Raw genomic sequence first — 128730 nt, 5'->3', positions numbered from 1 at the left:
CACACACACAAGTATTTACTATTCTGTTGAGTATCTTATTTGTGCATGTACTACAAAGCAATTCACCTATCTTCTGTGTTTATTTTTCTTTTTCATTGCTGTATAATATTCTCCTGTCCCCGTGGAATACAGGACCGTAATTCAGCACCTACTGAGTCACTGTGTGGGGCCATGCACCCAGGCACAGAAGTTCATCTCGTTGCAAAATGCTGAGCATATTTGACATTAGAAAGCCAGGCCCCACTCCCTCCCTCTACTTCCTTAAAAGAGAAAAAAAAAAAAGCATACAATTTGTGTTTGCTAATTGCACCCCGAGGGTCCAGAACTGCAAGCCGGAGCTCCTTCCGGGGCTGTTGAGAGCTGGCTGGCGTTGCTGCTCCGTGCACCCCGGCTGCCGGGTCTGCCCACCGCTCAGGCAGGTGTCTGCCCACCCGGAATGTGCAAACCTCGCTGTGCCCCTGCCCTCCCTGGGCCAACTTCTGCAAAGATCGTGGCGTCAGCCCCAAGCCAGTTCCCTGAATGCTTTTCTTATGTTCCAGCCTGCCAGGAGCCGGGGCTGCATGAGAGGAAGCGCCGCCAGCCACGGCCCCGAAAGTGGGGTGAGAAGAGGATTTGGAACCACAGAGATGCAACGAAAATAATCACCCGTCAACTTCACTCCCCAAGAACAGGGATTTAGACACACACACACACCAGGGCCCCGGCCCAGAGGGGCCTGCAATTGCAGAAAGAAACTCTGAAACCATTTCTAGCAAAGCAGAATGGCCACCACTAAATGCCAGAGGCGGGTGGCCTTACAGAATAGAAAGGTTGTGTGCTCTAATGACTTTAGGCCAGGTAGAGCCAGAATGGCCATGGTGGGGTGGTGGGGTGGTGGCTCACACCTGTCATCCTAGCTACTGAGATCTGAGGATCTTGGTTCAAGGCCAGCCCAGGCAGGAAAGTCCATGGGACTCTTATCTCCATTGAACCACCAGAAAACTGGAAGTGGCGCTGTGAGTCAAGTGGTAGAGCACCAGCCTCGGGCAAAAGAAGTTCAGAGACAGCGCCCAGGCCCTGAGTTTAAGCTTCAGGACTGGAAAATGGAAGGAAGGAAGGAACGAAGGAACGAAGGGAGGGAGGGAGGGAGGAAGGAAGGAAGGAAGGAAGGAACGAAGGGAGGGAGGGAGGAAGGAAGAAAGGAGAGAGGGAGGGAGGGAGGGAAGGGAAGGGAAAAAGCTGCCGATTTCATAGTTGCAAAACTCCTCATGATCTGTCAGGAGACCTGGCTGGTATGGAGAGGCTGACCCTGGGGTTTGGGGGTCCCTGCTGGGAGTCCCCGGCAATCAGTATGGGGGCCAGTGTGAGGATGGGGCAGAAATGGGGACTCCGTGGGGAAAACCTTGGGGTCCTGCGCTTCTGTGACTTTTTTTCACCCCCAATCTGTTCGTCCAGCAAACATCAAAGGAAGAAAAAAATGTATTTGTGCTCAGGGCAGAGAAAAGGAAGCATCACAAAGTGTGGAGGAAAACTATGCTTCGGTGTGTGTGTGCCAGTCCTGGTTCTGAGCTCTTTTTGCTCAGGGCTAATCCTCTACCACTTGAGCCACAGCGCCACTTCTGGTTTTCTGGTGGTTCATTGGTGGTAAGAGTCTCACAGACTTTCCTGCCTGGGCTGGCTTCAAATCACCTCAGATCTCCGCTTCTTGAGTAGCTGGGATTACAGGCATGAGCACCAGCACGTGGTTGAGCTCTTTTGTTGTTGTTTTCCTGAGGATGGAAGGTGGAAGGGACAATCAAACCGTAGCTGTCATGGGCCCACTGTAACTCAGAAAGCAGAAGTTCTCAAATCCTGCTTATGACCTTTTCATCTTTATAACAGGCAAAGAGCAGTGAGAGTCAGAGCCTTAAGATGAAGAAAAACCTCCAAAAGCAGGCTAAAGAATTATAAAGAACCTGCAATGAATCCATGTCGCCCCCTTTTTATGATTGCTTGTAAATATAAAGACCCTGCCCTGGTTTTCAAGTCTTTTCCTGAAAAATTATAGACCAAACATCTGATGCTAAACCCAAATCAAGTACTCACACATTTTGTTTGCTTGTTTCTTCATTCATTCATTTTCTTTCTTTCTTTTTTTTTTTTTTTGTCGTGGGGCTTGAACTCTGGGCTTGGACGCTGTCCTTGTGCTCTTCAGCTCAAGGCGAGTGCTCTAACACTTGAGCCACAGCACCACTTCCGGATTTTTAGCGGTTTACTGGAGATAAGAGTCTCATGAACTTTCCTGCCCGAGCTGGCTTTGAACTGCGATCCTCAGATCTTAGCCTCCTGAGTAGCTAGGATTACAGGTATGAGCCACCAGTGCCCGGCTTCATCCATTCATTTTTTTGGCCATAATAATAATAGGACCAGGAGGTTGAACTCAGGGCCTCAAGCTCTGGCTTAACTTTCTTGCTCACCGATGGTGATCTGCTACCTGAGCCACACCCCTAGCCCTACTTTTTGCTGATTAACTGGAGATAAAACTCTCCCAGACTTTTCTACCCTCGCTGTCCCTTGAATGGCTTATTCTCAGATCTCAGCCTCCTCAGTAGCTGGGATTACACGTGTGAGCCAACAGGCCCAGTCACTTGCATTCTTAAGTCTCAATCAACATCCTCTCTTAAAGCTTGCAAGGAGCCAGATGCCAGTGGCTCAGGCCATCTTAGCTACGCAGGAGGCTGAGCTCTGAGAATCATGGTTCAAAGCCAGCCCTGGCAGGAAAGTCTGTGAGACTCTTATCTCCAATAAACCACCAGAAAACCGGCAGTGGCGCTGTAGCGCAAGTGGTAGAGCGCTCGCCTTGAGCTGAAGAGCTGAGGGACAGCGCCCAGGCCCAGAGTTCAGGCCCCACGACTGACAAAAAAAAAAAAAAAAAAAAACACAGAAAAACCTTCAAGGATGTTCAACGCTGCACACTGTAGACACGGGTCCCCGGCCACATCCACCAGTATCTCATCAGAGAATTCCACGAGTTGCGGGTCAAGTTTAGGGACAGTGGCACTGTCCCTAAAGTTTAGGACAGGTCACTACTGGAATTGTCCACCAGGGGGCAGGCGCGGCCTTCATTTGAGGCTGGTCCACCTGCTGCTGTCTGCTTTGCCTGGTTTATCCATGTCCCCCTGGATCCCAGGAGACAGTCGTTGGTCTGTCTGTCCATCTGAATGTCTGTCCGTCCGTCTGTGTTTCAAGTCTGTATCTGACTTCGCATGATCTCATACAGCAGGCTGTAGAAGGTGAGTCTTTAAGGATGTCTGTCTGAGCCGGGCACCGGTGGCTCATGGCTGTCCTCCTAGCTACTCAGGAGGCTGAGATCTGAGGATCACAGTTCAAAGCCAGCCAGGGCAGGAAAGTCTGTGAGACTCTCATCTCCAATAAACTACTCAGAAAAAGCCTGAAGTGGCATTGTGGTTCAAGTAGTAGAGCACTAGCCTTGAGCACAGAGGCTCAGGGACAGTGCCCAGGCCCTGAGTTCAAGTCCCAGGACCAGCAAAATAAAAAGGAAGGAAGGAAGGAAGGAAGGAAGGCTGGCAGGAGGCACTCTGAGAGTGTGGTGTGTGTGTGTGCACATGTGTGCATATTGTCTCTTGCCAGGTGCCGTGGTACACCTGCCAGCCCTCTTCTGGGCAGGCAGACGCAGGATGACCAGGAGTTCCAGGCCAGCCTGGGCGACATAGCAAAACCCCACCTGATGAAAACAAAGGAAGGCTGGGTGTGCGGTGTGCGGCGGGGTTGGAGGCCGGGGAGGGGGAGGGGCTCTGTGCACCTCTCCTGGGCTGTGTCCCCACACTTGTGCCCAGCCTCTCCCACCGGGCCTCCCTTTACCTGGAACGCAGGCTCTGGGCATCAGGACTGCACCAAGGGTATTCTGGTAACACATGATTTAGCCCACAGTAGCTGGGGTCATTTACTTTATCACAGATGTTAGTAAGAATCAATAAACAAGTGCGCTGGGCACCAGTAATCACGCCTGTAATCCTAGCTACTCAGCGGCTTGAGATCTCAGGATCATGGTCCCAAGCCGGCCTGAGCCAGAAAGTCTGTGAGACTCTGATCTCCAATGAACCACCAAAAAGCCACAAGTGGAGCTGTGGCTCCAGTGGCAGAGCACCAACCTTGAGAGGAAAAGCTAAGGGACAGAGCTCAAGCTCTGAGTTCAGGCCCAGGACAGCAAACAACAAACAAACGTCACCAGCAGCTGGCATTGTCCCAATTATCCATCACCCCTGGCCTCGCTGGTGTCACTTGTGGTCACATGACATCCTTTTGGCCAATGAGGTGCCACGAGGGGCCGGGCAGGCGGCGCTCCAACAAGAAGGCCGAGCTCAGGGGCTGACCCTCCCTCTCTTCTTCTGCCCTCGGCCTGGCATATGTGTCTCCAACAACACTTCTTCTGAGCCTCTCCTTCTGGAAACTTCTTCCCTACAGAGCTGAAGCCTGTGCATGGGATTGTGGGAAAGACACTGAGATGAGGGCTCACTTGTTACAGCAGCAAAACCGAGCCTCAGGTGGCTGCCAACGCCTTCCATGCCTGTCACCCCCATATCCGTCCTCATGCTCCCCAGAACCCAGCTGCTTGGACGTGGCAAGCACCTGGATGGGACTTACATCTAGTCAGGAGCTTGGCCTGGAGCTAGCAAGAGGGCCAGGAAAAGCCAGAGTCCCTGCCAGCCCTACATATTATTATTATTATTATTATTATTATTATTATTATTATTATTATTATTATTATTATTATTATTGTCAGTCATGGGGCTTGAACTCTGGGCTTGGGCACTATCCCTCAGCTCTTCAGCTCAAGGTGAGCACTCTACCACTTGAACTACAGCACCACTTCCGGTTTTCTGGTGGTTCATTGGAGATCAGAGTTTCCTGAACTTTCCTGCCTGGGCTGGCTTTGAACCACGATCCTCAGATCTCAGCCTCCTGAGTAGCTAGGATGACAGGCGTGAGCTACCAATGCCAGGCCAGCCTCTGTATCTTCTTCCTCTTGTCCCAGAAGACACTGTGGCTTCCAAAACCTTTTAGCTCATTCTTTTACAGGGATGAGATCTGACCCGCAGCTCTCCCTGGAGTCTGGGCTGCAAAGCTGGTTTTTAAAAATATCAAATTAAATAATGCACAGTGAAGTGCTCACCATGGTAACCCCAGGGGGCTCCGCGGTCCGCACAGCAGGCCAAGCCTTCAATTATTAGCGGGCATTTCTAATTATTTTTCTCCAAATGAACTGACTGATGTCTGAAGCCTTCACAGCAGCCCCTCCTCCTCCTCCTCCTCCTCCTCCTCCTCCTCCTCCTCCTCCTTTTCCTCCTCCTCCTCCTCCTCCTTTTCCTCCTCCTCCTCCTTTTCCTCCTCCTCCTCCTCCTTCTTTTCCTCCTCCTCCTCCTCCTCCTCCTCCTCCTCCTCCTCCTCCTCCTCCTCCTCCTCCTCCTCCTCCTCCTCCTCCTCCTCCCCTTCCCCTCCCTTCCTTCCTCCTCCTCCTTCATCTTCTTCTTCTTCTTTGCTTGGTAAAAATTATTCCTGCAGCCTGAAAGAGAATTGCTAAAAAAGTAACTTCTTGGCTTTTTGAATTTCAAAAGTTCTATTTAGAGAATCTGACTCTTGACTTTCTGAGCATAAAAAATTTAAACCCTGAAAGAGGCCAAATGAGGATCTGGGCAGAGGATGGCTGCCCGGAGACCCGTGGGGGAGGTGGGGAGTGGAATTGTTTAATGGGTGAATCCCAGTGTTTCTATGAGCAGATGCTTCTAGAAAGTTCACGGTTCCATAGCCTTAGTCTTGATGCTGCCAAACTGTATGGTCAAATATGACTTTTACCATATTTTTTTCCTTTGTGCCACTCCTGGGGCTTGAACTCAGGGCCTCACCCTCCAGCTGGCTTTTTTTGCTCAAGGCTGGTGCTGTACCACTTGAGCCATGCCTCCGCTTTCAGTTGGCTCCCTGGAGCAAAGTGTCTCTTTAGAGTTTTTCTGCCCAGGCTGGTTTTGAACTGGGATCCTCCAGATGTCAGCATCCTAAGGTAGCCAGGAAGATAGGGATGAGTCACTGGCCCCTGGCTTCACCACAAAGGGTAAAATCAAATCTATTAGATTACAGAAGAAGAAGAAGAAGAAGAAGAAGAAGAAGAAGAAGAAGAAGAAGAAGAAGAAGAAGAAGAAGAAGAAGAAGAAGAAGAAGAAGAAGAAGAAGAAGAAGAAGAAGAAGAAGAAGAAGAAGAGGAGGAGGAGGAGGAGGAGGAGGAGGAGGAGGAGGAGGAGGAGGAGGAGGAGGAGGAGGAGGAGGAGGAGGAGGAGGAGGAGGAGGAGGAGGAGGAGGAGGAGGAGGAGGAGGAGAGGGAGGAGGAGGAGGAGGAGGAGGAGGAGGAGGAGGAGGAGGAGGAGAGGGAGGAGAAGAAGAGTCTGGGCATAAATAATATATATATGTATGTATATATATATATATATAATATATATATATGCAGAAAAACTCAGCCCGAGTCAGCTTCTCTGACAGCAAAGCTAAGCTGAGTTCTCCAGTGGGAGGGAGACAGGAGAGAGGGACCCTCTGGGGGAATGGGGACCCCCCCCAGCCCCAGGTCCCTGGTCTACAAACCAACCCACACCCAAATGGGGTCTTCCAGGTCACCCCTGCACCCAGGGCCTAGAAGATCCACACAGCTCTGCTGTGCTTTGCCCCCCATGGCCCCACCAACAGAGGTTCGCAGAGTGTGCCATGAGGTCACCTCTACTTAGTTTTGTGCCCGTATGGACTCGAACTCAGAGCCAGGGCCCTGGCCCTGTCTTTTGGTCAAGGCGAGCGCTCTACCACTTGAGCCACAGCGCCACTTCTGGTTTTCCGGTGGTTTACTGGAGCTAAGAGTCACACGGACTTTCCTGCTCGGGCTGGCTTTGAACCGTGATCCTCAGATCTCAGCCTCCTGAGTAGCTGGGATGCCGGGTGTGAGCCACACTGCCCACCTGGGGGGGGGGAGAGTAATCCATCGTCCCCCTCCCCAGCACAGAGGACCCGTGTGCACAGCCCTGGTCATCTCTGGCCACTGGCTCAGCCCCTCCTGCCTGGTGCGTCCCTTCCAGTCGCTTCCTCGGGCCCCTTCCCAGACGAACGGCACCCTCTGACATCTGTGCCATGAGACCTGAAGGGAACAGCCCAAGACCAGATGTGATTTACCATCCAAATCAGGACGACTGGAGGAGAGAAAGTCCCCACTAACGAATGACCACCCCAGGCAGCAGCCAGGGTGTGCGGTGAGCCCAGGCCAGGGAAAGAAAAGCCAGTGTTTGCCAGGCGCCTGTGGCTCCCGCCTGTCATCCTGGCTACTCAGGAGGCCAAGATCTAGAGGATTGAGGTTTGAGGCCAGCTGGGGGCAGAAAAGTCCTTGAGACTCTATTTCCAATAAACCAGCAAAGAGCCAGGCTGGGGACATGGCTCAAGAGGTGAAGCACCATCGCTGAGCTTTTCCACATCAGTCCATGGAATCGGGAAAGAAGGGGGGATGGGAATATTCACGGCTGTTGTAGAAAGACGCCAGTGGGCAGGACATGGTCGCGGCCTGGGTCTGTGGGTGACATTGGCGCATCGGTATGGGACCTCACTGCACCCCATCACACCCCCTGCACGCTGGGAGCTGAACCCCGGCCTTCCCTTCCCCACACCTCCAGGACACACCTGGTCCCCACAGCCATTGTTTTATTAAAGTGAAAGTCCCCAGACCCCCTCCTTGGAGGCCCCAAGAGACAATGAGTGTGTTATAAATTAACCGCACACGGCATGGTGTCTGGAGCCCCTGCCAGCGGGATGGGACACTGCCCCTCCACAGTCCATGCAGAAAGTCCCCCTGGGGGGGGGGGGGAAACCTGTCTCGGCCCCTGGCCTGCCCCCCGCATCCTGGGCTCCGGCCCCTCAGTCTCTCCTGTCGCCAGAACAGCTGGGCTCAGCAGTATTCAGAATAATCTTCCTCCACATAATTAGAAGGAAACCAACCCACCTGGAAAGAGAAGATGGATTCATCAGGAACGCCTCAGCACACCTCCCTCTTGCCCCAGGACCTTTGCACATGCCATTCTTAATTCTACCCCTAGAAAATACACTGTCTGAACATCCACAAGGATGAGCCCCATGCACACTCTGAGCCTCCTCCTCCTCCTCCTCCTCCTCCTCCTCCATTCTTCATCTTCTTTTCTCCTCCTCCTCCTTTTTTCTTCTTCTGACAGAACATCTTGCGGTGCTGGGAATCGAACCCAGGGTCTCTTGTCTTTCTCACCCCTGGATCCCACAGGCCAGAGCAATGGCTGGCACATGGTGGGTACTTCACAACTGTGTATAGAATGGATAGAGGGAAGCATGCCTAGCTGGTGGGGGGCTGAGCATGCATAGACTAGTGTGTGCATGCGTGGTGGGTGGTGATGATGGGTAGATGGATGGATGCGTTGGTGAACAAGCGGATAAGGAGTGGGTGGATGGATGGGTGAGTAGATGCATGATGGATGGAGAGATGGAGAGGTGGATGGGTCGGTACATGAATGAATGATGGAGGGATGGATGATGGATGGCGGATAGAGGATAGATTGTCAATAGTGGGTGGCAGATGGATGAGTGGATGGATGGATGGAGGGATGGATGGGTAGTTGAGTAGATGAAGGATAGATGTGGATGGTGGATGGATGATGGATGGATGATGGATGATGGATGGATGGATGGATGATGGATAGAAAGGTAGATAGATGGCTATGTGGATGCACTCTGAACAGTCTAGAACCTTCTATAACCTCCACAAGCATTTTCAACCCTCATTATCTCCACTCCTCACTAGATTCACCTCCAACGTGCTTACAAATCTGCCCATTGGAGCAATCGCTCAGGCCGGTTTTGGTTTTCCTGTGCGCCCGCCCCCCCCCCCCCCCCCCGCCGCGGGCCCAACACGAGTCCCACGCAGACATTTCCGAGGCTCCATTCACACATGGGAGGATTCTAGCAGCTGCGAGCTCCTTGGTGGATGGAACTTTCCTTCCTAAAATGGTTCTCCACAAGTGGAGTTGTGGCTCAAATGGAAGAACGCTAGCCTTGGCCGTGAGTTCAAGCCCTGGTACCAGTACATGCATGCGCACACGTGCACACACACACACACACACACACACATACACACACAAACATACACAGTCACATTTTCTTTTTGTTGTTTTTTTCTTTTTTTGCCAGTCCTGGGGTTTGAACTCAGGGCCTAGGCACTGTCCCTGAGCCTCTTTGGCTCCAGGCTAGTGCTCTACCACTTGAGCCACAGTGCCACATTCGGCTTTTTCCGTGTATGTGGTCCTGAGGAATGGAACCCAGGGCTTCATGCACGCTAGGCAAGCACTCTACCGCTGAACCACCTTCCCAACTCACATTTTCTTTAAATAATAAAAAAAAAAAAAAAGGTTCTCAACATAGATGTTACACACATGGGAAGCCAGCAGCAGCAAGCTGATCTGAAGAGCCTGGTCTACTTACAGTCTGACTTGTAGCAAGTCAGTTATTGGTCCCCGGTGGGATCTTCCCTCAAGCTTTAGTGAGCACTCAATAAAAACTTACTGTGCACCAAACACTGCTGCACACACTAGTCATTCTGCAGTGAAGAGTGGACGCTCACCCCTGCCTCTGTGTGCCCCAGACATGCCTGAAATTCTCTTACCCCAGGGCCTTTGCATGTGCTAGGTATGACCTTTTGGCCCAGCTAACTTTATTCTTCACAGAAGTCCACCTGACCTGCTCCTAGGTTGGGTCAGGGTCTCTGTGGGGCCCCGTCTGCCCCATCTCCACCTTGACCTTCAACTCATGAGACCCAGAGTTTCACAAAGACACCGATTGTTCCTCAAGTGTCTTTGTCTCCTCCTTCACCAGCAGATGCCTGGAGCATAAGGAGGTGCTCAAGAAATAACTGTAGGTTGAAAACATCGAGGGTGCCCGTGGCTCATACCTGTCATCCTAGCTAATCAGGAGGCTGAGATCTGAGGAGCAGGGTTCAAAGCCAGCCCTCGGCAGAAACGTCTAAGAGACTCTTATCTCCAATGAACCAACAAAAAGGGAGACGCGGAGTTGTGGCTCCAGTGGTAGAGCACCAGAATGGAGTGGAAAAGCTACCCAGCACCCACCACCGAAAACTAGAAATCGTCATGTCCGTTTCTCTCTTGGAAATCTGAGTTGCTTCCTCCCCTTTCTCAGCCCTTTGGGCGGCCCTGGCCCAGCGCCTCACCCGGCCATAGATCTCCCCTCGCCACCAGCCCTGCTGTCCCTTCTTGCTCAGGATCTTTATGACGTCACCCTCCTTCAGGGACAGCTCTGACCGGTCCCGGGCACAGAAGTCGTAGCGGGCTTTCGCGGTGCCAAAATACTTGGCGCTTCCGGCTGTCCGGGGAGAAGACAGAGAGGGGTGAGAGTCAGAACCAAGCACCATGGCTTACGCCTGTAATCCTGGCCTCTCAGGAGGCTGAGATCTGAGGATCGTGGTTCAAAGCCAGCCTGGGCAGGAAAGTCCAGGAGACTCTGATCTCCAATAAACCAGCCGGAAGTGGCGCTGTGGCTCAAGAGGTAGAGCGCTCGCCTTGAGCTGAAGAGCTGAGGGACAGCGCCAGGCCCAGAGTTCAAGCCCCAGGACCAGCACCAAAAGAAGAAAAGGGCTATAAAGTACAGCTAGAGACCCCCTCAGCCCCGCTCTGCTCCTAATAGCCAAGGGACCTCTGCCCCATCTTCCATTCAAGCAAAGGAGTCTGCAAAGCACCAAAACGGGAAACAGACACCTCCACCACCCCAGAATCTCCCCCCCCCCCACGCCACTGTAGACCCCAGCAGGACCCAGGCCTGACCCTGGCTGCACCCCCTACCCGGCGTCTTGCTGATGGCCCTCCTCTCCGGCTCCTTGTAGGGGAACTGTAGGGTGGTGTCCAGCGACTTGAAGCAGTCCTTGAGGGAATTCTGCTGGTAGAATTCCACCAGCTCCTACAAAGGAAGCGCCGTGACCAGCTGCGACCAGCGGGGGGCAGCACTAAGGCGGGCAGCCCCCTCCCCTTCCCCAGCGTTCCCTCGAACGCTCCTTGCCACCCGGAGCTCATCCCCTAGCTCGGTCAGGATGGAGTGATGGGGAAAGAGAGCCAGGGTGGCTCGCCAAATTGTTCATCACAGAAATGAAGCAGCTCATGGCTGCCCAGAGGGCCGGTGATGCGTCCTTCACCTCCGAAAAAGCCCAGGCCGGCCGGGCGCCGGTGGCTCACGCCTGTAATCCCAGCTACTCAGGAGGCTGATCTGAGGATCGTGGTTCAAAGCCAGCCTGGGCAGGAAAGGCCATGAGACTCTTATCTCCAATAAACTATTCAGAAAACCGGAAATGGCGCTGTGGCTCAAAAATGGTAGAGCGCTCGCCTTGACAAAACCTCGCGGTGAATGTATTCACGATCTGCCCTCCGCCATGGAAACTGAGTCACACAGAGACCATGATCCCTGCCCCTCAGCTGGACAGGGATCATGGAGCAGTGCTGCCCGGGGGCACAAGGGACTGCCATACCTGCAGCATGGCCCCTGGGATCTGAGTTCAAATCCTACCCCAGCCCCCTGTGAATATTTCCTTCCACCAGCGGTCAGGCCGACTCTAATAACAAGAAGACTACCAGACAAGGCAAAATTAGTGGGATGTTGCATAGTACAGAATACCTTGAGTTTTGGAGGAGAAAGAAGAGGAAGAAGAAGAGGAGGAAGAGGAGGAGGAAGAAGAAGAAAAGGAGGAGGAAGAAGAAAAGGAAGAAGAAGAAGAAGAAGAAGAAGAAGAAGAAGAAGAAGAAGAAGAAGAAGAAGAAGAAGAAGAAGAAGAAGAAGGAGAAGAAGAAGAAGGAGAAGAAGGAGAAGAAGAAGAAGAAGAAAGAGAAGAAGAAGGAGAAGAAGAAGAAAAAGAAGAGGAGGAGGAGGAGGAGGAGGGGTAGGAGGAGAAGGAAAGTCATTAGAGAATACAAAGAGGAGGATCAAGGTCCAGGCTGCTCTAGGCAAAATAATAATAATAATAATAATAATAAATAAAGTAAAATAAAAAGTAAGTCCCCATCTCGAAGAAACAACTGAAACAAAATGGGCTGAGGGCGTGGCTCAAGCAATAGGACATCTGCCTAGCAAGTGTGAGGTCCTAAGTTCAAGCCCAGTACTTCTGAAAAGGAGAGAGAGAGAGGAAGTGTACAGCCATCGGCCCTCACTGCCGGGAAGGGCTGCTCTGCTGTGGACAGGGCGGCTGGGGTGGGGGGGAGGGCCTTACCGGAACTCCCCGGAAGGCCTTCTTCTCTGTGATTCGGTAGAGTCCTTCTGACGTCATGATTTTAATATGCTTGACCTCCACATTGTACCTGACCCGCGGAGAGGGTGGGGGTACATGAGTGTACCCTAAGGCTGACTGCGTGAGAGCACCCCGAGCCTGGGATCGGGCTTGCCCCAGGGTCAGTTCCCAACCACGGAGAAGCAATCTGGTACCCTCAGGAAAGGGGTGACCCTGGGACCCCTGATTCTGGGGCTGTGCCAGGGCCTGCCCTCCCCTGGGGCCTCCCGGGCTCCCCTAAACCTTCATCCTCTCAACTAGGCCCCCCTTCCCCGCCCGCCACCCCCCCCCACATTCCCTGCTTGCAGGCTGGGTGAGAGGCTGGTTGAACTTAGTGAGCAGAGCCGGATGGAGACACGGCCAGCGGGGACCCTAAACGATGTAGCTTTAGATGGCTCCCACCTGTCATCCCAGCTACTCAGGAGGCTGAGGTCTGAGGATTGTGGTTCAAAGCCAGCCAGGGGAAGAAAGTCTATGAGACTCTTATCTCCAATGAACCCCCCACACACATACTCAAAGCCAAAAGTGGAGCTGTGGCTCAAGGGGTAGAGCACCAAGCATGAGTGAAATAAAAGCTCAAGAAACTGCACCCAGGCTCCAAGTTCAAACCCCAGGACTGCCACAAAAAGATGAGTTAGCAAGCAGGATCAGAGCGCCCAGCTGCACTGCGGTACGAGCACATCCCTGGGGGGCTGGGCAGCTGCTTCAGGCCCTGGGGCGTGGGGGTGGGGCGGGGGCGTGGCGGGAGGGAGGGAGGGAGGGAGGGAGGCTCACTTGATGCTGATGGCAAACTCGGCCGCGTCCTTCACCCTCTGCCGCACCAGGTAGGTCCCGTCGGAGCGGTTGGTTAGGATGCCCTCGGCCCCCGCGCGCTCCATGGGCCCAGCATACCTGCGAGACAGCCCGTGGTGGTGGCCCGTGTGGGGGGGCACAAGGATCCCCCAGAAGCGGAGCCAGGCAGGGAGAAGGGAGCCCTGGGGCAGATGCACCAGGGAGCTAAAATCCCCAGCCATCAGGGGAAAGAGGCAATAAAGAGCCGGCCACTGGCGCTCACACCTGTCATCCTAGCTACTCCGGGGTCTGGGTTCAAAGCCAGCCAGGGCAGGAGAGTCCATGAGACTCTTAGCTCCACTGAAGTACCAAAATAGCCAGATGTGGAGCTGTGGCTCAAGTAGGAGAGCACCAGCCTTCAGCAGAAAAGCTCAGGGATGGTGCCCAGGCCCCAGGATTGGCACACACACACACACACACACACACACACACACACACACACACACACACACACACACACACACACGGTCCAAGAAAATAAAAGCTCAGCCGTGGAAGGGGTGATACAGTGACCACACTCATGTGGAGGGCCTGGGGGGGCCACCGCTCAGTGCGGGAAGCAGACACAGAAGACCCACGGTGTGGGGCTCTGAGGAGAAGAAACTTCTAGAATAGAGAATGCAAACAAGGAGTAGACCTGGGGGACTGGGGCTGGGGGGTAGATGGGTGATGGGGGGGCAGGTAGGGATGGGGGGCTTTAGGCATGATGGAATGTTCTAGAGCATTCTGCACTCTGTGGTAAACGTATGTAGGTAATACTGACAGAAATGTACACCTGACTGGGTTTGTGGTGGTGAATATTCATTTATGTGAGAGTCTGTGAGGCCATATTTAAAATTTGGCACCGTGGGTGATTATACCTAACACATACTGGATAATGATCATATTATATCAGCTATGTTATAGAATAGATACAGTAGATGGAATAATAGGGTAATGTTCCAATTAGATATGTTAGATATAAAATATGCTTATATGTAACATACAACTGTGTAATTAAATATAGAGAGAAGAGAGGAGGGGGGAGGGGAGAACGGGAGGAAGGGCAGAGGGGGGGAGGGGGAGGGGGAGGAGAGGAAGGTTCTACTCACCAGAGATGCACCGTCAGGTCCTGAGGGGGCCCCTAGGAACGCAAGGGGAGATGGAGGTGGACCCATGGAGTCAGGTGAAGCGGGCATGGCCCAGCTCCTGGCCCCCACTTTTCCCGGGGGGTGGAGAGCCCATGGGAAGGAGCTCAGGGCAGGCCAGACCCCAAGCCCTGAGTGGAGATGCAACCTGGTGAAGCGGGGCATGGGGTGGACGCGGCCCAGCGGGGCTCCTCGGTCTGCCCACCACCGCCCCGTGGCCCCGGGCTCGGCCTGCACACATCCCTGGGGCCCCGGGACCCCCTCCCCCACACTCACATGCACGTAGGGTTTGACTCTGTTACAGGGAAACCAACCCACTTCATTGCTGGCCGTGTTCCTGCCCTGAAGCCCGGGGAAGAAAGACACCAGTGGACATTACAGGACCCTCCCTCCCTCTTCCTCTATCTCCTTCCCTCTCCTCTTTACCTCCCTCTCTCCCTCTTTCCTTCTCCCTCTGTCTCTGTCTCTTTCTCTCTCCATTACAGTGGATGGCCCAGAGTCCTACCAAGCCCCCCCCAATTCCCCCAGACGCCTCCCCTAGAGCCTGGGCCTCCTGCACCCCACCTCGTGCCCATCACCCCAATTCCATGCCCCTGTCCTCCATCGCACCTCCCACCAGTTCTGCTCAGCCTCAGCCTTGGTGAGTTCCACAATATCACCAAGGTTGAGCCGTAAAAACGGTCCAAAGGCTCCAGGGGGCGGAGGAAGGCCATAGTACTCCTGGAACACCTCCATCTTTGGCAGGCCTGTGGGATGGAGAGGGGAAAGCAGGGGAGGGAGGTCGGCCAGAAGTCAAGGACTTGCAAACCCAGCAAAAGAGGTTAAAACTCCACCGACAATATCAAGTGTTGATGAGGACAAGGAGCAACTAGAACTCTTCTTGGCTGTTATTTACTAAAGCTAGTCACACAACCAGCCTGGAGCAAAGAAATCCCACTCCAGTAGATAGATGCACCCACAAGAAAATGCAAGCTGGCCCTTCGAACGTCAGCAGCAAGAATGTCCAGAGCAACTCTTGGCAATAGCCAAAAACCAACATCAACCGTGCTGCAGAGTACTATGCAGCAATGAAAAAGAACGAGCAAGCCCAGTATCAAATTTCATTGCCAGTAGGTTGAGTAAAAGAAACTGGATATGATTTGTATGATTAGATTTATAGGAAGCTTGATTTATAGGACAGGAAAAATCAATTGCCAAAGTTAGACAATGGTCCACTCTGGGAGGCAAAATGGGCATTATTAGCTTCCAGAACTTTCTGATGTTCAGACTTCAAACTCATTCTGTTCAACAGCAGCCACCAGCTACAAGTGACTGGCAAACATGGGAAATGTAGTCTGTGTGATGGAGCAGGAGGATTAAGGTTCTTTCAAATCCCTATTGAAATATCTCCTCGGGGAAGGCTTCCTTGAATGCTTCAATGTATCCATCTCCCCAGTTTTATGCCCCAGACACCCTGTATATCTGCCAACACAAGCAAGATGATTTAAAAGCAGCATCTGTCTTTCCCTAGCAGCCTGGGAACTCCGGGAGAGTGAGGCACAGTTGTGTGGGTCTGATTTCTCCTTGGCAGTGTATATGTATGTGTGTGTGGCAGAGGAAAAGCTGTTCTATAAAATACCTTAACATATGACCGATTGGCCCCCCACGTGGAGTAGGCCTGGCTAAAATCCTGTGTGTGTGTGTGTGTGTGTGTGTGTGTGTGTGTGTGTGTGCGTGCTTCCTTGTATATGCACACGTGCAAGTCCCAGGGCTTGAACCCAGGGCCTGGCCGCTGTCCCTGAAGTTTTGTACACAAGGCTGGTGCTCTACCACTTGAACCACAACACTACTTCAGGGTTGGTTTTTTTGTGATTTGTAGCAGATGAGTCTCACAGACTTTCCTGCCCAGGCTGGCTTCGAACCATGATGCCCCCTAGATCTCAGCTTCCTGAGTCGCTGGGATTACAGGTGTGAGCCCCCAGCACCCGGCTGGAAGTTCATGGTTTTCTAATTCCCTTTGGGATCTGGGACAGTAGCCCAGGAGCCCCGGCCCCTCGCGCCCCTGTGGCCTGTGCACTCACCCAGCTCGTTCCTCTTCTTGTCCTGCGCCCTGCGGTGTGGCTTGTCCTGGAGACACAGACATAGACGCAGATGGAGGCAGTGCGCAGGCGCACTGGACACCCAAGCCCTCCCACCTCTCAGCCCCATGCCGACCCTCCCCGCCCAGCAAAGCACAGTGCCCCTGGATGGCACCTCTGGGCGCCTCCCACAGAGCAAAGGAAGCTCCTGGGCTTACTTTCTTCATGGTTCCCGCCAAATCTGGGGGGGAAGGGAGAGGAGAAGACAGCTTAGGGGGGGTTCTCCAGGGAGCAGCTCCCCCACCCCACCCCGCCACGCCCCCTTGTGCCACACCCTCCACAAAGCCTCGCCCACCGCGCAGCCACGCCCCTACCACGCCCCCTTCAGCCATGCCACACCTCCACGCCCCTGCCACGCCCCCTTCAGCCATGCCACACCTCCACACCCCTGCCACGCCCCCTTCAGCCATGCCACACCTCCACGCCCCTGCCACGCCCCCTTCAGCCATGCCACACCTCCACGCCCCTGCCACGCCCCCTGCCCCATACCTTGCCCATGGCGGCCACATGGAGGGACGCGTCCCAGACACTCCTTGTGTGCAGGAGCCCGGCACCGATGACAGCGGTAGCCCTGATAGAAGGTACCCCTGAAATATCGAGGAGCACAAAGGAGAGTTAGAGACCTGGATCGCCATACCATCCCTGGGGAGGGGAGTCCCCTTAGGAGAGCGATCAGGGCTCCCGTCTCTCAGAACAAAGTATGAATGAGAGGTGTCTCTAAAGTGGGGGCGCTCCCCAGGCCCGGGGGCGTCCAGGATCCCCGCACATGGACCTCAGCAGCATCTGGCAGGCCTTGCAAGATGTCGTCTCCTCAAAGGAAAACATCTGGAAATCGTGCCCATTGGCGGTGGCGTTCTCTGGGTAGATGTTGGAGCTGGGGGAGAAAAAGCAAAGCTATGATTCTCTGCTCTGTCCTCTCCCACCATGGCCACATAGCATGGTGTGGGTGGGGTGCTGTCCCTCAAGTCACACAGTACACACTGGGGTCCCCCACCCCTGGGCCCGGCCCCAACCCTGCTGCTGGAGGTGCTTAGGCAACCTCAAAGAAAGGAAGCTGAGGGGAAGGGGGGAAGGAAGCGGGTGGTCCTTTTGGGGATGACAAGAAGGTTTTGGATCTGAAAGATGACAAGTGTATAGTGTGAGTTTATTAAGTATGATGGAATTGTATATTATGTAATGGTTTGGGGGTTTCTGTTGTATAAATTTTGCCTGGAGTAGGAGAAAGAAGAGATAGAGGAGGAGTTGGAAGAAAAGGAGAAGGGAGAAGAGGAGGAGAAAGAGGAAGGGAAGTGAAAGATGGAGAAGGAGCAAAAGAAGATACAGGCATCCAGGCACCAGTGGCTCATGCCGGTAATCCTAGCTGCTCAGGAGACCCAGATCTGAGAATTGTGGTTCAAAGCCAGGCCAGGGTAGGAAAGTCCACGAGACTCTTATCTCCAATGAACCACCAAAAAAACAGAATTGGCTGTGGTGCTGTGGCTCAAGAGGTAGAGCTCCAGCCTTGAGCAGAAAAAAAGCTAAGGGACAGTGCTCAGGCTCTGAGTTCAAACCCCAGTTCCAGGCTGATAGCTGTCTTGTGCAACCTCTGATGTTGTAGCCTTGAGATGTGAAAACTAAAATTCTGAGTGGCCCCACAGTGGAGCAGAGCAAGGACTAGACCACAGGGATGGGGTCATGGGAGAAGGGGGGTCCGGGGTCACGCACATGGCCATCTCAAACTGCTCCAGCCATTTCTTCTTCAGTTCCCGAGTCTTGAAGAACAGCTCGTAGCCCTGGGCACCTTGGTCCTCGATCAGGAGAAACATGTGGGTCCACTGCAAAAGTGGGGTGGGGGGGAGAGGCAGAGCTCAGACTGAAGCCCCCACCCCTGTGGAGGGCAGACCCAACACTCCTAAAGACTCTTCTTGGACTATGGAGATCGAGGACAGTTACCATATCCTGCCGTTGACAAGATCAAGGCAAGTCACTTCCACAGAGAAGGCCCTGACCAATGGTGCCTTGTTCATAGCCCCTGTGCGCTGTGCCCCCCCCATCAGCCCTTCCTGTGTACGTGATGTCACGGCCACAAAACCAAGTGCCACGTGACAGGGGGCCCTGTCTGCTTGATTTCATTTTAATTCCAGGGCCTAGAGACCCATGGAGCTCATTTCATTCATGAACGCAGGATTGGGTTTTTTTTGGGGGGTGCACACTCACCCAGGGACCCCCCCACCCCGCCCCCGGCAGGCCCCTGGACCTGGGCCCCCACCTTTTTGTTGTCTCGCTCCCCAGAGGAGTCGTCCCGAACCTGGAAGCTGTGCAGGTTCAGGGAGGCCTTGAGATCGTAGGAATCCCCGCGGCGTTTGCAGAGGAGCAGAGCTTTATCCAGCAGGAAGGCGTACCTACAAGGCTAGGGCTCAGGTGTTCCGGCCTGGCGCCTCCCACTCGGCCCCGCCCGCCTCCCGCCCACTGCCCCCTCCTGCCCCCCCGCCCCCCTCCCCCTCCCCCCTCCTCCTCCCCCTCCTCCTCCCCTCACTTTCCTCCTTCCCCTCCTTCTCCCCCTCCTCCTCCCCCTCCTCCTCCCCCTCACTTTCCTCCTCCTCCTCCCCCTCCTCCTCCCCCCTGCTCCTCCTCCCCCTGCTCCTCTCCCTCCTCCTCTCCTCCTCCTCCTCCTCCTCCTTCTCCCCCTCCTCCTCCCCCTCCTCCTCCCCCTCACTTTCCTCCTCCTCCCCCCCTGCTCCTCCTCCCCCTGCTCCTCCTCCCCCTGCTCCTCCTCCTTCTCCTCCTCCCCCTCCTCCCCCTCCTCCTCTCCCTCCTCCTCCTCCCCCTCCTCCTCCTCCTCCTCCTCCCCCTCCTCCTCCCCCTCACTTTCCTCCTCCTCCCCCCTGCTCCTCCTCCCCCTGCTCCTCCTCCCCCTCCTCCTCCTCCTTCTCCTCCTCCCCCTCCTCCCCCTCCTCCTCCCCCTCCTCCTCCTCCCCCTCTTCCCCCTCCTCCTCCCCCTCCTCCTCCTCCTCCTCTTCTCCCAGCTGGGCCTTGTGCACCTGCTCCTCCTGACCTCACCCACCCAATCCACACGGGCCTGGCCACCTGGATGAGCACACCTGGGAGTTCATCGATGTTCCACTTCCTGATCCTGCCACCACCCCACATCCTTTTATCCAGAAATTCCCCCCTTCCCCACCCAGGATCCCCCACAAATCCATGATTGTTCAGCCTTGGCCCCAAAAAGGCCTTCCTCCAACCTATGCTGGCTCCACCCATTTTCCCTTAGGCCCTGGCTCCACCCAGGCTCCTCCTCCAGCCTCTGTTGGCTCCGCCCACTTTCCTAGGCCCCCCCCTGGCTCCTCCCAGGGCCCGCCTTTAATCTACGTTGACCCCGCCCATTTGCCTGGCTCCACGCAGGCTCCAGGCCAGATCCGCGCTGGCCGCGCCCACCTGTCGGTCTTGGAGCGCCTTTCCACCGAGGTGATCTTGAGTTCCCCGTCAATCTTGGGCCGGCCGTAGTTAGCCAGGGACTGGTCCTACGCGGGAGGGCAGGGGTCTGACCAGGGGCTGCCCAGAAGGGGCCCAGCCAAGCTCTGGGCGCGGTGACCCCCCGCCCCGCTGGCCCCAGCCCTCACCAGGTTCTCAATGGACAGCTGGAAGTTGGTGATCTGCCGCAGGGTCTCGTTGTCCCTCTTGACTTCATTCACACACTGTGCCAGGTCCTGGGGGCGGAGGAGGGGGGCAGTGAGCCTGGCACACACACACACACACACACACAGATTACCCAGGACACGCCCCCCACACACACGGAGGCCACCACTGCGTGACCCGCTCACCCTCATGGCATCCAGGGCCAGCCGCAGGTTGTCTTTCTCCGTGAGGTCCTGGGTGTGCTTCACCAGCTCCTTGGAGAATCAGAGGTGCCAGGCATCACCTGGGGCAGAGGGCTTCCAAAGGATGCCAAAGGAGGCCCACCAGGTCCTCCTTTAAGCCCTGCTCTCTGAGGAGGCTGGCACCCCAGAGCCCCACGCCCACCCCACCTCCCCCCATGGGCACAACAGGTCAATGTGTAAAGGGTGTGCCCCAGTGCCCGCACCTGCAGGAGGAGGTGGTATTTGAGCACTCGCTGCATGGGCACCATCAGCAGATCCCGCAGGGTGAAGCGACCGTTGTTGGCCCGCTGAGAGCATTCCTGTGGGTCAGAAGACACCGAGGGTGCTGGGGACCCGGGGCAAGGCAGTGGCCAGGGTGAGCCCAGAGTGGAGGAGGGCAGAGACAGAGCGCAACCCAGCTGTGGGCACCTGTCCCTCCCAGAGCCCAGGGCACTTCTCTAGAGCCCACAGTCACCCCATCTCCCCACAAGGAGACAAAGAAGCAAGGATGCAGTGGGTTAAGGTGGTAGTTTAAAATCCATTGGGGTTGGGCATGGTGGTACATGCTTGTAATCTCAGCACTTGGGAGGTGAAGGTGGGAAGATCTTGGGTTCAAGGCTAACCTGGGCTACGTGTCAAGAACAAATGTAGGAAGGAAGGAAGGAAGGAAAGGAGGGAGGGAGGAAAGGAAGAAGGGAGAAAGGGAGGGGGGAGGGAGGGAGGAAGGAAGGAAGGAAGGAAGGAAGGAAGGAAGGAAGGAAGGAAGGAAGGAAGGAGTGCTGTCATTTCTCCTTGCCTATTTCCACTGGACTCTCAGATCCAAGTTGGGGTTCCATTCAGATGGGAGCCCACCCTGGAATCTGGGTTTCTCCAGGCTCAGGGACTCAAGGTAAACCTGGAACTCAGCCCAGAGGCTGGTATTCCGCTTAGTGTCCAAGTTGGGCTCAGGGTGAGGACTTTGGCCTGAGGTCAGGACTCAACACTCAGTGCTCCGTTCCTGTTGCTCCACTTGGCTGGCAGGTGCTCTCCCCCCAGCCCCCAAAACCTGGGAAGCAGACCCATCTCCTTCCGGCAGCCCCCAGGGCCCTGGAAGCAGAGGGAGGACCCCACCCCCGCGCACAGCCCCGCAGGCTGGCCCTCACCTCCAGCTTCATCTGCACGTCCTCTCTGGCTGCCGTAACCTGCTCCAGGTGCTTGCTGGCCGACTCTACCTGGCTGCAGTAGCGTCCATAGACAAGGAACCTACAGAGAGAGGAAGGTCAGGCAGTTCTAGGCATCGGTCCTGGCCTCGTCCTCTCCAGCTAGATGCCTTCCTGAGCCTCAGTCTCCCCTCTCTGTAAAATGGGCTTCAAGGCAGCAGCATCCACTCATTCAATGAGATCATGCACAAGAGGCTGCAATCGGCAGTTTGCCCCCATTGTTTACATCTTTGTGTCGGGCTAGACACGTCATGCATCCATGTATTCAACCCTTGCTGTGAACATTGGATTCCAGCTCGGGAGGAGAAGCACAGAGAGGTTAAGCGGCTTCCCGGTGCCACACAGCAGAGGGGGGAATTGAACAAGGATCTCCAAGGGTGGGGTCTCCCAAATGCCCTGCCCAAGCAGGCCCCACCCCCATCCCAGGGTTCTGACTGGCGGGCTGAGTCTCACCTCTCCTTGTATTTGATGAACACCTGGTACAAGGTAGGCGCTCCTGAGGTGGCCAGAGTCTCATTCATCTCCTTGAGGAAGTGGGTGTGTACGTGAAGCAGCTCCTACTTACAGGGAGGGAGGGGTGAGCTGGGGCTGATCCCGGGGCTCCTGGGGCTGGGCAGGGGCCCCATTGCTCAGCTCCAATCCTCACACACTGACTCAGTGAGGACCCCCAGAGTTCCAGGGACCAGCTGGCTCACCTCGATGTTGACAAAGATGATCTCCATGTCCTGAGGTTTGATAAACCGCTGGAGGGGCTTCATGAAGTGCTGTGCAGAGGAAGAGAGAGGGAGAGGGCGGGACAGGAAGATGAGGTTTCCGGCCCAGTGGAGTCCCGGAGACAAAGGGACAAGAAGAGACAGAAGGGGACAAGAGGGATACCCACAGAGAAAGAAGACAGAATGATCTTAAAAGAGTGGGGGGATGGGGGGTGCTGATGGCTCACACCTGTCATCCTACCTACTCAGGAAGCTGAGATCTGGGGATTAAGGTTCAAAGCCAGCCTAGGCAGGAAAGTCCGTGAGACTCTCATCTCCAATGAACCACCAGAAAACTGGAAATGGTGCTGTGGCTCAAGGGGTAGAGCTGAAGAGTGCAGGGACAGTGTGCAGGATCAGAGTTCAAGACCCACAACAGACAAGAGAGGTGTGTGTGTGGGGGGGAGAAATCCCACAGAAAACCTTCTACACAAATGTTCACAGCAAGTTTACTTATGCAAGCCCCCAGGTGAAAATAATCATAATGTATAAGCGGATAGACAAAGTATGGCTCACATGGAATAACATGACACCATGAACAAGACAAGATTGGGGGAGCCCTGAGGCCACCATGCTTGCTGAGAGAAGCAGATCCAAAAAAGGCAGGCAGGGTGTGACAGGCAAAGTCTAGAAAAGTCTAGAATAGGAGCCGTCAGAGACAGGAGGTGGGCTCTTGGGTGCAGGGCCTGGGAGATGATGAAAGATTGAGAGGTGTGTGACGTTTCTTTGGAGAAAGACAGAGATGTTCTAAATTTAGACAGTGGTCATGGCTGCACAGCACTGTGGACAAACAAAACCACTGAATTGCTTATTTTAAGGGACTGGATTGTTTGGTGCCATAAAATTCTTTTTGTTTTATTTTTTGGTGGTGGAGCTTGAACTCAGGACCTGGTCCCTCAGCTCTTTTGCTGAAAGCCAGTGCTCTCAAATGATCCCCGGATCTCAGCCTCTTCAGTCACTAGGATGACAGGCATGAGCCACCAGCGCCCAGCCATAAAGTTATTTTTAAAGAGATAAAGGGCCAGGCACTGGTGGCTCACGCCTGTCATCCTAGCTACTCAGGAGGCTGAGATCTGGAGGATGGAGTTTCAAAGCCAGCCCCAGGCAGGAAACTCTGGTGAGAGTCTTATCTCCAATTAACCACCAAAAAGAAAAAAGCCTGAAGTGGAGGCGTGGAGTGAAAATGCTGACAGACAGCACCCTGACTTCAAGTTCAAGCCCTTGTGACTTGAAAAATAATGGATGAATGAATGAATGAATGAATGAACAAAGTTAAAAAAGCAAAAAGAGAGAAGACCCAGAAAGATGGGAAGAGGATTCTGGAAAACCAGAGATAGGGATAAGATGACTTACAAGGTCAGAAAGACAAACGGAGGAAGGCAGATGTCAGCAACACAAAACCAGCAGGGACAGCCCGCCATGTGCCACAGGCAGCCAACACACAGGTGAACACACACCTGCTGAGCCGCTCCACGCATGCGCACACCATCGTTTCACAGATGGCTGTGCAACTTGGTCCGCGCATGCGCACGACGCCGTCTTGCAGGCTGACGCCCTTGCGCCATCCACCCCGCGCATGCGCACAACACCCTGGACGACACCGGCCCCCGCCACCCCCACCCCCACGCGCATGCGCACACCTGCTGGATGGAGCCCAGCGTGTCGGTGTATTTCTCCTCCGTCTGCTGGATCTCGCGCAGGCAGCAGCAGCGCTTGTCGTACTCGGTCATCTTGGGCTGCAGGGGTGCAGGACACACTGTCGTCGCCCCCCAGTCCCCATCCCCTTACCCCCACCCCACGTCCACCCCCCACCCCCAAAGCGCACCGGCATGGGCGCCGGCTCTGAGCGCATCAGGTCCTCGTAGATCTCGTCACCCTCGGCCTCCTCGTTCTCCACGCAGTCGTACAGGTCCTCGTCCTCCTCCGCTGTGTCACTACGGGCCGGGGACCCAGCCGGGTCCAGTCAGGGCCTTCTTGGGAGGGTGTGCCCCCAGGACTCCCAGGTCCAGGGTTGGGCACCCCAGATTCCAGACCGAGTACTGTACCCCCACCCCCAAACCCTGCCCATGTCTCCCGAGACCTCCCACACCCAGGCACTCAGCGAGGACACACACTCACTCAATCTGGTCAGACAGACCACTGTAGATGTCTTCATCCCCCACAGTGTCCTCTTCGGTGGGGAAGGGCCTGGAGGACAAGGATGGTGTGAGCCTCAGACTTGGGGGGCCAGGCAGGAAGGGGTTTCATGTAGGCAAAGATTGGCAGAACCCCCCCCCCAACCTTACTTACATGATCCCCTTGTTCTGAGCAATTGGTGTCCAGGACAGAGCAGACAGGGTGTAGATGACCTGGGACAGCAGTCAGGGGTGTTCAGTGACCCCCCTTCTACACCCACATCCTAAGCACCTGCAGCTAGACCTCAGGGAGGCTGAACCCCAGGCCTCCTGGGAGGGAGCCCAAGTCATGATGCTTTCCACCTTCCCATTCCCCATGTCATTCTCCCCTCCCCCATGAACTGAATCCTCAGAGTCACCCAAGGAAGACCTTGAGGCTTGGACTTTCTATATTCAGTTTACCTTTCCAAAATCCTGCACATCAAAAAGGTCAAAGGCCTCAAAGAGCTCGCTCCTCTTCAGGCCAAATTTCTCACAGCACGTGGACAGGAAAGTCCGAATGTTCTTAAGGCACAGGAACTATAGGGAAAGAAAGAAGTTGGGGGAGGGCAATTAACACAGGGGAGACACTGAACCCCGGGAATCCTGGCTAAGAAACTAACACAAAAGGAAAAGGGAACGTGTGGGTCCTTCCCACAAAGCTGCACACACTTCTGAGAACGACTGAGCTGTATCTGAAGCCAGAGCTACCCCTCCATCTCCACCTCTGGCAAAACATTTTCAAAGCCGAAAATCTACTGAGTACCAGCGGCTGATACTTGTCATCCTACGTACTCAGGAGGCAGAGATCTGAGGATCCTGGTTCAAAGGCTATCTGGGCAGGAAAGTCTGTAAGATTCTTATCTGCAGTTATCCAGCAAAAAGCTGGAAGTGGAGCTGTGGCTCAAGTGGTAGCACCAAAATAGCTCCGAGACAATACCCAGGCCCAGTCAGTACTGGCACAAAAACAAAAAGGAACAGAATATGTTACTATGAAGGAAACATTGGTAGCCAAACCCTCGAGTAAGCAAAAATGCCCAGGGTGATAAAAATCACATCAAGCAGTTGCAGCCACCATAGTAGAATTGCTGCGTCTTGTAAGACAACGGATTGACCAGAACTGATTGCCCAGGAAAGTGAAGCATTTCACATTTCTCTGTAAGGAAAATAGACTTAGATTTTTTTTAATGGTGCTATTGACCATCCTCTCGGAGTGTAAAACAAAACAAAACCAACAAGCTAGAAATAGCCCACCAATCGAATTAGAAAATCTAAATACTTAGGCAGGCAAGAAGCCAGACGCCTGTGGCTCATGCCTGTCATTCTAGCTACTCAGGAGGCTGAAATCGAGAATCGTGGTTTGAAGCCAGCTCAGGCAGGAAAGTCATGAGACTCTTATCTCCAATAAACCACTAGAAAACTAGAAGTGGCGCTGTGGCTCAAGTGATAGAGTGCTTGCCTTGAGCTGAAGAGCTGAGGGACAGTGCCCAGGCCCAGAGTTCAAGCCCCATGACTGACAAAAAAAAAAAGTAGCTGGTACAATGATAATGACCAAGTGCCTCATGAAGGTTAAAATGTGTTTGTGACTTTAACTAAGCATCACTACCCCATAATACTGTGAATTTTGTAAAATTTATGTAATCACTTAATCTCAGGAAAAAAAAAAAAGTAAAAAGGCTAGCATGGTAGTTCATGTCTATAATCCCAGCAGTCAGGAGGCTGAGACAGGTTTAAGTCCAAGCTGCGCTACACATCAGGACCCACTGGTCAAACACACAACAAGAAAAAGACAAAAAAAAAAATCTAGGTAGCACTTGGCAAGCAAGAGTGAGGTACAGGTGGCCCACGCCTGTCATCCTAGCAGCCCCAGATCACAGTTCAAAGCCAGCCTGGGTAGGAAAGTCTGTGAGCTCTTATCTCATATGAACAACCAGGAAATCAGAAGTGGCACTGTGGCTCAAGTGGTAGAGCAGTAGCCTTGCACAAAAAAAGCTCAGAGACAGAGCTCAGACCCTCAGTTCAAGGCCCACGACCAACAACAACAGAAGATCCAGCACTGATCATTCCTGAAAGCCACTGAGTAGCCTATGGGACGTGGGGCAGGCTGGGCAGAGGCTGTGGTCATTGAAGGGCAGCCCCTCAGTTCCTGGACATGGTAGACAGGTCCACGTTGGGTGGGACAAAGGATGGTATGTTTACGAACTGGCTATGAGCATATGAAGTACCTGACAATGCCAAGTCAACCTGCTCTTTCCCTATACAAATCTTTTTTTTTTTTCAATTATTTTTGACATTACTGAGATTAGTGCCTAACATTCCCCCCCCCCCCCCCGCCTTAGGGCTTAAACTCGGGGCCTGGGCACTATCCCTTGGGCGCTGTCCCTCAGCTCTTCAGCTCAAGCCTAGCACTCTACCACTTGAGCCACAGCGCCACTTCTGGCTTTTTCTGCTTATGTGGTGCTGAGGAATCAAATCCAGGGCCTCATGCATGCGAGGCAAGTGCTCCACCACTGACCCACCTTCCCAGCCCGGGTGCCTTTTTGCTGGGCTGGGGCTCTACCACCTAAGCCAAGCCCTCTTGTAAACCACGCCCATTTGGCCCTACATGGTTGGGCACGCCCCCTTTGGCCACACCCAATTGTGGCATCGTTTGGTCACACCCCCGTCTGGCCACGCCCTTTGGTCACTCCCCTAGCTGGAGAATTCTAAATGATTGAAGCTGTCATCCTAACTATTCATGAGGCTGAGATCCAAAGGTCACGGTTCAAATCCAGCCCGGGCAGGGAAGTCCTCGAGACTCCAGTTAACTAGCAAAAAGCTAGTGTGGAACTGTGGTTCAAGTGGTAGAGTGCCAGCCTTGAGGGAAAAAGCCTGGCAAGAGGGGGAACTGATGGAGTAACTGGGACACATCCAGGGAATGCACCTGCCCCAGGCCACACAGATGGGGGGGTGGGAGGCGGGCACATAGCAGATTCAAACCCCAGAGACCAAACGCTCAGAACCACTGCCCCTCCTCTGCCTCTTTGGGCCACACTGAGTCCCTCCTGGTGTCTCATGGGCCGGGGATGGGGAGGGGGGTACAGGACAGGAACCACAAGTGCTACCTGGCATTTCCAGCAGGCCATGGGGCTCCCCCCCCAACACACACACACACACACACACACACACACACACACACACACACACACGGCCAGCAGGTCAGTCTCAGCCACAGAGGGTTGTGTGGCCCAAGAAAGGAAATTCCCTTTGGGCCTCAGGGGATCAGCTGAGCTTTGAGACTGCTGCACACACACACCCCCACTCATGTGACACCCCAAAGGGGGAAAGAGTGTGTGATTCATCAGCCCTCCCAGCCAGAGAAAGGGGCACCCTCAGACAGCAGCAATGACTGCGGTTAGACCACCAGAAGGACTTCCCGGTACCCTGAGGCATGAAAGCAAGCAGGTTCAAAAGACAGGAAGCCTCGTCAATGTAGGAGGGGCAAATGGAGCTGGTCTCTCTCCATGGGGGGGAAGGGAACCTCTCAGTTCCCCCTTCTGCCTCCTCCAGGACCCTGAGGCTGGCCTCTGTGTCCACATGCAAATCAGAAAGCCAGGTCCCCTTCTGCCCCTGGCCTGGAGTTCCACAATGCCACCGCTGAGGGAAGCAGCGTCCAGCGGGCACAGACAGAGGCCGGGGAAAGCCCCACCCCACCCCAGGCTGGGCAGAAGCCAGCCTGCATCCGGTGTCCCCTTCACGCCTGTCATCCTAGCTATCCCAGAAACATGAAACACGAAATGCCTGTCACCAACATTTGGTTGGGAAAGGTAGAAAACAATGGGGGGGGGGGGGGAAGGCTCTGCCCTTTTATCTTGCAGGCCCAGGCTCTGGACAGACCCAGCTGCTGCCCAGAGAGGGTAGGCATGCTGTGGATTTTTTTTAAACTCTCTGACTTCCATGGCTCCTGTGAACCATCTGACTCTCCTCTCCCACTTGCCATCCAGCCCCTAGGCCCCATCTCTGAGTCCAGTCTCTTGTGACTCCCAGAAGACATGTCCACAAGCTCAGGGACCCAGCGTAAGTCGCATCACCACTCAGTGCCTCCGTTTACTGACCTGTACATCAACAATCAAAGTACAGCCGGGGGCCCGAGGTTCACACCTATAATCCTAGCTACGCAGCAGGCTGAGATCTGAGGGTTGAGGTTCAAAGCCAGGCTGAGCAGGAAAGTCTGTGAGACTCTTACCTCCAGTGAACCAGCAAAAAGCCAGAAGTGGAGGAGGTATGGTTCAAATGGTAGAGGACCAGCCTTGACTGAGAAAGACCAGAGACAATGCCAAGGCTCCGAGTCTGAGCCCCAGGATAGACCAGCACATAAGCACATAATCTCTCACACACACACACACACACACACACACACACACACACACACACACACACACACACACACACACACACAAGTGTATGATGGAATCACATGTATTGTCATTCATATCAAGGTTCAAAATCTTTTCAGATTTTCAGATCCGACACCTCTATTTTAAGATGTCTATGTGATGGAATACTATTCAGCAGTGACAAAGGACAGATTGGCCCTGATATGTGTGACAGTATGAATGAGCCTGGCCGGGGTGGGGGTGGGGGGGACTATTTCAGGGAAAAACCAATCACAAAAGAGCATAGCCTGTTGATCTGTTTGTATGAAACTCACAAAATTCTAAGCCAGGTGCCGGTGGCTCACGCCTGTCATCCTAGCTACTCAAGAGGCTGAGATCTGAGGATCGTGGTCCAAAGCCAGCCCGGGCAGGAAAGTCTGTGAGACTCTTCAATAAACTACCAGAAAACCGGAAGTGTTGCTGTGGCTCAAGTGGTAGAGCGCTCGCCTTGAGCTGAAGAACTGAGGGACAGCGCCCAGGCCCAGAGTTCAGGCCCCACAACTGACCAAAAAGAAAAAAAATTCTAACAAATCAATAGCCAGGGCTAATGACTCAATAGTCAATGCTAACTAATCAGTAGTCAATATAAGAAGATGTTGTAGCTGCAGGAGGTAAGGACATGGGTGAGGGGAGTCCTCAGGAAAGTTGAGGAACAGCAGAAACTGGGGTTGATTTTACAGGTGTATACATAGATCCATACTGACCAAATCATTGTTGAGCATGGTAGCACCTGCCTGTAATCCCAGCACTCAGGAGGCCAAGGTAGGAGGATCATCAGTTCCAGGTCAGCCTGCTGCTACATAATGAAACTGCCTCAAAAAAATCATAAAATCGTTGGGCTGGGAGGGTGGCTCAGTGGTAGAGCGCTTGCCTTTCATGCATGAGGCCCTGGGTTCGATTCCTTAGCACCACATAAGCAAAAAAAAAAAAAGCCGGAAGTGGCGCTGTGGCTCAAGTGGTAGAGCGCTGGCCTTGAGCTGAACAGCTGAGGGACAGCGCCCAGGCCCAGAGTTCAGGCCCCACGACCAGACCCCCCCCCCAAAAAAAAAATATCATGAAACTGTGTCTTTTAATATTTGCTGTATATCAAATGTCTTTCTTTCTTTCTTTCTTCCTTTCTTCCTTTCTTCCTTTCTCTTTACTGTTGGTCATGAGACTTGAACTCAGGGCTTGGGCACTGTCCCTGAGCCTCTTTGTGCCCAAGGATAGTGCTTTAACACTTTGAGCCACAGCGCCACTTCTGGTTTTTGTGTGGTTAATTGGAGATAAGATTCTCATGGACTTTCCTGCTGGGGTTGGCTTTAAACCAGGATCCTCAGCTCTCAGCCTCCTGAGTAGCTAGGGTTCCAGGCTTAAGCCAACGGACGGTGCCCCATTTCAAATGTCTTTTAATATTTGTTGAAGATTAATACATCTTCCCTTTGTAACGGCAGGTCCCGAACCAATCAAACTTGGCTTGAATTTAATGCTAGCAAAATGCTGGACGGGAGGCATGGTTTCAAAGGGTAGGGCACCAGCTGTGAGGGAAAAGCTGAGGTTGACATTTTCAGGTGGCTAAAATTGGGGGAGGGGGGAGGAACAAATTGCTAAGGTGCTGGTCACCTACACTTTCCTCCTGCTGCTGTTCCCTGAGCACCACAGTGTCGCGGTGACTCGGCCGGCATCACATAGCATCGGGTACAGAGTCACCAGGGACTGGGGACGCGAGGATGGCACTCCGGGCTGGACACTCCGCCATGGCTCACAGGGCACGGGTCACTTGAGCTCGGTGCTCACTTGAGCACGGGTGGTTTGGGAATCTGTAGCCTGTCCTGAGACCAGTTCCTAAGACATCTAGCAACAACTAAAGCAGCCAGGGCCTGTCCTGCTGTGGTGTCTTACCTAACATGAGAAGTGAAAGCTGCCCCAGGCTTTTAGAGAAGAGGGAGGAGGAGGAGAAAGTGATATCAGCATTGCAAACTAGCCTCTTCCTCTCCCTCACTTTTGTTCCTACTCCTGACACTGCGGGAAAAACCAAATGGTTATCCTAGCTACTCAGGAGGCTGAGATCTGAGGATCAAGTGTTGGAAGCCAGAGCCAAAAGTGGAGCTGTGGCTCAAGGGGTACAGTGACAGCCTTAAGCAAGAAAGCTCAGGAGCAGTGTCCAGGCCCTGAGTTCAAGCCCCCAGTATTCTCTCTCTCTCTCTCTCTCTCTCTCTCTCACACACACACACACACACACACACACACACACACAGAGTTGTAGATAGCTAGAGGGTGGTAGCTCATGCCTGTAATCCCAAAGGTCCAAAGCAGACCCAAAGGGGTGGGAGTGGGGGGGGGGAGGAGACTATGAGATACTATCCAAAAACCAAAGCCAGCTAGGCGCTGGTAGCTCACACCTATAATCAAGAGGCTGACATCTGAGGATCCCAGTTCAAAGCCAGCCCCAGCAGGAAAGTCCATGACACTCTTATCTCCAATTAATCACAGAAGAAGCTGAAAGTGGAGTTTTAGCTCAAGTGGTAGAGCACTAGCCTTGAGCAAAAGGAGCTTAGGAACTTAGGCCCAAGCCCTGAATGGAGCTAGGGGCTTGGCTCAAACAATAGGGGCGTGGCTCCGACCATGGGTGTGGCTCATGTTAGCATGCCTTCCTAGCGAGCACAAAACCCGGAGTTCAAACCCTAGAATCTCCAAAAGCAATTTGCTTCTGTTCTGGAGGTGGGAGGGGGAGAAATAATGGGGAGAAATGGCTGAAGTATGCATGTCTGAAAAAGATGTGATGAAACCCCTCTTTGCAAGAAAGTTTTTTAAAGGAGGGGTGAGAGGCAGGGGGACACATAATCCAAGGGATGAGTTTCCGTGTGGGTACACTGATCCTGGGTCCCTGTGCTTTTGTGTTGAAGGATGGTGCTCTACCACTTTAAGTCACAGCTATGTCTCTGGCCTTTTAGTTCTTAATTGGAGATTAAGTCTCATGGACTTTCCTACCTGATCTGACTTTGAACTATGATCTTCAGGTCTCAAACTCATGAGCTAAAATGACCAGGCGGGAACAACTGGTCCCCAGCTATGTTTTCTGCATGTGTGGAAACACACAGTGAAACCCCCATGGGTAAAATCAATATGAGCTAAGTAAAAACATGTTGGGGAGAGAAAATGTGACAGAATTCAAAGCCAGAGGACTCGACTGCAGGCAGAATCATTATGGCCACAACCACACTCTTATTTAGGTGGTCCCTAAGCCCCTCTGATAGAGCATCTGCACACACGTTTTTTACACAGTGGCTGTATATGAGGAATCTGAGCACTGTGGATTTGGGGTCATGAAACAGCTCCCACGGAGGACATCAGGGTCTTCTCCCACTGGCTAAAGGCTGGTAAGTGCTAAGAGAGAAAAATACGTGGGGGGAGTGAATTGTTCCTGAGAAAATAGCTTCAGACAGAGAGGCAGGGAAGCAGGGCTGGCCGAGTGACCTTTGGAGCAAGTATCACGTTGGAGGAGATTCAGGAAAAGCATCCCAGCCACTGTGAAGGCTCTGAGCAAAAACTCTGTGTGTGTGTGTGTGTGTGTGTGTGTGTGTGTGTGTGTGTGTGTGTGTGTGTGTCTATGGGGTGATTGAATGGAAAGCAAAGAGGCCCGTGTGGCTGGGTAGGCAATGGCGGGATCTGCCAATGCTGGGGGGGGGGGCAACCAAAATAAAGCTAGCAAAGTCTCTCTCTCTCTCTCTCTCTCTCTCTCTCTCTCTCTCTCTCACACACACACACACACACACACCAGTGTCCCACCACCCTGCCATCTCCCAGAATCCCCCAGAGGGATGCACAAATAATTGGTGTGTCCCCCAGTGTCCCACCGCAGAGAGGCTCAGCTGGAAGGTCACAGCCCCTCTCGCTTCCCTCAGGAGCCAGGCTGTAGGTGTGGTTCCCCGTGTCCCTCAAAAGCCTTGTGCTGGGGTGGGGGGGGAAGGAACTCTCCACTGCTGGTGGGAATGTAAATTATACAGCCACTATGGAAATCAGCATGGCGGACTCTCGAAATATGGAAAGTAGACTTTATAATACCACCTGCCTGTGCCAGTCGCCAGCATATAACGGAAGGGAGGTGAGTCAATACACCGTGCAAGACAGCGCACACCATGTGTACAGGCTCTAGACACCTCTCCGGGGCTGTGGATCAGTCCAGATGCCCGTGCCCCACAATCCATGAAAGGACAAATCGTGATCTCTTGATCCAATGGAGTAAATCTCAGCGAAGAACAAAACCAGTGACTTGCAGGAAAATACATGGAACTGAAGAGCATCATGCTACCATCACTGAAACAAGCCAGACTGGGACGAACAAACATTGTATGCTTTCTCTCATCTACAGAATCTAGATTATGTTTTCCTTAAAAAAAAAAAAAGTCGGGGCTAGGCAGGTGGCTCCGTGATAGAGTGCTTGCCTTGCATGCATGAGGCCCTGGGTTCGATTCCTCAGCACCACATAAGCAGAAGAAGCTGGAAGTGGTGCTGTGGCTCAAGTGGTAGAGTGTTTGCCTTGAGCTGAAGAGCTGAGGGACAGTGCCCAGGCCCAGAGTTCAAGCTCCATAGCCGCCAAAATAAATTTTAAAAAATAAAAAAGACATGGAAACAGAAGGGGCAGTGAGCAATGGAGGACAAGAGAGGGAAATGGCAGGTGAGGGATACAAGTATAAAGATGAAAGGAAGCCCATCATTTGATACAACTAATTTTCAAAGTGTAACAAAGTTAATCCTCAATGAAGCAGTCAGTGTTCAGAGGAAAAGCCTTTAAGACGAGATTACTCTCTGCCCCTCCCTGGGCCCCGCCCTCCTGAGAGGCCACGCCCTGAGTGGCCACGCCCACCTGAGTGAGCTCCGCCCCTCCGTGGCCACGCCCTGGGTGGCCACGCCTACCTGAGTGGGCTCCGCCCCCCCTCGGTGGCCATGCTCACCTGAGTGGGCCCCGCAGATGCCTGGATTTCAGATTCTGGCCTATGAGAGCATAAATGGCCATTGCTTGAAGTCACTTAGTTTGTGGAACCTGGTTACAGGAGCCCCAAGAAAGAGCGCATGGCCTTCATCCCCAGAGAGCCTTGAATGAATGAAGGCAATAGGGAGATGGCTTTCTTACTCTCTTATCTTCCTCAGCTCTGGGCATAGCACCTGTCTCTGGAAATAAAACGAACGAGTATATTTACTTAAAGAATCCATCTGTGTGTCCCTGTTTGCTGTCAGTAATCATTCATCTCTTTCTGGATCTCATCAAGCTATGACTCTCCCCACAAAGCAGTAAATTGTCACATGGAGCCATTCTGCTCCGTGGGGGACATCTGACCCCCCGTCCTGAGAGATTCTGTGGGGACAACTGTCCTGGTATCCAGTGGACACAGACTGAGAATTAGTAGACACCCTACAACACCTGGTCAAGCAACCATTTGGTCCCAAGTAGTACAGAGGCTGAGAAATATTGTCCTAACATTGGAACCTCATGCCCATGTAAACGCTAATTGCCTCTTGGCATCTTAGTCTTTCATATGGTAACCTTCCCTCAGCACCAGACCTCCACTTTCCATCCATTTCTCTACACTTAAGACCAAAGAAAAGGCATGGGATTCCAGCCTGCCCAATCAGAACACAGTATTCAACTGGGAACAGCAATTGGTTCAGGAATAGACATGTGACCCTGGTCTGGTCAATCAGAGCCTGGTGGTCTCCTGGGGACAGTGATTGGTTCAGAGTCAATATATGACCCTGTTCTGGCCAATCAGAGCATAGTAAACTCCTGGACACAGCAATTGGGTCAAGAAGGAGCATGCAATTCTGTCTTCGAGAATGGTATTCTCCTGGCCACAGAAATCAGTTGAAGAATAGACATGTAACACCCCCCCCACACACACACCCCAAGAAAAATTCTATCTGGGGATGAGAATGTAGTTCTGTGGTAGAGAGCTTGCCTGCACCTAGGTTTTATTCCTGGAACTACAGAATAACAGGTTCAAAGAAAAAGAACTCTAAGATTTGAAGGTTGAGCCTGAAAATTGACCCTCTTCATTTTCTGGTGAAGTTGTGGAAATAATGTATTTACTTCCTAGAGGAGAAATTATAGTGGAAGAAAACACCTGAAAGAAAATAGTCATAAGATGGAGAGAGCAAAGTCTGAGACCCTGGATCCAGCCATACTTGAGGGCACCTTCTCTGAATTATTTGCTATAGGGCATAATAAATACTATTTTTGACTAAGTCAATTGGGTTTTGCCTTTTCGTTTTCCTGTCACAAGATCCAAGACTCTTTGTTGAAACTTCTGCAAACTAAAGCTCAAGATTTTTTTTCAAACCTTAAATATCTCCACGTGAATACCCTTTATTTCTTCTGCACTCACCCTAGAAAAACAACTCCTAAGTTCCTCCCTGATCTCAAAGGAAGACATCCTGTGTCTACAGCAGGGCAAGATCTCTGGAAGCCAAGCTACACCCAGCCAAAGCACTCTTGTTTCCTGCCCACTTCCTGGTGCCAGTCATGATAACAAATATGTCCCAACTTCTTCCATTCAAATGGCATGTCACTTCCTCCAGGAAACCTACATGGATTGCTCCTGGTGGACTGGGGGAAATCCAACCTCTGCTTGCAAACTGTTCAATAAATGAGCTCCACCCACTCATAGCTGAACACGGTCTACTGTGTTCTAAATGCTCATTTCCTACCCTAGCCCCATCAGCCATGTGAGGTCATTATGACATTGTCATGGCTCAGTACAAAGTAGGTGGGAGGCAGGGGGGTCTACACCTGGTATCACCACCACCACCACCACCACCACCATCATCATCACCATCATCATCAGCCATACCAAGACCTTGAGCTCAAGCTTTAGTACCAACACACACACACACACACACACACACACACACACACACACACACACACACACACACACAAACCAAGGATGATATAGCCTATGTATTTTTCCAAAATCTCACAACCAGGAGCTTCCATAAGCAGGGTAGAGCCAGGAACCTCACACTTAATAACTAGCAGTGAACATCTGTTCACAAACTAGCCAGCTTGGGACTGGGGAGGTGGCTCAGTGGTAGAGTGCTTGCCTTGCATACATGAGGCCCTGGGTCGGTTCCTCAGCACCACATAAGCAGAAAAAGACGGAAGTGGCGCCATGGCTCAAACGGTAGAGCGCTAGGCCTTGAGCTGAAGAGCTGAGGGACAGGACCCAGGCACAGAGTTCAGGCCACATGATTGACAAAAAAAAACAAACAACAACAAAAAAAAAAAACAGGCATCTGGGACAGCTGAATGAATGCAATAGACACACTCATTCATTCCTTTGAAACACATATATGAATATAAGTAATGAAATACATAGACTCACTCATTTATTCCTTTGCTGAAGACTTTAGCAAGCACCTCCTACAGGCATGATGCTATTCTAAGTGGGGATACAGATGTGAACTAAGTAAAAAACAAAACAAAACCATGCCATGATTAATTCACTGGAGGACAAAGATAATAAGCAGTAAAGTAAAACCATGGTAACAGAGGACAGAAGGACTACAGAGAAACAAAACCAGGAATAGGCAGGGGCACCGAGGCTCACACCTGCAACCCCAGCTACTGAGGAGGCCGGGATCTGAGGATCATGGTTCAAAGGCAGCGTTGGCAAGAAAGTCCAAAGGATTCTTATCTCTAATTAACTCCCCAAAAGCCAGAAGTGGACCTGTAGCTCAAGTGGTAGAGTGCTAGCAGCACCCAAGCCTGAGTTCAATCTCCAGGACACACACACACACACACACACACACACACACACACACACACACACACACATACACACAAAGTATGGGAAAGATGGCATGGTAAAAACAGAAATAGTCTTCTCTGCTTATTCAGAATTTTACTTTCCTGGCCTCCTTTCTGTCTAGACTTCTGTGCTCTACAAAGATGAGAGGTAAACTTTTTTTTTGGTCAGTTATGGGGCTTGAACTCAGAGCCTGGATGCTGTCCCTGAGCTTTTATGCCCAAGGCTAGTGCTCTACCACTTGGGTCACAACTCTGGCTTTTTGGTGGTTCTTTGGAGATAAGAGTTTCATGGACTTTACTGCTTCAATTGGCTTCAAACCATGATCCTCAGTTCTCAGCCTCCTGAGTAGCTAGGATGACAGGTGTGAGCCATTAATACTTGATTTAGAGGTAAAGTTTTGTTCTATATGCACATTTGCAAAAATAAATTGTCTCATTTCCCCCCAAAAATCATATGTGCTTGCTGGGCACCAGTGGCTCAAGCCTATAATCCTAGCTACTAAAGAGGCTTCTGAGGATCACAGATCAAAGCCAGCCCAAGTCCATGAGACTCTGATCTCTAATTGACCATCAAAAAGCCAGCAGTGGAGCTGTGGTTGAAGTGGTAGAATGCCAAGCTTAAAGGAAAAACTCAGAGACAGGGCTGGGAAGGTGGCTCAGTGGCAGAGCGCTTGCCTTGCATGCCTGAGGCCCTGGGTTCGATTCCTCAGCACCACATAAGCAAAAAGAAAAAAGCCAGAAGTGGCACTGTGGCTCAAGTGGTAGAGCGCTAGCCTTGAGCTGAAGAGCTGAGGGACAGCGCCCAGGCCCTGAGTTCAAGCCCCAGGACTGGCGCACGCACACACACACACACACACACACACACACACACACACACACACACACACACACACACACACAATTGTACAGGCTACAATTTAATCTGACAGTACAGTGAGTTTGTGTCATAAGCATCATACAAACCTTTATCTGTGTGACACCAGATCTCATGTGGGTACAAGGTCACTAGGCATGGCCCATACTCAGCTTCTCTGTGGTCTTAGAGAACCACAATCTTTACCTAGAATTTCATTTATCAAAACATCATTTTGGCCAGTGGCTTACTCCTATAATCCTAGCTACTCAGGAGGCTGAGATCTGAAGATTGCAATTCAAAGCCAGCCTGGGCAGGAAAGTCCTTGAGATTCTTATTTCCAATTAACCAGAAAAAAAAAAAATCCAGAAATGGAGATGTGGCTCAAGTGGTACAGCACTAGCTTTAAGTGACAAAGCTCAGGTACAACACCCAAGCCCTGAGTCCAAGCCCCAGGACAGGAGAGAGAGAGAGAGAGAGAGAGAGAGAGAGAGAGAGAGAGAGAGAGAGAGAGAGAGAGAGAGAGAGAGAGAGAGAGAGAGAGAGAGAGAGAGAGAGAGAGAGAGAGAGAGAGAGAGAGCACAAGCTCAGGAGGAAGGGAGGGAGAAGAAACATCATTATGTAATACACGCCTGTAAATAAGTCATTTCTATGTGCTATGTTTGCATAAGAAAATTCTCTGGAGAATAGATATGTTGGCACATAAATTGAAAAAAAAAAAAAACAGAACTGAGTACAGTGGCTGAAGCCTGTAGTCCTCGCTACTCTGGGAGGTAACGATTGACAGTTCAAAGCACATGAGACAAAAAAAGTTCATGAGACTCTCCACCTTGAAAAAATGCTGGCCACAGGCAGTACCTGCCTGTCTTCAGGCTGAGATGGGAAGCATACACAGGGGGATCACAGTCCAGGCTCGCTGAGACACTACACAGCAAGACAATCTAAACAATAACCAGAGATACAATGGCAGGATGGTTCAAGTAGTAGACTCCTGTCTAGCAAGTGTGAGTCTCTGAATTCAATCCACAGTACAATAAAGGAGAGACAGACAGACAGAGACAGAGAGAGACAGAGAGAGTGTCCGGCAAAAAGAGAGGGAGAAAGGAAGGCAGAGCGGGAGGGAGGGAAGGGAAGACTGTGAGGACATTTGGTTTCAATCCTTAATCCTCCTGATCTCTGCCTTTCAAAGGATCACAGCTATGAGCTGCTAACACCCAGCCAACACGGTCCTTTGTACCCATGTTTCACATATGGGGAAACTGAGGCTAAGGAGAGACAAAGCCAGGAGGTGGCAGTTCCCCAACTTGAAGCAGGTCCAACTCCTTTAAGTCACTGAATCCCCAACCCACCTCCTCACCTTCCTTGGCAGAACCCAGGACCCTATGCATGCAAAGCAAGTGCTCTGTCACTGAACTACAGTCCAGACAATTCACACACACACACACACACACACACCAAGAAAGAGGGGGCCTGGGGTACATGGAAATGATTGGATGTGTAGGTAGAATGATGGTGGATGAATGATGGAGGGAGGAAGGAAAGAAGGGTGGGTAGGTGAGTGATGATGGATGGATGGATAGATGGATGGATGAATGGATGATGAACAGCTAAGTGAGTGGATGGATGGGTAGATGGATGATGGAGATGGGTGGATGGATGGGTGGGTGGATGATGGATGAATGGATGATGGATGGATGGATGATGGATTGGTGGGTGGATGGATGGGTAGGTGATGGATGAATGGATGGATGATGGATGGGTGGGTGAATGGTGAATAATGGATGGATGAGTGTATGGTGAATGGATGTCTGAATGGATGATGGCTGGATGAACTGATGATGGATGGGTAGTGGATTTTTGTTGGTAGATAGATGGATGTGTGGATGGATGGGTGGGTGGGTGGATGATGGATGGATGGACGGATGGATGGGTGAATGGTGGATGATGGATGGATAAGTGGATGATGAATGGATGTGTGAGTAGATGATGGTAGAGTAGATGATAGATGTTGGTGGATGGGTGGATGGGTGGATAGATGGATGGATGGATGGATCAGTGGATGGATGGGTGGGTGGATGGGTGGATGTGTATGGATAGATGGATGGATAGGTGGGTAGATGGATGGGTAGGTGGATGGATGGATGGATGGGTGGATGGGTGGGTGGATGGTCGGTGGATGGATGGGTGGATGGTGGGTGGATGGATGGGTGGTGGATGGATGGATGGATGGGTGGATGGGTGGGTGGATGGTGGGTGGATGGATGGATGGATGGATGGATGGATGGGTGGTGGATGGGTGGTGGATGGATGAGTGGATGGATGGGTGGATGGATGGATGGGTGGATGGGTAGGTAGGTGGATGGATGGATGGGTGGATGGATGGATGGATGGATGGATGGGTGGTGGATGGGTGGTGGATGGATGGATGGATGGATGGGTGGTGGATGGGTGGTGGATGGATGGGTGGATGGATGGGTGGTGGATGGGTGGATGGATGGATGGATGGGTGGATGGATGGGTGGGTGGATGGGTGGGTGGATGGTGGGTGGATGGATGGATGGGTGGGTGGATGGGTGGGTGGATGGTGGGTGGATGGATGGGTGGTGGATGGATGGGTGGATGGATGGGTGGATGGGTGGGTGGATGGTGGGTGGATGGATGGGTGGTGGATGGGTGGATGGGTGGATGGATGGGTGGATGGATGGATGGTGGATGGGTGGGTGGATGGTGGGTGGATGGATGGGTGGTGGATGGGTGGATGGATGGATGGATGGGTGGATGGATGGATGGGTGGATGGGTGGATGGATGGATGGGTGGTGGATGGGTGGATGGATGGATGGATGGGTGGATGGATGGATGGGTGGATGGGTGGATGGATGGATGGGTGGATGGGTGGTGGATGGTGGGTGGATGGATGGATGGATGGGTGGGTGGATGGATGGGTGGATGGGTGGGTGGTGGATGGGTGGATGGATGGATGGATGGGTGGATGGATGGGTGGGTGGATGGGTGGGTGGATGGTGGGTGGATGGATGGATGGGTGGGTGGATGGGTGGGTGGATGGTGGGTGGATGGATGGGTGGTGGATGGATGGGTGGATGGATGGGTGGATGGGTGGGTGGATGGTGGGTGGATGGATGGGTGGTGGATGGGTGGATGGGTGGATGGATGGGTGGATGGATGGATGGTGGATGGGTGGGTGGATGGTGGGTGGATGGATGGGTGGTGGATGGGTGGATGGATGGATGGATGGGTGGATGGATGGATGGGTGGATGGGTGGATGGATGGATGGGTGGTGGATGGGTGGATGGATGGATGGATGGGTGGATGGATGGATGGGTGGATGGGTGGATGGATGGGTGGATGGGTGGGTGGTGGATGGTAGATGGATGGGTGGTGGATGGATGCTTAGATAATGTTATTTCCAGGTCCTGCTCCTCTAAGCCACTAAACCCCTAGCCCACCTCCCTTGCTGTTTTTTTTTTTCTTGACTGTTATTTCCTGCCTCCTCCTTCTCCTCAGAGGAAGAAGACTCTGGAGAGGAAATGATAGGGGCATGAGAGAGTTCTAATTCCGATGGCCTCCCTGTGGCCCCTCCCCAGGCTCTATACATTGCCTGTAGGTACTGGGCCCAGGACAGGCCTTCCAAGGGACAGGAAACCTACTAACTCTTCAAAACCCAGTGTAACTATGTCCTCTTGAAGGACTCTACACGATGTTCTGCCCTCTGTCCCAGACCACACAGTCTTGAAGTGTGTTATTCTGTCTCCTTGATTTCAGGCATATTTGGAGGGCCAGGCTGGGTCCCCAGTGGGACATGGCACAGGGCGGGACCTGGGGGCTGTCATAGAGAAGAGCTGCCCTGGGAGGGATAAACACCAGGACTGTTTGCCCTTTCAGAAATCAGCTTTGGCTAAGACCCACACGGAGAAGGGCAGGGAAGTTCACCCTTAAGTCTATCTGCGGTCTCACTCACTGCTATAGAAGCCACACAGGGCATAGTGAAGGCAGGGGCCTGGCAAGTCCTGCCAGACTTCCTCATGCCTGGAAGCCACCCCAGGATCAAGCAAATGTAGGCAAATTTCAGATGGCCTGTCACCAGAGGGAGGGGGGGGCATGGAGGATGAGAGGAGGGCTCAGGCCTCATTCTTCCTTTCCAGAAGCCTTCAAGGGCTGGGTGGGCAGGCCCTGGCACGGAGGAAGTAGAGGAGAAAGAAAGAACAGCCATCTTCTCACCATGGGGGCCTCTCACCTCCAGAAGTGCCCCCCTAGTGACTCCAGGGCCCCCTTCCTTCTCCAGCCCAACATGGCCCACTATGCTGGCTCAAGACTGCCACGGGAATCTGAAGGCCAGCTGTCCCTTAGCCGCCCCCCTTCCCCTGGGGAATAGCTGTGTCCCCTCAGACCCCTGGGACATGGGAAGCAACGCCAGCCTGGCTACATCGGCTCAGCGGCACTGGGGAGACTGGAGAAGATCCCACAACCTAGATGTGTCCCTCTGTCCCCCCTCCCCCACCGAGCTCAAATGGGAGATTTGAATTTACTTCCTGAGCTGCTGGGGGGCCCCAGCCAGACCGTCCCCCCCCCCTCTCCCTCTACTCAGGTGTCCTCGCCTACACCCCAGCAGAGAAACTGCCATTCCCCTAGGCCTCAGAGCCCCACAACGACTTCAGAACACAGGACCAGGCTAGGCCTCAAAATACACCCCAAGTGGGTATAGAGGGGAAGGTGGGGGGCATTCGCAGCCCCCCATGGGTGCCACCCAGCCCAGGCCCCAGCAGGAAGCCAAGGGGAAGGAAGGCAGGCGGACAGGGAAGGAAGGGGCCCCCAGGGGCCCCAGAGGAGGCGCCACATGTGGGGGAGACTTACTGGAGGCCCCTCCCCCACTCCAGCATGGGGGGGGGCGGGTGGTGGTCAAAGAAGCCAAACCCCTCAAACTCCCTGTGAGCACCCAGAGCCCTGCCTGCAGCACCCCCCCCCCAGATTTTCCCAGGACAGAGTTAGCCTGGGGACGGAGTGATAGCCCTTCCGCTTGCTTAGACAGAGTGTATGAACCAGTTTTGGGGGGAGCTCTGTTACTTGGAGACAGGGGGGAGACATCAGAGGATGTCACAGGGTGACCTCAACCTCTGGGTCAGCCCCCCCCCGGGCGTTGGCCTCCCTCACCCCTGTGTGGCCGTTTTAAAGTGGTGGCGCCCATGGCTTCCTCTCACTCCATTCCTCCCCTTGGCCCCCGTCCCGTGTCCTCCCCACTGCCCCCACCCCCCCAGCCTCTCCCTCGGGGCTCACCTGGGACATCTGGGGACGCAGGTTGACCTCGCGCAGGTTGATGGCGTGGGGCTTCAGGTTGTTCAGCAGCTGACACAAGAGGACCCCATCGCGCAGGGCCTGGGCCAGCTCGCACACCTGGGCCCCCTCCCAGGTCACCCGATGGCTGGGGGGCAGCACCCGGCACTGGATGAGCCAGTGGGCACACTGACGCCACAACTCCATGCCTGCGTCCTGGTCCAGGCTGCCCAGCGCCCGCCCGGCAGCTTCCTTGCTGCTGCTGCTGCTGCTGCTGCTGCTGCTCTCTGCATCGACAGCCAGGCTAGGCCACCACTTCCTCCTCAGCGCCTGTAGCTGTGGCCCGCAGCGGGTGGAAGGGGAGGAGCTGAAGGGTAAGAGGGAGCACCTGCAGCAGCCCGCCCCACGCACCCCAACTCGGGTCTGAGCACCCAGGAGCACAGGGCTGCAGCCTGGTGGATGGCCAGGGCGGCTCCTGAGCCCTCCACCCACTGGGCGCCGGCTGTTGGGAGCCTGCTCCCAGCCTACTCCATCCTTCTGCAGCTTGCACCAGCGCGTGGACCTCTGCCCGCTTCCCCTGACTCTGAACTTGCTCTCAGACGGTCTATCCTCCCCGCAGCTCCCAGAGGGCGCCCCGGAGCACCCTGCTCTCTTCCCATCCTTCCTTCAGCCTTCCGTGGGAAAAAAATCCTCTCGGAGACTCATGTCCTGCCCCATTCCCTTTCCTAGCTTCCCTTCTCCCTTCCTCCTGCCATTCACTCCGCTTCAGCCACAGGGCCTCACCCATGGACCCAAGTGGGCCCCAGGACCTTTGCACAGATTGTGCCATCCACCGTAAGCAGCTTCATAGCTAGGTAGAACCCTTACCTCTTCTATGTCTTTGCCTTTCCTGGGATCTTCCCAATCCCCTCTTCCATTTTCACTCACATCCTCGTTTTCCCAATTCATAGCACCATGTTCACTTCCTGAAACTTAACTCCGTTTTCTTACAAACCTGATACATTTTGTGTATGGTGTCTGTGCCAGTCCTGGGGCTTGAACTAAGGGCCTGGGCACCCTCCATAAGCTTCTTTTGGCTGAGCCAGAGTTCTACTTCTGGGTTTGTTTTTATTTTGAAGGGAGGAGGGGTAATTTTATTGGAGATAGGAGTCTCACAGATTTCCCTTCCCCAGGCTGGCTTCAAACTGTGATACTCAGATCTCAGCCCCCTGAGTAGCTGGGATTACAGGCGTGAACCACCAGCCCCCAGCAAACCTGATATTTAATATACAGCTGGTCCTCCTAACACAGTCTGCATAGTTGGATTCAATCAACACACAGGAAAAATGCAAAGATATAAATAATTGTACTGAGGAGGTGCAAACTTTTTTTTTTTTTTTTGCTATTCCACAAATACAATGTAACAGCTATTTACACAATACTGATGATGTACTAGTGGGTCATGAGTACTCACCAATGACTTAAAATCTACCAGGAAAAGTCAGGCACTGATGGCTTATGCCTGTAATCCCAGATACAGAGGCTGAGATCTGTGGATCACAGTTCCAGGCCAGCCCAGGCAGGAGAGTCCATGAGACTCTTACCTCCAATAAACCACCAGAAAACTGGAAGTGGTGCTGTGGCTCAAAGTGGTAGTGCTAGCCTTGAGCAAAAGAGCTCAGGGACAGCACCCAGACCCTGAGTTCATGCCCCTCAACTGGAAAAAAAAAATCTACAAGGAGCAGTGTATAGATTCTATACAACTTGAACACTACTTTACACCTGGGACTTGATCATCAGGGATTTGGGGATCCTTGGGGGTCCTGGAACCAACCCCACTTTAGGGGATATGCTTCTTCTTGTCTGCTTAGGAATTTCTGTTTCTTTCATTTTCTGCTGATCATTCCCCACCCAATGTCCAACACATTCACATGTCACATAAATATTTATTGAATGAATAAATAAATGTTGGGAAGCAAATAAATGTTGGAAAGCTCCTTCTTTTGTCTGGCTGTATCCCAAGCCTTTCTTCCATGGCCACTCCCCAAACTCAAGCCTTATCTTCCTTTCCTTCTAGATTCTCCATGCCAGAGTGTCCTTCATTCATTACCAAGCAAACATGCTCTGCTATGCCGGTCAAAGTTGCCTTCTCTGCCCCACCCCCAGACTTTCAGGTCTACTAGGATCCAGCTTGTCAGTTTTCTTAATTTTGTGGCCACCAGAAGGCAACAAAGGCCTTTGCTGGAAAGGCCTGAGCCTGGTTCAAATTGAGGAAGGAGGGAGAGTTTGCACACAAACGTTGATCAAACTTCCATGGCCTTCTATGCATGGTTTTCCTCATTTGTAAAATGGGTAACTCTGTGTGTGTGTGTGTGTGTCTGTGTGTGTGTGTGTGTGTGTGTGTGTGTGTGTGTGTGTTGCTCCTGAGACTTGAACTCAGGGCCTGGGTGCTGTCCCTTTGCTCTCTCACTCAAGACTGGCATTCTGCCGTTTGAGCCACAGCTCCATCGTGTCCCTAGGGGTGTGGGGGGCCGCCATGCTTCCCTTCCCCGCCCTCCCCCTTCTCCCCCCCCAGCCCCCCAGACCTCTCCACAAAGCCTGCGGCCCAACAGAGGTTCCTTTCTGGGAAGCGCAGGGGACGGGGCGGCAGGAAGCACAGCCCTGCACACACATACACACACCCACTACGTCAGGGCTGCCACCATCCAGGGCGCCCAGCCCCCACCCGGAACCCCCAAGGGGGCGGAGAGACGCACCCCACTCCGCACCCGCACCCCAAGGGGCCACAGGAACTTTGGGCCAGCCGTGATTGGAAGGCCCGGCTGCTAGGTTGCAAGTCTATTCTAGTTTCCCGTAAGGGCGAGGGGAGATGCCGAGTGGGCGTGGCCAGCCTGAGGAGGGCGTGGCTGAGATCGGAAGGGCGTGGCCGAGATCGGAAGGGCGTGGCCATGAAGAGGAAAGAACTCACTCTCGGAGTTCCCAAAGGAGGCTGGGTGTTTGGTGCGTCGGAAGGGGGCGTGGCTAGAGGGTCATAAACGTTCTGCGGGGCGTGGCGAGCGGGGAAGAACCCTTCTGTGGGGGCGGGGCAAGAGTGAGTGGCAGGGCGAAGGCCTGGGAGGTTTCTATTGGAGGTGGTGTCTGGTGGGCGTGGCCATGGGGCGTGGCCGGGTGCCCGGGCTTGGGTTCCCCCTAGGTGAGGCTTGGCTTGGCTGGCTGCGGCTGCTGGCAAGCTGGGTCCGCGAGTCTCAGATCCTCAAGTCTGTGCCTGCTTCCCGCCTCGTTCGAGCCCCGCGGGTGCGGCTCAGGTGAGTTGGAGGGTCTTGAGGGGATCTAGGGCTTGGGCTGAAGCCACGGGCTTGCACCAGGCACCTGCGCGTCCACGGAGGTAGAAGAGACGCATCACGCGTGTCGTTGGACCTGGGCACACCTGGGCGCGTTCCTCCAAGGTGTGCTTCCTGGACAACACGGAAACCCTTTTTGCCTGAAAGATCGCGAATCAGATCGCGCCCCTCCCTCGTTTATAACGCTCGCTGGACTCCTGTTTCCTTGCAATGGATTAAAATTCTGGGTGCGCCAGTTTCTGGGCGGCCCCTCCGCTGCCAGCCTCCCTGACCTTCACTCTTGCATCTTACATAAAACGTAAAAAGCAAGCCCCTGTGTGACCACTGGGCCTTGGCCCCACTCCGAGGCCCCCAATCTTTGCAACACCTCCCTCCTTCCACGCACTGAAGTCGAAGCATCGGCTCACCATCTTCTGGAAGGAGCCTTGAGACTTTGTTATTTTAAACAACTGGTAGCCTTTTGTCTATTTTTTTTAAATCGTATCTTCCCATTCTGTCACTTGCATTGATTAGTAAGAAATTCCATTCTTTCTGCACAGCGTGTGAGGTTTTGATAGCACTCGAGGAGAGGGTGGGGCCTGGGTCTCTGCATCTGGTTTATACCGGACAAGCACAAATATAAACCATCCACCGAGCTCCATCAGTGTCCTTGTGGTGTGTGTGTGTGTATGTGTGTGCCAGTGGCTGCCCACCTGCCCCTGTGGAAGGTGGACATGAGTGTAAATAACCCCCTTCTTCTTTTTACCCAAGTTTGGCTGCACCCTTGTCCCTTTCCTCGATTTAGTCTTTTCTCCCCTACCCAGATAAGTCATCCCGAAGCATGCAGAGGTAGATGGATGGCTTAGTGGGCCTTTGACTTGCCCTCTCCCTCCTGCTCCCCAAATTAACCAGAGCCCGGCCATGATTCACCTCCACCGCCACTAACCGGGGACCACAGACACTGGGACACTGGAAGGCTGAGTATGCAGGGCCCTGCCCAGCTGGCAAACAGGAAGTGTGCTGGTATTCCGAACACACCTGCCTTCAGGTATGCAGTGCCTGGAGCCAGCTCCCTGCCCAGCCACCAGAGCTGATCTGGAAACTTCCTGCCCTTTCTGACTCAGGAGGCTAGAATCCAGGTGGCTGTTTACCCACAGACCTCTCCACATCTTTAAAGACCTTGGAAGGGGAAGGGATATAGGGGGGTGGGGGAGGGTGAATGGGGAAGGGCAAGGAGATGACTCTCTTGCCCTCTATCCAGGGTGTGTTCCCTATCATTCATTGGAGACACATTGGCACCAAGGCCTGAGAGCAGTCAGGGATCCACTCAGGAGTCTGCCACCTACATCTGACCATCATAAAAACACAACGGAGCTGGACACCAGTGGGTCACACCTGTAATCCTAGCTACTCAGGAGGCTGAGATCCAAGGATCATGGTTTGAAGCCAGCTTGAACGGCAAAGTCTGAGACTCTTTTATCTCCAATTAACCAGGGGGAAAAGGTGACACTATATGCTAAAGCCACGCACAGTTTGGATTTCCACACACCAGGGGATCCCTGTGTGTACAGAGAGATAGCCAATAAGCTCAGGACTTTTATTTTGTGCCCATCTTGGGGCTTGAATTCATAGCCTGGACACTATCCCTTAGCATTTTCACTCACGGCTGGTTTTCTACCATTTGAGCCACAGCCCCACTTTTGGCTTTTGGGTAGTTAATTGGAGATAAGAGTCTCACAGACTTAACTGCCTGGGCTGGCTTCAAATTTCCATCCTCAAATCTCAGCTTTCTGTGTAGCTGGGATTACAAGCGTGAGCCACCAGTGCCTGGCTTAAACTGAGGATGTTTGCAAGTTCAATTCCCCCTACCAGGAATGTTTCCAGCCTCAGAGACCTCCCTGTCTGCTTGCCCTGCCAAACAAGTCACTCCATCCACCCAGCCTCCATTGCTCACATCCCTAGTTTAGCTACGACACAGGCATCATCAGGTCTACTTAATCCTTTTCCCACTCATAAATGTCCCCACATATTATCCCACAAGGCAGGGGCTCCCCTATGCCCTGCTCCCTGCTTAAGACTCCCCAGCAGTGTGGGGAGGAACCCAGAACTCTGGCACTAACAAGTCATGTTAGTGACTATAGATGTGGCTCAGTGTGCAGCTCACTAGCCTGAGAGGCACAAGGCTCTGGGTTCAAGCCCCATTGGTTTTGTGCATCTGAGTTGCATGCAACAGGGCACCAGGAGGGGGCGTCAGTTTGTTTTGTCAGTGCGGCCTGCTGTGCTGCCTTTGAACGTGATGCGTCCTTCATGCAAGAATCAAAGATGATCACCACTTGCAGGAAGTCACTATGGCTCTAAATTAAATAAATGACTCTCAGGGAAACTTTTTTTTTAATAGTGTATATTATTGTATGCCTAGGTTAGCCTCAGACCTAGATTCTCTTCGCTCTGCCTCCTGATGGCTGGGATTACAGGCATGAATAGCCACATCCCACGCTATTTTATATATATCTTAATATACAGTTTCATTGTTATTGTTAAGAGTACTATACCAGAAATGGTGCCGTGGCTCAAGTGGTAGAGCACTTGCCTTGAGCTGAAGAGCTCAGGGACAGCACCCAGGCCCAGAGTTCAAGCCCCACAACCAACCAAAAAAAAAACAAAAAACAGTGTTATACAGAGGGGGTTACTGTTTCATAAGTCAGGAAATGCATGTCTTTCCTTTTTGGACATTGTCATCCCTTCCTTAGCTTTCCCCCAGTTTCTCTCTCCTGTCCCTGGCCACAAGTTGCACAATTCATTTTCTACATTGTGTCTATTGTATAGCATGATTGCATTTGTTCACCCTTCCTCCTTACCTTTCTCCCAGCTTGCTCCCCCAGAAAAAGAAAAAGCACATGCAAATAATTCTCCCCCCCACACACACACATACACACAAACCAACAACAACATAAATAACCTGTTTCTATTTCCTGGAATTGGTTTTGATAAATAGTATTTTACAACTTCAGAGGAGTTACGCCTTTGTATTCCTTCTCATCTGGTATCCTCCTGTATCTGACTGTGTGTGAATGCATTGAGTTCTGTGTAAGTTATCATGCCCAGTTGTATTTTAGATCTCGCTTCCACTTATAAGGGAAAACAAGCATCATTGGTCTCTCTGAGCTTCGCTTACCTCACTTAACAGGATTTGTTCTAGGTCCATCCATTTCCCTGCAAATGACATCATACTATTCTTTCTAGTGGATTAGTAAAATTCCATTGTGTATAGATACCACATGTTATGGATCCATTCATCTATTGTGGGGCATCTGGGCTGTTCCCACGACTTGGATATTGTTAATAGTACAGCAATGAACATGGATGTGCAGGTGTCTTCACAGTATTCTGACTTGTAATGTCCTGGGTAGATGCCCAGGAGTGGAATGGCTGAATCTAGGGAAGTTCTATGTTTAGTTTTTTTGAGAAATCTCCAAACAGCCTTCCAGAGTGGTTGTACTAGTTTGCATTTCCACCAACAGTGCACTAGGGCTCCATTTTCGCCACATCCCCAACAGCATTTGTTGTTGCTTGTATTCTTGATGGCTTACATGCATTCATTTTTTTAATGCATATGTCTCATATATGACCAAAAACCTCATATATTTTATACATAAAATTGCACATAATAAAGATTTATACTTATTATAAACATGTCATTTACATGTTATAAATATTGTCACATGTCTATATATTGTTATATAATAACATGTAGTATGTAGTATAATATATAGTATAATATGATATCTAAGACATAGATATATTTACTGTAATAAGCATACAATAAAATATTGACTTTAGCCTGGTGCCCCTGGTACCTATAATCCTAGCTGCTCTAAGAGGCTGAGATTTGAGGATCATGATTCAAAACCAGCCCAGACAGAAAAGTCTGTGAATTCTTTTCTTTTCTTTTTTTTATTGTGAACACACTGTACCGAGGGGTAGTCTGTGAATTCTTATCTCCAATTAACCAGCAAAAAGCCAGAAGTGGTGCTGTGGCTCAAAAGTAGAGCACCAGCCTTGAGTAAAAAAGCTCAGGTAAACTCAGGCACCTATGGCTCATGCGTGTGATCCTAGCTACTTAGGAGGCTGAGATCTGAGGATCACAGTTTGAAGCCAGCTGGGGTAGGAAAGTCCTTGAGACTCTTAACTCCAATGAAGTACTCAGAAAAAGTCAGAAATGGTGCTGTGGCTCAAGTGGTAGAGTGCTAGCCTTGAGTAAAAGAAGCTCAAGGACAGTGCCCAAGCCCTGGGTTTAAACCACAGTACAGAGTTTATTTCTATATATCTATATCTATATCTTTATACAGATATATATATATATATCTTTATACAGTTTAACCAGTACAGGTTATATATATATATATATATATATATATATATATATATATATTTATATTTTAATATATTTTATTTTTATTTTATATTTTATTTTTAAATACATTTTAAATTTATTTATTATATATTATTATATTATATTATTATATTATATTTATAACTATATTTATATATAACTATTTTACATAATATAAAATGTTTTATAAACCAATTTATTTACAAATAGAATATATAAAAATTGATTCTCTTTATAAAACACAAATAATTTTATTTTTATAAACATTTATTTATAAACAAATGTATTACTTTTTTGTAGGCAAGAACATGTATTCCAGGATTGAAGGTAGCTCAGTGGTATAGTACATGCTTAGCATGCATGAGGCCTTCAATTTGATCCCCAGCATGAAAAAATATATGTAGTATATAGTTAATATTTAAACGTAGTATGTAGGTGTTATACATAATATACAAAAGCTGTATTTACATGGTTGTGAGACCTGGGAATGAATAACTTGTTCAATTTAGAATGGATATTATATATTACCTTATGTGGTATGGTTTGATTACTGGTACTGGGCCTTGAACTCAGGTCTTAGCTGGTCCTCTACCACCTGACCCAAGCCTTTAACATGGTTTTTTGGTGGTTAATTGCAGATGGAGTCACACCAACTTTTCTGCCTGGACTGGCTTCAAATCTCAGTTCTCTGGATCTCAGCCTCCTGATTAGTAAGGATTACAAGCGTGAGCCACTGAAGAGGGGGAGGTGGGGGGAAGACGGGGGGGGGGGCGGGGAGGGGAGCCCCTATTCCAGCTGCTTGCACACAGAGCTTCATTATTCCCATTTGCAGCTGTGAAAGACTGAGGCTTGCTGGAGGCGCTCAGAGCTCAGCCCTGGCCCCCCGCCCCCCAGACCTTCATGCAGGTGCCTCAGGATGGAGAAGAAGACCTCGCCTGCCAGCCCTGGTACCATGGCCCCCTCTCCCGCCAGGTATCTCCCTCTGCAGGGCTTGAACACTACCTAGTGGAGGGCTGCCAGCCCTGGCTGAGGACTCCTAAGCACTGGGTGAAGGACTTAGGGCCAAAGTCAGCTGGGACAGGTGGCTGGGCAGGGACTGGGGACTGTCTTCAAGTTTGACTGTATGCTGTCATACTGCCAGATTATCACTGCTGAGGGTGTGGATGGATATTAGATGCCCCTCCCCCTTGACCTCCTCGACTCTGCCTGTCCCCTCTCTCCCTTGGCTCTACCCTCTCCTGCTCTCTCTCTCAATCTAATGCCTCTATTCAGACTCCAACTCAGGCACGCATTCTCAGGAGTTATGCCCCTAGCCCTTTTGTGTGTTTTCAATTAGGCTTTTTTTGGGGGGTGGGGGGACAGAGTGCACTGGGACAGCCTCAGACCACAAGCCTCCTGCCTATGCCCCTGCCTAAGCAGGATTACAGGCCTGATCCACTATGTCTGGCTTATTCATTGAGATAAGTTCTCCATAACTTTTTGCCCAGGACTGGCCTTCAACCGTGACCTTTCCAATTTATATACTCTGAAGTAGCTGGGATTACAAGCATAACCTACCCTCCCCCCAAACACACACACAGCCCAGTTGAGGGCTTTTTCTTGAAGCCATATGTGCACAACCAAGCTCTATGCATTACTTAAGAGTACAATTCCCATTGGTCAGCATCAGCCAGCAGCTGCAATCAACAGTCCCGAGACATGGCTGGTAATCAACATATCAACGTATCACTTGTACATATCATGATCCAAAGTGGTTAGAGTTGGGGAAGTAGGAACTCAAAGTCCCCACTTCCCCTGGTGTTTGGGGCATCTCAATGATGTAGAACAAAGCCTGCCAGGATTATGCAACATATCACATGATGAGGCTATATTACACGGGATTCTGGGAAATGTAGTCCAGATACCAGCTGGCAAGCCAAAAAGGTGTGGTTTGGTGTGAAACTAACCAGTATTTGCCTCCACCAGAAATGTTTCACTGAGGGTGGCTATTTCTGGGTGAAGGAGAGGTAAGTCGCCATTAATAGTTGTCTTCTATTCTCAGAAGGCTGAAGCTCTTCTTCTGGAGGATGGAGATTTCCTAGTTCGAGCCTCGAGGTCCCGTGGGGGCCACCCTGTGATTTCATGCCGTTGGCAGGGGTCTGCTCTTCATTTTGAAGTGCTCCGCGTGGCCCTGCGCCCCCGGCCAGGTCGGCCTGCTGCTCTCTTTCAGCTGGAAGATGAGAGATTTTCCTCCATGTCTGCCCTGGTGCACAGCTACGTGGCTAGTGGGCGTCCATTGTCCCAAGCCACAGGAGCCGTGGCCTCCAGGCCTGTGGCCCAGCCCAGCTGTCTGCGTCGCAGCTTTAGCGAGGATGCCCTTGTGGACAGCACAGATGGGATCAAGCATCTCAGGTGTCTGGTCCCTCTGCTTTTCCCATACCACCAACCCCACCAGCCCAAATCACTTTTGGGGTACAGTGAAAGATCCTGATCTCTCCCTTTGAGATACCCACCGGAACCCTGCCTCCTTCCTTTGAGATCTGTGGTCACTATAATTGTCTTCACACATTGATTGCCAAGGGTAGATCCTTTGGTGGGTTGGAGCCACCGGTACAGAGTGACTAGATGTGGGGTGTGCCAGGCATTGGTGGGATCTGCACTGCTCAGACTGGATGACAGTTCTCACCCACCTACATCCCCCAGGACCAGGAAACGGAGCACCAGCCAGCCCACAGACTTGGAGCATTCAGGACGGTCAAAAGACCCTTCAGAGGGACCAGGTGAGGGTCTGCCATGGCTCCAAGATCCACTCTGCTACTCACCACTTTGGTGATCTTGGGGGCAGATGATTTAACCTTCTTAAGCTTCAGCTTCTTGCACTGGAAAATGCAGACAATAATGCTCTCAGTGTTGTCATGGTGACACACAGGTGTTTTCACAATGTGTGTTTCTGATTATTCCCAGAAGCCCAACATGTTCTATTCAGGACTGGGATCTCTAACAACTCCTAAACAACTCCACAGTCCCCCTAATGGTTGCTGGAATCTCCCAGGCTTGTGTCTGCCCCTGGGCTTTTGCGCTTGAAATTCTTATTCATGCTCCAACCCTAGTCTTTCAAATCAATAGACAGACAGTGAGCCGCAATAAATAAGTGAATAAATTATTCCAGACACCAGTGGCTCAAACCTGTCATCCTAGCTACTCAAGAGGCTGAGATCTGAGGATCAAAGTTCAAAACCAGCCTGGGCAGGAAAGTGTGAGGTTCTTTTTTTTTTTTTTTTCTTTTGGGTTCAGTCGTGGGGCCTGAACTCTGGGCCTGGGCGCTGTCCTTCAACTCTTCAGCTCAAGGCTAGTGTTCTACCACTTGAGCCACAGCACCACTTCTGCCTTTTTTCTTTTTGCTTATGTGATGCTGAGGAATCGAACCCAGGGCCTCATGTGTGCAAGGCAAGCGCTCTACCACTGAGCCACCTTCCGAGCTCAAGTGTGAGATTCTTATCTCCAATTAACCACCAAACAGTTGGGAGCTTTTGAGTTGTGGCTCAAGTGGTAGAGTGGTAGAGTGCTACCCTTGAGCAAAAAAAGTTCAAGGACAGCTCTCTGGCATTAAGTTCAAGCACCAGTACCTGCACAATCAATCAATCAATCAATCAATCAATCAATAAGTTATTGGGAATACACAAAACTACAGAAATATGGAAGAAAGTTATTTTGAAACCACTATTAATTCTGTTGCTAAGTGTAACATGTTGTTGGTGAAAGTTTTAAGACTAAAAGCTTTGCTAAGATTTGGCTGGATGTGTAGCTAAAGCAGGGTTCTCACAAGCTCCCCATGAGCCTCAATTGTCTTGGGAATATGCTCCCATCCCTCCCTGCTCTCCTGTTTGACCCTCCCAGGAGCCTCTACAGTGCCCGGATCTGCCCTGCTCCGGATAGGCAGTGACTCAGTGTTGCTGAAGACTCCAGCTCCCCTGGGAAAAACGGCTGACATTCTCAGGGGCTCAGATGGGCAGCTTCATGCCAAGGCACCAACCAAGCCCCTGCGGGCACCCTCCCTGGTGCTTGGTGAGGCCTCTGGACCCCCTCCAACATACTGTGAGCTGGTACCTCGAGTACCCCGTGCCCAAGGAGCAACCCCTGTCCACAGCTGCCCAGAGCCAGAGGCCCGTTGGTGGGAGGCAGAGGAGGAGGAGGAGAAAGAGGAGGACAGATGCTTCGTAAGACCACAGGCTGAGGTCTCTTTCTGCCCCCCTGACCACCCCTCCTGCCTGCTGGGCTGCCAGAATCGGCCCCTGGACCCCCAAATTCTGCACAAGCTCCGTGGTTTGTTCTTGGAGCACCATCCTGGGGGCACCGCCCTGCACCTGCTATTGGTGGATTGTCAGGTGAGCCACCTGCCAGGGACCCCCCTCCCCAGACCCCACCCAAACCTCCAGGTCAAGGGTGTGAAATCAGGGTGAGACCCAACCAATCCTCCATTTACCTGATTGCCTCTGGAAGGCTGCAGGCCTCCTGGGAGTGACCAGGGAACAGCGAAGTGCCATGGGGGTGGCCTCGGGCCTGGAGCTGCTCATACTGCCCCATGGACATCGCCTGAGATTGGAATTGCTAGAGAGGTGAGCAGGTGTCCTGTGAGGGGGGGGCGTCCCTGAATCCACAGGGTCTCCAAACATCTCCCTTTCCTTGCCCCACACCCCCACCCAGGGAGAATGGGGCGGACCATGACCCTTGCAGGCCCCTCTCACCCTCGCATGACAAACGCCCCCACCGTCCCCAGACCCTTGCCCTCCCCTCTGCAGGCTGGAGGCGCTGGCGCTGGCCGGGGCGCTGGCGGTGCTGGGCTGCTCAGGGCCCCTGGAGGAGCGCGCGGCCGCCCTGCGGGGCCTGGTGGAGCTGGCGCTGGCGCTGCGGCCTGGGGCGGCGGGGGACCTGCTGGGGCTGGCGGCGGTCATGGGCGCCCTGCTCATGCCCCAGGTGCGTGGGGGACAATGCGGGAGGAGGAAGCCGGCGTGCGGGTGCCTGGTAGAGGGGAGGAGGCAGGCTGGTGTAACTTTCCCCAGGTGTCCCGGCTGGAGCGCACGTGGCGCCAGCTGCGTCGGAGCCACACGGAGGCTGCGCTGGCCTTCGAGCAGGAACTGAAGCCACTGATGCGTGCTCTGGATGAAGGCTCCGGTGAGGGACCGTCCCCGGCTTCACATTCACTGGAGCCCCGGGAGCCCCACCTGAATCTCTATCCAGGCCTAGGCCACGCCCCGATCCTAAGCCCCTCCCCGCCTCGGGCCACGCCCAGATCCCAAGGCCCTCCCCATCGCAGGTCACACCTATTTCCTATGACCCACCCCCTCCCCACCACAAGCCAGGGCCAGATCCCAGGCTACCTCTTGGCCACAGGCCACGCCCAGTCCTAGGTTCCTCCCCTCACCACAGGCCCCGCCCAGATCCTAACTCCTCCCCTGTCCTAAACCTCCCCACATCCTGTGCCCCTCCCACCCTAAACCCTGCCCTAGTCCTACGCCCTCCTCCTGCCCTAGGACACGCCCCTATTATAGCTCCTCCCCCGTCAAAAGCCCCACCCATCCGTAGCCACTCCCTTTTTATAAGTTCCGCCCAAATCTTAGGTTCCTCCCCTACGCTGGCCTCACCCAGGTCACAGATCAGTTCTGGGCGGTGCCCAGGTCCTAGGCCCCACTCGCACCCAGGCTCCGCCTCTCCGCTGAGCCCCGCCCCCTGCCCCCCCCCCCGGGGTCTTATCTTATTAGGCCTCGCCTCCCGCACACCCGGAAGGCAAAGTTCAGTCTTTGTCCCCCACACCATCCCCGGGACTCGCCCCTAGCAGGCGTCCATTTCCAGATAGCCCCGCCCCCACAGGGGCCTCCACGCGAGGCTACTAGCCCCGCCCACGCCGCCAAACCACGCCCCCCGCCCCGGCCCCGCCCCGCCGGGCCCCGCCCACCGCCCCCTCCTGTTCCGCAGGACCCTGCGACCCCGGCGCGGTGGCGCTGCCCCACGTGGCGCCCGCAATGCGCCTGCTGGAGGGCGAGGACCTGGCGGCGCCGCCGGCCGAGAGCTGCGGGCTGCTGCTGCGCGCGCTGCACCGCGCCCGGCTGGCGGCCCGCGACGCGCCCCAGTACCGCCGGGCCGCGGCCCAGCGCCTGCGAGGTGAGCGCCCCTGCGCCCCGCTGCCGGGTCCGGAGCCCCGGCCTCTCACCAGAGGCCCCCTAGCACTGCCCTCCGCTCCAAAACGGGGGCCTGCCCTGAAAACACTCCCCCCCCCCGCTTCCCAGGGGACCCTGAGCCGAAGTCCGTCCAGATTCCCCCAAATGCCCCCCCCGCCCTGCCTGGGCAGCCCAGCCCCCCACGCCCCCCACCCCCATCCCATCTGCCGCGCTGTGTGCCTGGCCTCCTCCCCCGCTTCTCCTCGAGGCCCCAGTCACCCTGCCCTTGTTCCCCGCACGTCCCCGCCTCGGTCACACACCCCCCCCCCCCCCCCCCCGGGTTAAAGTCCCCAAGGGAAAAGCCAGGTGCGGGGTGGGGCGCGGCCGCCGGGCCCGCCCCCAGCCCACCTGACCTGTCTCCAGGATTCCAGCCTCACCCGGAACTGAGGGAGGCCCTGACCACGGGCTTCCTGCGCCGCTTGCTCTGGGGTAGTCGGGGCGCCCAGGCACCCAGAGCCCAACGCGTGGAGAAGTTCCAACGTGTCCTCAGCGTCTTGTCCCAACGCCTGGAGCCCGACAGCCCCTCTTTACCCTAGGGACAGCCACACTGCCGGGGAACCCCCTCCCCCCCAAAAAAAAGTGGGTAAGAAATTGCCTCTTAAAATATGCAGGCGTCCTGGAGCCATCTCCAAGCCATACCCCTCGGCCGGGACACTTGGCAAACCTGAAGTCTGCAGATGTGGTATCAGAGTTCAAATTCCCTTCTGTGTTTGAAAAGCTATGTGGCCTCCCAGCAGATCACTTGACCTCTCTGTGCCAGCCTGCCTTATACCTTAAAAGCGCTTTCTAGGGATTGTGGCTGGAATGAAAGCTCCGTGCTTATTAAATGCATGCTGGGCATTCAGTAGGTGCTCAATAAACACAAGCTGTTCTCAGCAGGCTGAGTTCTTTCCTGGAGCTTACAAATAAGTCACCCCCAGACAGGCACAAATGGGCCAGGCTCACCTCCCCTGCCTCATTTCCTCTGGCCTGAAACAGGGGTGATGAAGATAAGGCACACGCTCCCAGGTGTCTTATATAACGTTTTATATAAAACAAAAATGGCCCAGGCCAAGTGGTAGGAAGAAAGGACTGGAAACTTGAGTATGTTACATCCAGGCTGGAAGGTACAGCGGGGCCACGGAGGGGTGACAGGTGGACGGGGCGGGGCCAGCAGGTTACACAGATCATAGGCAGAAGCCACGAGGGACAGAAATAAAGTGCATAGGTTCTGGGGGGGCCCCCGTGGCCCGGAAGCAGCAGCCGCCAGCCCCCCTTCTTCCCAGGTCGGGCAGGGTTCAGTTGAGCGTTATTCGGAGGTAGGAGGTGGGCACATAACCTTCGCCTCCTTCTTTCTGCCGGACCCGCGTCCAACCATCTCCTTTATCCTCTTCCATCACTAGGAGTCCTTCACCCTCCATCATGGAGATGGTACCCTCGCTGGACCCTATGGTGGGGTGAATTTGGGCACATTTAGCCAGAACATAGCCACATACCCACACACCAAGGCAATACAAATGGCCACCAGGCCTGGCCAGGCTAACCGCACCTTCAAACTGATAGATGGCCACACACTGGCCAATGGGGGACGTAGGCTCCTCAAATTCTTCATCAAATTCTGTGTAAATAGGGGTGTCCTGGCCCTCTTCCAAGGGTGTCTCCTCAGAACTGGTTGGGGAAAAAGTAAGAATAAGAGCCAGGCACTGATGGCTCACACCCAGAATCCTAGCTACTCAGGAGGCTGAGATCTGAGGATCCCGATTCAAAGCCAGCCCAGGCAGGAAAGTCCATGAGACTCTTATCTCCAATGAACAACTCAAAAAAGCTGCAAGTGGCCTGTGGTAAAAAAGCTCAGGGACAGCGCCCCAGCCCTGTGTCCAAGCCCCATGACTGACCAAATAGAGATATGGTTCAAGTGGTAGAGCGCCAGCCTTGAACAAAAAAAGCTCAAGGACGACGCCTTGGCCCTGAGTTCAAGACCTAGTACAAGCAACAACGACAAAAGAGATAAAACAGGGTAGGGGGGAGCAGGGCCCTCTGGAACTCCAGGACCACACCCTCTTGGGGCTCCCCACGTACCTTTCCTTGTTATCCTGGGAGCTACTGCTGCTGCTGTCTGGGGGTGCACTGGCCGGGGGGTCGGGGGGCCGGGCGTGTCTTCCCAGGCTGTCCCCTCGATTGCTCAGGACCCGGTTTTCGGCTTCTGCCAACCAAGCCTGGGATGTCAGCATCACAATGTCAGGTGTAGGGCGGGAGTCCAAGGTTAGCCAGCTCTGGACCCAGAGATTTCCTGAGTCTCCCCCTTGCACGCCCAAGGACAACAGCTGGATCCCTCCCCCAAGACCTCCTTAACCTCCCCCCCCCCTGCAGTGACTCACTTGGCCAGGCCTGCTCGGCCCCCACCCCTCCCCAGAGTCCTCTCCTCTTACCTCATACTTTTGAACTTCCAACTTGAGCCTTTCAATGTTATTCAGAGTTTCTGTGATTCGGGGCTCCAAGCTGGCGGGGTCCCCCATCTGGGGTGTCTTCTCATAGACATCTTTCATCTTCTTCAGAGCATCCCTGACCCCAGACAGACAGACAACAGACAGAAGTACAGTGTAGGTTCACAAGTGAAAAGCAGGGTCTTGATGTGGTTACAGAGACAAATGTGGTAGTGCATGCCTGTAATCCCAGCTCTAAGAAGGCTATGGCAGGACCATGAAATAGGAAACAGAAACTCAAATGCAGAAGCTGTATGAAGTGGTTCACACCTACAGTCCCAGCTACTCAAGAGGCTAAGGCAACAAACAGCAATGCTGGAACAGAGAGTATCCAGGTCAGCCTGGGCAACACAGTGAGACCCCATCTCAAAACACACAAAAAAACCAAAAAACTCACAGATGGGAGTACTACACTGCTTAGGTTCAAACCTCCATTGGAGCTCTTCTTAGTGGTATGAGCTTAGGACACATTATTAAAATACACAGGCACGGCAGCACATGTCTGTAATCCTAGCTACGCAGGAGGCAGAAGTAGGAGGATTACAGTCCAAGGTGGCAAAAAATATAAGACCCTACCTAAGAAGTAAACGAAAGGATGGAGGTTGGGTGTGCATGGCTCAAGTGACGCTGTCCCTGCCTAACAAGTTCCAGTCCTGTTGTGAATGAAAGTTATTGAAACTTTACTGCTGATGGTTGCCTGGAAACTAGAGAAAACATACCAGTATCTGTCAGCGAGACCATCAGAATAGTACTCGGTGCACAATGAGTCATAAATAGTATTCACATTTTTTTCTTCTTGTCAATACCAGGGCTTGAACTTAGGGCCTTACTCAGCTGGCTTGCTCAGCTGGCTCTCTACCACTTAAGCCACATCTCCCACATGGCCTTTTGCTAGTTATTTTTGGAGATTGGAGTCTCACAGACTTTTCTACCTGGGCTGGCTTGGAACCTTGAACCTCCAGATCTCAGCCTCCTGAGTAGCTAGGATGACAGACAGGCATAAGCCACTGGCAGCCACCCCTTTGTTCTTTTAATAGATGGAGAAACTGGAAACACAAAAAAGCTGCAGCAAAACCAGGCTCTGTGGCTCACACTTATAATCCCGATTACTCAGGAAGCTGAGATCTGAGGATTGTGGTTTGAAAGCCAGCCTGGGAAACAAAAATTTGTGAGACTCTTAGCTCTAATGAACCAGCAAAAATCCAGAAGTGGAGATGTGGATCAAGTTAATGAGTGCCAGCCTTTAATGAAAAAGCGAAATGAGAGCAAGGCCCCAAGTTTTGAGTCCCAATGCCAGCATGTACACACACACACACACACACACACACACACACACACACACAGAAAAAAGCTAGACAAGATCTGAGCAGGCAAGGATCCACGATGCAATGGTCCTGATTCTAGGTGTGATCCCTTTATCCCCAACACAAAATCCCAGGAACCACATAGCATTGCATCCAGAACTGTTTGGCTACAGCAATGTAAGAGTTTGGCTGCCTTCTGAGGAGCAATGGTTACGTAACTGGGCTGGGAGAATTTTGTTGTTTGGAAAGGATGAGTAAAGATTTTCTTCTTTTTTGGAATCTGGCAGATCTTTGGTTATTAATGCTAGGGTTTTGGTTTATGTTTTTCTGGTCATTCACGGGGTCTTGAACTCCTGACCTAGGCATTATCCCCGAGCTCTTTTGTTCAAGGCTAGTGTTCTACCACTTTCAGCCACACAGCTCCACTTCTGTTTTTTCTGGTGATTCATTGGAGATAGGAGTATCATGGACTTTCCTGCCTGGGCTGGCTTTCAACTTCGATCCTGAGATCAAAGCCTTTTGAGTAGCTAGGATGACAGGTGGGGTTTGTTAGTGTTTTAAGGGCTTTGGTTATTCACTAGATAAACCATTGTGCTTTTCTCTCCCTTGATCCAAAGAAGGTACAGACTGGGATTGATGGATTCCTTTGGTATTGAACCATCTTTGCCTAGCTGAGACAAAACCCCTTATTCTGTTTGGGGAGGAGGTGTCTTCCATCCCAAGTACTAGGAATTGAACTCAGGGCCTAATGCATGAGAGCCAAGCATTCTACCACTGACCTCAGCATCTTTTTTTTTTTTTGGTGCCAGTCCTGGGGATTGAAATCAGGGCCTGGACTTGGTCCCTGAGCTTTTTCGCTCAAGGCTAGCACTCTACCACTTGAGCCACAGCTCTACTTCTGGCTTTTTTGGTGGTTAATTAGAGATAAGAATCTCATGGACCTTCCTGCCTCAGGCTGGCTTCAAACCACAATTCTCAGCTCTCAATCTCCTGAGCAGCTAGGATTACAGGTGTGAACCATCAGTCTCTAGCCCCTCAAGCATTTTAAAATTCATTTTTTTCAAAACTCTTCTGTTGTTGCAGTTAAATATACATAACATAAAATTTACCACTGTGGACTTTTTTTTAAATTCCAACGTTTAAACTCAGGACTCATGCTTCTTTGGCTTGCTTGCTCACCTGGCGCTCTACCACTTGAGCCACACTGCCAGCCTGGCTTTTTGATGATTATTTTGAAAATAAGAATCTCATGGACTTTTCTATCCAGGCAATTTTGAATCTCCATCTTCTAGATCTCAGCCTCCTGAGGAGTTAGCATTACAGGCCTGAGCCACTTAGACTCAGAACTTAATTTTTTATTTTTTGGTGCCAGTCCTGGGACTTGAACTCAGGGCCAAGAGCATGTCTTAGCTCTTCTGCTCAAGGCTGGTGTTCTACCACCTGAGCAACCACTCTACTTTTCTGGCTTTTTGCTGGTTAAATAGAGATAAGATTCTCAAAGACTTTTCTTATCTGGGCTGGCTTCAAACTGTGATCCTCAGATCTCAGCCTCCTGAGTAGCTAGAATGACAGGCGTGAGCCACCACTGCCCAGCCTGTACCTGAAGTGGCATTTAAATCTGTTGTTACTGGGGGTTTTTTTGAGCTTGGGATGGGATCCAGGACACTGTGCATGCCAGGCAAGCAGTGTCCCACGAAGCCACGCCTCGCCCTGCGGCGTGAGGACCCGAGGCACTCCCCCCCCCTCCTCCTGTTCCCCCTCCCCCTCCTCACCTCTGATCCACCTCCTTCTGCAGCTCTCGATTCCGCTCTTCCAGCTGTTGCTGCAGCCGTTTTCTCTGCTGCTCTGGGGGCAAATGGCTAAAATCTTCTGTCACCACAGTCTGCAAGGCAGGATGAGCACTGAGTCTGGGACTCGGAGCGTCAGCGTATAGTCCCTGCCCTGCTCACTCCTGAGACACAGGAAGTCCACCAGCCTCCCCTGGCAGGCTTTGGTGGGGGGCGGGGGATGGGGGAGGCGAGGCCATGCACACAGCCAAGCAGGAAAGGGGACCCACAGTGGGCAGCAGGAAGCGACCCCCAGGGGCCCTGCACCAAGCTGGCCGGGGGTCACTGCCTCCGCCCCCAGGCCTCACTTACCCGCCGGCTACCTCGAAGGCTGCGGAAGGACGCTAGCCGGGGTTTGACCGACTTACTGAACTCGCTCAGTATGGCCAAGGGGTCACGGCCGGAGCGGGGGGATGGGGGTCCATTAGGCAAAGCCGGGGAGTGGGGGCCCCCCAAGGGGGAAAGGGGTGGGGGGCGCGGCTACCGGCAGGGGCCGGGGAGTTTTTGGGCAGGGGAAGGGGACAGGCACGGCAGTGGGGAAGATGGAGAACCCCAGGACGGATGGACGGATGGATGGACATTAGAATGGACAGACAGAAAAAAAAAAAAAAGACAACGAAAAGGGGAGGGGAGAAAATGGAGAAAGAAAGAGAAAAATAACGGTAAGAAAATCACAACTTAAGATTTCTCAGAGCAACATATAAAATTGGGGTGGGCATGAGACAGTGAGCCCGAGGCCGGCCCCACCCCCTCCCCTGCACCCCCCAAAGCCTGTGGCCCTTAAGTCTTAGGTCCTAGGACTAAAGAGGACCCTGGCGAGGGAGGGGGAGGAGGCCAGGAGAACCCCCCTCCCCCCCACCTCCCCGGGCTCAGAGTCTAAGAGGTAGAAGAAGACGCATGCAGGAAATCAAAGTGTCAGACACACGGGCCAAAAGTGGGGTGAGGGGAGCAGCTGGCAGATGGCAGATGGGGAACACATCAGCGGGGATCACTGTCCAATGAAGAATAAAGCTGGGGGCCGCAGGTAGAAGTCAGGGTGAGGATGGGGCAAAAAGAAAGAACCAACCAGAAGCTGGGAATCGGGGCTCCCACCAGGCCCTGAGTTTGAATCCCTGTATCACCACCCCCTTCCTTCCCCCCAAAATGACATAAACCAGCCAGAAGCTCAAACATCTGCTACGGGAAACAGTACCCCTGAACCCCAAGAATAAAGGACGTAATAAGAGGGAATGCTCCCCAGTCCCATCCATGAAATGGGGAGATGCAGTCACCACCCCACCCTCAGCCAGCCCTGAGTCCAAAAAAAAAAAATCGAGATCCCAAGAAGACAAAAGCTCCCCCCTCAGCCCCCCACAATCTCAGGGGATTCTTGGGCCATTAAGCCGCCCGCCTTCCCTTCTCTCTAGCCCGGGCCCAGGGCCAAGAGGAAAATTCCTGCCCCAGGACTCGGCGTTCCGGTGGCTGGAGCTGCAATTGCCTCCGCGGGGACCTCATCTCTCCCCACTTGCTGCCCCCACACACACCGCACCCCAAGAGCCCCGGCCCCCACCTTGTTCTTTTTGCTGAAGGGCCAGCGCATGGCACGGCTTCGGCCAGGGCCTCGCAGCTCGGGCCGGCCATCGGATGGGGTGCCCAGGCTGCTGTCTGAGGGGGCCCGGTTCATGGGCTGGCTGAAGTCTTCGAATTCCACGTCGCCTGGGCGGGCGAAGCCGGACTTGTGCTGCTCCACGAGGACCTGAGAGTCCTGGGGGGGGGGGGGGGAGGACAGGCAGTTAGGGACCCACACCCACACACCCAGTGCCCACCCCATCTGGGCACCCACATTCTTGGCATCCACAGCGTCGGCCGCCACCTTCATGCCCTCCAGGCACTTGGCGATGATGGGGACCACCTGTAGCTCCACCTCGGACAGCAGCCCGTACCCCGCGCCCAGGCGCGCAGCCCGGCGCTCGTCCATGTCCTGGAGTTTCTGTAGGGACGGGGCTCGGGGTGAGTCAGCTGCAGATTCCCAGGACCCAACACCCCCCACCCCTCAACACACACACATATCCTAAGCTCAGACTTGGGGTGGGAGGGGAGAGACACCAGGCCTAAGAAAGAGACTGCAGTCCAGTGAGACGGATGGAGAGATCTGGGACTGAAGTGGGGTGTGTGGGAAGGGAGTCTTGACTCTGGGTGGTCTTCTCAAAAAATAAAAAGCAAGCTGGAGCCGGGCGCTGGTGGCTCACGCCTGTCATCCTAGCTACTCAGGAGGCTGAGATCTGAGGATCGCGGTTCAAGGCCAGCCCAGGCAGGAGAGACCGTGAGACTCCTATCCCCAATAAACCACCAGAAAACCGGAAGTGGCGCTGTAGCTCAAGTGGTAGAGCGCTCTCCTTGAGCTGAAGAGCTGATGGACAGCGCCCAGGCCCAGAGTTCAAGCCCAGGCCCAGAGTTCAAGCCCCACGACCAACTAAAAAAAAAAAAAAAGCAAGCTGGGAAGGTGCCAGTGGCTCACACCTATCGTCCTAGCTACTCAGGAGGCTGAGATCTGAGGAGCGAGGTTCGAAGCCATCCCAGGAAGATTTTTATCTCCAATGAACCAGCAAAAAAAAAAAAAAAAGCTGGAAGTGAACAAACACAGTGGTACTAACTAGACACTATGCTGAAAATAAACTATACAACTTGTAGGTGGGGATGGGAGGGGAAAACTGGAAGAGGGAACATTGTCCAAAGAGAAATGTACAATTTTTTTGGGGTCGATTGTAGAGGCTTGAACTCAAGGCCTGGACACTGACCCTGAATTCTTCTGCTTAAGGTTAAGGGCTCTACCTCTTTGAGCCACAGCACTTCTTTCGGGTTTTCTGGTAGTTAATTGGAGATCAGAGCCTCACAGACTTTCCTGCCCTGGACTGGCTTTGAATTATGATCCTCAGATCTCAGCCTCCAGAGTAGGTAGGATTACAGGCATGAGCCACCAGTGCACAGCCTAAGAAATGTACTCTTTACTTGACTTGTGTAACTGAAATCCTCTGCATATCATCTTTATAGTATCAATAAAAATAAGAAGAAAAAAAAAGATTTTAAAAACAGCTGAAAATGGAGGTGTGGCTCAAATGGTAGAGCACCAGCCTTGAATGGAAAAAGCCAAGCAAAAACTAAAGGCCCATGGGGCTGGGAAGGTGGCTCAGTGGTAGAGTGCTTGCCTTGCATGTATGAGGCCCTGGGTTCGATTCCTCAGCACCACATAAGCAGAAAAAGCCAGAAGTGGTGCTGTGGCTCAAGTGGTAGAGCACTAGCCTTTAGCTGAAGAGCTGAGGGATAGCGCCCAATCCCAGAGTTCAGGCCCCATGACTGGCAAAAAAAAAAAAAAAAAAAACCTAGAAGCCCTGAGTTTAAGCCTTAGGACTATGAGAGAGAGAGAGAGAGAGAGAGAGAGAGAGAGAGAGAGAGAGAGAGAGAGAGAGAGAGAGAGAGAGAGAGAGAGAGCGAGAACAACAACAAATATATCCAGGCTGGGAACGTAGCTTAGTGGTAGAGTGCTTGCCTAGCATGCATTAAAGCCTTGGGTTTGATTCCTCAGTATCACATACACAGAAAAAACTGGAAGTGGTGCTGTGGCTCAAGTGGTAGAGTGCTAGCCTTGAGCAAAAAGAAGCTCAGGGATAGTGCTCACGTCCTGAGTTCAAGCCCCAGGACTGGCAAAAATATATGTGTGTGTGTGTATATATATATATTTATATTTATATATATGTGTGTATATATATATATGCATAATACATATAGTTATATATATATACTATGTATATATGTCCAGCACAGATAACCCTGGCCCCAATGTTGGGACAAAGAGGGGAAGAGGAAAAAAGGGGAAATTCAAGACCTGGGGCTCAGATGCATGAACAGGAGTTTAATGAAAACAGAAAAGCATCCTTGACCAGGAAGGTAGAAGAAAAGCAAGACTCCCTGTTACTCTAGATTTCGAATTCTCGGTCAGTCTAGGAATAGGGGCATAACAGTTAGGGTTTAGACCTATGTGTAGGAGTGATGTGTAGGTGTGGGGTGGGGAGGGTTTGAAGCACTCACATCAAATATCTGAGGCATCTGTGAAAAGTAGAAGTGGGCCTGGTCTCGGTTGAAGCGCTGTAGCTGGGCTGCATACTCGTTCTTGCTCTCCTCAGCCATGTGGCTACGTAGGTGAGCTTGCTGCTTGGCCTAGGGAACACCACGGTGGGTAGAGGTTTCACCCAAGTTGTAGCTATGGGTCCCACTGGGGACCCCTTTGCAATCCGTGCCAGTCCCCATGCGACACACACCTTCTCCACGTCTGCCTTCGTGGCATTGATGTCTTGATCCAGCCGCTCTGCCGTCTGGGCCGCTTTCTCCGCCTCCCGGCAATCTCGCTCAAATTTACGCTTACTCTGTGCAGATAGCATTCTTAAGATAAGTGGGGGTCCCCTGAGGAGGGGTTCAGGGTACATGCTGGAAGCCCCGGGAGGAGGGAGATGGGGAGGGGAGCCCGTGGATCAGCAAGGGTGAGGAAACTCACATTCTCCAGCTGTTTGAAGCCGTTTTCCAGCTGCTGCTGGGCCCTCCGTCCCTCCTGGAAGTGCTAGGGAAAAGGAAGAGACAGGAGGCTCACCCAGAGCTCAGGCAGGGGTCCCTGGCCAGAGCCAGGTTAGGGGACTTGGGCGGGCCAGCGGGGTCTCACCATCTTGCGCTCCTGCTTCATCTCCTGAGAGTACTTGGCCAGCTCCAGGCACACACGCACCGTGAGGTTCTCGGCCACCAGCTCGCGCTGGCCCGCGAAGTCGTTCACCTCCTGCAGCAGCTGCACAAACGATTGCTGCTGGCTGAACCTAGGGGGCCAGCAGGGAGGAGGATCAGTGTCCCCCCCTCCCAGCACTGAGACCCAAGCCCACTACCCCCAAAGCAAGGCTAAGCTCTGGCTCTTCCCCCACCCGCCCCAATCCTCCATAGACATGTTAGATTTTTAGATCTCTCTCACATATCATCTCAACAGGGTGGCCAATGTGTGGGTGGTATGGGAGGGAGAGGGGGTGAGGCAAGGTCTCACTATATATATAGCCCAGACTAGCCTCAATCCTCCCTTCCTCAGCCTCCCCAAGGCCGGGATTATAGGCAGGCCCCATAGCACCCAGCAATTATAACTGAATTTTGTACGGAGAAACATGAATATAATTGCCCCTCAGTTCCCAAAGGGAATCATTTGGAGGATCTCCTGATGGTACCAAAATCCAAGGATACTGGAGTCCCTTATATAATAGAAGTATTTGCCTATAATTTGCATAAAACCATAGCTCACACTCCTGTACACGAAGTCATGTCTGTGATTTACATTACTCGACAGAATGTAAACCCAGGAACTAAGTCTTAATACTGTTTATTTAGGTAATAATGACAAAGAGCAAAGATAGGGTTGATAGAGGCACAGCATTTTGGGGGGATGGCGGGGGGAGGTAGTAGGGCTTGAACCTCAGGGTTCATGCTCGCTCTGGGCATTCTTACTGGTAGGAAGTGCTCAACTACTTGAGTCACACTTCCAGCTCAGCTTTTTGCTGGTCACTTGGAGGTAGGGTCTCTCATACTTTTCTGATGGGGCAGACTTTAAACTTTGCTCCACTAGATCTCAACCTCAAGGTGGCTAGAACCCACCAGCTCCCAGCTGAGATACTTTTTAATTAGGGATAATTTCAGTCCCCTCAGGAAAAAAAAAAGGGTGAGGGGGGAATGGCACTCACAGGATGTGGGCTAAAAGTATAACAAGTTACTCCGGAAACCCTCTTAAAACCACTACAGCTTTTGGGATTCTGGAAGGAAAAAAGGGGGCCAAGAATAAAGCTCAGTGTTCCCACAATGACTCTGGGCTGGGTGCTGTGTAGCAACCATTCAGTGCTCCTTCTGGAAAACACTGCAGGTAGGGGACAGTGGCCATCAATCCCATCCCACAGACAAGGAAATGAGAGGCACCACAAAAGTCCCCAGTCCCAAGCCATTCGGGGTGGAATTTACCTGAAACAAACCCCCTTAACCAATGAACAAAGAGAAAAAGGCCCAAACAGAGGAAGCTGGCCACTGGTGGCTCATGCCTGCAATCCTAGCAACTCAAGAGGCTGAGATCTGAGGATCACAGTTTTAGGGTAGCCAGGCCAAAAAAGTCCATGAGACTTAAAAAAATAATAATAATAAAAGTCATGGAGCTTGAACTGTGGGCCTGGGTGCTGTCTGCCCCTGAGCTCTTTTGCTCAAGGCTAGCGCTCTACTACTTGAACTACAACTCCACTTCTGGTTTTCTGGTGGTTGGTTGGAGGTAAGAGTCTCATGGACTTCCTGCCTAGGCTGGCTTTGAACCATGATCCTCAGATCTCAGCCTCCTGAATAACTAGGATTACAAGTGTGAGCCACCAGCACCCAGCTTCTTATTCCCATTATACAAATTGCAAACCATAGCACTGCATTGGAAGATAAACATATAGTGTATACATAGTATATATACTAAAGCCCTGTGTACAGAGAGGCTCAGGGTTCAAGCCTCAGGATTAGCATGCACACACACACACACACACACACACACAGCCAGAGGACTGAGACTCCCCAGCCCAGGTCATGTGGGATCCTTGCATTTGGGCTCTGGATGAGAACTGGGGTGAGGGGTGAAGTGGGGGGGGGGGGTTGCTAAGGCTCCCCCCCCCCCAGCCTAGCCCTCCAAACCCTCCTCCATCCTTACTTGGATTCGGGCTCGTCTTTGGCGGGTCTCTTGGGCAGATATTTTTTCACCAGGCTCCTGGAGGAGACAGACAGGCAGAGGAGCTGAGCCCTCGGGGTGGGGGGTGCTCGGGCAGCACCCCCGGGGTCCCCCCCTCCCCAGCCCCGCCAGCGACGCCCTTGCCGGGTCTCACCGCAACTGCTTGGCGTAGGCCTGCTCCACCTCCGTGCGTTCTTTCACGAACTTCACGTAGCGGTCCAACAGGTCCAGGCCCCACTGCGTGTGGCGCTCCAGCACCTCGAACTGATCCTGATGCGGGGGGGAACCGGGGGTCACGACCGGAGGTCGCACCCCAGGACCCGATCGCCTGCCCCGGAGCCTCGGAGCCCGGCCTGGGCTGGGCTGGGCTGGGCAGAGGAGCGGCTCCCGGCGCCGCCCCGGCAGAGGCGCGGGCAGGAAGCTGGCGGGAGCCCCCTCCCCTTCCCGGGAAGGGCCGGAGAACAGGGCCCGGGGCCCAAGCCGGACAACACGATCCGGGGGGCTCCGGATGGCCGAGAGGGCCGTGGAACGGGGTAAAAGCCACTCCCCATGACCCCCCCCCCACGGACTCCCCTAATCGCCCCCCTAGATTCCGGAAAATCCGGCCGGCCTGGCGTGAGTCAGGGCCAGAGAGGGGCAGGGTTTGGGGCAGCCTGAGGAGGGGTGGGGTGTGCGTGCGTGTGTGTGTGTGTGTGTGTGTGTGTGTGTGTAACGGGGGGGGCCCTCAGAATGGCCAGGAGGCAGTCTCAGACGGGTGACTCAGTTTCCCTCCACGGACTCCACCACACCTCCGAGGGAAATCCCAGAGTTGGAGAGAGGGTGGCGACCTAGCGCTGCGTCTCGCTAGCTGCACCCAAGAGTGGAGGCAAAAAAGAGCGTACCTCTCCCAGAAAGGGGAAGGGTCAGAGGTCCAGCTAGGATCCGGGATGGAAGGGGGAGGGGGGATTTCCTGGGTGAGGGGAGGGAGGGCCTGCCCTGCGCCAGGGGCGGGCTCGGGGTCGGGGAGAGCCCCTGCCCTCTCCACGGGCGTCCCGAGTCCCTCAGTGGCCGGTCGGGGCTCGCCGGTCCCACGTGGGGTGGGCGGGGGGGGGGAGGTGGCCGGAGGGTCCCCTCCCCCCTCTCCGCTCCCCTCCCGGCCGGACAGGCGGGCGGCGGGCAGAGACCCAGGGGCGTAAGATTAGCCGCCCGTCCCGCCAGGGTGCTCAAAATAGGTGACCTCGCCCGGCTGTCCCGGGCCTGGTCTTAGGACTTCAAAAAACAAAAAACATTTTTTTCTAGCCACTTTGATTGCAACCTCGTGCCTCAGTTTCCCCGCTCCAGTCCTGCAAGCTCTACCCTCGACCGGCCCCAGCGTGTCCAGAAAACTCCCGAGAGAAAACTCCCGAAAGAGCTCAGAGGGCAGAGGGCGGGGACGCAGGGGTCAGGGGAAGGAAAAGCCCCAAGGAGCCCCAGGCTAAAAGTACCGCGCGGACAAAGCGGGAGGAGGGGGAACATCTGGGCCCCCCCCACCCCGCACCCGCCTCACTTCAGGGTCTGAGAAGTCAAAGCCGGGCCGATCGCACTCACCCACAACTCAGTGCCCCAATCCATGCTGCTCCCGCCGCTGATCCCGCCGCCGCCGCCGCCGCCGCCGCCGCCGCCGCCGCCCCGGTCCCCGCCACCCGCCACCCTCAGCGGGGAGACTCAGAAGAGGGCGGCGCGCCCGGCCCCTCCCCGCCCGCCAAAGCCCCGCCCACTGCACTACGTCCACGCCCCTTCACGCTTTGCCACGCCCCTCCCGCTCCAAGCCCCTACCCGGCTCCCTAAGGGCGGGGCCTTGTGTGGGTGTGGCCAACAAGACGCCCCGCCCCCTCTTAAAGGAACGTGGCCACTCCACGCCACCGGACAAACCCCTCTTAAAGGACCCGTCACCCATTTTCAAAAATCTCTGGGGCCCCTTCTCATCCTCCTACGCTTCAGACGTTTCTTCCTTCCCTTCAACCATTCCTTAAAGAGCCAACGATAACTAAAACCCCAAACTCAAGAAGTCCTTCTCTACGCCCATTTGCAGGGAGAATCTGAGGTCAACTCGTCAACTGCGGGCCAACCTGGCTCCAGGCGTCTACGTTTGTCCCACTAATGGTCTGGTCTCTGCGGCCACAGGGCGGATGGGAGGACTTCGATCCTGCCCAGGACGAACCTCCGCCAAGGCCGGGTCCATTAGCGCTCGCACCGCATCCTGCCTTCCCTCCCCCTTAGCCCCAGTCCCCGCTGGGAAACTGAGGACAAGTCGTCCTTGGGGCACCAGTCCCAAGCCTTTTGCCCAAGTTCTGTAGCTGCCCATTTTCCGGTCTCATTCATTACGGTCCTGGGATTCCAATGTTGCTTCTCTCCTAGACTCTGGGGCCCTGGGGCTTAGAAGTCTGTCTCTCCCTCTCCCATCCCCCATAAATATCTGTTCACACCTCGTAAATTCCCCTGAGGCTCTAGCATCAAAGGGGAGAGGCACCAGCGGCTCCTACCACGCTTTCTCCCCTGCCTTCAACACTTTCTCTCTAGCTACAACAGCGAGGGACACGCTGCTGGGGCTGCCGGAGGAGTGTTGGTCCCTGGCGGGGGTGGGGGTGGGGGGTGATCGGCTCCCCTAGGCGCCAGAACCCTGGGAATCTGTGCTTATTATGGTCGGACCCCTCTGCTGGGCCCTGGGCCCCACCTGCTGGCGGCTTTCAGTGTTAAAGGATCTTGACTGGAGTTCAGCCCAGCAAAAGTTCTGTGTTCAATCCTGGTTTGGAGTTTCCATTAGATTTAGGAGTCAATCTAGGTCAGCACACAGCTGGGATGGGGGTCTCAAGACCTATTGGGGTCGTCATCTTGCCTGCATCAAAGACAGATGCAGGCAGGAGTCAGTGCTGTCTAGGGTCAGATGGCAGACATGGAGGTTCCGGGTAAGTGTGGGAGAAGGGGAGGAGGGGCGTTCACGGCCGAAAGTGGGGAGAGGGTCTGGGTTTCCTGCATTGGGACTCAGCTTATAGCAAAGGGTTAATAAACCTGAGGTCAGCAAGTGGACCTGAATTGCTTCCCTCGGGTGTAACAGCCTTAGCCTAAGGTTGGGTTCATAGGTCATTCTAGGGTCCATATTGAACCTGGGGCTAGGCTTAGGCCTCTTGGTGAACCAGGAAGATTAAGTGAACAGGACCGGCCTCCACAGATGCGAATGTTTATCAAAAGCCTGAGCTCTGGCTACGAGCCACTCAGCCCGGAAAAAAAAGAAAAGAAAAGGAAGTTCGTCCTTGGGGACACTGGGAAATGTAGTTTACTTATGCCTTGGTAAGACTGTCTCTGCCCACTGAATTTTGGGTAATGTAGTCCTGAACCGTTAACAGTTGGGTGGAGAAATTCCGCTTTAAGAGCCACATGAGCTTCATGGTAATTGGTTAGGTGTACTGTTTATCAAAGTACATTTGGTAAACTCTCTCTGGTGATTGGTGACCATAAAGGCGAGGCTAAACAGAATCAACACTTCTATTTGAAGTCGGCGCTGTCTATCTAGTGTCGTTCAGGGGCGGGTTTACGGAAGACTTGGCCTCTGATTGGCTGTATGGGCTGAAAAACTCCATAGAGCCCGTCCCCGACGTGCAACGATTGGCTCACAAGTAGGCGGGCCTGCGGGCGTCAGAGGCGGTGTCAGGGGAGGTGGCAGCTCCAGAGATGGCAGTGTGCGAGAGGAGGGGGCTCGGCCGCGGGAGCCCCGCGGAGTGGGGGCAGCTGCTCCTTCTGTTGCTGCTGTCCGGCAGCTGCTCGGGGCGCATCCACCGGCTGGCGCTGACGGTGAGGTCCCCCGCGCGGCGGCCTGGGGCGGGAGGGGTGTGGCCTTGTCGCGGAGCAGGCCCTGGCTTGGAGTGGTCTCGTCCGTCCTCCCCTGCGCCGTGCGCGGGTTGGAGCGGTCTGGCGCCCCCCTCCCCTTGCGAGAATGATCTCGTCCCCCCCACTCCCCGCCCCCTGAGCTGTCCTCGCGATGGACTTTCCTGGCCCGGAGTGCTGGCCCGGTGCCGGCGCCCCCGGGAGCACTCCCGACTCTTCGCCCTTTACAACTCTTGGGGAGTCGCTAGAACCCCTTGGCGCCACTCAGAGGGGATCCTGGAAGGGCTCTCGAGCGGGATCTTGGGGAATCCGTGGAAATCTCAACACACTGGGGACCCAGTGGGGAATCTGAAAGTTTTCGGGGAGGTAAAGACCGGCCACACATTCTAGGGGTGCCCCTCAGGTCTTTGGAGCGGGGGGCTGGGGGGAACCCTTCAGTTGACCCAGCAGTCTCTCTTGGAAGATCCGAGGCCACCTTCTTGCTGCCTGGGACTAAAAGGGTGTGGGGAGGGAGGTGATGTCTCAGGCTTCTAGGACATCTCACACCCTTCCATCACCAAAGGCACCCCGAAGCTTTTGGAGGAACCCTCCTGACAGCCTTGGGGCCAGACTGGTGGGACGTCTGAGCTGCCTCTGTCCCCCTTTGCCTCCGGCAGGGGGAGAAACGATCCGACATCCAGCTGAACAACTTCGGCTTCTACACCAATGGCTCCCTGGAAGTGGAGTTGAGCGTCCTGCGGCTGGGCCTCCAGGAGACAGAAGCGAAGTTCCCGCTGGTGAGGGGCTTGGACGGGGGTGGGGGGCAAATTTAATCTCTCTCCCGGCACCGCCGAGGTCCGGATTCCCAAGCTGACCCTCCGTCTGTGTCCTTCCTCACCTGCGGCAGTAGTAACCTGTCATACCATAGGTGCTGGACACTGGTCTTAGTAGTTGGTGGGGCCATCCCAGTGGACAAGCCAGTCCCAGATTCTGAAGTAAGTAATCAGCAAGCTCTGACTGAGCTCGGATCAGGTAACCAGTATCTCTGTGAGCCTCTTCTCAGGATGCTGTGGAAATTCACAGAGCCCACTTTTGATGGAGGTATGCACCGGTGGAGAGGCAAGACTTTTTTAGAGTCTGGAATGGCAGAGTCCCAATGCCAATTCTTTTATTTTTATTTTTTGCCCATCCTGGGGCTTGAACTCAGGACCTGGGTACTGTCCCTGAGCTTTTTTGATCAAGGCTGGCGCGCTACCACTTGAACCACAGCTCCACTTCTTCCTACTCCTTGGTGGTTAATTGGAGATAAGAGTGGAAGATGGCCCTGAGTTGTTGGAAAGTTCAAAGAGAACATGAGATCTGGCTCATAAGAGCTAGTCAGTGAGTGTGAGGTTATGCTTCTGTTGTTATAAGAGATCATTTGTTGGGGGCAGGGGGTTTGTGGTCCCTGCTAGAGTTCCTCACGACCTCTTTCTTTCCACCACTAGGTGGGGTTCAGCCTGAGCCGAGTTCAGTCGGGCAGTGTTGGGTCCTACCCAGTAAGTGCCGGGAGCAGGGGAGGCAGTGGGGAGGAATAAACAGGATCGTTTGGGACAGGCTGCTGTACCCAGAGGCAAGGATAGGAAGAGATCCTGGATGGGTGGGGAGGGGCTACGGTGGGGCTGGGGGAGAGGTAACCTAGATTCCATCTTCCCACTCCCCAGACAAGGGATCCCCATGAATGCCCTCTGCAGAGAAACAGCAGCAACTTCTTGGTTCTGTTCCTCATCGATACCAAGGACCTGCAGTGAGTTGCCCCCTCTCCCCCGGGGGGGCTGTCCACAAAACCCTCTGTCATATTTCCCCCAGTGGAATGCCCACCTATGACCACACTGGTCAGGCAGAATGAGAAGCCAGCTGGAAAGAACCTTGGCATTCCTAGGGAGAAAGCCACCCACTTTTCCCAGTCACCTACCTCCTAGACTGATTTTTGGGAGGAGGGAGAGAGGAGAGGATACTTAGGGAATGGAAATACCTGGATGCTGAAAGGTGTGTCAAGAATTCGCAGCATTCCTTACTCATTTCTACTTGCTGATGTTCCCTGGGGCCTACACAGTCCTGGGACTTCATTGTGTCGGAACTCTGATTCTTTAGATCTTTTTTTTTTTTTTTTTGTCCTGGGGCTTGAACTCAGGGCCTGGGCACTGTCCCTGAGGCTCTTTGTGCTCAAGGCTAAGGGTCTACCGCTTTAACCACAATGCCACTTCCAGTTTTTGAGTGGTTAATTGGAGACAGATAGTCTCACAGGGACTAGCTTCAAACCGTGATTTTCAGATCTCAGCCTCCTGAGTAGCTAGGATGACAGGCATGAGCCACTGGCACCACACTTGTACCTACAATTGTTAATCTTTCTCCTTTTCTCCCCCCTCCCCTTTCTCTCTCTGGAGTTTGAAATCAGGGCTTGAGCCATACACCCCACCTCAGCCCTTTCTTGCTTTTAGTTTACTTTTCAGATAAGGTCTTATACTTTTGCCCAGGGCTAGCCTTGGACTAAGATCCTCCTATCACTACCTTCTGTGTAGATTACAGGCATGCACCACCAAATTCAGCTTGTTTGTTGAGATAAGAAACACATTAACTTATTGCTAGAGATGGAAAAAACAAAAAACAAAAAACTTCCAACTGAGACCCTCCCAGTCTCTGTCTCTCCCGTAGGTGGGATTACAGGCATAAACCATCATACCCAGCCCCAATGTTTTTTTTTTTATTTTTTTGGGGTCCGGTCGTGGGGCCTGAACTCTGGGCCTGGGCGCTGTCCCTCAGCTCTTCAGCTCAAGGCTAGCGCTCTACCACTTGAGCCACAGCGCCACTTCTGGCTTTTTTTTCTTTTTGCTTATGTGGTGCTAAAGAATTGAACCCAGGGCCTCAGGCATGCAAGGCAAGCACTCTACCACTGAGCCACCTTCCCAGCCCCTTGTTTGTTATTTTTAATGGAACTTACATGGAGTAAGTGAGAGGCCCATATCATTGCAAAGTGACCATGGCTAGTTCAGGCAGCCTAGGAATTGTTCACTGGGCCGGCTCCCAGATGCTGGAGTGTGGTGGTCCCCCGCGTAGCCAGATGCCCCCTCCTCAGGAGGAGATGCACAGAGCCAAGGGCCCCTAGAGTCCTTTCATACAGTGTTACCCTCCCTTACTCCAGGGTCCAGGTGCGGAAATATGGGGAGCAGAAGCAGCTGTTTATCTCACCTGGACTCCTTCCTGATGTGCCCTCCAAATCAGAGCTCCCGAAGCCAGAGCCCACAGATCCCAGTAAGGTGGACAGCGGTGAGTCAGGCACACCCAGCTGGTGCATTCCCCTGCGTTCCAGCCCATCCCTCTGATTATCCAGCCTTGACATCACCTCACCTATCTCCTACAGGGACCTCCACAGTCAGCAAGGCCAAGACAGAGCCTGTGTCTCAGGTTCCGGCCGGAAAGACCAATAGTGATGGAGGCTCTGTGTCCCCTCAGGCCCCCAGTGGGAAAGACAAGGAGCTGGTGCTGGGCCTGGGTCACCTCAATGACTCGTACAACTTCAGCGTGAGTGTCTGTCATGCCGGTGACCCCTTCTCCCCACACCACCTACAGCCCCCGCTCCCTGCTCCCCAACCTAGCCCTCCTCTCCTCTGTCCAGTTTCACATGGTGGTCGGCTCCAGAGCTGAGGAAGGGCAGTATATCCTCAACTTCCACAATTGTTACAACTCCATCCCTGGCCGGGAGAGGCCCTTTGACCTCACGGTGAGTGAGCCCCACCCCCAGTGGGTGGGCAGGTAGGTAGGCCCCACCAGGCCTGGCTTCTCAATGGCCCCCAGGGGCCTGGAGGGAGGGTGACTGGAGGACAGTCACCCTTCCGTGTCCCCCAGCCTCAGGTTGAATGATTTCCAGGTGGGTAGGGATGGATTGCATCTGTTCTGAATACATGCATACTGGTTCCTGTCCTTGTCTCCTGGCATTTACAGTGACTGTAGCTATTATATCGAAAGATATTTGAAGGTCGCTGGGCCCCAGTGGGGCACATCTATAATCCTAGCTACTTGGGAGGCTGAGATCTGAGGATCAGGGCTTGAAGCCAGCTCGGGCAGAAAAGTCTGTGAGACTCTTTATTTTCATTTATGTACCAGAAAGCCAGAACTGGAGCTGTGGCTCAAGTGGTAGAGCCCCATCCTTGAGAGCCAAGTGAGAGCTTGAGGCCCTGAGTTCAAGCCCCAGGACTAGCACGCGCGCGCACGCACACACACACACACAAAAGATGGTCAAAGGTCTACAGGAGGGTGTGCACAGATGCTAGGCAAATGCCAAGCCACTTTATAAGAGGCACCTGAGCATCTTGTATTTTGGTAGCTGAGGGAGTCCTGGAACCGAGCATCCAAGGATATCAAGGCATAAGGTATGACTCTATGCCCATTGGAGAGATGGGGCAGACTGAGGCTCTGAGAGGGCAGGTCCCCCAGCTAGGAAGCCGGAGAGCCACAGACTCCCGCTTAGCTCTCCCAAGTTCAGAGCTCGGAGTCTGTGACACCCCCCCACACACACACACTGCCCCTCCCCAGGTGATGATCCGGGAGAAGAACCCGGAAGGCTTCCTGTCGGCAGCAGAAATCCCCCTCTTCAAGCTCTACCTCGTCATGTCTGCCTGCTTCCTGGCTGCAGGCATCTTTTGGGTGTCTGTGCTCTGCAGGAACACGTAATACCCTGCCCCCCTCCTTCCCCTCCCCCCGTCCCTCACAACCTCCCACCTCCACTGACAGTCTCCCCACCTGCTTCTCCCCACACTGCCAGGTACAACGTTTTCAAGATCCATTGGCTGATGGCAGCCCTGGCATTCACCAAGAGCATTTCCCTCCTCTTCCACAGTGTGAGCGCCTTGGGGGGAAGGGAGGGGGGCTGGGGAGCCAGGCGACCCCCACATCGCCACAGATCTGGGCTATGCTGCGGTCATGTCATCCATCTGCCTGTCCTTCCCAGCTTTCCCTGTCCACCCTCCAGTCTGACCACTGGTCCATCCCAGATGCCACGTCATCGTCTTAACCACCCACCTATAAGTTCCATTGTGACTGTCCAGTCACTTTCTAGTCCCCACAATCCCGATTGTACTCAGTCCATTCAGCCCTCTGGCCCCCAGCCCCCCATCCCCCCCACCCATCCATCCTCCTGTCTGACTGTCCATCCATCCGTCCACCTCCAGATCAACTACTACTTCATCAACAGCCAGGGCCACCCCATCGAAGGCCTCGCTGTCATGCACTATATCACGCACCTGTGAGTGGTCCCTGCGGTCAGGGCAGGTGGCGGGGAGGTGGGCAGGGGTGGGCTGGGCCCCCCTCATCATCATCGGGCTCCCACCCCCGCCCCCCAGGCTGAAGGGCGCCCTCCTCTTCATCACGATCGCGCTGATCGGCTCGGGCTGGGCGTTCGTCAAGTACGTGCTGTCAGACAAGGAGAAGAAGATTTTTGGGATTGTGATCCCGCTGCAGGTGCTCGGCCTGGGAGACCGTGGAGGGGGTGGGGGCCGCCCCGAGGGGCGCTTCCAGTGGGCAGGGGTCAGGGATGTGGTCAGGTGGCGTCCGTCCACCCACCCAGGTCCTGGGCAGGTCCTGGCCAACGTGGCCTACATCGTCATTGAGTCCCGGGAAGAGGGCGCCAGCGACTATGGCTTCTGGAAGAAGATCCTGTTCCTGGTGGACCTCATCTGCTGTGGCGCCATCCTCTTCCCTGTCGTCTGGTGAGGACCAGACCCACACCCCGTCCAGGCCACGCCCACGAAAGGGGTGGAGCCCTGAGGACTACATCCTCTGTTGGTTCCTTCACCCGATGGGCGTGGTTTGAGCTGACCACGCCCTCCGCCCCGCCTCCTGCCAGGTCCATCCGGCATCTCCAGGACGCATCGGGCACAGATGGGAAGGGTGAGCCCCCTCAGGACGCTCCACCCACAGCCCCCTCCCCGCTCCAGGCCCTTTGTGCGCCCTGTCCCATGACACCGAGCCCCCAGCCCTTGGCCACTCCACCCCTGTCCCCCGCATGGCCCTTGGCATTCCTCTGATCCTTTGTCCCTCCCCCCCTCCAGTGGCAGTGAACCTGGCCAAGCTGAAGCTGTTCCGCCACTACTATGTCATGGTAAGAGACGCATCCCCCACCCCGCAGGGCAGGCCCGGCTAGGTGGTAAGGGAGCCCCACCCTTCCCAGCCATCTGCCACCCCCCTGCCAGTGTGCTCCCCTGCCATCCTGAAGCCCCCAGCCCGCCCCATCCCTGTGGCCTGTCTGCCCCACGCCCACCCCTGCTCCCGCAGGTCATCTGTTATGTCTACTTCACTCGCATCATTGCCATCCTGCTGCGGGTGGCCGTGCCCTTCCAGTGGCAGTGGCTCTACCAGGTGAGCCAGGAGGCCTGGACCTCGGGTGGGCCACAGTGCAGGGAGGGTGCTGACCGCTCCTACCCTCTGCCCGCAGCTCCTGGTGGAGGGCTCCACTCTCACCTTCTTCGTGCTCACCGGCTACAAGTTCCAGCCCGCAGGAGACAACCCCTATTTGCAGCTGCCGCAGGAGGACGAGGAGGACGTGCAGATGGAGCAAGTGTGCGTACCCGTGCCTAGTGCCCTCTGGGAGCCCACCTATGGGTTCGGGGTGAGGCCTGGACCACCCTGGGGGTGGAGCTGAGCAGGATGGGGTGGGGCCTAGGCAGCTCTGGGGGTAGGACTAAGCAGGAGGGATGAGCCTAGACCATTCTGAGGGTAGAGTGGAGAGGGGTTGTGCCCCCCCACCCTCCCCCAGAGGCCTAGGTGGGCAGGAACTGAGCAGCTGGGGTCTGGCTGGCTCTTCAGTACCTTTGGGGGCAGGGTTAGGGCAACTGAGTAGACATTGAGCAATGAGACCAGCCAGGGCCGCTCCAGAGGCCAGGTGCATGAAGACTGGCCGGCTGTGGAGTGGGAGGGGCCAGCGGCTCAGGGGCGGGGCTGAGGACATTGCTGGTCAGGTCCTGGTGCCCTTCGGCCTCTGAAAGACCTGGTGCTGTCTGTCCTCCTCAGAATGACGGACTCTGGGTTCCGGGAAGGCCTGTCCAAAGTCAACAAAACAGCCAGCGGCCGGGAGCTGCTGTGATTTTTCCGGAGCAGCTCGGCCATCATTGGCCTTTCTCCATTCTTCACCACACATTCCTGGGGCTCCCCCAAAGACATGGCGGGAGGGGGGGGGGGCATGGGGACACACTGGCTCCCAGGCCACAGCAGGAGTCTATTCAGAAGACAGAAAGCCTCCATCTCCCCTCTCCCCCCACGCTGGGCAGCTGTCCTCTCCAGGATCCTCCACCCCCAGCTGTACAATACGACCGGTCTTGTTCTTGTCACCCGGTATCTTTTCTTTCTGGGACTGAGTTCTGATGGGAAGTGGTCCTGACGGGGACGCAGTGCCCATGGTTTCCTGCAGCGAGGACCCTTCCCTGTATGCTGGGCACTCTGCCAGCTACCAGAGGCAGCAGTGACCAGGAGCCCTGTGGTCTCGGCCCTCGTGGGACTCCCGGCCCCTCGGAGGGAGATCAGGCCGAGGACGGTGCTCCCTCACCGCCCATCCGATCTGTGGTGGGAACCAGGGAGGTCAGCAAGGGGGGAGAAGAGACCTGGTGAAGAGCACTGACTGGATACACAAAACATGGAGGTGCAGGAGAAAGTGGGGACTCGAAGACCCGTGAGTGGCTCCCACTGAGGACCAACTTCTGGGGGGGGGTACAGGCACAGAGAGGCTAAGTAACCTCCTTGGAGGCACACAGCAGGAGATGTAGGGCTCAAGGCCAGACGCTGAGCACTGGGAGTGTTGCCTCTCTGCAGGGCTACCCTTAGCCATGCATACTGCACTCCCCAGGACCCAGCAGTGCTGTGTGCCTCCAGGCCGCTGGCATAACCGCTCTGTCTCCCACGTGTGGAACTGCTCCTCCAGCCTTGGACAGAGTCCTGTATGAGAAGGGAATCAGTGGCTCTGTGTGGGCCCCAGCATCATAGCCTCGGGCCGCACTGAGGGACTCGTTCCCAGCACCCCCCTTCTCTGCCCACCTACTGGAAGACCACTTCTAAGTTCTGAAAATACACTTCTTTAAAGGGACCCATAGGCATAAGGGAGAAGCAGGGACCAGGGCTGGAATGAAAACTTCTAGAACAGGGAAACAAGACCAGCTGGGGCCCAGATGAATAAATAGCCCAGCCAGCCAAAGAAGGAAGTGGAGAGGCATTGCAGGCTGAGGAAGTTATGTAAGGTGGAGGAGCCCTGGACTGAGCGCCAGCAGGGCCGGCTGGGGATAGCAGGAGGAGCTGGCAGGAGGCTGAAGACAGGCCCAGGCTCCAAGCTGGGGCCAGTAAGAGTCATGGAAGGATTTAGAGTGAGGAGGGGCCTGCCTAAGTCAAGAAGACAGATGTGCACCCACCTTCCTCCCGGGGGCCAGCCCCAAGGTAGCTGGAGCATTGTGAGATCAAGTGCAAGATCTGATGACAGGACGATTATCCATCCCAGGAGTCCTTCAATTCAAAGTGGGAGGCAAGGAGGAGGGGGTTAGCGTGGGGACGCCATTCACAGAAGGGGCCACAAGCCAAGGAAGGCAAGCTAGCTTCTAGAAATAGGTAATGAGTCAGGCATAGCGGCACACACCTGTAATCCCAGCCCTTAAGAGGCACAAGACAAGAGGACTCCAAGTCCAACACCAGCCTGGCCTAACACATGGAGACCCTGACTCATAAAACTAAATAAGCAAAAAGTAACATTCTCCAGTGACTCTCCTCATAGGCTGATCAAACTACCACCTTTCCCTTACTAAACCCCAGAGCAGTTCAGGAAAACCCAGGATTGGTGGCATAGCAGATCTGCAAGCACCAGCATCTTTAAATCATGCAGAACCCCTGTGCCGGAAGGTCAAGAGTCCTGAGGCTAGAGCACCCCTGCCACTAACCACAGGTGCGCGCACTGGAAATCAGCACTCGCTACCATGCTGGGGTGACTGCATGTATACGGAGGAAGGGGTCACCATCCATCATGGTGGCTGCCTAGGAGACATGGAAGACGTCATCCATCCATCATTGGTATCAACCTAGGAGACATGGAGGACCCCAGCCAACATTGGTGGTTGCCTAGGAGACAGAGGACCACATCCATCCATCACTGGTAGTTGCCTAGGAGACACGGAGGATGCCACAGGCCCTGTGGAGAGAGGAACCAGACCCTTGGGTGAGGAGCCCAGTGCTTGAGCACCATTAAGGGAGCTTACCAACAGACCTTGAGGTTTACTTTTCCAGATGGGGACCCACGTTCAAGGGCTGAGCACTCCGCCACTGAGCCAAGTCTCCAGTTCTGACAGCCCTAATGGTCTACCTACTTCAGACTTTAAAACAAAACTAAAAGCTGCTCCCAACAAGAGAGAAAATATTGGCTGTTTCTCTCTTTGTCTTTTGGGATTCATTTGAGGTATTTCTGTTTTCTTGTACTTGCTTTATTTATTTTGTACTGGTCCCTGGACTTGAACTCAGGGCCTAGGAACTGTCTCTGAGCTCTTTTGCTCAAGGCTAGTTCTCAACCACTGGAGCCACAGCGCCACTTCTGGCTTTTTGGTGGTGAATTGGAGAGTCTCACAGACTTTCTTGCTCTAGCTGGCTTCAAACTGTGATCCTCAGATCTCAGCTTCCCGAGTAGTTGGGATTCCAGGTGTGAGCCACTGGTACCCAGCTCAGTAATGGCTTTTCTACTACCATTTCTACTTCTTTTCTGTCCACAATTAAAGTAGTTTTCAGCCAGGAGCTCATGGCTCACCTATAATCCTAGCTACTTGGGAGGCTGAGATCTGAGGATCGTAGTTGGAAGCCTGCTTAGGCAGGAAGGTCTGTGAGACTCTTATCTCCAATGAACCACTAGAAAACCAGAAGTGGTACTGTGGCTCAAACTGGTAGAGCACCAGCCTTGAGCAAAAGAGCTCAGGGACAGCGCCCAGGCCTTGAGTTCAAGCCCTACAACTGACGAAAATAAAAACTAAAGTAGTTTTCTCCCTTATCTGTCTTTTGTCTTTCTCTCCCATAATCCTTTATTGTCTTTTTGTGGGGGGCAGGTTGTTATATTGTTTGAATTTTATTTTTCTTTCTCACTACACGTTTAGCTGGATTTTTTTAACCTCTTTGTTTTCATCGCACCCCCCCCCACCATTTACTTTAGCCACTCCACCTCTTCCCATCATTTCTTCTTTCCATTTCTATCGCTGTGAGCTAATGTCTTCTTAGTCCTCCAAGTATTGTCTTTATTCTTTTTTGTTTTGTTTTGTGCTGGTCTTGGGTCTTGAACTCAGGGAATGAGCTCAGTCCCTGAGATATTTTGCACTACTTGAACCACAGCTCCATTTCTGGCTTTTCTGATGGTGCATTAGGTAAGAGTTTAACAGACTTTCCTGCCTGGGCTGGCTTTGAATCATGATCCTCAGATCTCAGCCTCCTGAGCAGCTGGGATTACAGGCGTGAGTCACCAGTGCCCAGGTCATTTATCTTTTCCTCTACAAACACCAGAGCAGTGCTTGATGAGAGATGTCTATGTGTGTATTTGACAACTCTATTCTTCACTCACCTAAACATTTAGCTCCCGCTAACCATCAGCATGGGAGGACTTGAATGACAGAGGAAGATGAAATCTCAGGCAGGGAACTGAAATGAAAGAGGGCATGGATAAACATGAGCCTGAGAAGATTCAAGCAAGCAGCTGGATGAAGCAAGGTAGTCAATGCAGATGGGAAAGAGGAGTTGACACAGGTATAGAAATCCTGAAAAGAAGATTTAAGTGGAATTCTGGAAATAAAAGTTCAATAACAAATGTTTTAAACTCACTTGGGAGTCTTCCTTATACAGTAGAATAAGCTAAAGATAGAGGCTTGAGAATAAAGTATAAGAATTAGGACATGCAGATAAAGACAAATAATTTAGAAAGTATGAATGAAAAATGGCAAAACCCCTGGGACATCATTAAGAGCAAATCTGGCCAGGCACCAGTGGCTCACACCTATAATCCTAGCTACTCAAGATGCTCAAATCTGAGGATCATAATTTGAAGCCAGTCTGGGCAGGAAAGTCCGTAAGACTCATATCCAATTAATAACCAAAAAGCAGAAAGTGGAGGTGTGGCTCGAGTGGTAGAGTGCCAGCCTTGAGCACAAAAGCTCAGGGACAATGCCCAGGACTGACACACACAAACTGAGTCATGGGCATAGAAGAAGGTGGAGAAGTACAAGGTAAAAGCATAGAAATTATGTAACAGAAATTGTCCCCAGTCTTGAGAGGGGGTCATCCAAGTATTCAGAACACCAAATAAGTATGAGCAACGAAGAAATACCTCTAGATCTATGAGAGTAAAAACACCAAACAAACAAACAAAAAAAAAAAAAAAAAAGAATGAAACCAGGCACCAGTGGCTCACTCCTGTAATCCTAGCTACTCAGGAGGTTGAGATCTGAGGATTGTGGTCCAAGCCAGCCCAGGAAGTCTGTGAGACTCTTATCGCCAATAAACCACCAGAAAAGCAGAAGTGGTGCTGTGGCTCAAGTGGTAGAGCACTAGCCTTGAGCTGAAGAGCTCAGGGACAGCACCCAGGCCCAGAGTCCAAGCCCCATGACTGACCAAAAAAAAAAAAAAAAGAATGAGAGGTGCAGCAAGTTCCCTATAAAGACAAACACATCGGAATCACAGCAGATTTCCCAACAGAACTCCAAAAGGCAAGAGGAGAGTGAATGGAATCAAGTCCTACAAACCCTGAAAGAAATGTCAACCTAAATTCATCCAGCAGAGCCCTCCTTCAGAACTGAAGGAGAAACAAAAACTTTCCACCACAAACAAAACCGAGAGGAATTCATGACTACTAAGCCAGCACAGCAGCAGGATCCTGGTTCAAAACCGGCCTGGGCAGGAAAGTTTATTGAGACCTATCTCCAATTTACTACCAAAAAGTTGGAGTAAGAAAGCTTAGGAACAGCACCCAGTCTATGAGTTCAAATCACAGGACTCGCACACACACACACACACACACACACACACACACACACACACACACACACACACAATCTACACACACACACACACAATCTAGAAGAAATGGAAACCTTTCTAGATGTTTTTGAGCTACCTAAATTGACCCCAGAGGGTCCTAACTCCTAACAACCTTTAAAGAAAGAACACCAGTGCCTCCCCAACGATTCTATGAAATAGGAAGGGAAGAACTACCGCAAACCCTCTCTGTGAAGGCAGCATTCCACTCATTCCCAAATCACAAAGATCCAGCCCCCCCTAAAAATAATGTGGACCAATTTCCCTGATGAATGTAGATGCAAAACAATTCTCACTGGAAGCTGGGTGCCAATGGCTCACGCCTGCAATCCTGGCTACACTGGGGGCTGAGATCTGAGGATCACGATGCAAAGCCAGCCCAGGAAGAGAGTTTGTGAGACTCTTATTTCCAATTAACCAACAAAAAGCCAGAAGTATGGTTCAAGTGGTGGAGGGCCAGCCTTCAACCAAAAATGGTAAGGGGCAAGCCTCATAGTGTGAGCATGTGCATGCATGCCCACGAACACACACAATCTAGAAGAAATGGGAAACTTTCTAGATGTTTTTGACCTACCACGTTGACCCCCCCCCAAAAGATATAAACTGCACAAACAGGTCTGTAATGAGACATGGAATGAAGCAAGAATAAACAGTCTTCCAACAAGGAAAACCCCACCATCATATGATTTCACTGCCAGCTCCTACAACCTTTAAAGAAAGAACACCAGTGCTTCTCCAACTATTCCATGAAATGGGAAGGGAGGGACCACCACCCAACCCACACACACATGCACCCAAAATTCTCACTGGCATACTTGCAGTCAAAATTCAGCAGCACAATTAAAAAGTGAGGGAGTTAGTTTCATGATGGACATGCAAGGGCAGTTCAACACAGGTAAATGAATGAATGTAATACAGGACATGTACTGAACCCATCTACGTGATCCTCTCAAGATGCAGAAAATGTCTTTAACAAACTTCCACATCCTTTCACAACACAACCTCCAAAGAAATGAGGAATAGAAACAATATACCTTAACATAGTAAGGGCTACCTCTGGCCAACATCACATTAAATGAGGGAGAAAATAGAAATGACTCTTCTAAAGTCAGGAATGAAACCAAGTGTCCACTCTCTCCATCCTTTTTTTTTTTTTTGTCAGTCATGGGACTTGAACTCTGGGCCTGGGCGCTATCCCTGAGATCTTCAGCTCCAGGCAAGTGCTCTACCACTTAAGCCACAGAATCACGTCTGGTTTTCTGGTGGTTTATTGGAGATAAGAGTCTCATGGATTTTCCTACCCAGGCTGGCTTTGAACTGCAATCCTCAGATTTCAGCTTCCTGAGTAGCTAGAATTACAGGCGTGAGTCACCAGTGCCTGGCTTTGTTGTTGTTGCTGCTGCTGCTGCTGCTCCTGCTGCTGCTGCTGGTCCTGGGACTTGAATTCAGGGTTTGGGCACTGTCCCGAAGCTTCTTTGCTTAAGACTGGCTAGCCCTCTACCTCTTGAGCCACACAGCTCTACCTCTGGCTTCTTGGTGGTTAATTGGATATAAGAGTCTCATGGACTTTCCTGCTGGGCTGGCTTTGAACCATGATCCTCAGATCTCAGCCTCCTGAATAGCTAGGATTGCAGGTCTGAACCACCAATGCCTGATTCTCTCCATTTTCATTTGATATGGTACCAAAATCTCTCGCTGGAGTGATAAGGCAGGAGAAAGAAATAAAGGAGATTCAACAGAATGGGGAGGGGGGAATCAAATTCTTCTATTTGCAGTGGAAACAGTCTTTCTTACAGTCACAGACCCTAAAGACTCCAGCTGCAGAGTCCTCTCCTGACGGATACTGGGGCCACACAGCAGGGGGACACTCTGCACACAAAACTCATCATCTGAACCCCAACAATGAACAGGCTGAGAATGAAGTGAGGAAAACATCCCCACTCACAACAAGACGCTCACCATTGAAAACTTACCCATTGTTTCTGGAACTTTCCATTTCAACCTTTCAGATCTGATATGGGTCATTCCTTAATGGAAACTCTAGAAAGTGAAAGGGGGCATGAGGAGGTGCCATGGATGGTTCTGTGGGTTTTAGCAACTGTCCTGGGCTACTACAGAGATGGCAGGCTGGGAGGGAGGAGGCCAGAGTCCCAGGGAAGAGGGAGACGGGAAGAGGAGGGAGAAGGGAAGACTCCGGCTTGGGAGCCTAGTGGCATCTGTGATTAAAAGAGGGAGGAGGGGAGAAAAGGTCATTAAAATGCCTCGGGCCGGGCCGAGTGGTACAGACCTGCCATGTCAGCCCTCAGGAGGCCCCAGGCAGGAGGATCATGAGTTTGAGGCCTACCTGGGCCACATAGGGAGATCCTGCCTCAACAACCCAATAAGCCAACAAGGTAACCATAACAACAACATCTGCGGAAGCCCTGGGGTAGTACTGGACCTGCTCTCCCTCCCCCCCAGCCAGCCGTGAGGTAATCACCACAGCACCCAGGGGCTGGGAACCACAGGAGTTCCCACAGAGCTGGACGGGAAATGTTGGGAGCCTCCTGTTCTCTGGGTGGGATTCCCGGTGCCTGCAGAGCTCTGGCAGGCTGAGGAAACAAACCAGGACACAGGCCCGGCCTGGGGATGGAGCGGGGTCAAGGTTACCAACCTGTTAATGAGTAATTTGGGGTGGGAGAAGGGAGGCCTGGCTGTGGCTTCTGGGAAACGGTGTAGCCGGTGCTTTGACCAAACTTCTCAAACCCTACCCTTTGTGGTAAAAGGGTAGAGGTGGGTGCACCTGGCAGGTAACTGAAGCCAGGCAGGTGAGGAAATAGGGTGCCTGGGACTCTACTCAGAAATCATTTTTCTCATTCTCTCCCTATACCCCCAACTGGGGTGGGGAAGGAGTTGTTGTTGGACATAAAATACACCACACATAAAAAAAATAGGGTCTGTGAGTATTATACAGCCATGAAGAAGGACAAAATTATGTCATTTGTGGGAAGATGGGAACCGTGCTCAGCAAAATAAGCCTGATTCAGAAAGATAGGTGTCATCAACTTTCTCTCATCTGTGGACTCTAGATTTAAAATGTTCAAAATGATATGAAAACAGGAAGATTTTGGGGGGCAGCAGGGTGGCAGGGAAGAGGGTGACATGGGGGATGGGCAGGTAGCTATAATCTAAACACATAGTATACAGTATGAAAAAGTCACAATCAAGTTCATTACTTGGTGCTGTTTTCCTACCAGTTTTGTTGAGTTTTTTTTCCTTTTTATTGTCAAGGTGGTGTTCAGGATTTCAGTTACATAAGTAATGTAATGAGTACATTTCTTTTTTTTGTTGTTTTGTTTTTTTGTGGTCATGAGGCTGAACTCTGGCCCTGGGCGCTGTCCCTCAGCTCTTCAGCACAAGGCTAGTGCTCTACCACTTGAGCCACACCACCACTTACAGCTTTTTTCTACTTTTGGGGTGCTGAGAAATCCAACCCAGGGTCTCATGCATGTGAGGCAAGCACTCTACTGAGCCAACTTCCCAGCCCATGAGTACATTTCTTGTCAATGTGTTGTTACCCCTTCCCTCAATTTTCTCTGACTTCCCTCCCTTTTTTTTTTGTTTTTGTTTTTGTTTTGCTGTTGTTGTTTTGTTTGTTTTAGAGTTTTCTTTTGTGCTAATCCTGGGCTTGAATTCAGGGCCTATCCTTGAGCCATCTTTTCTCAAGGCTAGTGCTCTACCACTTTGAGCCACAGAGCCACTTCTGGTTTTCTGGATTTCTCACAGATTTTTCTGCCTGAGATGACTTCAAACTGGCATCCTCAGATCTTAGCCTCCTATGTAGCTAGGATTACAGGACAGTGCTAGTAACACCTAGAGAGTTTTACTAAGTTTTAAAAACAGCTTTGGTGGAGGGGGTAATAATGCTCAATAGGAAGTGTACTCATTACCTTGCTCATGTAACTGTAACCCTCTGTGTAGTATCTTTACAATAAAAATTAAAAAAAAAAAAAACCAGCTTTGGAAGCTTTGGTGGCTCCTGCTTGTAATCCTAGCTACTCAGAAGGCTGAGATCTGAGGATCATGGTTCAAAGCCAGCCAGGGCAGGAAAAGTCTGTGACAGTCTTACCTCCAACGAACCACAAGAAAACCAGAAATGGCGCTATGGCTCAAAGTGGTAGAGTGTCCCTTGAGCTAAAAAGCTCAGGGACAGTGCCCAGGCCCTGAGTTCAAGCCCCAGGACTGGTGCACATGCATATGCATATGCACGTGCAAACACACACACACACACACACACACACACACACAGAACAACTTTTTTTTTTCATTTTTTAAATTATCTTTAAGTAGTTTTACAAAGAAGTTCCCATTCTACAAAGCAGTATATGAATACACAGTGTCTGACAACATTGTCACCCGTCGCTCCTAACCCATCCCTTCTCTCGCTTCCACAGAGAATAACTTTGATGTGCAAACAAAAACAAACACATCCAGGACTTCAGATACACACCATGTCCTTACATAAAATGTCTTCCTCCCTGTAGACACCTGCCTCTTTGCTTCTTGTAGATGTTAGATCACTTGTGGATCACCACTTAGCATGTGAAACAATAGAAATACTCTGCAAAGAGTTGTTAGACCATGCCATTTAAGTAAAAAAGAAAAAAAACCTGTGTGTAATTTTCCCCAAATATATATATTTATTTACATATAATATACATTAAATCTGAGATTGGTTTCATCCATGGAACCTGGCACTCTCTCTGAACCTGGACTTTTTCTTTTTTTTTTTTTTTTTGTCAGTCATGGGGCTTAAACTCTGGGCCTGGGTGCTGTCCCTCAGCTCTTCAGCTCAAGGCTAGCGCTCTACCACTTGAGCCACAGTGCCACTTCTGGCTTTTTCTGCTTATGTGGTGCCGAGGAATGGAACCCAGGGCAAGCACTCTACCACTGAGCCACCTTCCCAGCCCTAGACTCTTCCTTCCTTCTTTTCTTCCTTCCTTCCTTCTTTCCTTTCTCTTTCTTCTTTCTCTCTCTATCTCTGTTTCTGTCTCTGTCTCTCTGTCTCTTCTGTCTCCATCTCTCTGTCTCTCTCTTTCTCTTACGTACTGCACTCAGGGCCTGGGCACTGTCTGTTAGCAATTTTCACTTAAGGCTAGCACTCTATCATTTGAACCACATCTCCACTTCCGATTTCTTCCGGTTCATTGGAGGTAAGCATCTCACAGACTTTCCTGCCCAGGATGTCTGGGAACTATAATATTCAGATCCTCACCTCCTGAGTCACTGGGATTACAGACGTGAGCCACTCTCTGGTGCTCAACCAAGATTCGCATTTCTTTAGTTTAAGACCTCATCCCCAAATCAAATTGTTAGCCCAGAAGCCTCCTCTCTCATAGCTTAGCAAACCTGCTAAGTGTTCCCCTAGGCAACACTAGGCCCATGTAGTCAGTAAATGATTAGCCCCAACCCCCTTTTCCTGGGAGAGCTCTCCTTTGGGATAGCTATAATAGTATAAGGTGGCAAGATCCCCTAAACTTCATTGGTCATATGGGTCACCTGAGAGGGCACTTCTTTGGGGGCAGCTATGACCATATAAGGCAGCAAGATTCCCCAAATCTTGGAGGTTATACAGGTCACCTGCAGCAATAGCCAGCACTTCCTCTCACTCCTCTCTTGTGGGAAGGGGTCTTGCCAGTCCCTTTACCTGCAATAAAGCTTTTCTTTGTTCTTTGTACCTGGATGTCTGCATGGTTTTCTGACAAAGTCTAAAATACTCTAACACAAATACAGTGACAACAGGGGATAAACCATGGGGTGGGGGGGAGACACAAAAGAAAAAAGAAATCAGTACATTAAAAACAAGAACAACAAAGAAAAACCTCTTGTTTCTATATCTTGGAGTTCATTTCGCTTAGCATCAACTGATGTGGTCATATTTACATATCAATGGAGCTCTTCTGATCATCTGCTAGGCCTATCCTAGACATAGATTAATTATTACAAAAATTATAAATTTATATACATAAATTATTACAAAGTGTTACCATGGGAGCTATGTTTCTTGGGTCTGGCTTACTTCACTTAATAATAGTTTCTCCCCCACACAGGTCTTTCCATTTCCTTACAAACGAGGTGATATCATTCTTATGGGAATGAGGGAAGGGAAGAGGAACAACAAAATGGTGAGACAAAGGATAAAGTGCAAACCAGTACCTCAGTCACACTCACAAGACATTATGTTAGAAATGTACTGTACAATGCCGGGAGGGGGGCTGGGGGGGAGGGAAGGTGGGAGAAAAATGAGGGAGGGGTAATGAGTTTGACAAGAAATGTACTCATTACCTTATGTAACTGTAACCCCTCTGTGCATCACCTTGACAATAAAATCAAATAAAAAAAGACCTCATCCCCGGAGCTGGCACAGGGTTAGGCTGGCCCTTTCCCTGCCCTGGCTGGAACTGAGGGCTGGGTGGTCTTGCAGGCTGGAAATCCCCCCTCCAACCTCTTCGGGCCTCTGGACTGGCTATGCAGTCATGTCTCCTGATTTTCAAACAAACAGCACATCCCTCAGGGAAGCACCAGAGGCTAAGGAATTCCCCTCCTCCTTCCCCCTCCCTCCCTCCTCCCAGTCCTTCCCCCCCTCCCCCTCCCCCCATATCATCCAGCCCCTTCTCTCTCACTTCCTGGACATCAGGACAGGCCCTGGACTCTCCAAGCTGACCTCTCCTAGGTCTCCGTGCCCAAACCCCATCTTGTCCCATCCCTTGGCTCCTAGTCACAAATCTCCCAGTCAACACAGAGGCCAGAGAGAAAGTCTTTCTCAACATTATGCTTCAGGGCTCCAATGCAACCAGGAAATGGGGTGACTTGACTGGGAGGGGGTAGGAGAAATAGAGGAAGTCGGTGGAGTGTCCCAAAGAGATTCAGTTTCAAAAGCTGGCCCCTGGTTTTGGAAACCAACTAGCTTTTTTGTGCATCCTCCCTCCTCCTCCTCCTCCCCCCCCTTCTTGCTCCTCTCCCCAGCTCCTCTGCCAGATAAAGGCTGTTATAATCTGAGCAGAGAGAATGGGGAGCAGAGAGGGGAGAGAAGGAGAGAGACTAGTCTGTTCCTGGGCTCCCAGCCTCCCTCTAGCCCAGGCTCAGCCAGGAAAAGGGTGTGATTTACACGAAATCCCTTCAGAGTCCATTTAACCCCTTACAGTGGGGAGGGTATGGGGGAAGGAGGGATGTTGGGAAATCACCTGTCCAGGAATAGGGAGCCTTTGCCTGTATTCGCACCAGGCCCAGTTAACCATTGTCTGCTGTAGCTGAGGATCACAGAAAAGCAAATATACAGAGTCTAAGTCTCAGTTGTCACCTCTGACCCTGGCAAAAACCCAAGGCAAGCCAGGCCAGTGTGGGCCTGCTTGCCAGACAATCAGTTCCTGCAAGGTAGCCAGTGTGCTGGTTACTAGCCGGCCCAGGGACAGGAATCTAGCACTGGCTAGTTAAGATCGCTGCTGCCTCTGAAGGTGCATGGAGTCAGGTTCTTTTGCTGACATGACATAACAATCAATTTTGGTGGAGGAAACTGAGGCTGGGAGATTATTGGGGGCTTTACCCGTGATCCCAGACTGTCCATAGCTGAGCCAGTCCACCTTCATATGGTAGAATAGGTATCTCTGAGGCAGATTGTTTACGATAAAGTAAACTTTTGCTGGCCTGGATGGTGAACTCCAATGCATACGTCAAAGCCAACACAATATGTCCCCTCTTCCAAGAAGCTTTCCCTGATTATCCAAGCAATCAATGAGCAGAGTGTAATGGTCAGGAAGTACCACAGGCCCCAGGTACTGGAGTGGCTGAGGCAGGAGGATGGTTTGAATTTAGGAGTTTGGGATGAGCCTGGATCTTCTTTCTTGGGGCTGGGAAGGTGGCTCAGTGGTAGAGTGCTTGCCTCGCATGCATGAGGCCCTGGATTCAATTCCTCAGCATCACAAGCAGAAAAAGCCAGAAGTGGCTGTGGTTCAAGTGGTAGAGCGCTAGCCTTGAGCTGAAGAGCTGGACAGCGCCCAGGCCCAGAGTTCAAGCCCCAAGACCGACAAAAACAAACAAACCAACAAAAAACAAAAACACAAAACTTTTCTCTATAAAATAAATAACTAAATACACCACCCAAAGTTACAGGGAAGATTTGGCCCTGCTGCCTGGAGAAGGGGGGATCTCTGGATAGCAGTGTCTGCTACTAAACTTGGGGAAATTTGTTCTAGCTCACCATCTGGCCTTGACTTTGACCGGGAGAAAGAACAGGAGAAAGAACAGGACTGGGCGGGGAAAGAGCCTGGGTCACTCACCCCACTAACAGGTTGGCCCTAGGGCTTCAAATAGTTAGGAAACGGTATTGAGAAATCTCGGGCAGCCCCAGCAGGGGCAGGGCCTCCAGATGGGAGGAGGAAGGCTGAGTAGGGGGAGAGGCCAGGACCAGATAAGAGGCCAGCCTCCCCAGCCTCACTCATTCCTGCCCACCCTCTCCCTCTGTCCTCCATCCCTCTGCCCCTCTGCCACCCCTGCACCCCGCACCATGGGGCCGGCCACAGGCCCCCACCTGCTGCTCTTGCTGTTAACCAGCTTCCCCCTGGCCCTGGGGGACCCCCTGTGAGTTGTCAGCTTTAGGGGTGGCACCTTAGAGACCTGGTCCTTGGGCTGATGAAGGTTGGGGGTGGGTGAGTCTTTGGAAGCTATACTTACAGGACTGGTTTGGGTATGTAGGATTTGGGGTGTAGACATTTCAGTGTTTGTGGGGTTTGCATGTATACTTTGGGGGTGTTTGAGCGTTTGGGGGTTCTGATTGTGGGGGGTGGTCTGGGAGTCAGGAGACGTGGGGTGGAGGGGCTGCTTGCTGGTTTGGGGGGCGCAGTGGGCTCAGCTGCCGGAAGGAGCCGCCCCCCCCCCCACGCAGGGGAGAGCGCGTTGCGGGCATGCGCACCGGCAGCCCCCCCCCCGCAGGGCCCCGCCCACCGCCATCCCGGGGGGGAGCCCCCCTCCCCGCTCCCCGGACAGGGAGCAAAGCTGGGGGGAGGGGGTGCAGAGGGGCCTCCGGCCCGGTGCCAGCTGCGCCTGCGCCTCGCCTGCCACAGGTACTCGCTGATCTGCCCCAACGTCCTGCGGCTGGAGAACGAGGAGATGGTGGTGCTGGAGGCGCACGACGTGCAGGGCGACCTGCCGGTCACCGTCACCGTCCACGACTTCCCCGCCAAGAAGCAAGTGCTGTCCAGTGAGAAGACTGTGCTCACCGCGGCCGCCGGCCACCTGGGCAGCGTCACCATCAAGGTGGGCGCAGCCGGGAGCCTGGGTCGGCCAGGGCCCCAGGCCCAGCAACCCGCCCCTTCCCAGACCCGAGCCCCGCCCCCTGCAAGCCACACCCACCTCAGCCTCCTCTAAGTACCTCCCCTTCCGGAGCCTGCCAGTCTCCAAGCGCCGTCCCTTCCAAGCCACGCCCACCCAGCCCCTCCCCTTCGGCCCTGCCTTTCTCTAAGCTCCACCCCTTGACAAGCTCCACCCACCTCCAGCTCCTCTGTCTCTGCCCCTCTGAGTTCTGCCTTTCTATAAGCTCCTCCCCGTTTAGGCTTCACCCACCTCCTCTAAGTCCCTCCCCTTCCGGGCCCCGCCTTTATCCAAGTTCCTCCCCTTCCAAGTCACGCCCACCTCAACCTCCTCTAAGGCCCTCCCCTCTGTCTCCACCCCTTCTGGGCTCTGCCTTTCTCCAAGCTCCGCCCCTTCCAAACCACACCCACCCCATCCCTCAATGTCCCGCCCCTTCTGGCCCCGCCTTTCTCCAAGTCCCGCCCCTTCTAAACCACTCCCACGTCAGTCTCTTCCAAATCCCTCCCCTCTGTCTCCACCCCTTCTGGGCTCCTCCTTTCTCTAATCCCCGCCCCCTTCATAAGCTCCACCCACCTCCTCTAAGTCCCTCCCTCTGCTTCCCTATGGGCTCTTCCTCTCTAAGCTCCGCCTCTTTGAAGTCCCCTCTTTCCCTTCCTCCCCCCTCCCCTGCACCCCATTCTTCCCTCTAAGCCCCTCACCCTGAGGGCGGGCCCTGGAGCGTAGCCCTCACAATCGCTTCTCCATGGTTAGATCCCGGCCAGCAAGGAGCTCAGGTCCAACAAGGGACACCAGTTCGTGACTGTGCAGGCCAACTTCGGGGCCACGCAGGTGGAGAAGGAGGTGCTGGTCAGCCTTCAGAGCGGGTACCTCTTCATCCAGACCGACAAGACCATCTACACCCCGGGCTCCACAGGTGAGGGCTGTGGGTGACCAGAGAGGCCGGGCCGGGTGCCAGGCTGGGGCTCCCCAGGGGCTCACCAGGCTCTTCTGTCCCCACCTCTTCCAGTCCTCTACCGAATCTTCACCGTGGACCACAAGCTGCTGCCGGTTGGCCAGACCGTTGTCATCACCATTGAGGTACATCCAACTGGGACCCCGAGGCACAGAGGGAGGCCCTGGAAATTGGGTTCCCAGGGGCGCACACAAAAGAGGAAGCCTGGGCCCAGTAGAGACCTAGGTAGCACCCGGGGGCAGGTCATGCACCGCTGGATCTTGATTTTTGGATACATCTCTGGACACTTCACCTCCTTGGGCCTCAGTTTCTTCTTCTGGAGATAGGGATGATGGCAGTGGTATGATCAGTCTACAGCAGCCAGAGAGCTCTCATGATCTCCTGTCCAGTCCCTCCCCCCCTCCCCCCACCCACAGCCCTCTGTGGCTCCCACCTTCCTCGGGGGCAGAGCCTAAGCTCTCCAAAACTGCACAACCTTCCCATCCTCTCCCTGTGTCTCTTCTCCATCTCTCTCCCTCTTCACTGCTCTTCCAACATACCAGGCTCTATCCTGCCCCAGGGCCTTTGCATGGGTTGTGCCCTCTATTCAGAAAACCCTTTTCCTCCAAAATATCCACACAGCATGGTCCCTCCCCTCCTGCAAGTCCCTGCTCAAATGTCATCAAAATCTCAGTTATATGGTGTGGCTTCCCTGAAAGTTACAAATCCTCCTCAACACACACACACACACACACACACACAATGTAAGAAGGACAAAGGGAGACTTGGTCGCTGTAGAACTGTCTAGTGGGCTTATTAAAGCCAGGCAAAGGCAGGCAGGTGACATGTCTGAAGGACCCTGCTTAGCTTTAAGGTGACTGGAAGGAAAAGAGACCACAACACCTCCTCATAAGAGGCTCAGTGCTGTCAGATCCACACGGAGCGTATTTATTCACCAAATTCATTCAGGCTTTTAGGTGATCAAGAATTCCAGTGTGAGTCTCAGTCTAATGAAATATTCAACCCAGGGTCTGGTGGTGATTAACTCTATCCAGAGAGACAGCGATACAAATGAGCTTCGGCCCAGGCCAGTGAGGCAGGAGCCATTATCTTGTGTGTCTACACATAGGATGGGCTGCCCAGAAAGGTTAAGTAACTTGTCCAAAGGTCACACAGCATCTCAGTGACACCACAGAGATTTGAACCCAGGGATCTGTCTCTGGACCCTGTTCTTAGTTGTTGTCTCTGCAGACAGGGAGGAGAGAGACAGATGAAGGAGACAAGTGCAGGGGGCTGGAGCTTCCCAAGATCTACATGATCCCACATCTCTTTCTGTCTGCTTTCAGACTCCTGAAGGCGTCCAGATCAAGAGAGACGCACGGTCTTCTCTAAACCAGCATGGCATCTTGTCCCTGTCCTGGAAAATCCCAGAGCTAGTCAAGTATGTCAGGCTCTCCCTGCAGAAGGGGGCTCGGGGCCCACCCCACCCCCAGGAGAGGGAGATGGGGGTCCTCCATACAGAGTGAGGGTACATTCACTCTCCTGCCTTCCTTTCCCCCTCAGTATGGGACAATGGAAGATCAAGGCTTACTATGAGCACACCCCACAGCAGGTCTTCTCGGCCACATTCGAGGTGAAGGAGTATGGTAAGAGGGGTCCCTGGGTGGTGGCGCCCTAGGGTTGCTGCTGCCAACCCTAGCCAACATGATTTCTCCCTTCCCACACACACCCAGTGCTGCCCAGTTTTGAGGTCCTGGTGGAGCCTGCAGAGAAATTCTACTACATTGATGACCCCAACGGCCTGGAAGTCACCATTACCGCCAGGTGAGGGGCACAGGCTGGGGCCAGGGACTCTGGGTTATCAGCCATGGCCGGAAGGAGGATCTGAAGTCTCTCCGCTTTCTAGGTTCTTATATGGGAAGAATGTGGAAGGAGCGGCCTTTGTCATCTTTGGGGTCCAGGATGGAGACCAGAAGATTTCTTTGGCCCATTCCCTCACTCGTGTTCTGGTACCTGATAGGGGACCCTCACCTCGAGCCCCTCCATCCCCCCCAACAGAGACCCCAGATCCATATCTATCCACAAGCCTGTTTCCTTTAAGCCCTGCCCCTTCTGAACCACACCCACTACAAGCCCCTCCCTTGTAAATAGATCCACGCCCATCATCAAACCCTTCTCCAAGTGCTTACTTTCTCCTCGAAGCCACGCCCACCCACGAAGCCCCTCCCTTTCAAGTCCCTCCTCTCTGGAGCCACGCCCAAATACAAGCCCCTCCCTTTCAGAGTCCCTATCTTTATGTTTAAACTTTAATTATTGCTGGTGTGTGTGCCTGTGTGTCTGTGTCTGTGTGTGCATGCCACTCCTGGGACTTAAACGAGGGCCTGGACGCTGTTCCTTAGCTTTTCTGCTAAAGGCTGGGGCTCTACCACTTGGGTCACAGCTCCACTTCCAGTTGATTAACTGGACAGCTACTGGAGCTAAGAATCTCACAGACTTTCCTGCACAGGGTGACTTCAAACCACAATCCTCAGATTTCAGTCTCCTGTGTAGCTAGGATTATAGGTTTGAGCCTCTGGTGCCCTGCTTATTCCTTCCTTCCCCCTCCCCCCCTTATCTTTAGTTGTACAAATGGGATGCCATTCAACGCGTCCGTTTCTATGGACGTCACCCCTGCCATCATTCTCCCCCTCCCTTCCCACCCCTCCCCTCAATTTGTCTAGTTTCATAGCACATACACTGGATTCATTCTTCCCTTCCTCTCTTCATTCCTCTGCCCCCCCCTCTCTGGGCCCTCCCCCATCTCCTACCCCTCTCCTTCAAACTCCCTCTGGATTCCCTCTTCTGAGCCACACCCCTTGTCTCCCCCAGATCGAGGATGGTGTTGGGGAAGCTGTGCTGAGCCGGAAGGTGCTGCTGGATGGGGTGGAGCCCTCCAGTGCAGAAGCCCTGGTGGGAAAGTCCTTGTATGTGTCTGTCACGGTCATCCTGCACTCAGGTGAGGCCTGGCCAGAGGGCAGGGGCACTGCAATCTGAGGGAGGAGGCCCTCTGAAGTGGGGCGTGTGTGTGGACCCCAATCTGAGAGGAGAGCTGGTCCTTACGGCGGGTACCTCCCAGGCAGCGACATGGTGGAGGCCGAGTACGACGGAATCCCCATCGTGACCTCCCCGTACCAAATCCACTTCACCAAGACGCCTAAGTACTTCAAGCCAGCCATGCCTTTCGACCTCATGGTGAGACTCAGAGTGGCTCTACTTACCCCCCCTCCTCCCCCCAGCACTGGCCACGCCTCCAAGCCCACCTGACCTTCATCCACCGGCCCCTGCCTCCACAGGTGTTTGTGACAAACCCCGACGGCTCCCCAGCCCGCCGGGTGCCCGTGGTGACCCAGGGCAACCAAGTGCAGTCGCTCACCCAAGATGACGGCGTGGCCAAGCTGAGCATCAACACGCCCAACAGCCGGCAGCCCCTCACCATCACGGTGAGTCTGGAAGCCTGGGAGAACCGGCACAAAAGGATCCATTGGCTATTTACAGTGTCAGGGAGCTGAAGTCCTGGAGTCCAGGCCTGGCAGCAGCCTGTCCCACGGAGGCTGCCGAAAGAAGCTTTATTGTGCCGCTTCCCGCTCCAGACGCCCAGCATCTCTTGGCTTGTGGCCTCTTCCTTCCTCTTCAGAGCCATCTTCCTCCTCCTCCTCTATTTCTCTTTCTCCCCTTCCTGTTTCTCCTCTTCTTCTTTTTCTCTTTCTCCTCCTTCAATTTTCTACTTCCCTTGCCTGCCCTTTCTCCCCTTCCATTTCTCTTCCTTCTTTTTCTCCTTCTTACTCCTTCCTCTTCTTCCACCTCCTTTTCTTCCTCTTTCTCTTTTTACTCCTCTTCCTCCTCCCTTTCCTCCTCCTCGTCCTCGTCCTCATCCTCTTCCTCCTCCTCTTCCTTTTGCTGCTCCTCTTCTAAAAGACCAAAGCATTTGAGGTCCCAAGTCTCAGAGATTCTGACGTGGCATCTTTGTGGGGGACACCAGGCACTTTCTCCTCTTTGCCCACCCAGGTTCGCACAAAGAAGGAGGGGATCCCAGAGGCCCGGCAGGCCAGCAGGACCATGCAGGCCCAGCCCTACAGCACTCTGCACAACTCCAACAACTACTTGCACCTGTCTGTGTCCCGGACCGAGCTCAAGCCTGGCCAGACACTCAATGTCAATTTCCACCTGCGGACAGACGCTGGCCAGGATGCCAAGATCCGATACTACACCTACCTGGTGAGGGGCCCCGCCCCTCCCTTCCAGACCACGCCCAGGACCTCTCCAAGCCCCACCCATGGTCATCCCAGCCACGCCCACTCCCCCACCCCAGGGGCGCCTCGCCAGCCCTCCTCCCTCTCCCTCTCCTGATTCTCCTGTCCACCCAGATCATGAACAAAGGCAAGCTGTTGAAGGCCGGCCGCCAGGCCAGAGAAGCCGGCCAGGACCTCGTGGTGCTGCCTTTGAGCATCACCTCAGATTTCATTCCTTCCTTCCGAGTGGTGGCCTATTACACGCTGGTGGGCACCAGCGGCCAGAGGGAGGTCGTGGCCGACTCAGTGTGGGTGGATGTCAAAGACTCGTGTGTGGGCACGGTGAGTACTCCTAAGGATCCCTGAGCCCCCTCACCCCCTCCTCACCCCCTCTTTTCCCTTCCTCCCTCCCTTCCTCCTCTCTCTCCTTTCTTCCTCCCCAGCCTGGACCTCCTAGTCTCACGCCTCCTTCCTCTTCTCCAACCTCCCACAGCTGGTGGTGAAAGGTGGTGGGAAGGATGACCGGCAGCCCCTACCCGGGCAGCAGATGACCCTGAAGATCGAGGGGAACCGTGGGGCCCACGTGGGGCTGGTGGCTGTGGACAAGGGCGTGTACGTGTTGAATAAGAAGAACAAACTGTCCCAGAGCAAGGTGCGTGCATCCTTTGCTGGCTGGTGGAAGACAAGATGGCCGAGGTGAAGAATGGGAGCCCGCGGGGTTGGGATGGGGGGGGGTGCGGCTCCAGGAGGAGCATTTGTGAGGTCCCGGGGTCCTTCCTCAGCACCACCAAAGAACCCTAGATATAAATGTGGGGATGGAAGCCAGGCACTGGAGGCTCACGCCTGTCATCCTAGCTACTCAGGAGGCTGAGATTTGAGGATCGGGGTTCAAAGCCAGCCTGAGGAGCAAAGTCCTTGAGACTCTCATCTCCAATGAACCATCAGAAAACCGGAAGTGGAGCTGTGGCTCAAAGCGGTAGAGCACCAGAGGGTAAAAGCTCAGAGACAAACAGCACCCGGGCCCTGAGTTCAAACCCCGCAACTGACCAAAAAACAAACAAAAAAGAATGCGGATGGTTGGACAAGGTAGATGAGGCACATTGGCTTCTTGTCTCTCTGGCCCTCTGACAACCTCATCTCTACATGCAGATCTGGGACGTGGTGGAGCGGGCAGACATCGGCTGCACCCCAGGCAGTGGGGCAGACTATGCTGGGGTCTTCAAGGATGCAGGGCTGGCGTTCAAGACCAGCAAAGGGCTGCAGACTGCCCAGAGGACAGGTAAGGAGGCCACCGCACTGCTGCAGGGAGGCGTAGGGAGGGAGGTACCTCCAGCCCAGACCCTAGGAGCCCTGGGTTCGAGTCCGGCCTCCACCAGTATGTCTAGCGTGTCTTTGCTAACCACATGGGTTCAGTCACATCTGACCTCAGGGTTGTGGTGGTGAGGACTGCCCCACAGGTGTTGTGTCCATCTTCTCCCTCAGAACCAGAGTGCCCAAAGCCAGCCACTCGCCGCCGCCGCTCTGTGCAGCTCATGGAGAAACGGATGGACAAAGGTGGGGATTTCCCTCCCCCCCCCCCGCCCCCGTCCCCCAGCCTGCCCCCCACCCTACCCCAGCCTGGACTTGGAGAATCCAGATGGAAGAGGAGAGAGCTGACCCAGGGAAGTTCTGCCTGGAGTCTGACCTGCCACTTTCTCGTTGTTGTTTGGTTTTTGATGGGGGAGGGGACACCCTGGCTGAGACTCTTTCTCTGTGCTTCCACAGCCGGTCAGTACAAGAGCAAGGAGCTTCGGAAGTGTTGCGAGGACGGCATGAGAGACAACCCCATGAGGTTCTCCTGTCAGCGCCGGGCAACCTTCATCTCCCAGGGAGAGGCCTGCGTGAAGGCCTTCCTGGACTGTTGCACCTACCTCGCCAAGATGCGGGAGCAGCTCAAGCGAAACAACCTGCTGGGCCTGGCCAGGAGTGAGTCACACTTGGGGAGAGGGAGTACGGGGCCGGGGGGGTGGGGGGAAGGTCCTGTCCAGGTCCAGGGAGGACATACCTGGTACAGGCTTCTGCCTGAGGCTGAAGAGTACGACTGTCTGCTGGGTAAGTACCCCTACCAGTGCAAGAACAGACTCTGTATGGGGAAGGGAGGGTGCAGAAGGACCCGGATCTAGTGCTGGGATCTGAGTGGGGTGCATACCTGAGGGAAGGAGGAAGGAAGGAGAGAAGAAAGGAAGGGAAGGAGAGACCAGAGATAAAAGTGATTTCTCAAGTCAATTTTTTTTTTTTCTGCCAGAGCTGGCCTTAAACCTTCATCCTCTCATCCCCAGCCTCCCAAGTAACTAGATCGACAGGCCTGAGCCACAGGCTTGGGCGCCCTCTCCAGGGGCAAATTTGAGCTGGGCATCGGTGGCTCATGCCTGTCATCCTAGCTACTCAGGCTGAGATCTGAGGATCGAGGTTCAAAGCCAGCCCAGGCAGGAAAGACTTTTATTTCCAATTAATCACTCAGGAAACCGGAAATGGCGCTGTGGCTCGAGTAGTAGAGTGCTCACCTTGAGCTGAAGAGCTGAGGGACAGCGCCCAGGCCCAGAGTTCAGGCCCAACCAACAAAAAATAAGGGGTGGGGGACAAATTTGGAAAGATGTCTTTCATAAAGAGGAAAATGAGACTAAATTTTGATTTCCTGGGATACAGTTTTATAGCCACGTGGGTGTTTGTGTGTCCCCCCAAAAAGTGCATAATTTTCCTTTGTGTCAATTGGAGGTCAAAGAATAGTTTCAGCGTTGCTACTCAAAGGTACTCGACTGGATTTTATTCCACAACATGAATAGATTTAGGCACCTATGGAATTCCACTTCTTTGGTTGTTATGGAGACCAAGTCAAATTAAATTCTGGTCAGTACATTACAGGAGACCCAGCCAGCACTGATCCTTAGTCCCTGTGTTTGCTGATGATCAAACTGGTTTCTATTTTACTTTGATTGATTTTTTTTTCCAATACTGGGGTTTGAACTCCCGGCCTCACGCTTGTTAGGCCGACACTCTGTTATGGAAGCCACACCCCCACAATGTGAGACACGCCATTGATTTTTTTTTTTGGTGGGGGGGTCCGGTCGTGGGGCCTGAACTCTGGGCCTGGGCACTGTCCCTCAGCTCTTCAGCTCAAGGCTAGCGCTTTACCACTTGAGCCACAGTGCTTTTTTCTTTTGGCTTATGTGGTGCTGAGGAATGGAACCCAGGGCCTCATACATGCAAGGCAAGCGCTGCCCTTGATTCTTACGTGGAGCCCTCACCTAGTGAGCTCAAGCCAGGCCTCTGCGGTGTAGCCACGCCCCTTAGCCTTAGAGCCACGCCCCCAACCCAAACACACACACACACACACACACACACACACACACACACACACACACACGGCCTGGGTGTGTCCCCCTTCCCTGAGGGAAATAATTCTCTCTCCACCTCAGGTATCCTGGATGAGGACATAATCCCAGAAGAAGACATCATTTCCAGAACCCATTTTCCAGAGAGCTGGCTATGGATCATAGAGGAGTTAAAGGAGCCAGAGAAAAATGGGTATGGCTGGGGTACCCCTGATCCACTTAATTTGCTCACACGTGCAAATTCCTCACACACACACACACACACACAGAGCTCTGGCCATTCAACCAGTCTCAGGTTCCCCCTCCACCCTGCTAGATGCTCTCCATAATAGCCTGACCTCTCTTCCCCACCCTAGAATCTCCACGAATGTCATGAACATCTATCTGAAAGACACCATCACCACTTGGGAGATACTGGCTGTGAGTTTGTCTGACAAGAAAGGTAAGACAACAACACAGGCACTGCCAGTATTTTCTCGTCTAATCCAAAGGAATCATGTGGCTAATTTGCAACAACTTACACTCGATTCCCTGGATACTATCCCAAAAGAAAACTAAATCGTAGGGATGAACGGTGCAACAACTTACACTCGATTCCCTGGATACTATCCCAAAAGAAAACTAAATCGTAGGGATGAACGGTGCTTAAAAAAAAAAAGGTGACAGCTGGGCACTGGTGGCTCACACCTGTAATAGTATTCAGGAGGCTGAGATCTGAGAATTGTGGTTCAAAGCCAGCAGAAGGAGATTCTTATCTCCAATGAAGTACTCAAGAAAAAGCCAGCAATGGCACAGTGGCTCAGTGGTAGAGGGTTAGCCTTGAGCCAAAGAAGATCAGGGACAGAGCTAAAGCCCAGAGTTCAAGCCCCAGGACTGGCAACAAACCAACCAACGAACAAAACAACAACAACCAAAAACCCTTTCAAGGCTGGATGATGTCCACAGGAGAGAGATGACAAAGCAATTAGGAAATCATGAAAGAGGAACTGGAGAAAATGTGGGATTGTAACACGGATGGTCATGTGGTGAAAGTCACAAAGAGGACAAATCGTGTTGCCTTCCTGTGCACCTGTGGCCTAGGGCCAACAGACCTGTGGCAGGCCAGTGAGCCCCCCCCCCCGCCCCCCCCAACCCTCATCAGCCAGGCCCCGCCCTCATCCCTCATCAGCCAGGCCCCTTCCATCCTGGTCAACTAAGGATGTTTGTGCCTGGCCTGGAGCCAGGGGGAAGAAGAGGGAGGAACTATACTCATACATAAAATTTAAAAGTGTGCTGATTCATTAATTGATCAAAAGTTTTACTGCAATATTTCAAATTGTAAAAAAAAAATATTTAAAAATCCACGATGAAGACAATACTCAAAATGTAAATAGAAGCCAGGCACTTGTGACTCACCCCTGTAATGCTAGCTAATCCAGGAGGCTGAGAGCTGAGGACTGTGGTTCGGAGCCAGCCCAGGCAGGAAAGTCTGTGAGATTCTTTTTTTGTTTGTTTGTTTTGTTTTGTTTTTGGGTCCGGTCGTGGGGCCTGAACTCTGGGCCTGGGCACTGTCCCTCAGCTCTTCAGCTCAAGGATAGTGAGTGCTCTACCACTTGAGCCACAGCGCTACTTCCAGCTTTTTTCTTTTTGCTTATGTGGTGCTGAGGAATCAAACTCAGGGCCTCAGGCATGCAAGGCAAGCGCTCTACCACTAAGCCACCTTCCCAGCCCGAGGCTGTGAAATTCTTATCTCCAATGAATCTCCAAAAAGCCCCAAGTGGAACTGTGGCTCAAGTGGTAGTGCTGGCTTTGAGCACAAAAGCTCATGGACAGTGCCCAGGCCCTGAGTTCAAGATCCATTACCGGCAAACACTCAGGCAAAACTGAGTTAGATTAGATTAATGTCAATAAAATAAAGAAAGAGGCCAGTTAGCACTGCCACTGGTGATGGGGTGGGTGGGGGAGGATGAGGGCCATCTGCATGGGAGGCACCCGAGTATTTTGGAGGCCCTCTATTTCCACCAAGGGGAGAGAAATGTCCTCTCCCCCCCATCACCCCCCTCCATGTAGAATGGATGCTATTTGGTCTGTGTTTAGTCTGGGAGTTTTGCACAGATGGCTAGGGACAGTCGCAGTGGTGCTGAAAGGACAAGAACTTGACAACCATGGGGCCTGGCTTGGCCACCCCGCCCTTCTCCCTTACCTGACGCCTGGGGTTCCTGTTTCTGTGTGGCCAGGCATCTGCGTGGCTGACCCCTACGAGGTGACCGTGATGCAGGACTTCTTCATTGACCTCCGGCTGCCCTACTCGGTGGTGAGGAACGAGCAGGTGGAGATCCGAGCGGTCCTCTTCAACTACCGGGATCAACCCCTCAAGGTGGGTGCTGGAAAGGTCCGGGTGGGAGGGGAATGGAGGGCTGGTCCTCCCCATGCGCAGCTGGTCTCACCTCTCACTCCTCCTGGCAGGCGAGGGTGGAATTACTCCACAACCCGGCCTTCTGCAGCCTGGCCACCGCCAAGAAGCGCTACTACCAGACTGTGGAGATCCCGGCCAAGTCCTCGGTGCCCATCCCCTACATCCTGGTACCCTTGAAGATCGGCCTGCAGGAGGTAGAGGTCAAGGCGGCTGTCTACAACTACTTTATCAGTGACGGTGTCAAGAAGACCCTGAAGGTCGTGGTGAGTCCATGTCTGGTCTCCAGCATGGAGACCCCAAGTTCTGAGACATCGCCATATAATCATAATATCCAGCTCAGAAACAATGTCCCCGAGTTCCAGAAACCCAGAAGCAGAGCCAGGATTATTTGGATAAGGGAGGTCCCAGGGATACATTAAAAATTTGGGGGGGGGAGGGAGTATTAAATAAAGGTTAGCTATGGAGATCACAGTTAAAGCCAGGTGTGGTGGTGCATGCCTGTAATTCCAGTTACTGAGAAGGCAGGCAGAGATAGGAAGGATTGACATTTGAGGCAAAAAATAAATAAATAAATAAAAATAGTGAGGGCTCATCATCTCAATCAAAACAAATCTGGGGTATAAATAGGAAGATCATAATTCAGACTGGCTAAGATATAAAAGCACAAAGAAAAGCATAAAGGTCCGGGGTGGGAACCTCAGTGGTCAAGTGTTTGCTAATCGTGTGCAAACATACACGCACATACCCTATACGGAGTGCCACACGTATTTCCTTTAGCCTCAGGCGCTGACACAACGCAGTAACATGTTAAGAGATTTTTTTTTCTTTTTTGCTTATGTGGTGCTGAGGAATCGAACCCAGGGCCTCAGGCATGCAAGGCAAGCACTCTACCACTGAGCCATCTTCCCAGCCCAGAGATTTTTATTATTTCATCATGCATTTGTAATTTCGTGATGCATAGCCACAAGAGAAGCCTACGGCACTCTTGGTACTGCTTCCTCCTGAGCACTGTCCCTGAGCTTTTTTCTTTTACTTAAGGCTGGTGCTTTACCACTTGAGCTACAGCTCCACTTACAGGTGAATAATGGGAGATTACAGTCTCTTGGACATTCCTGCCTGGGCTGGCCTTGAGCTCTGATCCTCAGATCTCAGCCTTCTGAGTAGCTAGGATGACAGGTGTGAGCTACCAGCATCCAGCTGCCTTCTCAACTGAAGCCCAGATAGGTTAAGTAATGGGCCCTCTGTCACACAGCTAGATGTAGGGAGACACATTGTTTTGCTAGAGTCAGCCTCAGAACAAGCTCTCTGCTGACGGTTTCTTCATGTGTCTGTTTGTCTTTTGATTCACTCAACTCCTCTCCACCTGAAAAGCCGGAAGGAATCAGAGTCAACAAAACAGTGGCTGTGAAAACACTAGACCCAGAACACCTTGGCCAAGGTAAGGCAAATGGCCATGGGTGGGGGAAGGGAGATGCAGAGGAGGGAGAGGGACGGGCTGGTGTCACCGCTCCACTCTCCCCCCCTGCAGGTGGAATCCAGAGAGAGGAGGTGCCACCTGCAGACCTCAGTGACCAAGTTCCAGGGACCGATTCTGAGACCAGCATTCTCCTACAAGGTGACGTACCCCTTGACCCACCCATCATGCTGGAGTGGTAGAACCACAGTGCTGCCCTCCTCCAATCCACCCCCGGTAATGAGACCTTCATGGGTATCTCTTATAAATGTCTCCTTGGTTCCGTTCAGCAAAGAACTTTTGCTGATAAGTAAGTGTAATGAGGCCCGTTACACCTGTAATCCTAGCTACTCAGGGACTGAGGGTGGTTCAAAGCCAGCCAAGCAGGAAAGGCCATTGAGTCTCCAATTTACCAACAAAAACACCAGAAGTGAAGCTGTGGCTCAAGTGGTAGAACGTATAACCTGGAGCAATAAAGCCAAGTGCACAAGGCCTTGAGTTCAAACCCCAGTTACACACACACACACACACACACACACACACACACACACACACACACACAGAGCCGGCCAGAAAATCAGCAAATCATTGGCCTAGATGGAAGAAGATGGGGGTGTGGGGGGGACAAGAAGAGTCCTTCTACCTGAGAGCTATGAGGCTCTAGGACAAGAGCCTGGTGACTGTGGCGGTTAAATGAGATACTATCTTCTGTTCTCCTAGCACCAAAAGTTAAACACAATATAAGTAATCATGACTCGTAGTCACTTTGCTTCTGGTGAGAATGGACATCGTTGGGGAGGGTGCCCCTGTATGTGACGTACCAGCCTCCTTGGCCTACATGCTCACCCCCATCCCCACCCCAGTCATCTCCCAGCTGCTACCTGTCCCTGGGCTGCTGGCCCAGCCTCGGCCTGAAGCTTCATCCTCATCACCGCCAGCCCCCGGTCATCTGAGCAGTGTCCTCCGTCCTTGGCTGTAGGAACCCCAGTGGCGCAGATGACAGAGGATGCCGTGGATGGGGAGCGGCTGAAGCACCTGATCATCACCCCCTCGGGCTGCGGCGAACAGAACATGATCGGCATGACACCCACCGTCATCGCCGTGCACTACCTGGACCAGACCAATCAATGGGACAAGTTCGGCCTGGAGAAGCGGCAGGAGGCGCTGGAGCTCATTAAGAAGGGTGGGTGCCCCTCACCCCTGGAGTGGGGCCTCAGGCTCCTCTGAGGCTGAGGCCATTTCTGAGGCTGAGGCCACGCCCCTGCTTGAGACACCACCTCCCTTCTTAATGCCACGCCCATCTTTCCAAGACTTTACCCAGCCACTGGAGGCTACGCCCTCAATCTACGGCCACACCCCCTGTCCAAAGCCCCACCCCTCCTGTGAAAGGTTCTGGCCCAAGATTCTGCTCCTGCACCCAAGGATAAAGCCCCCTCCACCCCAGGACACGCCCTTCTACCAAGACCCCCTCCTGTCCAGACTCCACCCCTGCACCTGAGGCCACGCCTTTCCACTCAAATCCCCGCCCCCTGCCAATAGCTCCACCCTTCCTTTGTCTGATTCCGCCCCCTGCACACAGGGCCACGCCCCTGCGCCCAAGGCTCCACCCCTGCTGTCCAGGTTCTCTGCCCTACTTCACCCCTCCCTACAATGCTACACCCTTCCTTCCTACACCTCTTCACTTCTAGAAACTTCTGCCCTCCTCTGATTCTGCCACTGATTCTCCCCGAATTCTCCTCCCTGAGCCAGTCCCTCCCAACCCCAGCCCCCACGTTGAATAGTATCCTGTTCTCTCCAAGCCCCTGCCCTCTTCATGGTGGGGCCTCTCCCCTATTATGCCGCCCCACATCTCTCTGGGCACTCCCCTCTGATTCGTATTCGGTTTCTCTCCCTCACGGAAGCCTTTTTCCTCTGAGATCTCCTCTGTCCCAGACAGGCCCCAACCCTCTCCTCCCTGGCAGCCCTGCCCTGCTCCTTTGTTGACCTTCTTTTTTTTTTTTTTTTTTTTTTGGGTCCGGTCGTGGGGCCTGAACTCTGGGCCTGGGCGCTGTCCCTCAGCTCTTCAGCTCAAGGCTAGCACTCTACCACTTGAGCCACAGCGCCACTTCTGGCTTTTTTCTTTTTGCTTATGTGGTGCTGAGGAATCGAACCCAGGGCCTCAGGCATGCAAGGCAAGCGCTCTACCACTGAGCCACCTTCCCAGCCCTTTGTTGACCTTTTTGTTTCCCGGCAGGGTACACCCAACAGCTGGCCTTCAAACAACCCAGCATGGCCTACGCCGCCTTCCTGAACCGGCCACCCAGCACCTGGTGAGTGGACAGTCAACTTGCAGGGCCTCTCCTCGCAACTCGCCTCAACAACAGCTGAATCCTGGCCAACCTGACCCAAACAGCCCGGTGCAACCCAGTCCTGGACCCCTCTGCCCACCTCAAAGGCTAGCAGGGTGACCGGTGGGCTGACAAAGCATCATTAAACACCTGCTTAACCCAACTCAGAAAGGCCAACTGAGCTGGCCTGGTCAGGACCCGCCCCCTCTCCGCTCAATGGCTAGCTGGGCTGCCAGTCTCTGGATCTCAGCGCTGATTGGTTCACATTCTCCTCCACAGGCTGACAGCCTACGTGGTGAAGGTCTTCTCCTTGGCGGCCAACCTCATCGCCATCGACTCCCAGGTGCTCTGTGGGGCGGTGAAATGGCTGATCCTGGAGAAGCAGAAGCCCGACGGCATCTTCCAAGAAGATGGGCCCGTGATCCACCAAGAAATGATTGTGAGGGGCCTGCATTGGAGCGGGATGCGGGAGGCAGGGCAGAGAACAAGAGAAGGAGGGGCTGCCCTAGTCACCTGGTGGAGGGAGAGAGGGGCAGGGACGTAAATGCCACTCAAAAGCCATTCGCCTGCAGAGCCACTGTGAGACGGAAGCTTGAGAGAATCTTATTTAAAAAAACAAACAAACTTCATCTCCGCAAGTTCAGGAATGAGTCAACAGTTGGTCTTAAGATAGACTTCGTGTAAAAGGCTTCTTCTGCACAGCCCGAAGCTGGTGGTACCCTGGACACATTCAAAGTAGATGTAGTGGTTGGTAGGCTAGCGGGTGTTGAGTATATTTTATTTTATTTTGCATGGCCACTTGATCCGTATCTCCAGTCCTTTGGCTTTTAGTTTGTTTCTCAGAGAAGGTCTCCTGGTTTATTTTGCCCATCCCAGCCTCAGTCTTTCATTCTCCTACCTTGGTCTCCCACTGAGCTGGAATTATAGGCAGGTACTACTACCGAGCCTGGCTTGTTTTCTTCTAGATAAAGTCTTGCTAACTTGATCCTCCTATCTCTATCTCTTAAGTAAGCAGGGATTATAGGGATACGTCACCATGCCCCACCCTGAAATGCATTTTTACTTAATTTCCATTTGTGGTGGGCTCATCAGGATCCATCAGGTCAGTTCTGCTCCATCAGGAGCCAAGAGAGAGCATCTGGTTGGCTTGAGAGGCCCCTTGAGGGGTCAGTGTCAGCGTTGTGTTCACCACTGTGTCCAAGCCTGGGTGAAGTGGGGGCTTCCTTCCACCGACCTCCCAGGGTGAAAACAGAATTTAATGAATCCACACGGAAGAGGATAACCTTGCTGAGGGAGGAGAGTCCCAGGGGGAGTGGAGGCTGGGCCACACCCAGGTCCCCTGATTGGGCAGGCAGTTTGATGGCCACCTATCCTCACACCCTGACCCCTCACTGCTCTCTGCCCTCCCTCCCAACCCAGGGCGGCTACCGGAATGCCAAGGAGGCTGAAGTGGCCCTCACAGCCTTCGTTCTCATCGCACTGCAAGAGGCAAAAGATATTTGTGAAGGGCAGGTCAACGTAAGTGCCCTCTCCCCACCCCCACGGCGGGGTGTGTGTGTGTGGGGGGGTAATCTTCCTTGGAAGTAGGGGAAGTGTTGCCATACATTCCTGTGCTCCAAGGCTCTGAGTTCTCTTCTAAGTTGAGCTGCTGGGTTCAGTGAGTGGATGCATGACAGGCTCAAAGTGTGTGCAAGCCTGGGAGAGGGGGAAAAGGAGGAAGAGGAGAAGGAGAGAAAGGAAAAGGAAAAAAGGAGGAGAAGAAAGAGGAAGAAGATGAGAAGGGAAAGAAAAGGGAAGGAGGAAGGAGAAAAGAGGAAGGGGAAGAGAAGGAGGAAGAGGAAGAGCAGGGCCACCACGTGTCCAGATTGAAGAGCTTTGTTGTTGGTGGTGGTGGTGGTGATGGTGGTGGTGTCATCATGGGGCTTGAACTCAGGGCCCAGGCGCTGTCCCTGAGCTTTTTTGCTCAAGACTAGTACCCTTAACACTTTGAGACACAGCACAACTTCCAGCTTTTTGCTGGTAATTAGTGATTAGAGTCTCACAGGCTTTCCTGCCTGGGCTGGCTTTGACTCCTGATCCTCAGATCTCAGCCTCCTGAGTAGTTGGGATTACAGGCGTGAGCCACCAGTGCCCAGCTTTTCCCACCGTCTTGTTACACACTTGTGGGCATGCCGCTGGATGTAGTACAGGTGCAGGGTTGGTGCAAGCAGTGATGTCTGCCTGACGGTCATTTCTCTCACAGAGCCTCGGGGGCAGCATCACGAAAGCAGGGGACTTCCTCCAGAACAGCTACCTGAACCTCCAGAGGCCCTACACGGTGGCCATCGCCGGCTATGCCCTGGCACTGCTGGGCAAGCTGGAGGGTGCCACCCTCAACAAGTTTCTGGGCACTGCCAAAGGTGAGAGGCAGGGGTTGGTCAAAAGCGGGTTGGTGGGGGGCATGGCTGGGGTTTCAGGGCGATCTCCCTGAGCCAGCCTGCAGGCTCCTAGCTGAGCAGTTGGATGGATGGCCCCAGGCTGAGCTGGGATGGTGGCCATAGTTATTGATCATTCCTTCCATACCCCTTGATTGTTCGTCCTGTGTGTGTGTGTCTGATGGAGGAGGAAAGGTTGCCCAGGGTTTGCAAGTCAGTACCGATCGATTGCTCAATCCTGGGGATACCAGGAGGCCTGGCTGAGCCATCCTCAGGTTCATAGGCACTGAGCTGGAGAGGGGCTGGGGTGTCGCCCCCTCTCTCTAGAACGCAATCGCTGGGAAGAACCTGGACATCAGCTGTACAACGTGGAGGCCACGTCCTACGCCCTCCTGGCCCTGCTGGCCCTGGAAGATTTTGACTATGTGCCCCCAGTCGCACGCTGGCTCAATGAGCAGAGATATTATGGCGGTGGCTACGGCTCCACCCAGGCATGTGAAACAAGGGGACCCACCCAGACTGGGGGGGAGGGGGCTCTTCTACCCATCTAGGGGGAGGGGGAGGGGGGGGCTGAGCAAGCCACAGGGGGGAGGGGGAGCTCTGTACCCTGTCCTGGGCACCTCTTCCTGGTACTCCCATACCATCTTTTCAGGACCCAGATCCACAGCCCTGAGAAGGTTCTGGAAGGAAGGTCTCCTCTCTCCCCCGTGGGGACTTCTAGGCCAATGTCTTCATCCCACCAGGCTCTCACTCTTCCCCTGCCTCACTGGAGGGTTTTAGGTTACATTCTTGGTCCCACCAGCTCCCCTCTCTCCCTGTGCCTTGAAGACTATGGTGTCAGCAGCTTCTTCCCAGTGGACACTCAGTCCTGTCTCTGCTATGGGAAGGGGGTACATGGGGCTTGAACTCAAGGCCTCATGTTCCTACCTTTATTTTGGCGCCAGTTTGGGGGCTTGAATTCAGGGCCTGGGCACTGTCCCTGAGCTCTTTTACTCAAGGCTAGCGCTCTACCACTTGAGCCACTGCTCCACTTCTGGTTTTCTGGTAGTTCATTGGAGATAAGAGTCTCTTGGGGACTTTCCCACCCTGGTTGGCCTTGAACAGCCATCCTCAGATCTCAGCCTCCTGAGTAGCTGGGATTCTACAGGTGTGAGCCACTATACTTGGCTATGACCTCCAAACTTACTTTTCCCCTGTGATGGTTCAAGGCAAATGGTCAGCAAGCTTTAGTTGGGGTCTCTCTCAGTCAGAGTTCTGGGACATGTAGTCGGTGTCCAACACCTCCATCTTACCTCCCTCCTTCTGCTAGGTTGCTTGGTCCAGGTTAAAGCCAGGTCTTTTCTCTTGGTACCTCCCAAGTTCCCAGACCCTCATCCACCTTCTTCATGGATTTTTAGGCCACTTTCATGGTGTTCCAAGCCTTGGCCCAATATCAAACAGTCGTCCCTGACCACAAGGATTTGAATATGGAGGTGGCAATCAACCTGCCCAGCCGGAGTAACCCTGTAGTTCACCGCCTTCTGTGGGAATATGGTGGCCTCCTGCGGTCAGATCAGGTACAGCCACCCGGGTCACACCCTCTCCATCCTCTCCCTCCCACCAGCCAGGGGGGATGGGCAGATGCCCACCAAGGTCATCAGAGTCAGCCAAGGCCCCGGCTGCCCCTTAACCCAGCTTCTCTCTCCACAGACTAAGCAAAACGAGGGCTTCTCCTTAACAGCCAAAGGAAAAGGCCAAGGCACCCTGTCGGTAAGGACAGGAAGGGGGTGGGGGTGGGCGGGGGGGGGATGGGGGGCATACCTGCCTGTCCCATCATCTCTTTGCCTCTTTACCCTGTGCTCAGTCACCCCAAGTCCAACAGGATTTTGTCTCCCCTGCTGTCTTGCCAGGTGGTGACCATGTACCATGCCAAAGCCAAAGCCAAAGCCACTTGCAAGAAATTTGACCTGAGGGCAACCATCAGGCCAGCCCCCGACACAGGTAATAGGAATAAGAGCCCTTCCAGCTAGCCACCTGCCTGTGTCCCGATGCTCATGGGGACACATGCTGAATCAGGGCCCAAGAAAACCTTCTGTCCTTCTTGTCTTCTGTCTTTCTAGCCAAGAAGCCCCAGGAAGCCAAGAGATCCATGATCCTTGACATCTGTACCAGGTAAGATGCTGGGCCAGTGGACTTCCAACAAGATTTCCTCTTTACTTTCTTTCCTTTCTTGGGGGGGTCGGGGGAGGGAAAGGTAGCACAGTGGTGGGAATTGAACCCTAGCCCATGTTGGCAAGTGCTCTGCCTCTGAGCCATAGCTCCTAAACCATCTTATTCTGTCACAGTGTTAGACCAGTTGTAAAGATTTAGGAACAATTGGAGGTGTGGCTGAGGAGAAGCGCATGTGCTTAGCATGCACAAAGAAGTTTCTGGAAAATGGAGGGGGTGATTTGATCATGTGGTCATTTAGAATAAAAGTGGATTTGCTTTGGATTTTTTTGTTCAGTGTCCAACGCAGTGGAGAAGGTTCTGTGAATAGAACTGACAATAGGGAGGGAGATATTTCCTATGCACGGAGATCGGCGAGCTTCATGAAAGCTTGAATCAGGGCCAGGCAGTGGTGGCTCACACCTGTAATCCTGGCTACTCAGGAGGCTGAGATCTGAGGATTGCAGTTCAAAGCCAGCTCAGGCAGGAAAATCCATGAACTCTTATCTCCAATGAAGTACCAGAAAGCCAAGTGGTAGCTCAAGTGGTAGAGCAAGCCTTGAGCAAAAAAGAGCTTGAAAAAAAAAAAAGAAAAAGGTTGAATCAGCTTGGAGTTTCCCAGGTCATGAAATTCTCCAAGAGATCCTTGCACTAGACGCTGATTCCCCTGGCATTGCCCCTACAGGATGTCTTTCTCTTTATCTGTTACCTTCACTGACTTCATGCACTTCATGTGTGACATCTACTTTGTGTAACCCCACATGTCAACTTGAAGTTCACTGCTTCACCTCTTTGCAGCCTGTTCTCTCTGTTGGTCAGATATCTTTCAGTGATCCACCTCTGTGTAGGCTGATCACAGGAAGAGAAGGCAACACAGCTATACACTTTGCTGTCTGTGTGTGGCTTCCATAATGGATCCCAGTGGTCAATCAAGGAGGAGTGCTGTGATTGGCCATTGACTGTGATGCTCATCTGCTATTTGCATAGCAATATAATTGGTCAATGGCTATGAAGCTCATCTGTTATTTGCATAGCGATGTGATTGGTCACTGATGGTGATCTTATCTTCCATTTACATAGTGATCTGTGTTCCCTATAGCTAAGCAATACAACTTGTATGGTGTATGATTCCAATGACTATACTGGGGTACCAAAATTTAAACCATGTCATTGGGGTCCCGTGGCATTTCACTGACTCATGTCCTGGACTCCTACGGAGTAAGGACTTCCTGTATTTCTGTCTTCATTTCTGAAAGAACACAGGCACAGAAGAGTCAGATAGCACATCCAGCATTACACTGTTGTTTTGGGGGGCAGTGTGCTGGGGATGGAACCCAGGCTCTTGTACTTGCCAGGCAAGCATTCTCCCACTAGGCCCACCACCAGCCCTGTAGCAGGGATTTGAACCTCTGAAGTTGAATGCAGTGTGAAATCTCCTGAACTCTGACCATTATACAGCAGATGCTATTTTCCCATCTTGAGGAATGGAGGATTCCTCTCTGATCATTGGCTGGGAATCAGCCCCTCACCAGATGACCCCCCCCCCCCCGGTGCAGAGCCTGGGGCTGGCCCGACCCTAGGACCCCAATCCCTTCTCTTTGACCTTCCCAGGTACCTGGGGGAGGAGGATGCCACTATGTCCATTCTGGATATATCCATGCTGACTGGCTTCGCCCCTGACATAGATGACCTTGAACTGGTATGAGGGCTTGGAAGGCTGGGGAAAAGGTCTGGAATCTTAAGAATGGAGGGTCAAGGAGAAATGTCTGACAAGCCTCACCCTTTCCCAGCTGAGCACTGGCGTGGACAGATACATCTCCAAGTATGAACTGAGCAAAGCCTTCTCAAACAAGAACACGCTCATTATCTACCTGGACAAGGTAAAGCCGCATTCTTCCTCCTCTGCACCTCCCCCAACCCCCGGGGGCTCCCATGGGCACCCTGACCCTTACCTGGCTGGACTTTTCTTCTCCTTTAGTCTCTATCTCTAAGGTCAGGCTAACCTAGATCAAGAAGACAGGACCCGTGTTGTTGGGTGTAAAACAAGATGATCAACCCAGGATTGCTTTTTTGATGGTACTGGAGTTTGAACTTAGGGCCTTACACTTCCTAAACCTAAGCCATACCTATAATTTTTTTTTCATTATTTTTCAGATAAGTTCTTAATTTGTTTTGTTTTGGCCCAGGCCTGGACTTTGATCCTCCTATCTACAACCTCTCCTAGAGTTGGTATTATATATGTGTACCACCATATCAGGCTTCTTGGTTGAGATTAGAGGTTTTGCTAACTTCTTCCTTTTTTTTGCCCAGGCTGGCCTCAAACTGCAATCCTTCCAGTCTCTGTCTCCTAGGTATCTGGGGTTACAGGTGTGAGCCACGGCACCTGGTCTCTGGGATTGCTTCCTACAAGTATGGCATCCTCTCATGACTGATTGAATTCCCCATCTCAAGTTCCACTTTCACCCTCTACTGCTTGCCAGGGTTTTGTACAACCTTTGAGAAAAAGCCACTTCGTTTACCAAAAGTGTTTAGTTGAGCCAGGTGTGGTAATGGCTCATGTCTATGATCCTAGCTATTCAGGAGACTGAGAGCTGAGGATTAGGTTAGAAGCCAGCCTGACACGGTGGCTCACGCCTGTAATCCTAGATATTCAAGAGGCTGAGATCTGAGGATCAAGGTTCAAAGCCAGCTGCGGCAAGAAAGTCCATGAGACTCTTATCTCCAATAAACCACTAGAAAACTGGACGTGGTGCTGTGGCTCAAGTGGTACAGCACTTGCCTTGAGCTGAAGAGCTGAGGGATAGCACCCAGGCCCAGAGTTCAAGCCTCATGACCCCCCCCCCCAAAAAAAAGTCCATGAGACTCCTTTCTCTAATTAACCACAAAAATTTGGCAGTGGAGCTGTGGCTCACGTAGTACAACACTAGCCTTAAGCAAAAAGAAAAAAAGCTCTGAGATAGCTACCAGGCACTGAGTTCAAGCCACAGGAATGTCTGACACACCAGAATAAACTGTTATCAAGTAAGGGGTTTCATGATGACATTTCCATACCTATGTATTGTGTGCTTTGAGCTGTTTCTCTAAAGAGTTCTTATCCCGCCTCTTCCACATCTCTAATAGCTCCCCTCCTACTTTGATGAGTTGCCTTTATCTCACCCAAGATCCTTCCTTCCTTCCTTCCTTCCTTCCTTCCTTCCTTCCTGGTACTACTGGGGTTTAAACTCAAAACTTTGCATTTGGCTGGGTGCTGGAGGTTCACGCCTATAATCCTAGCTCCTCAGGAGGCTGAGATCTGAGGATCACAGTTCAAAGCCAGTCCAGGCAGGAAAATCCATGAGACTCTTATCTCCAATAAAAACCACTAGAAAACCAGAAGTGGCGCTGTGGCTCAAGTGGTAGAGTGCTAGCCTTGAGCTGAAGAACTGAAGGACAGTGCCCAGGCCCAGAGTTCAAGCCCCACGACCAGAAAAAACAACCAAAAAAAAAAAAAACAAACAAACACCTAAAAACCAGAACTTTGCCTTTGCTGGGCAGTGCTCCAGGGCTTGAGCCAGGCCTCCAGCCCCGCCGTTTTTGACTCTGGTTCTTGAGAGATGGGTCTCACTTTTTTTGCACAGGACAGCTGGACTATAGTCCTATTTTTCGTAACCCACCATAGCTGGGAAGACAGGTGGGCATGACCTATGACCTCCCCACCCCTCAGTTTTCTCCAGCACTGCTCCAGGGGTCAGCACCCAGAGCGGAGCCCCCTCCCCCCAAGCTCCCCATGACCATCTCTCCTCCCCTCAGATCTCACACACTGAGGAACAATGTCTGTCCTTCAAAGTCCACCAGCATTTCAATGTGGGGCTCATCCAGCCTGGCTCCATCAAGGTCTACTCCTACTACAACCTGGGTGAGCGGCTGTGCAAGGCCCCGGAGTCTCTGGGTCCTGGGGTTCTGAGGAATCCAAGGATCCAAGGTGGTGTGGGGGGATAAAAGTTTGGGGAACCTGAAGTTGGGAGTTCTGGGGGGATTCTGAGGGTCCTAGAATCTTGAGGTGGGGGCATTAGGGTCCTTGAGTTCTGAAAGTTGGGGTTCCCAGCATCCTCAGAATCTGTTAGCAGACTAGGGGCCACAGGGGTTGAACAAAGTGGAGGAGAAGGTCCCAAAGTCTGAGGGATGATGAGGAAGTTGGGGATCAATGGGCCTCAAGGATCTGAGGCCTGGGGGACCTAGCGTGTCCAGGTGTAAGGCGCGCGCCCTGGTGTGGGAGCCTGCCAGCCTGGGGCCTGGGCCGGGAAACCCTCTCACTCCTCCTCACCGTGCTCCCCAGAGGAGTCCTGCACACGCTTCTACCACCCGGAAAAGGAGGACGGAATGCTGAGCAAGCTCTGCCACCGGGATATATGCCGCTGTGCCGAGGGTGGGTGCCCTGGGGACCCCCGTGGAGTGGGGGGGGGCGCACAAGGAGGAAGAGCCCCAGGAACCAATCACACCACAGGCAGTGAGTCCCAGCTGAGCTCATCTCTGCCCCGCCCACAGAGAACTGCTTCATGCACCAGGCGGATGGGAAGGTCACCCTCGATGAGCGGCTGGACAAGGCCTGTGAGCCCGGGGTGGACTACGGTGAGTGGGGCTGGCGGGTGTGAGCTGTGGGGTGGCAGAGGGCATGTGTCACGTTAGCGTAATGGTGAAGGATTGTTTCTGGGGGCAGTTGGTGATTGTGGCTGGCTTCAGGCTGTACAGCAGTGGTTGTGACCGTGTGGGTGACTACATGGGCTACTGAGTGGTGAGTGTGTGAGACAGTGGTCCCGGGGAACTGGGGACAGGAGGAGCTAGAACTGTGTCCAGCTGTAGTGCGTGGCTCTGGTGGTGCGTGTAGGTGTGTGTGCATCAGGGCTGCCAGTGACAGGGAACTTGGGTGTGTGGGTGTGCCTGGCTGTAGCCGCATACCATCTTAGCTGTCCAGGACAGTGCCAGTGGTTGTGAGGCACTGACCTCGTGTCTCTGACTGTACTTGTGGGTAGCAGAAACTGGGTGCATGCTCTGGGTGTCACCGTGCGTGGGCGCTGACTGGGTGATCTCCTGGGAGGAGGGGAGGGTGGACTGTAAGGTGACTGGCTGCAACCTCTCACGGCCCTGCGTGGGGATGAGGAAGCCCCAGGTCCCCCTGCGGGTGAGGGTGTCCCCATGGTAACCGGGACGTCCTGCCCTCCTCTCCGCACACCCCCACCGCAGTGTACAAGACCAAGGTGGTCGCCATCGATCTGTCAGATGACTTCGACGAATACATGATGCTCATCGAGCAGGTCATCAAGTCAGGTCAGCTCTGTGCCCCGTGCCCCCCTCCTCTCCCCTGCCCCACTCCCCACGTGTCCCTGAGGCTCACCCACCCTCTCCCTCACTCCAGGTTCCGATGAAGTGCAGGCCGGACAGGAGCGCAGGTTCATCAGCCACATCAAGTGCAGGGAGGCCTTGAAGATACAGGAAGGGAAGCACTACCTCATGTGGGGTCTCTCCTCCGACCTCTGGGGGGAAAAGCCCAAGTGAGTGTCTGCTCTGCCATGTGCACGCGTGTGCCAGCCCTTCCACTTGTCTTAGCCTGGCCCTCTAGAAAGCCATGCCCTCCCAGAGGCCACGCCCACCAGACCCAGCCCATTCACAAACCCCGCCCCGAGAGCCACGCCCCCTCCATGTCCCGCCCACTGAGCCCCTTCCATTCATAAAGTATGCCCATAAAGGCCACGCCCCTCTGATCCTTCCTCTCGCCCTGCCCCCAGCACCAGCTACATCATCGGGAAGGACACGTGGGTGGAGCTGTGGCCCGAAGCCGAGGAATGCCAGGATGAAGAGAACCAGAAACAGTGCCAGGACCTGGGTGCCTTCACCGAGAACATGGTGGTCTTCGGCTGCCCCAACTGATCATCCCTGCAACCCCCCCTCCCCAATAAAGCTTTGTTTATCTATGTTCAAAAGTCTGGAGTTGTGTGTGTGTGCATGTGTGTGTATGTGTGTACACGCATGTGTGCACCAGCCCTCTATCACTCCACTTCTGGTTTTGTGGTAGTTCATTGGAGATTAGACTCTTAACAGACTTTCCTGCTCAGATTTCAACCTCCTGAGTAGCTGGGATTACAAGCCTGAGCCACCTTTCATTCCTTTTTTCTTTCTTTTTTTTTTTTTTTGTCGGTTGTGTGGCTTAAACTCAGGGCCTGGGTGCTGTCTCTGAACTCTCTTGATCAAGGTTAGTGCTCTAGCATTTTGAGGCCCAGCATGACTTCCAATTTTCTGGTGATTCAATGGAGATAAGAGTCTCAGAGACTTTGCTGCCCAGATTGGCTTTGAACCACGGTCATCAGATCTCATCCTCCCAGAAGCTGGAATCACAGACGTGAGCCACTGGGGACCGGCTCTTTCCTTGTATTCTTATTTCAGTCTTCACCTGTACCCTCTCAAGATTTCCTTGGGGTTCCTAGCAGCACGCTCACCCACAATGTCAGCTTCATACACAGTGGTTCTGACTACACAGTCCTCTGAGCACGTGCATGTGCACACACATGTGCACACATACACACACACACACACACACACACACACACACACACACACACACACCTCCTGGCTTACCACACTCCTACACCTCAGGGCCTTCAAACATCTGACCTTACCTGGGCTCCTAGGCCATGAGTCCCCTCATCCACTCCACCAACTCCTAGCTCCATTCCCTGTCTTACTTACCTGTGGTGGGTGCTGTTCCAGCTCCCTCCTCCACCCACCTAGCCCCACTTTGTCCCCCAAGTGCTCAGGGTGAATGTGGCTCCAGGCTGCGCCTGACTGGGGTGGGTGGTGGTGATAATGGTGGTAGTGGTGGTGGTGGTGCTTCAGGGTGGAGCCTCAGAGTGACTGCAGAAAACAGTCAGTAGTTGGGGAGGGAATGAAGTGGTGTGGTGTTCGTGGCTTTGGAGGGGCGGGCAGCATCTCCAGCACAGCATGGGAGGTGCTGATGCTAAAGGGGGCTGCCCCCGTGTCTCTTCTCATGGTCCCTCGGAAACTGGAAGGGTGAGAGTTGAGGGTGGAATCATGGGTGAGGTCATGGGAACTCCTCCCCGCTCAACTGAGTGTTGCTGCTGCTTCATAGCCCTGCCTCTTAGACTCCCAAGTCCCAGAATATGGGGACATTAAATCACAGCCCCCCCCCAACAAATGCCAAAGGCTCTGGTCAATATATGTACCAGGAGGCTCGTGATGCTGTGTGCTGTGAGTACCCTGCCCAACCCACACACACACACACACACTTACTGCCTGTAGTTCTAGGCTAGATAGCACACAGATTCTGACTTGAGGACCTGATATCTAAAAGCCTCTCTCTCTCTCTCTCTCTCTCTCTCTCTCTCTCTCTCTCTCTCTCTCTCTCTCACACACACACACACACACACACACACACACACACACACACACCCTCTGTGTCATTTCTGTCTCTTTCTCTAGCTCTCCCTTTCTTTCAATGTCTCTGTCTCTCTTGGTCTCTCTGTCTCTGGCACACAATATCCCTTTGTCTCTGTGTGTCTCTTTTCATCTGTGTCTCTCTTTTTTTGTCTCTTTTGATTGGTCGTGGGGCTTGAACTCTGGGCCAGGGCGCTGTTCCTCAGCTTTTCAGCTCAAGATGAGCACTCTACCACTTGAGCCACAGCGCCACTTCCAGTTTTCTGGTGGTTTATTGGAGATAAGAGTCTCATGGACTTTCCTGCTCCGGCTGGCTTTGAACCACAATCCTCAGATCTCAGCCTCCTGAGTAGCTAGGATGACAGGTGTGAGTCACAGGTGCCTAGCTCATCTGTGTCTCTATCTCTCTTTATCACTCCCCAATTTGTCTCCATCCCTGCCTCTCTTTCTTCTCCCACTCCATCTTCTGTCTTTGTCCTCCTGCTTTCTCTATTCCTTTCGTCTCTCCCTCGGTCTCTGTGTCTCTCCGTGCTTTGCCTTATAGTGGTTTTCTCCCCAGTTTTCCTGTTTGATATTTTTGTTTGGTGGTTGTTTGGTTTTGAGACAGGGTCTCCCTATGTAACTCAGGCTAGCCTTGAACACTGATCTTCCTACTGTACCTCTCAAGTAGCCGGGATTACAGGTGAGTGCTTATCTGTCTGTCTGTCTCCTGTTGGACCTATGTTCTCATAACCCCTGATCCAGGTGATCTGGATGCCCACACTGAGGAGAAGGGCTCAGGTCAAGAATCAGATGCGTGGGGGACTCTCTGGAGATGCCAGGGACAGAGCATCGGCTCTGAGGCTGTCAAAGCCCCGAGGGTGGGGACAGGGGACACCCAGTAATGATTCTAAGTGGACAGTACTCAGGGAACAGTTGGGCTTTAAGGACGAAGGGGTAAAATCGAGGGCAGGAGGGAGGTCCTTATAAAGCCAGGGCAGTCCGGCACTGGTGGCTCACACCTGTAATATTAGCTACTCAGGAGGCTGAGATCTGAGGATCAAGGCTCAAAGCCAGGCCAGGCAGAGACTCTTATCTCCAATGAACTACCTGAAAATCAGAAGTGGTGCTGTGGCTCAAGTGGTGGAGTGCTCACCTTGAGCTGAAGAGCTGAGGGACGGCGTCCAGGCCCAGAGTTCAGGCCCCACAACTGACAAAAAAATTAAAATAGGAATAAAGCAAGCCAGGGAAGAGGGGCATCCAGGATGTCATGAGCAAGTGACCAGTCCAACAGGGCACAGACTGGAGGCCAAGCAGGTTAGGTTCAGGGCTGACCCGGAGTTGAGGAGCTCCATCCCTCACTTCCAGCCCGGGCAGTGGGGAGGACATTCCACATGGGGATGGTCCCTCAGGTCAGAGTTGGGGACAAGGACACGAGAGGATGTCCCCACCTGGGTTTCTGAATCTGCCCACATGCCTGTATAGAAAGGAGTGAGAGGGGCTGGGAAGGTGGCTCAGTGGTAGAGTGCTTGCCTTGCATGCATGAGGCCCTGGGTTCGATTCCTCAGCACCACATAAGCAGAAAAAGCTGGAAGTGGTGCTATAGCTCAAGTGGTAGAGCACTAGCCTTGAGCTGAAGAGCTGAGGGACAGTGCTCAGGCCCAGAGTTCAGGCCCCACAACCAACGGGAAAAAAAAGGAAAGAGAGAGAGCCAGGAGGATCCCAGGGCTCACACCTATAATCCCACCTACGCAGGAGGCTCAGATCTGAGGATCGCAATTTAATGCTAGCTGGGGCAGGGAAGTCTATCACACTCTTATCTCCCATCAATCACCAAAAAGCCAGCCTGGAGGTGTGGCTCAAGCGGCAGAGCACCAGCCTCGAGTGAAAAAGTTAAGTGAGTTTAAACCCAGTACTGGCATGTGCGTGCATGTGCACATACACACTCACACTCACTCACACACACACACACACACACACACACACACACACACACTCACACAGAAAGCAAGGATGGGCTTCAGCCCACAGGAGTTAATGTGCCAGTGCTGGTGAGCTCAGCAGGAAGTCACTGGGATATTTTTCACTAGCTGATGATCAGGGCTGACTGACTTAGATGCTTACAAAACTCATACAAGGATGATATGCATGCGCCCTGCACACACACATGTGTGTGCACACAGCCACATACACCACACAGCAAGATCTGTGTGCACATGGGTGCACACATGTGTGCATGCGCATGCGCGTGGTCCCGAGCCTCCTGGCGCACTTCCCACCTCATCTGTAACCTGGGAACACACTCCCAATGTTACCTCACCAGCCCTTCCGACCCAGCGAAGCTCATGGGAGCAGGGATCTGGTCTCATGTTCTCTGCTGTGTGCCCAACCTAGAACAGTGCACAGCCCACATCAGCACCTCATAAAATAACTCTGGCCGGGCACCAAGGGCTCACAATGGTAGTCCTACTACTCAGGAGGCTGAGATCTGAGGATCCTGGTTCAAAGCCAGCTTGGGTAAGAAAAGTCCGTGAGACTCTGATCTCCAAAGAGCCACTAAAAAGCCTGAAGTGGCGCTGTGGCTCAAGTGGTAGAGCACAAGCCTTGAGCAAACAAAGCTTAGGGTCAGCATCCGGGCCCTGAGTTCAAGCTCCAGGATTGCACAAAAATAAAGAAGGGAGGGCTGGGAAGTTGGCTCAGTGGTAGAGTGCTTGCCTCTCATGCATGAAGTCCTGGGTTCAATTCCTCAGAACCACATAAGCAAAAAACAACAAACAAACAAACAACAAAAAATAAAGAAGGGAATAAGTTATACTGGCAAACAAGGGTACTGAGCGGCTGAGCAGAGAAAGCCGGAGGGGCTGGGGGGGAGGGGCTGGGGGGAGGGGCTGGGGGGGAGGGGCTGGGGGGAAGGGCTGGGGGGAGAGCCCGTGGGATCCCCACTTGAGTCACATCAACATATTGGAAAGTGTGAGATAACGGAGTGGTGAGCTAGACAGGGGCCGGGTGGGGAGCACAGGAAGAAGGGGAGGGTGCGTGGGGACAGGGGAGGGGCCGAACCCCTGCTCTAAAGCAGGCCGCAAGGCCGAGCCGCCTCGTGCAGCCAGCCAAGCTTCAGGCAGGGGTTCGGATCATTGGGCAATTGTGGTTTCCTCCGTGTGCTCAGGCGAGTCTGCCCTGCCCTAACCCAGCCTGGGGCATTCGCTGCCTGGCATGGAAGAGTCGATCCCGCAGCCCTCCGTGTTTGTGATAGATGGACAGACAGACATCCCATTCAGGAGGCTGGGACACGGCGCGGGGAGACGGCGCTGCAGCACTGCCCAGGGGTGCCTGGCGCTGCTGATGCTGCTCCTAGGCGCCGGGCTGGCAGTCCAAGGCTGGTTTGTACTGCAGCTGCACCGGCACCTGGCAGAAGTGGTCAGCCACCTGCCGGTGAGTGGGGCCTGGGGGGGCGGGGAGGGAGGTGGGGGGATGGGGGAAAGAGCTCTCGTGTTCCTGTTTGTTCCTAGGTGTGGCCAGGGCTGTTAATGCACCTACCTCAGTTTTCCCCTGTAAAATGGGAATCACTGTAGAATAGTAAATACATAATGCATGGGGAGTGTGGGGTGGCCTGCAATGGCTGGACAAAGCAAGGGTCCAACCAATCAGAAGTGACATTCTGATGTGTCCTTGCTCCTGCCATTGTCGTGTGTGTGTGTGTGTGTGTGTGTGTGTGTGTGTGTGTGTGATTGTGATTGTGTGTGTGATGAGGCTTAAACTGGGGGCCTGGGCTCTGTCTCTGAGGTTTATTTTTCTCAAGGCTCACGCTCTACCACCTGAGCCACAGCTCCAATCTAGCTTTTAGATGCTTAATTTGGAGATAAGAGTCTCACAGACTTTCCTGGCTGGCTTTGAACTGCGATCCTCAGATCTCAGCCTCCTGAGTAGCTAGGGTGACAGGTGTGAGCTATCGGCGCCCAGCTCACCGCCTCTTCCGGCTTTCTGAGTAACTGTTGGTAGTGATCACTCTAGGCTGTTTCTAATTAGCCATGGATGGGTCTTGCTCTGGGTCACTGTGCCCAGCCCCTGCTCGTGTGGCCTTGCTCTGCACTCTGAGTCTCTGAGTCTCCATGTCCTGTCTCCTTGTGTCGGGATGCAGCGGTCACGTGTCCACGTGGATGTGGACTGCTGGCCTGAGCCCAGGGGCCTCCATTCCTGTGGGTGGGAACACACCTGTGCACATGCATGTGCTGGTGTTCCATGCATGGTCTCCAGGTCTCCCACTATAGACCAATGGATCCATGTGACCACATGTGCCTAGCAAATGGGCACACGTGCCTTAGAAGTGTGTCATTGGGACTGGGAAGGTGGCTCAGTGGTAGAGTGCTTGCCTTGCATGCACGAGGGCCTGGGTGTGATTCCTCAGTACCACATAAGCAGAAAAAGCAGAAGTGGTACTGTGGCTTGAGTAGTAGAGCGCTAGCTTTGAGATGAAGAGCTGAGGGACAGTGCCCAGGCCCAGAGTTCAAGCCCCACGACCGACAAAAAAAAGTGTCATTAAATGCTCACCTCCAGGTCACTGTCCCTGTGTCCAGCCATCAGACATCTGTGCACTGTGTGTACATGCTGCTACTGGGGCTTGAACTCAGGGCCTGGGCACTGTTCCCTGAGCTGCTTTTTTTTTTCTTTTGCTCAAGTCTGATGCTCAACCACTTGAACCACAGCTCTACTCCCAAATCTAGGACAGTTCAGATAGGAGGCAATCAATTTGTTTTCTGTTGTTTGTGTGTTGTTGTTTGAAGAGGGATTTTTTATTTTGGCCATACCTAAGCTTTGTACTCAAATCCTTTGAATGTGCTCAACTTGTGGCACTCTGCCACTTGAGCCATGCTTCCAGCCCAGCCTTTTGCTGGTCATCCAGACTTTTCTGCCCAGGCTGCAGAACTGCTGCAGTTCTCTGGATTTCAGCCTATTTGTTGAAGAAACACCTTCATGGTGTCTGTTCTGAGCCATGTGCTGACACAGGGTTTAGACACAGCTTTCATGAGATCCCAGGCAGGTGCTGCCTGCAATTCTACTTACAGAAGACAAAATGCCTGCAGGGCTAATGGGTGGTGTGCGTGCATGCATGTGTGCATGCATGCGTGCATGCTTGTGTGCACACACGGTCCCGCGTCTGCGTCTGTGGGCCCAATCCGGCTTTGTCATGCCTCCTGGGTCTGCCTGGGGCCTGGGTGTGGCCTCACTGTGGATTGTTTCTTGCATTGCAGGATGGAGATCCAGGCTCCTGGGAGAAGCTGGTGCGAGGTGAGTGAGTCCTGCACCCCAGAAAAGAGAGAGATGGTTCTCATGCCAGCCCCCATTGCTCAACGTAATTTGCACAACCTATAGGTGCCCCTCCCCCATGCCTGAGAAGCAGAAGTTTGGGTCACTCCGGAAGGGGTGGGCTTGACCCTCACCCTACTCCCCAGGATACCAAGATGGCAGTGATAACCCCTTAGGAGGCTGACCTTTACCTTTGCTGGCTGCTTCTCACCTTTGATACTCTCTCCACAGAGCAAAGATCCCACCTGGCCAAGCCAGCTGCACATCTTACAGGTGAGGAGGGGCAGCCCCAGGGTGTCCTGGGAAGCTCAGGAAGGCGGGCATTCGTTTATCCATCCATTCATTCCTTGCAGTGTTTATTCCCAGAGTTCCCAGAATGCAGACTGCGGGCTCTGAAGGGGGCAGGCAGGGAGCACACCTCTGAGACCTTCAGAGAATGCCCAAAGCCATGGGTCAGCTGAACCCGCATACATTCCTGTGCTCCCCCGCCTACCATGGCTGAATTCCCATGGAGCAACGAATGACTACAATGTCCCATACTGGCATAAGAGACTCATAAGAGCTATTTCGCAGGGTGTACACACCTGTTATCCCAGCTACTCAAGAGGCTGAGATCTGAGGCTTGTGGTTTGAAGCCAGCCTGGGAAGGAAAGTCCATGAGACTCTTATCTTCAATGAACCAGCAAAAAGCTGGACGTGGAGCTGTGGTTCAAAGTAGTAGAGTTGTAGCCTTGAGCAGAAGAGCTCAGGGACAGTGCCCAGACCCTGAGTTCAAGTCCCATGACTGACAAAAAGAAAAAAAAAAAAGCTCAGGGACAGTACTCAAGCCATGAGTTCAAACCCTAGGACTGGTATATACACTCACGCACACACACACACACACACACACACACACACACACACACGAATGGCACACGTACCCATCAGCTCCTCCTTTATTTCCCTCTTTCCTACCCAGGGGCCAACACCAGCTTGACGGGCAGTGGCGGCCCGCTGCTGTGGGAGGCCCAGCTGGGCCTGGCCTTTCTGAGAGGTCTCAGCTACCACAATGGGGCCCTGATGACCCCCAAGGCCGGCTACTATTATGTCTACTCCAAGGTGCAGCTGCGGGGCGTGGGCTGTCCCCAGGGGCTGGCCAGCGGCCTCCCCGTCACCCACGGCCTCTACAAGCGCACACCCCGCTACCCCAGGGAGCTGGAGCTGCTGGTCGGCCGCCGGTCCCCCTGCGCCCGCTCCCCTGGCTTCCGCGTGTGGTGGGACAGCAGCTTCGTGGGCGGCGTGGTGCACCTGGAGGCTGGGGAGGAGGTGGTCGTGCGGGTCCCCGGTGAGCGCCTGGCCCAGCTCTACGACGGCGTCCACTCCTACTTCGGAGCTTTCATGGTGTGAAGGAAATCGAAGCGTTGGTGGGAATGGAAGGGACTCATAGCTGGCCCTGAGGGGGGCGGAGGGGGGGGACAGGGGGCTCCACAGGAAGCTCAGCCAGCAGAGATCACCGAGGAGCCCCCTCCCCCCAAAAAAACTCTGCCAAGACCTCAGCAATCTGGAGGAGTTGAAAACCCAGCAGAACCTTCCAGAAAACCCGCACAAGCCACAGACCTCACACAGACAATCCTAAAGACAATGACCTGGAGACTTGTGGTGGGCAATTCATAGTCCCCCCCCCACTCTCCCCCCCCAATGCTTGGAAGAGCTCATTTGCCTGATATTCAGGCGAAAGTGATGGGTATGTCTGCTTTGACTGGAGAAGCCAGAACGACGTGGGATTCCAGGATTTGGAGAGTTGGAGAAGGGAAACTGAGTCAGCCTCACTGTGGTCACGAGGGTGGCTGGCTGGAGAGATTTGTCACCAGGGCCTTGCACACAGCCCAGCTACACACAGTCACCATCTCTGTCCCACCCACGGACTCATGTTGGCCAATTGCCATGCTGGGAATACTTCCACCATGGTGACTTCCGGTTGCCAAGGCAGCGCAGGAGCTGCGTGACACAGTGATGTGGCCACCAGCCTGGCCACCCAGCCAGGGGGAAGTGGGGTCAGCATGGAGCAGGGCACTGGGAAGCGGTGACTCACGCCTGTCATCCCAGCTACTCAGGAGGCTGAGATCTGAGGATCACGGTTCCTAGCCAGCCTGGGCAGGAAAGTCTGTGAGACTCTTATCTCCCAGGAACCACCAGAAAACCGGAAGCAGAGCTGTAGCTCAAGTGGTAGAGCCTTGAGTGAAAAAGTTACTGAACAGCACCCAGGCCCTGAGTTCAAGCCCCAGGACTGGCACCAAAAAAATAAACAACTAAATGAAGCCTAGAGCATCCAGGGACTCTGTCTCATTTCCTCAGTCAAACTCTTTATCACGACTGTGGACGGACGGACAGACGGACAGACAGACAGACAGACAACCAGACACACAAACACATGCAATCCCTTCCCAGACCAGACTAGCTCTTGTCTATAGCCTGGGCCCCTTGGCCTCTGCTGACTGAAATAAAGAATAATTATTTATCTTAGCTTGTCCTTGTATTGTTGGGAGA

The 128730-nt window shown here is 53.1% G+C and overlaps 6 protein-coding genes and 1 long non-coding RNA gene across 11 annotated transcripts; 4 read left to right on the top strand and 3 right to left on the bottom strand.

Annotated features, from left to right (window-relative positions):
* Nucleotides 1-7684: 7684 nt before the first annotated feature.
* Vav1 (vav guanine nucleotide exchange factor 1) lies at nucleotides 7685-42944 on the bottom strand. Its single transcript, XM_070008563.1, has 27 exons — nucleotides 42701-42944; nucleotides 24779-24895; nucleotides 24492-24550; nucleotides 24321-24389; nucleotides 24028-24136; nucleotides 23843-23938; nucleotides 22146-22214; nucleotides 21904-22007; nucleotides 21394-21493; nucleotides 20476-20571; nucleotides 20216-20284; nucleotides 20015-20101; nucleotides 19830-19915; nucleotides 18664-18796; nucleotides 18120-18229; nucleotides 17188-17289; nucleotides 16905-17002; nucleotides 16574-16596; nucleotides 16359-16404; nucleotides 14908-15044; nucleotides 14575-14640; nucleotides 14263-14294; nucleotides 13115-13231; nucleotides 12284-12371; nucleotides 10872-10986; nucleotides 10244-10395; nucleotides 7685-7999 (listed from the first exon to the last, which is right to left on the bottom strand). Exons 1-27 carry the CDS (start codon nucleotides 42902-42904, stop codon nucleotides 7946-7948), a joined length of 2538 nt encoding a protein of 845 aa, XP_069864664.1. The 5' UTR covers nucleotides 42905-42944; the 3' UTR covers nucleotides 7685-7945.
* A 2939-nt stretch (nucleotides 42945-45883) lies between these two features.
* Sh2d3a (SH2 domain containing 3A) lies at nucleotides 45884-57455 on the top strand. 3 transcript variants are annotated; one of them, XM_070007961.1, is made up of 11 exons: nucleotides 45884-45981; nucleotides 51028-51099; nucleotides 51222-51361; nucleotides 52431-52780; nucleotides 53072-53120; nucleotides 54268-54753; nucleotides 54869-54984; nucleotides 55168-55342; nucleotides 55429-55540; nucleotides 56342-56527; nucleotides 56947-57455. In XM_070007961.1, exons 3-11 carry the CDS (start codon nucleotides 51290-51292, stop codon nucleotides 57117-57119), a joined length of 1719 nt encoding a protein of 572 aa, XP_069864062.1. In that variant the 5' UTR covers nucleotides 45884-45981; nucleotides 51028-51099; nucleotides 51222-51289; the 3' UTR covers nucleotides 57120-57455. The 3 variants fall into 3 exon arrangements, with proteins under 3 accessions (XP_069864062.1, XP_069864061.1, XP_069864063.1); XM_070007960.1 differs by having other exon boundaries at nucleotides 53072-53148; nucleotides 54266-54753; XM_070007962.1 differs by lacking the exon at nucleotides 56947-57455 and having other exon boundaries at nucleotides 53072-53148; nucleotides 54266-54753; nucleotides 55146-55342; nucleotides 56342-56429.
* Nucleotides 57456-57594: 139 nt separating this feature from the next.
* On the bottom strand, nucleotides 57595-70563 carry Trip10 (thyroid hormone receptor interactor 10). Of its 2 annotated transcripts, XM_070008579.1 has the most exons (15): nucleotides 70487-70563; nucleotides 69075-69190; nucleotides 68903-68959; nucleotides 66866-67013; nucleotides 66704-66766; nucleotides 66471-66575; nucleotides 66241-66369; nucleotides 63998-64144; nucleotides 63725-63919; nucleotides 62488-62655; nucleotides 62122-62231; nucleotides 58992-59124; nucleotides 58642-58778; nucleotides 58112-58230; nucleotides 57595-58009 (listed from the first exon to the last, which is right to left on the bottom strand). In XM_070008579.1, the coding sequence occupies exons 1-15, from the start codon at nucleotides 70508-70510 to the stop codon at nucleotides 57861-57863; spliced, it is 1800 nt and encodes a 599-aa protein (XP_069864680.1). In that variant the 5' UTR covers nucleotides 70511-70563; the 3' UTR covers nucleotides 57595-57860. The 2 variants fall into 2 exon arrangements, with proteins under 2 accessions (XP_069864680.1, XP_069864681.1); XM_070008580.1 differs by lacking the exon at nucleotides 62488-62655.
* A 2016-nt stretch (nucleotides 70564-72579) lies between these two features.
* Nucleotides 72580-80149, top strand: Gpr108 (G protein-coupled receptor 108). 2 transcript variants are annotated; one of them, XM_070008480.1, is made up of 17 exons: nucleotides 72580-72727; nucleotides 73417-73536; nucleotides 74227-74277; nucleotides 74443-74525; nucleotides 75921-76045; nucleotides 76140-76300; nucleotides 76395-76499; nucleotides 77312-77445; nucleotides 77541-77616; nucleotides 77947-78020; nucleotides 78118-78235; nucleotides 78353-78483; nucleotides 78621-78664; nucleotides 78826-78875; nucleotides 79049-79132; nucleotides 79209-79382; nucleotides 79784-80149. In XM_070008480.1, the coding sequence occupies exons 1-17, from the start codon at nucleotides 72608-72610 to the stop codon at nucleotides 80132-80134; spliced, it is 2001 nt and encodes a 666-aa protein (XP_069864581.1). In that variant the 5' UTR covers nucleotides 72580-72607; the 3' UTR covers nucleotides 80135-80149. The 2 variants fall into 2 exon arrangements, with proteins under 2 accessions (XP_069864581.1, XP_069864582.1); XM_070008481.1 differs by having other exon boundaries at nucleotides 79209-79333; nucleotides 79784-79873.
* On the bottom strand, nucleotides 80077-87369 carry LOC138817798 (uncharacterized). The gene is made up of 5 exons (XR_011368920.1): nucleotides 87285-87369; nucleotides 86779-86845; nucleotides 83340-83416; nucleotides 81169-81935; nucleotides 80077-80701 (listed from the first exon to the last, which is right to left on the bottom strand). It is a non-coding gene; the product is annotated as an uncharacterized lncRNA (long non-coding RNA).
* A 5911-nt stretch (nucleotides 87370-93280) lies between these two features.
* Nucleotides 93281-119453, top strand: C3 (complement C3). The gene is made up of 41 exons (XM_070008233.1): nucleotides 93281-93421; nucleotides 93904-94096; nucleotides 94901-95063; nucleotides 95157-95227; nucleotides 96428-96522; nucleotides 96645-96727; nucleotides 96815-96905; nucleotides 96988-97090; nucleotides 97950-98076; nucleotides 98197-98312; nucleotides 98414-98560; nucleotides 99126-99335; nucleotides 99485-99691; nucleotides 99843-100001; nucleotides 100499-100628; nucleotides 100832-100903; nucleotides 101114-101314; nucleotides 102805-102913; nucleotides 103077-103162; nucleotides 104937-105076; nucleotides 105166-105378; nucleotides 106487-106553; nucleotides 106644-106730; nucleotides 107548-107751; nucleotides 108802-108877; nucleotides 109175-109334; nucleotides 110315-110413; nucleotides 111138-111294; nucleotides 111637-111800; nucleotides 112707-112865; nucleotides 112999-113058; nucleotides 113199-113289; nucleotides 113409-113460; nucleotides 115108-115195; nucleotides 115287-115376; nucleotides 117286-117391; nucleotides 117812-117901; nucleotides 118021-118104; nucleotides 118717-118800; nucleotides 118889-119024; nucleotides 119259-119453. The coding sequence occupies exons 1-41, from the start codon at nucleotides 93348-93350 to the stop codon at nucleotides 119398-119400; spliced, it is 4986 nt and encodes a 1661-aa protein (XP_069864334.1). The 5' UTR covers nucleotides 93281-93347; the 3' UTR covers nucleotides 119401-119453.
* A 4558-nt stretch (nucleotides 119454-124011) lies between these two features.
* Tnfsf14 (TNF superfamily member 14) lies at nucleotides 124012-128674 on the top strand. Its single transcript, XM_070008597.1, has 4 exons — nucleotides 124012-124332; nucleotides 126150-126186; nucleotides 126436-126477; nucleotides 127163-128674. Exons 1-4 carry the CDS (start codon nucleotides 124114-124116, stop codon nucleotides 127588-127590), a joined length of 726 nt encoding a protein of 241 aa, XP_069864698.1. The 5' UTR covers nucleotides 124012-124113; the 3' UTR covers nucleotides 127591-128674.
* The last annotated feature ends 56 nt before the right edge of the window (nucleotides 128675-128730 follow it).

Source organism: Dipodomys merriami, unplaced genomic scaffold, assembly GCF_024711535.1.
Source record: "Dipodomys merriami isolate MVZ:Mamm:240054 unplaced genomic scaffold, mDipMer1.0.p SCAF_70, whole genome shotgun sequence".
NCBI classification, from domain to species: domain Eukaryota; kingdom Metazoa; phylum Chordata; class Mammalia; order Rodentia; family Heteromyidae; genus Dipodomys; species Dipodomys merriami.
The sequence above is the reverse complement of the archived record's forward strand: the minus strand, read 5'-3'. Positions and strand labels throughout refer to the sequence as shown.

What these genes read in the sequence shown, in the direction of transcription:
- Vav1 (XM_070008563.1), bottom strand. Translation starts at nt 42,904, where the DNA reads ATGGAGTTGTGGCGTCAGTGTGCCCACTGGCTCATCCAGTGCCGGGTG. An exon ending in GGGAGCGAGACAACAAAAAG is followed by an intron (nt 18,230 to 18,663) that starts GTGGGGGCCCAG and finishes CCACTTTTGCAG; the next exon opens with TGGACCCACATGTTTCTCCT. An exon ending in GGCCATCAGCAAGACGCCGG is followed by an intron (nt 10,396 to 10,871) that starts GTAGGGGGTGCA and finishes CTCCCCGGACAG; the next exon opens with CCGGAAGCGCCAAGTATTTT.
- Sh2d3a (XM_070007960.1), top strand. Translation starts at nt 51,290, where the DNA reads ATGCAGGTGCCTCAGGATGGAGAAGAAGACCTCGCCTGCCAGCCCTGG. An exon ending in ATGGCCCCCTCTCCCGCCAG is followed by an intron (nt 51,362 to 52,430) that starts GTATCTCCCTCT and finishes TTCTATTCTCAG; the next exon opens with AAGGCTGAAGCTCTTCTTCT. An exon ending in GCGCCCTGCTCATGCCCCAG is followed by an intron (nt 55,343 to 55,428) that starts GTGCGTGGGGGA and finishes AACTTTCCCCAG; the next exon opens with GTGTCCCGGCTGGAGCGCAC.
- Trip10 (XM_070008579.1), bottom strand. Translation starts at nt 70,510, where the DNA reads ATGGATTGGGGCACTGAGTTGTGG. An exon ending in GCCTTCGAGGTAGCCGGCGG is followed by an intron (nt 62,232 to 62,487) that starts GTAAGTGAGGCC and finishes CCTGCCTTGCAG; the next exon opens with ACTGTGGTGACAGAAGATTT. An exon ending in GGCCATCTATCAGTTTGAAG is followed by an intron (nt 58,010 to 58,111) that starts GTGCGGTTAGCC and finishes ACCCCACCATAG; the next exon opens with GGTCCAGCGAGGGTACCATC.
- Gpr108 (XM_070008480.1), top strand. Translation starts at nt 72,608, where the DNA reads ATGGCAGTGTGCGAGAGGAGGGGGCTCGGCCGCGGGAGCCCCGCGGAG. An exon ending in TCCCAGTAAGGTGGACAGCG is followed by an intron (nt 76,046 to 76,139) that starts GTGAGTCAGGCA and finishes TATCTCCTACAG; the next exon opens with GGACCTCCACAGTCAGCAAG. An exon ending in ATGACTCGTACAACTTCAGC is followed by an intron (nt 76,301 to 76,394) that starts GTGAGTGTCTGT and finishes TCCTCTGTCCAG; the next exon opens with TTTCACATGGTGGTCGGCTC.
- C3 (XM_070008233.1), top strand. Translation starts at nt 93,348, where the DNA reads ATGGGGCCGGCCACAGGCCCCCACCTGCTGCTCTTGCTGTTAACCAGC. An exon ending in AAAATCCCAGAGCTAGTCAA is followed by an intron (nt 96,523 to 96,644) that starts GTATGTCAGGCT and finishes TTTCCCCCTCAG; the next exon opens with TATGGGACAATGGAAGATCA. An exon ending in CCCAGAACACCTTGGCCAAG is followed by an intron (nt 106,554 to 106,643) that starts GTAAGGCAAATG and finishes CCCCCCCTGCAG; the next exon opens with GTGGAATCCAGAGAGAGGAG.
- Tnfsf14 (XM_070008597.1), top strand. Translation starts at nt 124,114, where the DNA reads ATGGAAGAGTCGATCCCGCAGCCCTCCGTGTTTGTGATAGATGGACAG. An exon ending in CTGGGAGAAGCTGGTGCGAG is followed by an intron (nt 126,187 to 126,435) that starts GTGAGTGAGTCC and finishes CTCTCTCCACAG; the next exon opens with AGCAAAGATCCCACCTGGCC. An exon ending in GCCAGCTGCACATCTTACAG is followed by an intron (nt 126,478 to 127,162) that starts GTGAGGAGGGGC and finishes TTTCCTACCCAG; the next exon opens with GGGCCAACACCAGCTTGACG.